The 144,179-nt window shown below is 36.7% G+C and overlaps 1 protein-coding gene across 5 annotated transcripts; it reads left to right on the top strand.

Annotated features, from left to right (window-relative positions):
- The first annotated feature begins 39,524 nt into the window (after positions 1-39,524).
- Positions 39,525-118,871, top strand: UBE2E3 (ubiquitin conjugating enzyme E2 E3). 5 transcript variants are annotated; one of them, XM_072961247.1, is made up of 7 exons: positions 39,525-39,713; positions 40,124-40,155; positions 41,195-41,413; positions 43,206-43,256; positions 112,598-112,730; positions 116,555-116,702; positions 118,234-118,871. In XM_072961247.1, the coding sequence occupies exons 3-7, from the start codon at positions 41,220-41,222 to the stop codon at positions 118,329-118,331; spliced, it is 624 nt and encodes a 207-aa protein (XP_072817348.1). In that variant the 5' UTR covers positions 39,525-39,713; positions 40,124-40,155; positions 41,195-41,219; the 3' UTR covers positions 118,332-118,871. The 5 variants fall into 5 exon arrangements, with proteins under 5 accessions (XP_072817348.1, XP_072817347.1, XP_031534159.1 ...); XM_072961246.1 differs by lacking the exon at positions 40,124-40,155 and having other exon boundaries at positions 39,528-39,713; XM_031678299.2 differs by lacking the exons at positions 39,525-39,713; positions 40,124-40,155 and adding an exon at positions 40,239-40,655.
- Positions 118,872-144,179: the final 25,308 nt, after the last annotated feature.

Raw genomic sequence — 144,179 nt, forward strand, 5'->3', positions numbered from 1 at the left:
TATCAACAGAAGGGAAATTAATAGCAACCTGTAAAAGAAATGCTCCACACGTTCTATATTTTAAATGGTTGAGTCACAGAGTAGTTCAGTTTCCCTGGCTTGCTAAAGATTTATGACTGATTTGGATCACAAGGACAGGTTTGCTAGATTCTCCCCCAATCCCAGTCCTTTTAACAGATGACAGCGTGTGTAGGAAAAATGCTGTCACCCTTCCCAAATAAGCTATCTTTTCCCAGAAATAATATCTTAGAGTAAATATCCGCCTGGAGAGAATCAACTTGTTTTCTGCTTAGTTGGGGCTGGCAGGCAGCGTCAGTCCCTTTGATCCCTTGAAAGCACATGGGCCTGTGGGCTGCCACCCTCTTGAAGGATCCTGTCATTCCCTGTCAATCCGTATTAGACAAGGATGGTGTTTTCTAACAATTTATCTCCTTCAAGGTGATTTACTTATTTTCTGCCGAGATTATGCTGGAGGATGTCGTTACTTTTGTCCTGTCTGTCTCGTTATTTTTATTGCCAGAAAATGTTGTCGTTTACTTTCACTGATAATCCATCTCTCTGGGAGAAGATTGTATTCATACTTTCATGCTGGGTAAAAGCTCCATTTTTACATGGAAAAACATAGAAATAAGTTTTCTGTCTCTGTTCTTTGAAGACGCTGTCATAAATAAACAATAAACAACCCTGAGAAAAAAGGGCTTTGAAAGTAGCAACATGTTATGAGCAGAATACTTCAGCAAGAAGAGAGCATCTGTATAAGCATTCAGTTACATGCAAATCGACCTCTTTGAATCATACCACATTGATTAAGAGGAAAGCTTTGGACTTAGTCATTGCTAGCGAGGAAACACTGAATGTGTGTTACACACGCTTGTAATTTCACTTGCCTTGTCTGTAAAATAGGAAAATGGTACTGTGCCCTAGTGTTATTGTGAAGATTTAAATACATGGAAAATACTTGAATACTACTTGGCACATAATAAGAAATCAAGGAGCATTAGCTTTTGTCATGGCCATCATCATCATTGTCATAAATAATCCTTATATGTTGCAATCATAACTATCTAAAATAATTAGATTCTAAAATAGCATAACATATTTAATCCTTAATAGTATTATCTATAATACACAACTGCCCTTGTACTGGATATTGACAGATATTGATGGGACCAAAAGCTTCTCATTAATTCATGAGCTATTAAAACAAAGAAATCTGTATAGCAGTTACAGACTGGAATACTTTTAATAATATAGCTTTAGTTAAGTCAGGCCTCTACAAGATAAATTTTCCATTTTGGGATAGTAACATTTTACCATAACTACCTCTGTAATTGAAGAGGACTGTAATGGACTTGCTGTAAATAAAGTAAGGCTTCTTTCCCATGGTGTCTTCTGCCTTTTTTGTGGACCATTCTGGGAAAGGCCTGATATCTCTTTCATTTACACCTCCAACAGCTCCTTGCACAACCACTAGATTTCTCATCTTATGATTCCCTGACTCCTCTCATATCCCCTCTTGTTCAAGTCCCTGCTCCAATATTCCTCCCAGCCACCCCTACCACCATCCAATTTAGAAAGGTTTTATGATTACTCTTGTTCTGTTATTCTTCCTTTTTTATGAAAACAACATTTGATAAATGTGGGCACTCATGTAGCCCACACATCTGTCAGGATATAGAGCATTTCTCTGTTCAGGAAGGTCCTTGTGCCCCTTTTCCTGGACAGTCCCTCCTACCCAGAAAATAACTCTATTCTGATGTCTATCACAAAAAAAATGAACTTTGCATGGTTGAGAACTTCATGTAAGTGAAATCATGCAATACATGCTTTTTGGATTCTGGCTTCTTTCACTGAGCATAATATTTTTTGAGATGCATCCACGTTGCCGAGTATGCCACTAATTTGATCTTTTTTTACTGAACAGTATTCCATTGTAAGAATATACCAATTTGTTTATCTGTTCTCCAATTAATGGACAAACACCTGGGCAGTTTCAAGTTCTTACTATTATGAATAGATCTGCTATAAACGTTCTTCTACTAGGCTTTCTGTTCATCCATGATTTTCATTTCTCTCAGATGAACATTAGGAAGTACAATGCTATGTAAATACATGATTTTTAACTTGAACTCCACAAGAAACTAACAAACTATTTCCCAAGGTGGTTTACCATTTTTATTCCCACTAGCGTTATGAGAATTCTGACAGCATTTGGTTTTGCAAGTTATTTTTTGTTTTTGTTTTAAATATTAAGCCTGCTTATAAGAGATATCTTGTGGTTTTTATTTGCTTTCCTGTGCTTGATGATGCTGAGCAATAAGTTCTTTGTCAGATATATATTTTGAATATTTTCTCCCCATTTGTAAATTCATTTCTTAGTGGTGTCTTTGGAAAAACAAGTTTTGATTTTGATGAACTTCAATTAACAACGTACTTTTCTTTCATGAGTAGTGCTTTCTGTATCATTGCTAAGAAATTTTCACTTTGCTCAAGATTGCAAAGCTGTTTTACAATGAATTTGTCTAGAAGTTTTAACAATTAGCTTTTACGTGTAAGTCTATAAGGCCTTTTGAATTAATTTTGGTGTATAATATGGAGTCGCTAGAGTGGTATGTTCATTTTTCCCCCGTGGATATCCAATGTTCCCACACCATTGGTTGAAAAACTTTCCTTTGCCACAGGACTACTTTGGTACTTTTATATTAAATCATGTGACCATATGTACATAGGTTTATTTGGAGGTCCTTTATTCTGTGCCCTTGATCTATTTGTCTGTATTTAACCAGTACCACACTGTTGTGATTGCTGAACCTTTATACAAGTTTTGAAATTAAGTAATGTAAGCCCTCCAACTTTTAAGATTGTTTTGGCCAACCTAGAGATTTGGGCAAATCTTCCATATAAGTTTTAGAATCAGCCTGTCAGTTTCTCCAAAATGTCTTGTATTTATTTTCATTAAGATTTCATTTAATATGCAGATCAACTTGGGAAGAATTTATATCTTTTTTCCCTCATTGTGTTAACAGTTTATTAAGAAGTTCTTGAGGTAGTCAGATTTTCACAGAAATAAAAGATTCAAAAAACAAAGTAACCTCCATCAAAATACCGTGCTATTTGTCCATTTTCAGGGTCTATCCTTCCAAATCCTGTTTCAAAGCTCCTCTGGTTTCTTTCCTTAGGGACTAGCCCTCTATTGCAGATAATAGTTTTCTGTTACTCCAGGACTCTGTCTCAGCTAATAATGCTCAAGGTTTTAAGGGAATTTTAGGAAGAAATTCTTAGAATTGAAAAACTTTTCATAGTCAAATGAGTGAATTGTTAATGGAGGAATTTGGGATAGTAAGAAAGACATTTTTGGTATAGAGCCCTACAGACATTTATTTCATGTCAAAGGGATAATCTAGTAGTCTGCGTATTATTAAATTCAAGTCACTGTCTTACCAAATATTCCCAAATATACTACCGAGCATCTAATAACACAGGATAATATACACATATAAATGATAGAATTATTTTATCCAATAACATTTATTAAAACTTTCATACTGCGTGTTACTGTTTTACTCGTCTTTTGCCAACCCTCAGCAAGGGAAGAATTTGTAGCTTAAAACTATTGAGTCTTCCCATCCAAGAACATGGTTTAGCTTTTTATTGATTTAAGTTTGTTTTAGTTGCTCTCAGTAGTGTTTTGTAGTTTTCAGTGTAAAGATTCTACACTTTTTTTGTTAAATTTATGTCAAAGTATTTTGTGTTTTTGAATGTCGCTGCAAATGCTGATTTTTTTAAATTTCTTTTTTCAATTGTTCATTGTTTTTGTAGAGAGAAATAATTGAGTTTCATATACTGACTGGATTTTTAACATGTTAAATTTACTTACTTTCAGTAGGTATTTGGAGATTTTTGATACTTTTTTGTACACAACCATATTACCTGAAAATAGTTTTGTGTTTTCCTTCAAATCTTAAGTCTTTTTTTTCTTACTGAATTGGCTAGAATGTCTATCTGATAAAATGTTGTACAGAAGTGGGGGAACTTTTAACATTTCAGTACTGAGCAGTAGGCTTTTCATAAGTGTGTTCTGTCAGATAGATGAAGTTTCCAACTATCTCTGGTTTCTTGTGAATTTTTATTATGAATATTTGCTAAATATTACCAAATACTGTTTCTGTATTTTTCGCAATGATGGTGGGGGTTTCCCCACTTTAGTAAACTATTGCAATGTAATCTGAATTATGTTGATTTTTGAGAGTTAAAAGAATCTTGCATTTATGTCTAAATCCTATGTGGTCATGATGTGTTACGGTTTTAATATGTATTACTTATGTTGATGTGCTAATATTTTATTAAGATTTCCTGCAACTATGGTTATGAGAAATTTGATTAATCATTTCTGGTAGTATTTTAATCTGATTTTGGTAATAGCATTACAATGGCCTTACAAAATTAGAATTGTCTTTTTCTCCTCTATTTTCTGAAAGAATTTGTGTAAGTTTAGTATTATTTCTTAATTAAATGTGTGGTAGAACTGACCGGTGAAGCTATCTGGGCCAGGAATTTTCTTTGTGGAAAGGTTTTGATAAAAGTTCAATCCCTGTAACATTAGAAAGTATATTGGCTTTTTGTTGCAGTGTAACAAATCATCCCTAAAACTTAGCAGCTTAAAAGAACAAACATTTATTATATCTCATAGTTTCTGTGGGTCAAGAAATCAGGGAGCAGCTTCTTCAGGTGCCTCCAGCTCAGAATCTCTCAGGAGATTTCCGTTGAGCTATCAACCTAAACTGCAGTCATCTGAAGTCTCAGCTGAAGGAGGATCCACCTTAAGCTTACTCTTGCGGTTTTTAGCAGGTCTCAGAATCTCTCTGGTCATTAGCTGGAAACCCCGGCTCCTCCCTTTGTTGGTTTCCGCCTGGGCTGCCTACCTGTCCACACAACATGGCAGCTGACTTGCCCCAGAGTGAGTGATGCAAGTAATATATGTGTGTGTACATATATATTCATAGAGAGAGAGACAGAGAGAACATCCCATTATGTCTTTCATAAGCAGATCTCAGAAGTAACATGCCATAATTTCTGTTGTATTCTATTGGTGTGAATACTAGTAGTGCTAAAAGAACAAATCAGTACAATCATAAGCAGTGGGAAAATAAATACGTAATTTTTTAAAAGAAAGTATTTCCCCCAGTAATCTCTGCACACATGTTGGGAGTTTTATGTTTCTTTCTGACACTAATGTGGAAAGACATTGACAAACTGGAATAGGTAGGCCAAATAATAGTCACCCAACATTGTATGAATGTTGTTTGAATAAATCTGGGGCTAGGGTGGCCATGTTGCCACTGCTTGGAAGTCAAGAGATGGAGGGACACCTGATGAAATCATTTGACCCTGCATCTCCCATCAAGTCCTGGTCACCTCACGCAGGCTCCAATATGCAGTGCTGTGTCATCACTCCTCTCCCCACCACATAGCTCCATTTCATGGCTTTTGATCTGAATTCGGAAAAAAGAGAGGAAGAAAAGTTGGAAGGGAAGGAGGGATGAGCAGAGGGAAGGAGTAAGGAAGAGAGCTTGGATTTCTTTTTTTTTTTTTTTAAAGAGGGCTATGTAAGGAATCAGAGAAATTTATTTTAGACAAAACAGGAGGGGAACCATGACCATTGTCTTCAAGTAGGTTAAGGACCCACAAATAGAAACACAAAAGGAACTTATTTTGAATTCAATGATGTAAGTTACAAGGAGGCATATTTGCTTCAGTATAAGCAATGTAGTGTTTTAACAATGTGAGCTGTCAAAAGGTAAAATGGGATGCCTTGTAAAGTTATGAACCCCTTGCAACCAGAAGCATTCAAGCAGAGACTAGTTGACAGTTGTCAGAGTTTTCTACAGAGGATTTGTTCCTATTTTTAAAGAAGGGTAGTACCAAATGACAACTAAATTAGTTAATCTGGGTAAGTAACTAACTTGAAAACCCTGGGCTTTCATTTCGTCTTTTTATTTCCTGAGTCCTTACACACCACACTTTTCAACATAACTCAAAACTTGTCTGGAAGAAGATATTTGGGAAAAATTGTACTCCCAGTTTTGTAGTAGCAAGAATAATTAGGTCCTGATCTTTTTGCAATTCAGAGCAGTGTAGTCAATACTTTAAATACAAACAACCTAACAGGACACACATTTCCCTTTTGAAAAATAGAACTACTCCGAATTACACGAAGAGAAATACCCTCTGGATAAAATTTAAACCATTACATGCCATATCAAGGGAAGAAAAATGTTATTTTTATCAGCATGGGACTTTAGAGTGTTTCCTATGAAAACAAGCATGACAAAGTGAAGAAACAAAAAAAGTTGATAAATTTATAAATCACTGGAGTTTAGAGAATGGAATAAAGTCTCAGGTCCTTATAGAATACATTTCACACGTGAGTGTTTATTCCTTTAAACAATAAAAGTTTTGTTTTGATAGAAATTTTTTTACACATGTGTAGGCACGTTTGCCACTTTCCTGCCTTGTTAAGCAGAGGCAAAATATATATATATATATATACTTGAAAGTGCCTTCCTGACCCCCACAGTTATCACTGTATACTCAACTTACATAGATGCCCTCGGAGTCTGTTGTATATATACAGATAGCCCTACATTAGCACCCCAGTGATGTGTGTTTTGACTAGTAGTGTCTCCTCTTTAAAGTTTTTTGGTTTTCTTCCTTACTATCAGAATCCAGTCTGTCATTCTTCAATGCCGTTAATAAGTCTAGCAGCCTTTTTCCTGACATTAAATTTGCTGCTTTTTATCTGCTGCTGTTTTGAAAATGAATAATTTAAGCAGAGTAAAAACACATAAGAGAGATTAGATCAAAAGGGTGGACTGAGCACATGTGTGTACCACACCTTTCCCAAATCCTTAGAGATGGAAGAAAGAATGTGCTGTATGTGTGATACAAGAATGTATGGCATGTTTATAATGAATTTATCTGAAGTGGAAAATTCCTTAGAAAGAACACACTGGCGTATATTGGTTCATACGCCCTCCCTGTATTACTGGAACTGGGATCGAGGATTTATGATGTAGAGACAATCAAATCCTTGTGGCTCATGGAAGGGTTAATTCCTAAAAGATTGGGGGTGGGGTGACTTGACAAACAAAGCATGTTCAGTATGCAGACACTTGCTCCAAGAGGCCTTCCCCACCACCATCCTGGCCACTTGCCAAATTTTGAGAAACTTGGATTTCAGAATGAGAAACTGACCCTTTTCCATTTAACTTGAGCAGAATTCACATTATCTTCAAGCCAATATGAGAACATCTCATAAGAATGGTAAACTCTCATTTATATGTAAGTTATATTATTCAACCCATAAAATGTACCTTAACAGTTGTGAAGCTAGAGACTCATGACTTTTTTCAGTTCTGGAAAATTCCAAGTTATCATTGCTTCAAATGTTACCTCTCTCTGTCAATCCCTCCATTCTCTTCCTCTAGAGCTCTTATTAGAAGGAAGTTAGAATCTTCGTGTCTATCCTCAATATCTCCTAATTGATTTTTCTTATCTTAACCTCTTTTGTCTTCCTGTGCTGTGTTGTAGGTGAAATTCTCAGACAGTCTTCTCATTCCCTAACTTTCTCTTTTACGAAGTCAATTTATCAGCCATCTATTATTGCCCAACAAATCACTTCAAAACATAGTAGTTTAAAATGAGAGTAGTCTCTTATTTCTCATGATTTTGGGAGTTGGATAGCTGGTTTTTCTGCTCATCTTGCCTGGACTCCTTCATGAAACTGCATTCACCTGGCAGGTCAGCGAGGGTCTGAGCTTCACTGGCTTGTCAGACAGCTGAGATGACTGAACCCTTTACTCCGCATGATCTCTCACTATCTAGATTTCTTTCATGGTGGCTTTAATGTTCCCAGAAGCAAGGCCAATACTCAAGTACTTTTCAAACCTCTACTTGAGTCAATTTTGCTAAGGATCCATTGATGAAAACAAGTCATGTTGCCTAGCCCAGATTCAAGGGGTGGAGAAACAGACTCCACCTTTTGATGGCAGGAGCTACAAAGAATGTTTGGTCGTTCTTTGTAACTTATCATACCTGGCTAGAGTTTATCCACCTTCCATATTTTGTATTGTGAATATAGTTTTTAATTTCCAGTATTTCTAACTATTTCTTTTGCATATCCACATATTCTTTTTTTATGCCTATTTTATTTTATGAAATCTTGTTCTTTGTAATGAATTCCTTTCTTTTTTGGAAAGAACAAACTTATTTTAAGGTCTTTGTCATATTGTGCATGCAGTTGATTTCATAGAGGGTGAATGTATTTTCTGATTGTTGATTTTGTTGTCTTTTTTTATCATTACTTTTTCCATGAGATTCATTTGAGGCATAGATTTTGTTTTGATTTGTTGTTTTGGTTTGTTCTGTCTCTCTCCTGTACCCATCTTACTTCTACTTACTCTCCCACTCCTTCAGACCTTGGGTCCAGAATTGAGACTTATAATGTATTCTGAAATCCCTACACTATTATAGCCTATGGGTTTATAATGGATTTAGGCCTTGGCAACAGAAGTGCCTTGACTCAGTTCCTAATCACAAGTCCTCTTGCTTCCTTAGCCTGCAGCTTCCTGTAAGCCCCAGACAGTAGGTCAGTAACAAGGAGAAAAGCAGAAAACTAGAGCCTTTCTCTTTTCAACTTCCTTTCAAAGGAGTGAGTAGGAGAGACCCCACTCCAGCCACTGGCTTCAAACTATGAAACAGACCAGATTCCCCATCTCCTGGAGAGAATTTAAAATGTTCATTACCAGCAGGAGCCATCCAGTCCCTACTTCTGTTTCCAGGCCCATCATCTGGCAGGACTTCAGCTTCACTCCCACTTACTCATTCACACTTCTCTGTTTATGAGCCATGTTAAGTGTTTAAATGTTTTGGACTGTGTCTATGGCTTTTACATTTTATCTGTTATGACCGTGGGTATCATCTAGGGGAAGAATATTATATATGAATCTAATACCCAACCAACCAAAGCCCACAATAGTTTTAGCAAAGCACCTGACATTAACTCAGAAGTACATGACAGTAAGCACATGAAAAGATGTTCGGTATCATTGGCCATTAGGGAAATCAAAATCAAAACCACAGTGAGATGTTACCACACTATTTCTAGAATAGCTAAAATGAAAGGCTGATCATGCCAAGTGTTAGCAAGGATACAGAGCAACAGGAGTGCTCGTACATTGCTGGTGAGAATGCAAAATTAGACAATCAATTTGGAAAAGAGCTTGGCAGTTTTTTTAAAAGTTGGACAGATACCTCCATATATGATTTAGCCAGTCCACTCTTTGTTATTTATCCAATTAATGCATTCTTCCATATAAACACTTGTACATGAATGTTTATGACAGCTTTATTTGTAACAGCCCAAAATGGGAAGCAGTCCAAATTCCATCAACAGCTGGTTGGGTAAATACACTGTGGTGTACACATATAAGGCAATGCTACTTGGCAATTAAAAAAGAATGAACCGTTAATACAAACATCAGCATGACTAAATTCTCAAAATAATTAAGTTGAGGGAAAGAAGTCAGACAAAAAAGAATACATACTACAGGGTTTCATTTATAAACATTCTAGAAAATGCAGACTCATCTTTAGTGACAAAAAGGAGATCAGGAGTACTCTGGGGATGAAAAGGGGAAACAGAGAAGGGAGGAAGGGAGAAATGATAGACTTGTTAGGGAGCTGTGGGAGGTGGTGGCCATGTTCATCATGGTGATGGCTTCAGAATACAGTAGCTCCTCCTTATCCCCAGGTTTGCTTTTCACAGTTTTAGTTACCTGAGGTCAGCTGGGTCTGAAAATATTAAATAGAAAATTCTAGAAAAAATTCATGAAATTTAAATGGCGTGCTGTTCGAAGTAGCGTGATGAAATCTTTTGCTGTCCCACTCCCTTCTGCCCAGAACATGCGTGGCTTATCTCTTTGTTCTGTCCTACCCGTTAGTCACGTAGTATCCATCTCGGGTATCACATCAACTGCTGCCTATCACAGTGCTTGTGTTCAGGCAACCCTTACTTTGCTTCATAATGGCCCCCACGCCAAGAGGAATGATGCTGGCAATTTGGGTATGCCAAAGAGAAGCCGTGAGTGCTTTCTTTAAGTGAAAAGGTGAAAGTTCTTGACTTAGTAAAGAAAGAAACAAAATCATATGCTGAGGTTGCTAAGATCTGCCAATCTTCTAGCTGTAAAACAGTGAAGAAGGAAAAAGAAATGCATGCTAGCCTCAAACTGCGGAAGTTATAGCCACAGTGTGTGAGAAGTGCTTAGTTGAGATGGAAAAGCCATTGAATTTGCACAATGGGATATTCTGAGAAAGAGAGAGGCCACATTCATATAACTTTTATTACATTATATTATAATTGTTCGATTTTATTATTAGTTGTGTTAATTCTTACTGTGCCTAATTTATAAACTGAGCTTTATCATAGGTATGTATGCATAGGAAAAAGCGTAGTATGTATAGAATTCAGTACTACCCAAGGTTTCAGGCATCACTCAGGGTCTTGGAACATATCCTCCTACAGAAAAGGAAGATTACTGTACATGCCTGTCTAACTTAAGTCATACACTTTAAATATATCTGGTTTATTATATACCAATTATGCCTTAACAAAGCTGTTTAAAAAATTAATTTGCAGTTATTATATAATCTGAGTTGATTTAGCTTGTGCGTATTAGTTTCACTTACAAATATAATATTGAAAAAAATATTAACAGTGACAACTAACATTTATTGGGCACTTTGCCATGCCAGTTATGTTAAGCGTTTTACTTAGGTCTTCTCACTTGAACTCCCCCTTCAGCAAATTTACCAACTAAGTACCACTAATACCTCCATTATCTAGAGAAAGAAACTGGGGCTTCAAAGGACTAATTAAGTTGCCTCATCAGGGACTCATGTGCTAAGTGGCAAAGGTGAAATTTGAACCACATGCTGCGGTTCTAGGGCCCAAGCTCTTAACACCACCCCAAGTCAAGTGAGAAAGGACAATTTCCCTCACTCTTACTGTCTCCTGGTCTTGATCTTTGAAACTGTCCTCTCGCTCCATGCTCCCTCACCCCCATTTTTATCTCCAGGAAACACTAATTAGTCAGTTCCCAGGATGGGAGTCAGGAAAGAGCACCACCTTTTGGTTTTACTGCACCAGCTTCCATGTGTAAGGAAAACACTGAAAGACTTTGCAATTCTATGTGGATTGTCCTTGCTAGTTTCTGCAGCTAGTGATGATCACCTTTGCTTGTCTTTGGGCAATTTTACAACTTTGTAGAGGATAGAAATTAACTTGTCCAAAATGGGTGGTAATGCAAACAATTCCTGTCCATAGAAATGCAAATTGTGTCTGGTGGAATGCTATTGCTTACTTCCCTGGAAGTGATGTCTTTTGACCAGTGTTTTATCCATTTTTATATTCATTTCAGCATTCCTCATCTGACTCTAAGTTGTCTTTTGAACTGATTGTAATGTCTCCTGGTTCCCTCATTAATTAGTGAGTTAAATAAAATCTTTGACATACGTTCATTTTATGTTTGTATGAGAGTAATGATTTTATCCTTTAAAAAATCTATCCTTTAACCCATTTATATAATAGTATACTTTGAAATAATTTGAAAAATATGTTAGCTAACAGAGCAGCTCACTGAATTCAGTCATCTCTTCCTAACCCTGTCCAACCGTGAAATTCCCTTCAGTGTATATTTTCAATGACTGGGAGAATTTCAGTTCTAATGTAAGACAATGGTGAGCCCCTTCCATTGCATCTAGTTAGGAAAAGTAAGATTTGAGAGAGGAAAATGAGCATAGAAATAAAATAGAGGTTGGGAAGTAAAAATGGGGCTATTTTTTTCACCTACAAAGGGATGTAAAGTTTAAAAAAAGTAAGCAGGGGAAAAGTAGATGTAGCCTTTAGGAATGCCTTCTTGTGATATCTTTAACAAGAGAGGAAGGAAGCCAAATGCATGTTCTTTGGCTTGAAGTGATCATAGAAAGAACTGAGATTTTATAAAACTTAGTATTTGGAAAGAGTAAGAAATGCCTGCTTTATGATGGTGAGTGTATTAAACACATGACATATGGTTTTCTCCAGTTCAAGTATCCAAGTTCTTTTCTGTCTCTTAGCTAAAACAGTAAGGAGATTAAGACAGGAGATGAGGAGGCCTGATGAGGTGCAGGTCCCTAGAGCATAAGAGTAAATAACCTTGGACACAGAAAATTGGAAAAGCATCGATAGATCCAGAACTGAACCAAAGATGCTTATGACCCAGATTATCTACCATCAAGAAAATAAATTCATGGCTTTCTGTTTAAAACTGGAAGGGAAGGAAATTCTGAGAGATTTCCATAAGAAAAGTAAGTAAATGAGAATTATAGAGTATATACTGTTATCATTTAAGATATATAAAATATTGATGCTGTACTTATGAATAAGTAATGTTTTATCTGAGATGACATTCAGAATGTTTAACAACCTTAAGGCATGAGAAAGACCTGTTTGGAAGATGCTGTAGGGCCGAGATTCTGGAGGCCCCTTGTTGTGCGTGACATTGACTGGGCTTCATGCTGGATCTAAGGAAATCAGTAGGCCTCAGGGGAGTAACCAAGACCTCTGGGGCCAGGGTTTGGCAGTTGGAAGGCTTGGGGCAGTGGCTATTTACAAATTGTATAGAAGAATTTCACTATTTTAAGTAAAATGCTTCTCTCTCTCTCTCCCTACCTCTGTCTCTGTCTCCCTCTCCTCTCTTCCTCTTCCTCCTTTTCTTCTGCCTCTCTCTGTCTCTCTCTCATGTCCTTGTTACTGCTCACCTCATCAGAAAAGAGCAAAGAATTTGTAAGAGAATTGGTCACTGTATGAGGTTTGGAATGTGCATAGCTACAAATAATAGAAAATTCTACCATAGTGGCTTAAACAGGAGGGTTTTTTCATGTTATGTTTAGACAGACCAGCGATGAGCAGTCTAGGGCTTGGGCATGGGGATACACAGTGACAGCCTCCAGGACCCAGGCCCCTTCCATCTTCATCTTCACCATCCTAGCCACCCTCATCACACTTGTTGACTCATGATTGCAAGATGACTCATTCTTGCACCCCCTCATTTTCAGGAGTGTCAGGAGAGAATGAGATGAAAGAGTGAAGGAGTGATATGTCTTGGGAGAGCATCCACACAACAGACTTCCGCTTGCCTTTGGCCAGAAGTATGTCATGTTACCCGCCCTGGGTGCCAGGCAGCATCAGGAGATCAGTACTTTTAATGATGCACTTTGTTCGCTTGAACAAAAGGAGAATTTGTTAGTAAGGATGAAGGGGGAATTAAATATTGGTTCGATAAAAGGTAGCGCTTACCACACTCACTTAAAAACTCTTATCAAAAATTGGATAGAGTTGGTTCTACCAATGAATTCTTAACACTTATGAAAAAGTCTTAAAATAGCAAAGTACAGTTCACTCTGCTATGAGTTTTTATTTATTAATAATAGTTATTGGGGGGAGGTAATTAGGTTTGTTTGTTTGTTTGTTTATGTATGTATTTAGTGGAGGTACTGGGAATTGAACCCATGACCTCATGCATGCTAGGCACACACTCCACCACTGAGCTATACCTGCCCTTCTTTATGAGTTTTTAAATAATATATTGTGTCATTCAGTAAATGCTGTATTTAAATTTCACATCTGCAAAGATGTGTATAATTACAACCTCATGTTTAAGTGGAAACTGTTGTATTACGTATAAGCTGTTTCCAAACATGTAGAACTAATCAAATTTCTAAGCCAAATTTCTTCATCTGTGCAGAAAAAAACACTCCTCGTTGATGTTCACATAAAAGCTTCTTGTGAATGTAGGATTAATTTTTGTAGTGTTTGAGGACAGAGAAAGGGCATAACTTAAAGATTGTAAAACTATCTTAGTTGAAGCAATCAAATATAAAGGAATTTTCAACTTAAAAAATACTTGAATTTTGGAGTTACCTACCACTTTGAGGTCATTACGTTTTGCTCTTCCTGGTTCTGCTGCTTTTCCAGAGTGATGTTCAGTTTCCATTCTGTCTTCCTCTACTTTTGCTTGACTTTTAATTTTTTTCTCTGTCTTAGAAGAGAATTTTTACAAGAGCAGTAAAGAGATTTGCTCCAAATTGCCCAACATCACATATCCCTACTCTAAAAAATGGGAGCCTCGTCTCTCTCTGCAGAGGCTTTTCCTAGTTTCTAGTGCAGCAAATGCAATGCAAAAAGTTATGCTCCCAGTTTAAAAACATCTATAACATAATTTGTAAGAGTTCATTGGAGAATAACTCTTGCATAATGTTTGAATCCCTGTTTAGGAAGAAAAATGTTCTCAGAATATATATATATATTTTTGAAACTGTAAATACTAGTGAATTCTCTCCTCAAAGTGCAGCAGAGTAGAGGGGAATCAGGGAAAGACTAACATATAAAGTCAGCCCTTCATATGCCGTGGTTTCACAGCTGAGGATTCAACAAACCATGGATTAAAAATATTCAGAAAAAAAAAATCCAGAAATTTCCAAAAAGCAAAACTTAAATTTACCCTATGCCGGCAACTATTTACATAGCATTTACATTGTATTTACAACTATTTACATAGCATTTACATTGTATTAGCTATTCTAAGTAATCTAGAGATGATTTAAAGTATATGGGAGGATGTGTGTAGGTTATATGCAAATACTACATCATTTGATATAAGGGACTTGAGCATCCTCAGATTTTGGTATCCTTGGGGGTGGGACAATCCTGGAACCAATCCCCCTCAGATACTGAGGGACAGCTGTGCAGTTAAGATACTGATATTCACATTTCACACACATAGTGCTATTATGCCTCAATCAAAAACTAAATTAATTCTCTTAAAAATAAAAGTGGTGGGTAGCAAGACATTTCCAAGATAGATATTAGTTCTGTATTTTAAGTTATACTTATATGCAATTCAAATTAATTCAACGTAAATAGACTGAAATACTTATTATATTGGTTTAAGCCCATTTACCCTAAATTTATGTCACTAATGACCAATGTGTGGTGGTGACCTCCTTTCCTTCTCTCCTTTCTCAAAGCCCAGACAAAAGCCTGTTTGACATTGAATGGACTCAGTGAGTCACCTAGATCTAATCAGAAGTAGCTTTAAACTTGGCTAGAATTTGGTGTCACTGTAAAATGTCATATCCTGCTAGTGAGGATATAAGTTGGTTCAACCATTTGGAAGGTTATTTGGTAATGTAGCAGGAGATTTTAAAAGGCACAGAAATTCTTCTTTGTGCTCACATCTGATCAGCTCCTTTGGATAAAGTAGATTTATTATAGGGTGATGTTTGTCATATACAAGAAAAAATGGAAATAACCTAATTATTAAATTGTTAGAACATAACCTAATACATGGTTATGATCAAAGATACCATGAATATTAAGATAGGGTTTGACACAGCATATGTATATATGATCTAAATTTTTAAATTATTCAGGCAATAATACTCAACATTAAAAAAATTACTGAGAGGAAATTCAACCAGGTAGTAGTTATATATAGGGGAAAAGATTGCAAATATTCTACATGTATTTGGTAACTATTTCAATTAATTTCCTAAACATAGAAATGATATGAATGAGGTATATTGTTATTTTTAAGTTTTATGTTACATTTTCAAATGACCATCCAGAAGTATTATAGTGATTTACATATTTTTATTATAAGCAAGCCAATTTCTGCTTATGTGCACCTAGCTTACCAGATCTTCTGTATATTTTTATTGTCCAAATCATTAGAATTTAAGAAGAATATTTTAGTAGTAAAAAAATACTTGCACACAGATGAAAAATAGCTGTGAAGATATAGTATCAGAAAGTCAGCTCAAATAAGATACAATACTCCATCCCTCAGCAGTGATTGTTCGTTTCTTGTAACCAGCATGAGACCTATACATCAACCTCAGAGATCTTCCTTTCTTTCACTAATTGGTAGACAACCTCAGAGATCTTCCTTTCTTTCACTAATTGGTAGATGTTTCTACTTAAGTGTCTCATCATCCGTCTTACATTAAAAGTGCCAAAAATGGGACTGCAAACCCAGCTTCCACCAGCTTCATTTCTATCAGTGCTACTGTCCTTCTCTCACACTTGAAACCTTTGAGCTACCTTTGACTTCTCCTTCCTGGCCTGCCATATCCAGTGACCAAATCATAAACTCTGCTGTTCTCTGTCCTTCCTTTTCCAGTTCTATAGCTCCCATGCTAGCACAGGTTTTGATTACCTCTTTTATGCAACAAATATCTATCAAACAGCTAGTTTGCACAAGGCGTTCCATTATGACAGTATTAGGACAGATGCTGTTCCTACCTTCATGGAATTTATAGTGCAGCAGGGTGAACAGTCAATAAATGACAAATTATATAGTTAAACATGTAACTACAGTTTCTTCCAAGAAGAAGGACTGAGAATCGTAACAGTAACTAACCTGAGAGACACATCTAGTCTGGAGGGCTCAAGTGAAGATTTCTTGAGTGGGAACCATTTGCCTTGAGCTCTGAAGTGATAAAGTTAACTACGTGAAGCAGGGAGAGAGCAATCTAGACGTAAAGAACAATGTGTTCAAGGAAACTGAGGAGGAAAGGACCTGGGGCGTTCAGAACACTGCGCAAAGCCATTTGGAAAGAGGACAAAGAGAGGAGGTCTGCCCTGAGGCTGGCAGAGTGGGGCGGCCAGATCAGGCTGCCCTTGTAGGTTATGTGCTTGATTGTAGCCCTCAAACAGCCTAAAATTAGCTGCTCTGCCCCCAGGTTACATAGCCTGTTCAATTCCTATTGTCTACTACAACTAGATGCATCTTTCTAAAAGATCTGCTGGAATACCTCCATTTCCAGACACTAAGAAAACAGAAGAAAAAAAGAATTATCACTTAGAAGCTCACCACTGCCTACAGACTCAGTAGACTCCTTGGGCTTTGGTTGGGGTTGAATTGTGTCTCCCCCACCCCTACCAATTTGTATGTTGAAGTCTCTACCCCAAGGATCTCACAATGTGACCTTATTTGAAAACAGGAGAAATAAAATCATTGCAGATGTAATAGTGAAGAGAAGTCATTCTGGAGTAGGATGGGCTGCTAATCCATATGACAGTTGTCCTTATTAAAAGGGGAAATTTGGACACAGACATACGCACACAGGGAGAACACCATGTACACACTGGAGTTACACTGTCAAGGAAGCCAAGGAACTTCCAGAAGCTAGAAGATAGCCCCAGAACAGATCCTTTGCTAACACCTTCAGAGGGAGCACGGCTGCGTTAGGACCTTGGTCTCAACCTTCTGGACTCCATGTGAGGCAGTACATTTCTGTATAAGCCACTCAGTTTGTGTTATTTTGTTATGGGAGTCCTAGCAAACTAATACATTCTATTAAGCTTGTTTTTTTCTTTTGAGATAAACTGAACTGTTGTCCCCATATACACAAGAGGACTATCACTTTTCTTGTTTTCCTATTTCCTGACTAAAATGCTCTTCATTTCTCTCTCCTTATCTGTATCAGTTCTTCTTTTAAAGCTCATCTATATAAGGCTTTTGAAGCCTTATATAATTAGTTTTAATGTCATATTCATGCAACTTTTGTAAGCCACCTGAAATAATTTGGGGGACATGATGGAATCAAATAAATGTATACAAAGAGTGTGGTACCTAATAGCAATACTATTCATTGTCTGTGTCAACTGAAGAAAATGCGCAACCTAAAAGTTGAGAGTTATGTTTTATTCGGTGGACTCTCTAAGGACTGGAGCCTGGGAGGCGGCCTCTCAGATGGCTCTGTGAGAATGTTCCCAAGGGTAGGGGAGGAACCAGGATATATAGGAGTTTTTGGAAGAAAGACCAGGTAATCAGAACATCGAAAGATTACTGTTAATTAAAGAATACCAGATATCTCAAGTTAAGGAATTTAGCACTTCTCTATGTATGGGAGGGTGCAAAAGTCTGGGTTTATTGAAATCATTCCTTTGTTATGCACCTAGTTATCTCGGGCCAGTATATCTAGGGCCAGTATCCTGTTCTTTCCCACCCTGAGTTCCCTCAAGGTGCACTGCTGAGGATGGCTGCAGAGGTGGGGCTACCCGCTTATCTCCAACCTGAGTTCCCTCCAGTCCCCTGGAGGCAGTGGTACTCGCTGATGACTTGATGGCCACAGCATCCTTTGTTTTCTGATACGGCAGGCAACATTTTTCATTCACATCTGTTATATGACACCTTGTGTTGCCACCTTGTCATGCCTTCTTCCTACAACTAGATTGTACATGTCATGACCTTTCTTTGCTTATTTGAATCCTCCCAAAGTAGTTCACCAAATCCTATTTGATTGTCTGAAATGGGAGTCCCTGATTGATCTCTTGTAAAACCTGATCTAGTTGATTTCCAGATTTCATTTGAAGATGAAACCAGCAGTAAGGTGCCCAGTAAAGAGACTAGTGCAAACACACAAAGAAAAAATAAAAGGCCTGAGCTGTCACTGGAGTGGAAATGAAGACGAGCAAGTCTGTGGTGACCTTACATTTTCTGGCTTGGACCACGTGAATGTGGATGTTCTTGCTATTTTCCAAGTCGTTGACTACAGGAGGAAATACAGGTGCCGTTTGCTCTTTCACTCATTCACTTACCAAGTGACTTATTTTAGTTTCAACTATAAATCACATGCTGCTCTACATACTGAGAATATTGTGTGAACAAAATAAACTTGGTGCCTGCCCTCTTGGATCTAGCACTTTAGTGATGGAGAAAAATGCATTAGCAAATAAATATTGAATTATAATTGTGGTTAAAAACAATAGAGAAAACCAGAGTGCTAAGAGACAGTGAGAAGGTTTATACATAATAGTGTTGTTGGAAAAAATGATTTTTATTTTACACAGTTATTTTTTAGATGATTATGGGGATATCCTCTTGGAAAAGTCCCAATGTAGTGTGTATAGAGAATGGAACTGGGAGGAGAACTTGGCCTTGGGATCAAACATTTTGGGGTTCATCAGTAGATTGACATCAGTTAAAACCATGGATCTCAATTATGACCTCAAGAGAAAATGTGTAAGGTTATTGAATTGTCAATTATTTAAAGAAGAGTACTTTTTAAAAAATTGTTTTGACTTTTTATTTTGAGGTAACGATAGGTTCACATAGAGTTATAAGAAATAATACAGAGAGATTACATGCATCCTTTACTCACTTGACCCTAAGGCCAATTCATGTATAACCATAGTATAATATTACAAACAGGAAATTTATATTGACACAATCTACCAACCTAATTCAGATTGTACCAGTTTTATATACACTCAGTTGCGAGTGTATATTTAGTTGTATGCAGTATTATCACTTGTGTTGACTCATGTGACCACCAGTCAAGACACAGAGCAGTTCCATCAGAAGACTCACTTGTGCCACCCTTTTATAGCCAGGCACCTCATTTTCTATCAGTAAGAGTACTTTTAGAGGTAGATTTCTTGAAGTATCGGCACTGATTAATTTTATTCTGAGAATTTTTTTTACATCAGTACAGGGTTTAAATATCACTTCAAATAATTTTCATTAAATTATAATATTAGCAACCACAAAAATTGTTACTAATGGGGTATGGTATCAACTTTCCATTTGGTAAGAGTTCCATTTGGTAAGTTTGTAAGACTGAAGAGGCTGTTAAGCCTAATGCTTAAAAGGCACAGAATGGTGTCAGGGCTGCTGGTTTCAAACATAGGCTTCAGCACTTACTCTGTGACTGTAGGTTAGTTACTTAAAATCTTTCATATCAGTTTGCATCTCTGGGAAATGGTGCTAAGCCTTATACATCCATATTGTGAAAAAAAAATGCTGTCAGTCAGTGGCACACTGTAAGTGCTCAGCTAAAATGTAGTAGCAATCCAAGTATTATTCTTATTTTTAATATTCGTAGTATCAATAGTTGTGGCAGTAGTAGTAGTTAGGAACAGTCGTAGTAAATACTTGTTCTGGGAGAACTTTCTGGAGATCCGTGCAATATTTTGGGCTAGAGAATCGTCAATATTTTGATATTCCTCTGATAATGTTGCAGTTTCTCATATGACCATAAAAGAGAGATGTATTTCTTTTCTGTGTTTGAGGTGGGGATGTGAGAAAAAGAAAGAGGATCATGGAAACAGTAAGAAATAAGCCCAGGCAACCAAAGACGTGCCTTCTACCGCGGGAACTCAAAATCTTAGGATTTTTCAAGATCCCTATTTGTTCCTGGGACCTCAGATACTTGGTATTGTTAAGATCATTTCCCACTTCAAATAGATGTGGATTTTATTTCTTTATTGTACTATTACAATATTTTAAAATATGAAAATGTTGTTAAATGACCTTAATTACTGGGACTGATTGTGAGGGAGCCAAAGATGTGACAGACAACTTTATGTTTGTTTACCTTTATCCCTTTATTCTATTTAGACATTTTAACCCTGAACATGTAGTACTTTTATTTTAATTAACTTTTTTATTTTGGGGGGGAGGGGGAGATAATTTGGTTGGTTGGTTGGTTAGTTTGTTTATTAACAGAGGAACTGGGAATTGAACCCAGGACCTCCTGCATGCTAAAACTAAGTGCAGCACTCTACCACTGAGCTATACCCCACCCAAACATGTAGTACTTTTATCATTTAAAATACAGTTTTTTTTTTAATTTAAGCTACACAAGAAAGCTATAAAACAAACAAAATTACTTAGATTGCACTATTGACAACTCATGATGCTTGTAAAAATCTAGAAATATTATCTGATAAATACTATAGGTAGTATCCTCCCTTCCCCATACTTTTTTTGATCGGAGTAAAGTGCTTTTAAGTCTGGTCTATTGCTAGTATTATTTCCAGGTGTTAAATTTAGGTAGCTCTTTGTAAACTATTTTATTTTAAAATTGGCTAGTGTCATGAACAGCAGTCAAGCCTGGATGCTTGACCAGAACAGTCTCAGTGTCTTCCTTTAAGAATCTCTTTCTTCTGTATAGCACAGGGAACAATATTCAATATCTTGTAATAACGTTTATATATTCTTGAGAAAGAATATGAAAATGAATATATGTATGTATATGCATGACTGAGCCGTTATGCTTTATACCAGAAATTGACACATTATAACTGACTACACCTCAATTTTAAAAGAGTCTCTTTCTCTGGAACTTCCAGCCATGAGTCCAGGAACTTCTGAACTTACTGCTAGATAGACTCCTTTAGGACTTGAGTCAAGCAAGAATTTCATTTCTGCTATGATGTAGATTGCAGTAAGTGATTTGTACAGCCCTTTAAAGTCTTTTAAATGTTTTCACATCTGTTATCTCATTCTCTCTTCCAAATCACCCTACGAAACAGGCAAAATAGGGAGAATGTATTATAGGACCGTTTCCTAATGGTGTGTGACATGTCTTTTTTTTTTTAACATGTCTTTTTATATAAGATATTTTGTTAGTTAAACCAGCATAAGCTTCAGGATTCCTGATTCCATTTTCCAGCTATGTAACACTGGTTATGATAATTAGAGAGACGGCAGAAGTTTCTCTTAGTTGTGTTTCCTCCTTTGTCAATTGCCTGCTCATCACTTTTGCCCTTTTTCATCTATCAAGACTTAGACTTTTTTGTTGTTGATAGTAATGAGTTCTAGATAGTAAAGATATTAATCATTTTTTAATTACAGATGTTACAAATATCTTCTAAATGATTGTGGGTTTCCTGTTTAATTTTTGTGCTGTCTTTTGATAAAAGAAGTTTTTCATTTTAACTCTGAGCTGATAAATATTCTTCCAAAAGTTTCAAAGTTTTGCTTTTTATACTCAGGTCTTTAATTCCACCAGGCCTCCCACCCCCCTGCTTAATTGTGTGCAAAAGATGAGGCTTTTCCAATTTTTCCCGTATGAAATACCGAAGTTGGGAACTGCTACTGTGCAATACAGCAGTCTGGCTGTTGTCCTTCAAGCCTAGGCCTGTGTACTGAACAGGATCAGAATTTATTTGTTGAAGTTTGTCTTCTTCCCACTGATGTGAACTGCTAGCTTGTTCATGGTTTATTTATGTCCAACTGGCCTGTTTGTCTATTCCAGTGCTGACACCACGTTGTCTTAATGTAGTTTCAAGTCTTCATATTTGGTAGAGCACATCTTTTCAACTTGTTCATCTTCAAAGTTGTCTCGACTAGTTCCAGCCCTTTGGTTTTTCTTGCATTTTTTCAGCTTTATTAAGGTATAATTGACAAATAGAAATTATATATATTTAAAGTATACAACTTGATATTTTGATACACTCATACATTATGAACTAATTACCAGAATCAAGCTAGTTATCTATCACTATTCCTCACATAGTTATCATTTTCTCTCTTTCTTTTTTTCTTTCTTTCTCTCTTTCTCTTCTTCCCTTCTTTCTTTCATTCTATCCTTTGTGGTGAGGATGCTAAGGATCTATCCCTTTAGCAGATTTCAGAACAGAAATACAGTATTATTAACATAGTCACCATGCTACAAGCTAGATCTTCAGAGCTTATTCATCTTGCATAACTGATACTTTGAAACCTTTAACCAAGGTTTATCCCCCCTTCTGGCCCCTGGTAACTGTTTTCTACTCTCTCCTTCTATGACTCTGTTTTAGATTTCACATATAAGTGATATCATACAATATTTGTCTCTCTGTGTCTGGCTTATTTCACTAAGCCTAATGTCCCCCAAGTTCATTCACGTTGTCACAAATGTCAAGATTTCCTCCTTTTTTAAGGCTGAATAATAATATTCTAGTGTATTTATGTGTGCGATTGAGATTTTTTTATTCACATTTTCTTTACCCATTCATCCTATGATGGACATTTAGGTTGTTTCCAAATCTTGGCTATTGTGTGTGGTAATTCTGCAACAAATATGAGAGTGTTCTTCAAGATCCAGATTTCATTTTCTTTGAGTGTATACTCAGGATCGGGATTGTTGGGTCATATGTTGGTTCTATTTTTAATTTTTTGTGGACCCCATACTGTTTTCCATATGGCTACCAATTTACATTCCCTCTGACAGTATACAGGGGTTTCCTTTTGTCTACAATATCACCAACACTTTTGTCTTTTTGGTAATAGCCATCCTAACAGATGTGAGGCAACATCTCATTGTGATTTGGATTTGCATTTCCCTGATGATTAGTAATGTTGAGCACTTTGTCATGTACCCGTTGGCCATTTGTATGTCTTCTTTTAAGACATGTCTATTCAGATCCTTTGCCTATTTTTCAGTGGGGTTATTTTATAATTCATATGTTGAAATCCTGACCCCCAGTGGAATGGTATTAGGAGATGGAGCCTTTGGGAGGTGATTAGATCATGTGGATGGAACCCTTATGAATGGGATTAGTGTCCTTATAAAAGAGATTCCTAGAGACCTTCCTTGCCTTCCCCATGTGAGGACAGAGCAAAAAGATAGCCATTTAAGAACCAGAAGGCTGGCTCTCACCAGACATTAAATCTGCTGGTGCCTTGATCTTGGACTTCCCAGACTTCAGAACTGTAAGAAACAGATTTCTGTTGTTAATAAGCCACCTGGCCTATGGTATTTTTGTTATAGCAGCCAGAATAGACTAATACAGTTTTCCTATTTAAAATTGCTTTTTACTTTTCAAAACGGTAGTTGAATTATCCTTAAAAAGAAGAACTCACACAACATCCCAATAAGTACAACAGGTAAAAGTGAGATTGCTGTGGATAAACCTAGGGTGGCTAAGCCAGAGCTGGATCTGCTCTTTCTCCTCCATCTATCCTGACAGTCCTCTTTGAGGTACTTGTGAAATCCTGTAACACCTGGAACTGAATCTGAAACCATTGATTTAGAGTGTCTCTCCTTTTCCAGGCATACAAGGAGATATTTGTGTTATTTATTAGGAAGTGACAGAGAGACACATCCTCCCTCTACGTACCAAGTTCTTCCTTGGTGGTTAGTTGGCCATGGGGTGTGTGAAAATCACTCCAGTCCTGTTTACTGAACCTTGGCAGCAACAGCCAGAACAGGACAGCTGGTGTCAAGCCCAGGATTGGGTTTGCCAGCTTCTTTTGTTGTGTTGTTTTTCCTGACAGTACAACTGATCCTCCAGTTGTCTGATAGCGATTCAGTAGAAGAGGAGAAGCCCTCAGAGCTCTCTTAAATTACATTTTATATACCTTAGCACCAGCTGATCTCAGGAATGTGCTGCTAAAAAGGAGGGTGCCTGAGCCTCTGTCAAAAGTATGCTATCCAAACGAGCAGTCAGTGTTGTTTGTGCACCAGGAGTTTCAGAGGATGTTCCAAAATCAATGTGGAATATTCACAATTTATACTTTTCTACCCAAGAAAGGGCTTTCTATAGAGGACATTGTACATGAGAAATAGGTTATTATATTAATGAAAACTGCTTGATTGTGTTATGACCCTCTTTTCTTTGGTAGTCATATATGCATGGTCTTCTAGGATCTAGATATCTTAGAATATGTCACAACAGGTAATTTAATAGATTCTTACAAAGAAAATTTTCCTACTTAAATTAAAATATAGTAGCTATGCAATATGTATATAAACTTAGCATATGTAGTAGACTAAATAATGGCTCTAAATATATCCAAGTTCTAATCCCTGGAACCTGTGAATTTACTTAAATAGCAATGGAGACTTTGAGGATGTGATTAGGGATCTTGAGATGGGAGGATTATCCTGCATATCTAGGTGGCCGCTAAATGTAATCATAAATATCCTTGTAAGAGGGAGGCAGAGGGAGACTTGACACAGAAGAGGGAAAGCCACATGACCTCAACAGAAAGAAAGATCTAGAGGTGCAATCTGGCTGGCTCTGAAGAAGGAAGAAGGGGCTGTGAGACAAGGAGTGCAGCTCTAGAAGCTGGAAAAGGTAGAGACACCAATTCTCCCTTGTCCTGGAGCCTCTGAAGCAAGCATAGCCCTGCCAATACCTTGAATTCAGCCCAGTGAAACTGACTCCAGACTTCTGACCTCCAGCACTGTAAGGGAATAAATATTTGTTGTTTTAAGACACAAAGTTTATGGTAATTGGTAACAGCAGCCTTAGGAAACTAACTTAGCATGTTCTGGATATATGGCAAGAAAAGAAGGTGAGGGAATAAAAAAAAAAAATCAAAGCAAAAGTAGTCAAGATGTCCTAATTCCAAACCTCTGAGAATTCCGAACTAAGAGTTTATAACCTAAGGATTTTTGTTGTTGTTGTTATGCCAATCTCTTTCTTTTTACAGGACTCTAAAATTCACACGCTAAATTCAACAAAATGCAGCTAATACAGATGTTCCTACACACTTGATCATAGACTAGCACTGGTGTGGGATATTTTTACTGGTCTTTGGATGAAGTGAGGAAAATAATGATATAATGAGTTTTTTTCCCAAATTTAATTTATGTAAACATTTGCTCTTATATGTTATATTTATATTATTATTCCTTTATAAAACTATGTTATAATATGCTGGTGTTATAATTTTAAGAAGTTTAGAATCAGGAAGCAAAGTTAAAGCTGTCAATTGGCCCTAACATTTTTGGGAACTTTTAGTGGTCTATTAAATTCACCAGTGTAGTAACTATTTACCTGATGTAAGCAATCAATCATAAACATTTTTCTGCCTAATCAGCTTAATTAGTTAGTTATTGCTGATGTAATAAAGTACTATGAACATGTCTTACAACAACAAAAATGTATTGTATTGCTGTTCTGTGGGTTAGAAATCTGACCTGGGTCTCAACTAGGCTAACCTCAAGGTATGGGGAGGCCTATGTTCTCTGGAGGTTCTAGGGGAGAAAGCATTCCTTGTCTTTGCTTTGCTTTGCTCCTGAAGGCTTCCAGCAGCCCTTGGTTGGTAGCTCTTTCCTCCCTCTTCAAAGTCACCAACAGCAGAATGACTGCTCCTCACAGCACATCATATAACTCTGACCTCTTGTTTCACTACACCTCCTCTTTTTTCTGCCTCGCTCTTTCACTTTTAATGATCCTTGTGATTACATGGGGCCCACCTGGATAATCCAGACTAATCTCCCTATTTTAAGATCAGCTGATTAGCTACCCTAATTCATCTGCAACCTTAATTTCCCTTTGTCCTGTAACCTTACATATTCACAGGTTCCAGGGATAAAGATATGGACATCTTTCTCTCTTTTTTCGGCAGGAGAGACGGGCATTATTCTGCCTACCACATTAACAGACTTAGCCTAAACAGCAGCTAAGACAGAAGTATTAATGTGGTTTAATTTTGGTTATTTCCTTAGAATAAGTTATGAGCATTGAAATTGCTGGATATATGCACATTCGTAAAAGTTTTTCAAGCATATTGTCAAATTGCTTTGCAAAAACCATTGCAAACTATTACACAAAGTATCACATCAAATTAAAGATTAGATTTTATGATGCATTATCATTTCATATGCCCTTACTGAAGAAAAATGATTACCAATTAAACTATGATACTATTTTATCTCACATAGAATTTTTATGTTATAGTTATTTAAAGAATTTTCTTAAACTTACTTGGCCTTGGGTTTTATCATGCACAACAATATGACACAATAATATGAAGAGCTGTGGCCAAGTTCAGGCAGTCACGGGCAATGCTGAATGCATCAGAAGTGCTGGCTGGCTGATAGTGATTTAAGACCTCATCGATTGGATGGTACATTTTGATTTCAAAGATGTTAAAATGTGCACGTTAGAATCAATGAAATGTAATATATAGAGACCCTTGGACTATGATGATTTAACATTCCTGATTCCCACTCTTCACTAGTAACTGAGATGGTCCGTGATGGGAGGTGATTTCAACTTTGCTGAGACACATGTTGCTTGTGTCCCGTGTCATTATGGGACAGGTTACCACAGTGAGTGAGCGAGTGTGATGGATTAGGCACTCAACTCACATGGCCATGAACACACCTGTACAGCAACTGACACTTGCCTTGCCTCTCTATGCCTAAATTTAAGAATATGCAAACATTTCCTGTAACTCTCATGAGTGTTGAGACTGTGGTGGCAGTTATAAAAAACAACAACAAAAAAAAACAGCACATGTTACCCAAGGGGAAAAAAGGGTTTCAAAACACGTGCTTGAATAATTGAAAAATAACTCATTTATTTACTGTGTGTCAGCCACCTTGTTAAGGGCTCTGTCAACATTTCCCTGCTTAACCTCCCACAACTAACAGCCTTGTACGGATGATATAGATATGCCCATTTTGTAGATGAAAAAAGTGAGTCCTGGACTAGGTAATGAAATGTTCCAGGAAACAAAGCTAGAGGGGCAGGGCTAGGTTTTGAATCCTGATTTGTTTGAGGCTAATTACTGTACACATTACCTTATATTAATTATATCTAAGCAAGTAACTCACTGATTGCTTCCAACTTACTGAAATTACATTAAAGTTAGGAGGAATTTTTCTACCTCTACTGTAATTCATCTTTCTTACTGGATAATGCTAATAAGATACCTTAGGAAAGAATAGTCTATAAAAATGAGTAAACTTCAAGGAGTAACAGCACAAAATATAGATTTATCTTTTGTTTTCCCCCCTAAACTGAGAATGGCTAAAATCTGCTTCCCTCCTAAGGGCATCCCTGCTACCTCCAGCTACCATTTGAAAATGATTTATTCTGCATAGTTTTTTAATTAGTAATATATTTTTGCTAAGTATTCAAAAACATGTTGTTGAACAAGAACACCACATATTAAAAATAATCATTATAAATTGAAATACAGGGGCAACTTATATCATGGGTGTATTTCAACTTTAATAGGTATAAACTTGTATATTCTGGACATTTACTGCCTCATATAATAGAATGGAACTGAAGTTCCATTTTCAAAGAAATCTGAAAAAAGATAGCCTAATAATCTCTTTCTAGATATTGTTGGTTTGCAGAAATTTGAATAATCACTGACATTTACTTTTTAGTAAATAGACATCCTTTCCTTACTGTTTCTCCACCTCACTGATTCTCAGCATCCGTACTACTAAGTAGTTCTCCGCCTTGACCGTACATTGGAATCACCTGGGGGAGCTTCAAAACAGTGCTAATGTCTGGGCCTCACCTCCCAGAGCTTATGGTCTGATTAATTGGGAGTGTGGCCTCTGCATCAGGAGTTTTAATGGCTCCCCAGCCATCAACAGATGATTCTAATATGCAGCCCAAGTTGAGAACCACGAATATAAAGAGTTAGATAATAGAAAATACATCTGTGAGTTTGAGAAGTAAGGCTGATTCTACTGGCTTAACAGCGATACTTTTGAATTCACTACAGATTTCCTGGTATATTTTGTATCTGTTTCTAACACCACAGAAAATGGAGACTTAGTTGTGTTGCTAAATACTCTAGGCAGTTCATGGACCAAGAAATATAACCAGATCATTATCTCATTGTAACTCTGCTCCTGAAATTATCTTACTTGTTTCTGGAATTCTATAACAAATTTGAGTTTGGATCATAGCACCAGAAAATTCAATAGTACTACTGTCTTGGGGGAGGGGATTTGGAGTGTATAGTAATAAGGTTTAAAATTTATAACTTACCATCTTGGGCAGTAATCCTGGCCAAGTTTCTTAAAAGACAATTTGACACACTAATAAAACTTCTGCCAACATAATCTTTTGCGGAGCCAAAGTAACTTTAGCTATGATAAACTGGCCCCAATGCATGAATTTATGAAACAAAACAATTGTAATAAGCTATCTATACTTCTGATGTTGCTGTTTTCTCTAAAAACACACATAGAAGAGAGCAAGATTTTGTATAGCAAGTGGTAGAGATGCAGTTAGGCTCCAAATAATAATTTTTATTCATATTGAATTTTATAATTTTTTTCAGCTTCTTCACAATAAAGTTCTTTCTTTGGTTTCCATGGTGATTTAAAGTCACCTCTCTTCTTGGTAATGTTCTTTCTTAAATAAATGTTTTTACAGCTCAAGCAGTGTACTAATAAGGTAATTTAAAAGAAAATTCATGACTGGTTGATGAGACGCTATCATGATGCTGTCAAGAAGGATAAGGTAAGTCACTGTGATGTTTATATTTGGCATTATTGCTGTTTCTAATTAGCATATTTACCTCTGGCTCAGATTCTACATCATTTTACATCAATACTCCACTTTACATGGCTCCTTAGTGTTATGTCTTCTAAATAGACAATTGGCAACTGCAATAGCAAACACTCCGTAAGAGGAAAGTATGACCTCTTAAGAGGAAAGTGTCATCTACTGGGACTTGATGTCAGCGAATGAATATTCATTCAAATAAACATCTGTTACTTCCAAAAGCCACCGCGGTAAATCAGTTTTAAGAAGCTATACGGAGATGAATATCATATCACCTTCGCTCACCCCAAATCAATCTCTTTAAAATGGGATCCCATTTATTAGGATTTTACATCCCACATCCCACACTAAACCACATTGTAGCTACTTAGCTCAGGCAATATAGAGCCTTTGCATATGCTCCTGATGTCAGTCACTGATATTATTTGTTACTTATTCCATATTTGCATCACCTAAGTTATGTGGTTTATCAAGTTACGTGGTTGTGAATGCTGCAGTGTTGATCCTTGTTTTCAGTCTTTAACAGACAAGTGCTTCTTCTTGTAGCAGATTGACTGGGCACACACGCATACATACACACATGAATGTATACATATTTGTACTCTTTTACTAATTAGAATAAGTTTACTCAAATTAAGTCATTAATGCACACGCTGTCCCAGAGTAAGCACAAATTGCCTGGTGATGCTGAGAATATTCTCTAGACAACTCACTATTTTATATACTCACATAGTTAAATGCACAAGTATAGTTTATTAGTGTTCTTTTCAGAAGCCCAGAGATTTCAGCATTCTATAAACTACCCTATAGCTGACATTAGGCACAAATGAATTCTTGCTCCTATTATAAAGTGAAGAGTCTAATCAATGTTAAAATGTTCTTATATCTAAACTTGGATATATTTTTAAAATTTGAAAGAAAATGTTAAATTTCAGCATGAAATACTTTGTATTTAAGATGGGCCATCTCTCCTAATATTGAAGTGATTGAGTACCAAGATTTATTTTCATAATCTCTCACTTACTAAGAGTTTGTCCACTTTGGGAGACTTTTCCTCTATTGAGAGTTACTGACCTGCATGTATAACACTAGTAAGGAACAATTTTGAAATAACTTTTGTTTTGTTTTAATGGAAATGCAGAGGAGAGTGGGATGATATATACATTTGATTTAATAAATACAATAATTTAAAATTTAGGTCAACATAGCAGGCTAAAAGGGATAGTAGAGAAAAGGAACAAAGAAAATAGCATAGAGAAGAATGAACTAGAGAGAAATTGGCAGAAGAAAAATTGCCCAAAGGGACCACAAATCATTTCCAATCTTTACAAGAGCTTTCTTTCATGTCTCTTTCTCATTGGACAGTCTCTGTTAACCCCAGCATCCAAAGATTGTCCAAAAGCAACCCCCTTGGGATACCTAAAACTTCCCCATCCTTCACTGGCTGTCAACATCTGTAGCCTGTCCCAAAGGTACCAAGTCTTTCCCTTTTGACTATGGGGCCAGTGATGCTAGTTCCTCTTCCTCCTGTCCCCTCACTCAGAATGCCACTGATTTATTTAGAAGTGGCAGAGAGTAGCAGTCAAGAGCATAGGTTTTCTGGCCAGAGTCCACCATTTATTAGCCATTTGACCTTGGGCACATTGTTTTAATCTCTCTGTGCCTAGTTTTCTCATCTGTAACATTAACATATAATAACAGCACCTGCCTCATGGGGGCTACTGAGAGAATTAAATGGGTCAATGCATATAAAATACAGCATAAAAGACAATAGGTGTTACAGAAGCTTTTGCTGTTATTCAACAAATATTTATTGAGCTGCAACAGCATGCTGGGCACTGGGGATACAGTTGTGATGGCAGGGAGTGGGTGAAAGAGACCAGTATCTGAAGCATCTTTGCCAGAGGGTTGAACTCTGAACTCTGTTCTCCTTAAAAAAAAAAAAAAGAGGGTAACCAGCTACAATGCAAAAAATAATTCAACTGCTGCTTTTTTAACCATATAATTATCCTAAGATAGAAGCTGTTTTCCATCTCCTCAACCAGTGTCTGCTTCTTCAGAGCGTGTGTGTGTGTGTGTGTGTGTGTGTGTGTGTGTGTATGTGTTTTGAAAGACATTCCATCTACATTCAGAAATGCAGTCTTCTCAGTTGTTCAGTGTGTACTCAATGTTTGTCTGCTCTTTTACCTCCTCTGGCTTCTCTAATGTATTTGAAGGCAGTAAAAGCACAAACCTAAAGGGCTGCTTATTACATGAAGAAGAGGTGAATGAAATTCTGCCATTGTTTTTTAGGCAGGAAGTTCCTGTCTTGAACCTTGAAGGCCTTAAGCCATCCTCCTGATTAGAAACCCTTCAGAGCAGAGGTGGTATCATGTCTTGTTTGGCACCTATCTTCTAGCGTGGGGTTTTGTCCTTAAAAAGGCATTTGTTATGTTTATTAAATGAGTAAATAAAGCCTCAGATATGGAAATTTCTCTAGTTCAGTTTGTGGAGGTTTTTGTGTGGGTGGCAAAAATAGCCATATGTAAGTTATGGACTTCTTTTAAAAGAAATTTTTCCAGGGACAAGAAAAAAATTAAGTTTAGAATTCATCTGACCAGAAGTGGAAATCTCATCTGATGTAAACAACTTGTTAGAAATGACATTATTTTCTTTATAAAATTCCAAACAACTAGAATTATCAGCGTATGTATTTTCCACTTAAATTTACAGCTGGTTTGGATGCACATGTATTCATGTAGCTAAAATAACTAGAAGTGGGGTAGGACGGGGTGGAGGGGGTAACTGGTTACGGTAGTCTTTATGTACAAAAGACATTCAAATTTTTTAAAGCCAAATTGAATGTTAACGGTTAATCAACTTGTGTGGCTACATATGGCCTTAAATTATTGTTGGCATGATCTTGCTATTAAGCAGTGCTAGAATTCTTTAAAAAAACACTGCTGGGGGTGCATATAGCTCAGTGGCAGAGTGCATGCTTAGCATGCATGAGGTTCTATGTTCAATCCCCAGTACCTCTATTAAAAAATAAAATGAGATTAAAAAAAAGAATATAAAAATCTTGAAAAAATAAAAATAAAAAAAAGCACTACTAGCCATACTAGTTAATTCACTTTGTTCAGCAGGACTTCCTTAAGCAATCACAAAAATCATAGATTCTGCAATCGGAAAGAACCTCCAGACTCATTTTGCTGATGAGGAACCTGCATCTAGAAGGCTGAAGCCTAGTTCCTGTGATTGGAACTAGAACCCAAGATGCCAGGTGTCTGGGTCAAATGACCATGCTGTTCTGATTAAGAGCTAGACAAAGTTGGACCAAATATATAACAGCTTTGTTTTTCCATTGGTCCTTTTAAATACCTCTGCCAATGAGTCTGAGATTGATTGATGTTGATTGATTTTCATCTTAATTGCTAGCATTTAGCTTTATAGAACACATAACTTGATCTCTTCTATGTAGATAGTTCATAAAGCAGATTAGAAAAAATTTGCTGCCCTACCGTATTTTTAGAAAAGAACATAAGCCAATATTCATCCTCTGACTGTGGTTCTATAAGGAGTTTGGTGTGAAAATGTGGTCATTGTTCTCCTGACATGTATTGCAGAGGTTAGGGTCACATACTGAACACCCTTAATTTATTTAAACGTAAGGACCTATTGTCCTTTAACTTCTCTAAATAATTTTGGACTCCTGTATGCTTGGCCTATGCTGCTTTTCATGAAAATTAGGTCCATAAATATATCAGGCAGTGTAAAAAGATCTAGTTTCTTGTTGTTGTTGCTTGTTATTCCTAACACTCCCTTCAGTTGACTTTGAGTGTGGCGGTATCTTAGTGTCCATTCATTCACTCAGGAATTATTTACTTGATCTTATATGCCAGGCACTGTATTAGGAACAAAACACATACAGTCCTTGTCCTCATTCTAATAGGGGGATAAAAGAATATTGAAGAAATAATCACACAAATACATACTTACTTACAAACTGTGAAAAGTACTATATAATTATATACAGGATGTTATGAGTGATTATGACAGGATTATAAGATATTGAATATAGTTCCCTGTGCTATGCAGTAGGTCCTTGTTGTTTACCTATTTTATATATAGTAGTGTGTATATGTTAATCCCATACTCCCAATTTATCCCTCCCTCCTTCCCCTTTGGTAACCATAAGTTTATTTTCTATGTCTGTGAGTCTATTTTGTAAATAAGTTCATTTGTATTATTTTTTTGGATTCCACATATAAGTGGTATCATATGATACTTATCTTTCTCTGAGTTACTTCACTTAATATGATAATCTCTAGGACTTTCCATGTTGCTGCCAATGACAGAATTTCATTCTTTTTTATGCCTGAGTAATATTCCATTGTATATATACCACATCTCCTTCATCCATTTATCTGTGAGTGGACATTAGGTTGTTTCCATGTCTTGGCTATTGTAAATAGTGCTGCTATGAACATTGGGGTGCATGTATCTTTTTGAATTAGAGTCATCTCCAGATTAAAGTCTATTTTTTCATACTGAATCTCTTCCAATTAGATAACCACTTGTGTAATGTAGAAAAGGTCGCCAGAATCACAAGTAAACAGGCCTTTAACCCAAAATGATTATTTGCATATTTCTTCCAAATCTCTTTTATACATTTTCCAGACAATCATTTTGTGCCTACAGTTTTGTTTTCTGAAGCAGAAAGTATACACTTAACCTGATTTTACACATAACATATTGTAAAGCATTTAGGAAAAATTTAAGTGACATAATTAATGTTAAGTAAAAACATCACTTAGAAAGATGACATATGACATCTTTGTTAGTCTCTTTAACTAAGCTGATCTCACAGAGAAGGATTTACCCTGAGAAGAAACTGATGGCAAAAATGGTTATAATACTCACCATTTTGTGTTCATGTACATTCCATTGAGTGAATGGACCATAATTTACTAAAGCATAGCCTTTATGTTGGACAGTTTGAGTGGTTTCCATTTTTATACAGTATAAATTACATTGGGATAAACATTGTCAGGCATATGGCATTTTTTAATATTTTGGATTATTTCCTTAGGATAGATTCCCAGAAGTAGAATTACTAGGTTAAAGGGTATGAACACTTTTATGACTCTTGAAGCACACTGCCAAATTGCTTTCCAAAAAAAGGTTATATCAATTTACAATTCTACCAGCAATATAGGAAAGTGCCGTTCTCACAATATTCTCACAGTTATTTGGCATCATACAGTTTTTAGATTTGCAAATTTTGTGAACAATATACATACAGTAATATACATTTCTTAGATTTTTAAGGCAACATGTAGTTTAATAGCCTCCAATTTCTAACAAGTCCTTTTAACTGTCTCTGATGATTTGATATTTTTATGTCTACATGAAATTACACGTGATGTGTACTAATCCTTCTTCATAGTACAAACTGCTTTGTCTATTTTGTTGTTTCAACTTGGTGCTTGCATGTGTATGTGTGTCAGGAAGCATATTGAGAATTCAATTTTTGTATCTAGTCAAACATGTTTTCTTCTGTGATTTTTTTTTTCTGTTGGTTTTTAGCATATTGTATCATAACTCATCTCTTTCTACATTAGTAATGAAATTATTCTGATTTTTCTAAGGAGTGACTTTTAAAAATTTAACTCTTGAAGTCATCTGTAATTTATATTGATGTGTAAGGAAGACATGGATCTAAGTGAGCTTTTCCATATTGGGAACTAGTTACCTCAATATCATTAATCAAATAATCCTTCGTTTTTCTGTGGTTTAGATAGTCTCACTTGCTACCTATGAAATCATCTGATTCTTGGTTACTTTTCTTGTTTCAGTGATCTGTCTGTCCTTGAGCCTGAGCTCATTGTTTTATTTAATGAAGAGGCCCTTCACACAATTTTTTAAGGATTTTTTTAAATGGCCTTGCCTATTTTTTCTTATATCAGTATTAAAACTGACAACTTCCAAAACAGTCTACTTGATTTTCATCATTTCTTTTAATTTATAAAAATAATAATTTTGTAAAAAACTGTTAAAACAGTATTTATTTTCACCAAAAGTACACTTCTGCATTTATTCACATCATTTATTCCTCATTATAAAAGTAGTACCTGCTTGTTTAAAAAAAAGGAAAAATATTGAATATAGAAAGAATTAAAAAAGTTATCACAATTGCTCTAAAGTGTAAGCACAGTTAACCTTTTAGAGTATGTTCCTTTCAGATATTTTTGTCTTGCTAGTCATAAAGATATGGTACATATTCGTTTGACAGAGAATTTACTTACTTTGTGTCAGATACTTTCCAAGGCATTGAGTCAGGCTCTGACTTCACAAAATAGAAAAATCCTGCCCTCATTAACATTTTAACATAATCCATTTTTATATTTTCGCATACTCCTCATATGTATTATTTTAATAACTGCAAGATTTGTTTTGTGGGTGAATCAGTTTGTGTAATCATTTTCCTATAGTTGGACATTTCCAATTTTTCAATGCTATTTTTTCCACATTTAAAATGTTTCCTTAAGATATATTTCTTGAAACGGAGAAATTTGGTTAAAGAATATGAACACATTTAGGGCTCCTGACCCAAACTTCCAAAGTGCTTTTCAAACAGCTTGGAAGAACTAACTTTCACTGTAACTGGAAATAGATAAAGGGAAACTTTTTTTTTTCACTGCTTTGCCAACTATGATTATAATCAGTAAAATTTGTTTTTGTTATTTTGATAGATATCTCATTTTAATTGTCCTTTTTTGACACCTAGCAAGGTTGAGGGGTTTTTTTTAAATAATGCCAAATAAATAAATATATATATATATTTTTAAAATGTATCTTTTCATGCCTTTTGTCCTATTAAGGTACTTACGTTTTCATCTCATGTGTACGAGCTCTTCGTGGAGTAAAGACTTGAGCCCTTTTTGGTACATACACTCCCTCAGAGTTATCACTCCCTCAGAGTTAACGTAAAGGAGAAAAGTAGGAAATGATTACTAAGTTTGTGCCCTGAAGTCCCTGAAGTGAAACAGAGACTTATGGCACCTTCTCATTTCCAGGACCCACCCAGCCTGAGGTCTGGCACACAGCAGCTTTTATAGGCATGACACAATGGAGGAACACTAGTTGTCAATCAGTGCATTGGACTCTGGGGGTCCAGAGACAGAGACTAACAGTGGTGATCATGGTTTCTTAAACTAAGCCTGGGCCAAGAAATGACTTCCTAATCAACCAAACTTTTTTATTTAATTTTTTTCATGGCGAGAAAGAGAAAATGTTATAGCCAGAGGACAAAAGGATACAAGTGATTGAGAGCATCTGAGACAGCCTGAAAAAAGGGTGAAATGAAGGGATGTTGAAAAGGTTATTGGGTGGAAAGAAATAAACAAAAGTACTCTGAGATCAACAAAACAATAAGTACTTATTCTGTATTCATGGTGCGTGAGGTATGTTGTTGACCACGGTGGGTGACTGAAAAAAATCTGTAGCCTCACCATATTCAGACACTTACTGAAATGGTATATTCCTGTAGAATTTTTGGTTATACACACATACAGTTATGTACATATATAACACTGAAAGGGACAGGAGAAAGCATCTCCCAAACTAGGGAAGTCTAAAGGATTCTGGGGCCTGCCTTGTCTGCCCTTATAATGATTAGTTCTTTTTGGTTACAGCATTTAGGGGAAAAGCAGAGAAGAGGGCACTGTGGCCATATCAGCTGCATGTGGATTTAATATCTTTCCTCTTTAGTATCTGCCTCTCAGTTGTGGTGAGAAGCAGGCAGGACCCCATATCAAGGAGAGAAAAATAAGAGAACAGGAGGGAACAATCTTCCTGTGTAGCTGATGCCTACTTTGTGGTACTATTTTGATAGGTCATACGGGAAAAATTTTTATCACATATTTTATAGAATAATTTGCATCAGGTGAAGTTTGTAGGCCCTCAGGAGTGCCTATGAAACATGATCCCTGATTTCAAGGGTAGACATGGCAAAAACAAGAGAAAGGTAAAATATTTACAAAACTGGGTGTCCCCTGAGGAAGAACTTTATGTTCGGTAACAGTTGGTAACTTCCAAGTTGCTTCTGATCAAGATGGTGATGTCATGTTACCTTGGAGGAGAGCTGGGAGCTGGAAGGAATCACTTGAAGGACACCTTTAGTCAGATCAATAAAGGTAGCTGGGTACCTAATATTTGGGGGCAGACCACTAATCTCCTTGACCAAGGAGCCATTCATTCTCTTTATGGTGACTTTTAAACAATTTGGTACGTACTGTTTATTGAACACCTATTGTGTCCCAGGTACTTTGCCCAGAACATTATCTTTATTATCACTTACTGATGCCTCCAGGCCCAGTTCATTGCTACATCTTTTGACCCACACCCCATGACACATAACCCCAAACTGAACTACTAATTCCATCATTAATTTTTAATTGATAATACTCCAGTCATTCTGTTCACTCCTTTAATGCAGCCATTCTCATCCTATAGTCTACATTGCTGGCTGTCCCACTACGGATTAGGCTCAGTAAGAGCAGCACCCATATTTCACTCCAGTTTCTCAGCATTTGGTAGTTCCTAAGTGTTCTGTTGAGTGAATATTGATCGGAAATCCAAGACTTCAAACTAATTGAAGAATCATGAAATTATTGAGCAAGAGTGGACTTAGAACTTCTGATCCTATGTCCTTTTACATATGAAAAGAGTAAGCTGGAAAGAGTAACTTGCCTGAGGTCATGTGAACCTGATAGAATAAGCTTAGAATCCAGTTCCCTTGCTTTTCAATCCAATATTGTTTCTTCTATCATGGAAAATGCCTCTGAAACACAACTAAGTATCTTTATCTTCCAATCTCATAGCCCCACCCAAATCCTATCAGCAATTGGTCTTTGAGCCTTCAGTCTACTTCTGTGATAGTAAATTTCCTAAAAGAATCTTTTTTTGTATATAGCTTTCCTCTCACAACTTCCCATTCCAAACAAAGCAAAGTCCAAACTCCAAATTGGCTGGCCTTTGCTGTAGCATCACGGTGTAAAAGTTGGGGAAGCCTTCTGTCTGTATTTTCACTAACAAGCTCTTTCCACAAGGACCCTTTGATCCAGCCAAATCAAAATGCTTGTCAACAGAAACACCAGGCTCTTTCTTCAACATTTGAGACTTCCTATTCGTTCTGACTAGACTAGCCCTCCTCCTTATCAACCTGGTGGACTTTAATGATCTGTTCCTCTTCTGGATTGGTTGCGTCTAGTACAGAATAGAGAGATCTGGCTTTAGTAACACAGTAATTGAATGAGTGAATTTTGAGTGTCCAGCACCTAGAGCATAACCCTTCAAAAGGGCTGAATGACTGTGTCTTTGGAAAATTACAGAAACGTTAACTTACTTTTCAGAATTGTAAGCAACCTTTTACCAAAAGTTTTCTGTTTGGAAGAAAGATAAGTAAATGTTGGCTCCCTCAGCCTTTTTTTCCTTCTTTTAATTCTAGTTCATCTGTTATGATGCTGCCATTCTCAGTCCATGAACTCTACATTCTCCCAGCACCCCTGCCCCTGACACTTGTGGGAGAGGAATCCACAAATTCCTTTGGGGCTCCATCACTGGAGCAAGTTCTCAGTAGCTGGACAAGGTCCGGGCTGCAAACAGGAAGTTTTTGTACTTCTGGCTACTTTATGCCTGGGGCAAAACTGCAGAATCCACCTGGAGACTGCTAGTGAGAATGACCAAACGAAACTAACCTTCACTGTCCCCATCTGAAAGCTTTCCTGTATGGAGATTCTGACCCGGTATCACTCAGGGCTTCTCTTTCCAGAACTGGCGTCTAGCATGTATGTCAGAACAGCCACGTAGCAAAGCATCAGGTTTGAATCCTCCTTACTCCCCTCTTCACTCTAAAAAAGCTTGAGCGGAACATTTAAAAAATTGTTTTGGATTTTGAAGTTTTTCGAAGCATCCAAAGGACTGTCCCCTTTAGTGAGCTGAAGGCCAAAGAGAAGTAGATGCTGGTCACCTAGAATCGAAATACTTCTTTCCTCAATACCCAAGACCCCGATCTTGCCACCCTGAGCTCACACGAGGGGCAAGAGGCAGCCTTCCTTCTCTGCTGCCGGGCCTTATTAATGACACCCACTAGTCTCCAGTTTTCCAGGGCAAACTCCCAACCACGCGACCCGGGCCCTTGCCCAGGAGTGAGGGCCCCGGTCCACGCCGGCCCCTGTGCCGGCAGCAGGGATGCGGCCAGCCCCAGGGATGACCCTGGCCCCAGCCTGCGGGGCGGGTAGCCCAATGGGCAGCCTCGCTCCGGAGGCGGGCTCAGGCCGGAAGCCACCCCGCGGCACAGCGGCCCCGCGAGACGGCGCCCGCGCCCCCGCCTTCTCCAGCACGGGCTCCGCGGCCAAGGGTGGCAGGGGCCAGCCCGCCGGGTCCCCGCCGCGCTCTTTGTCCGGGCCGCGCGCGGGCGGCCGCGTGCGCCCCCCGGGTGAAGGGAGGCACGGGGAGAGCGCGCGGGAGCGCGCGGGAAGAGCTCGTGCCCGCCGGCCGCCGGTGGCGCGCGTTCCTCCGCCAGGCAAGCAGCGAGCGAGCACGCGCGCTGCCGCCGCCGCGCCCGCCCCTCCCCCCGCGCTCGCCTCGGAACTTGCTGACTGCGCGGCCGGGAGGAGCCGAGCCGGGCGGCGGCGGCGGCGGCGGCGGGAGGCCACAGCGCGCGGGGGTCTCCCGCGTCCCCTCCGCCTTGCCGGGAGCTCGCGCCCTCGCCCAGCCGAGCTCCCACCCCCCCCTTTTTCCCGAAGGCGCTGGGCGGCGCCACCCTCCGGCCGGAGCCCGGCACTGCACAACCCCCTCCGACTTTCAATGTTCCACACTCCCCGGCCAGAGCCTCCTCGGCTTCTTTTTTTCCCTCCCCCCCCTTTCCCCCCCCCAGCTGCCTCCATTTCCTTAAGGAAGGGTTTTTTTCTCTCTCCCTCCCCCACACCGTAGCGGCGCGCGAGCGGGCCGGGCGGGCGGCCGAGGTAAGGCGGCGGGGCCGGGGGGCCGCGTGGGGGGCGGCCGGGGCGGCGGCGGCGGTGGGGGAGGGGGCGGGGGCGGGCAGCTTTGTTCGCGCCGGGCGCCCGCGCCGCCGGTGTCCGCGAGCCGCGGCGGGGCCGGCCGGGCAGCTCGCATCACTTGGCGCCCGGCGCGGCGAGCGCTGCCCGCGGCCCCCGCGCGGCCCTCCCCACAAAGGGCCGCGGAGCTGCGTGGCCGCCGCCGCCGGCCGCGGCTCGCCTCTGCGGGCGCGGAAATTTGTTGCACTTCTTGGGGCTTTGTTTGTTTGTTTGTTTTTCCTCTGGTTTTTCTTTTTCGTTATTTTGGACAAAATGTCGGTCCGCGATGTAAAAATTGAGCGAGGAACCTTTCTGGCATGGGGAGCTTTGCAGAAGGTGCAGTTTGGATTCTGCTTTTCCCAGGGTGGCAGCTCGGTCTTGGCCGGATGAATCTTCGCTGCTGGCCGTGGAAACGGCTGGAGCAGCTCGTTAGTTGATTTTTTAAATTCCTAAGTGTTGTATTTAAAGGCTTACGTGCACAGAGGAGGAATCGCCACCTTAAATAAGCATATGGGCGATTAACAGGGTATGTTTTCCTCTCGGGAAGGGAATTTGGTAGCTTTGACCAATGTCAGTGTGTAAATATTTAGACGTTATTAGTGACTTTTTAACATTTTTCAGCGAGATCTGTTATTTACAGTGTGTCATATGTTATTAATGCTCGTTGCCTAAGTTCCCTGGCAAATCTGTTTCTTGCCTTCTGAGAAAGTAGACAATTGATAGATTGTCTAAGGGATGGAAAAAAATGTGAGTGGGTTTTCTAACTTGAGTTCGGTAAATCCCTGAACGCTGGCGTTGTGAGACACATCACCTCCCCTGTAACCTTGCTGTACGATGAGATAAGTGTGAACACTTTTGAAGACTTTTCATTAAAATACGATTTTAGGTGAAGATTAAGGGAAGACACTGCTGTTGATTTATTTCTTACATTTACATTTCCTTTCATTCCCCCTCTTCTCTTTAAAAGTTTCCCAAGAAATAACTTCACCAAGATGTCCAGTGATCGGCAAAGGTCCGATGATGAGAGCCCCAGCACCAGCAGTGGTAGTTCAGATGCGGACCAGCGAGACCCAGCCGCTCCAGAGCCTGAAGAACAAGAAGAAAGAAAACCTTCTGCCACCCAGCAGAAGAAAAACACCAAACTCTCTAGCAAAACCACTGCTAAGTTATCCACTAGTGCTAAAAGGTAACGTGTAAAAAAAGGATTAAGCACGTTGTCAGGTTGTCTTCCAAATGGTTGGACACTTGTGTTGGTTTTACATCAGTAGCAATAGTTCAGAAGTGTTTCCTTCGTGATCAGTTTTATTTGGACTTGAATGAGTTGTCATTCTTTAGGTGGTACATAAGCCACCTCCAAACTTGTTCTGTACTTTGCTAACAACTTCAGTGCGAGTCTTTGCATGGAGATTCGACTAACGTCTGACAGGTTGTTTGAGGAGTTGGCAAGGAAAATTTGGTGAACCCAAATTAGCTGGTATATTGAGGATGTTTCCTTTTTATGAGTCATACTTTTCTTCATTGAAATCGACACTTCTAGAGATCAGCAGCAGTGCCTCTCTTCGTGAAACTTAATGATCAGAAATGGTCACGTTTGCTAGAAAATTTGTGAATTCAGGGCCTTGGCTATATGTGAAAGCAGACTTAAAAATTGTGCCCCTAATCCGTTTTCAGTTTTACAAACGTGATTGTGAAGTCCTGCATCCCACGTATTACTTTCTGTAGTTAAGCTAAGGTTCCACCTCTGTGTCCTTGTGAGGACAAATAAAACTGAAAATTTGCCATTTGCCTTTACATTTTAGGTGGTGCTAGGCAATTGTAAACTTTTTTGTCATTGTGCTAATGCACTCTAAAACTTGTGGATATGCTTGACACCTTAATACTCACAGCAGGAGAAACATATTTTGTTGGATATAAGTGAAAGATCATTTGTTTCCTGTTGATTTATATTATTTGTGGCAAAAAAAAGATCCTGTCGATGGGACTCCATCAGTGGTAGTAATAGCGGAGTATCTATGAATTCTAGTAGTTATGCGTGAGATGATTCTATAGCATTAGCCAATATCGACGTTTTGATTTTTATTGATCACAACTAAAAGAAAAAGAAAATATAAAAGCTGATCAGATATTGGCGTACTGTAGTGATTCTGAAGTACTCTTTTTTCTATAGATTTTTCTCACTGCATTGTATCAGTAATCAAGTATTAATAACAAGAATATTTTGTGAAATTAAAGCAGTCTTTGAAATAACTTAAAATCCTCAGTTTGTTGTAATCTTGTTGAGAAACATATTAAACACATCTTAAGTTTGAAAGCATTTTAAATTTGAATAAAATAAGAGAACTGCTTTTTTTCCCCTCCTCTTAACTCAAGGCTGTCATTGTCTCTTCTCCTCCTAAATTGTATCAAATTTAAATGCTGTACTTAAGGTTAGGGAAAACAAATACAGTTGAATAAGAATGCCAGAGTCCCTGGGAAGTTTTTCACTGGTAAAAATATTTGTAAATTTCAAACTTTTTTCTGACAGATAACATGTTGTCAAAAATTATTAATGTGCTCTCACAGCAGCCTGTTAATTCTTGCCTCGGTAAAAGTGACTTGAAGTCATTGTCAAATATTCTACTGCTTTCCCTCCTCCCTTCTTGTCTCATTTGCATATAAGCTTGTAAAGAGAATTTCTTTGGTAAAAAGTGTTTTAAAATACATTTTATATCCTTTGCTGAGTACTAGTGGAGGACTATTTCTGAAATCAGGTGTAATTGTCTTAATTATGTACAGTAGCAAGTGAGAAAAAAAGCTGCAAAGTTTCTGTGAAGGGATTTGGGTTATGCCTCTGAGAACAAAGAGGAAGCAGCCATGTTAGCATTACTGAAGGCGAAGCCAGCCTTGCATTTAACTGCATGGTGGTAGAGGGCAGTGTAATTCCCCGGTTATTCTGTAGACTCTCAAATCCTTTTTGTCTGTTCTCATTTCATTAACAGAATTCAGAAGGAGCTAGCTGAAATAACCCTTGATCCTCCTCCTAACTGCAGGTAAGAAACAAATTTTGTTGTTTTAATTTCAAACTGTGGAAAAATATCAGGAGATTCATGTGTCATCCTTGGATATGTGTGCTGCAGAAGAGGCTGCATTTGCTTCTCCAGCTTTGCAAGTGGATTAGGCAAAAATTGTCTACGGTGAATTAAATAAATTTGGGAGGAAAAAAAATCTTTTTCGCATGTATTACGTATTTTGGACTTACTGAATATATTGATTTTGTGCTTTTCGCTGGGATTAGTATGAATGGTGCTGATTTTTGTTCTGTTTTAATATTTCTGTAGAGGATGTTTATTCAGAAGTATACTGCAGAAACTTCCAAAATTCTGCTAAGCTTTAAAGTTACTGCTTGTGTGCAGTCGAAACTGACCTTCCAAATTTAGAAATTGCCGAATGTGGTGTTAGAAAATGTAAATGCAATAAACAAGAATGTGGTTGTTTCTGTTTGATTTATTCAGTAACTTGCCTTAAGGACAAATTTTATGTGTTAAGCTAATGGTGTTAGTGTTTTCTAGAGAATACATTGTTGGAATTGTTTACATTTTAATCAGGTAGCCTAATTACTTGGGAAAATTCTTAGTAATTTTGATACTTGAAATATGTGTATGAAAAGCAGTAAATGAATTGGAATTCATGGGAAGAAGTCATTTGAGTGAAACTCATGTACAGTATTACAAGATCTTTGGTTGGTATAAGGTGCATTAAAAGTAACTGGTTGATAATTTTTTCCCTGAAACATTTTTTTTTCAATTCATCTCACTTAGTGCTCAGTTTTTCAGCAGTGACTTTATGCCTTCCAAAATTCATCAAACTTAGAAAAAGTCTTATAGATAATTTGAATGGATGTATGTGCTCAAGAATGAGAGTGGCTGCTAGAAATAAGGTAGTGTTATGGTTTGGTACGAAAATTTTTTTTTGTCTTATATTTTTGCTGCAAGCTGTGTTCACTTGTGATGATCAGACCTATTTCTGAAGTCTATTTGAGATATAATTGGGTATAATCCAGTTGCTTCTTACTGTGTGTGTTAACCCAGTCCTCTGATAAGGTGATCTGATCCTGATTTATCCAGTAAATTAACAGTTTTGCTCACATTTGTTATCAGCCATTTCACTTCAAAAAGGAAACATGAATGTAAACAGATAGCAGTATGTCAGATCTCAAAGTATTACTGAAGAGCTGTGCTGTCCAGTCATGTAGCCACTGGCCACTTGTGGCTGTTGACCATTTCAGTTGTAGTCCAAAATGAGGTGTGCTCTAAGTGTATACATCAGAGTTTGAAAACTTAGTATGAATAAAAAAATGTAAAAATCTTACTATTTAAAAAAGTATTTATTACATGTTGAAATCTTAGTATTTTTGATATACTGGGTTTAGAAAATGTTTTAAAATTAAAACCTTTTTTATGAGTTTAATGTGGTTATTAGACAATTTAAAATTACGTATGTGGCACACAATATTTCTATTAAACAGCACTTCTTTAGAGAATAAATAAAAGTATTTCCTTCTAGGCTTCTAAATGATATGTCAAATCTGTAGCTATTTAGGGAGGTCAAGTTAAATTTGCTCTCTGGAGAATTACTTGCAGAGTATATTCTGGTATTTCCCGCTTATAAAAGATGTAAAGATCTATCAGTTCAAGAGTCTTAAATGGTTTTAAATTACATGTAAACATTTTTAAAGGTTTTTGTTGATTTTCTGCATAGGGCACAAACTAGTGTACATGTATAAATGTAGCGCGCCCAGTAGACATGTGTTGAATGCCCTCAGAGCAGTAGTTTAGAGTTGCAGTTCCTGAAGAAATTTGCTTTTCGTGTTTAACCCAGGAATGTTTCCACAAGGTCACTGAGGATTACTTTAGAAGTAGGGTCTTTCTTGGGGATAGAAAGTTTGACTTTTTTTTATTTTGCTCTTTGTGTACCAAATTTCTTTCCAGTCCATGCAATAATGCTTCACATTTAGTGGTTAGACTAGTGAAATAGTGAACCTTTGGGCTTGCTTGTGAACAGGAACTTGAAATACATCATCTGTGCTTTTCCTCATCACAATTTGTGGTGACTGTCAGCTATTGCAAATGACATCATTCAGTTCACTGGTTCTTGTTAATATATGAGTTTCTTTGTGACTGTGTGAGTGATTAAAGAAAAACAAACAGAAAATATGCATCTTAGTAGGGAACTAGAGAAGTTCTTTATTAGTTTGGGGACAGTTATCTTCCATATACCTGACATATAAATGATCCACATACTTTTGTGTGTTTTATTGTACGTGTCTTCAGATTCTTTTGGGTGGAAGATCTAGTCCTGGTCCTTGAGCAGGAATTTGGAATATTGAATGGGAGTCATTTGAGGATTTTGATGGCTAAGTCTGAATTTGTATTTTTACCCTCATGTAAGGTACATTATTGTGGTGTTCTTGTAATTCACTGGTGCATTGGTGAAAATTCTAGCTTTATAGTGATTGTACAGTTTAATTTTATTAATTTATGTTATAACTGAAAATGGGATTCTATATTAATAAATTCTAGAATATGTGGATTCATATTGCCCCAAATCTATGAAACCTAATTCTTTTGACTTTCATGTGTAGTTAATCAGAATTCCATTATGGTTTTGAATATGATTTTTACAAGCTTGTCAAAGTATGTGACACATTTAATTCTTCCTTGGGGAAGAAATGTAAAGTATATCTGTTTACATTCAGGAAAAAGTTGAATGAAATACAGGAAAACTCAACGAACCCAAAGTAACTCGGACTTGATTAAGATTTTTTCTTAACTCCCTTCCTATGTTTAATGAATAAAATAGTCTAGTTATTATATAGCTGTGTCTAAAGTATCTACACCCAGGGTGATCATAGGATAGTCTTAATTGTTAAATTAAATATATGGCTTTAAATATGTTTGAATATATTTTGATAGTATTGGTATTTCTTTTTCTGATGGTATAACAGTTTGATGAAATGTTATTTCCAATTATTTGATGGCATATCAGTTTTAGGTATTGGAGTGCCTTAGACCAAAGCATTTAAAACATAGAGATATAACGTTCAGTGACTTCAGTTTGTACTCCTTACTGTATTCTAAATTAGGGTGTAAACAGTTGTTACACCAATGAAAATGAAGGGAAATTGCATTATGGACATTTCCTGATCAGTTTTTAGAGAAAGTTATTTATTTACTAGAATTGATGAGTGATTTGCATTTAAGACATTTATTTACTTATTTCTTTATTGAAGTATAGTCAGTTTACAATGTTGTGTTAATTTCTGGTGTACAGCATAATAGTTCAGTTATATATATATGTATGTATGTATTCGTTTTCATATTCTTTTTCATTATAGGTTACTACAAGATACTGAATATAGTTCCCTATGCTATACAGTATAACGTGGTTTATTTTATTTATGGTAGTTAGTGTCTGCAAATCTCTGACTCCCAATTTCTCCCTTCCCATCAACAACCCCCCACACACACCCCTCCGGTAATCATAAGTTTGTTTTCTATGTCTGTGAGTTTGTTTCTGTTTTGTAAGTAAGTTCACTTATCTTTTTTTTTAGATTTCACATGTGAGTGATGTGGTATTTTTCTTTCTCTTTCTGACTTCACTTAGAATGACAATTTCCAGGTCCATCCATGTTGCTGCAAATGGCCTTATTTTATTATTTTTTATGGCTGAGAAGCATTCCGTTGTATATAAATATACCACACTTCTTTATCCAGTCATCTGTCCATGGACATTTAGGTTGCTTCCATGTCTTGGCTATTATAAATAGTGTTGCTGTGAACATTGGGGTGCATGTATCTTTTTGAATTTAAATTCCCTCTGGATGTATTCCTGGATCCTATAGTAAGTCTATTTTTAGTCTTTTGAGGAATCTCCATACTGTTTTCCATAACAGCTGCACCAAACTACATTCCCACCAACAGTGTAGGAGGGTTCCTTTTTCTCCACACCCTCTCCAGCACTTATTGTTTGTGGACTTTTGAATGATGGCCATTCTGACTGGTGTGAGTTGATACTTCATTGTAGTTTTGATTTGCATTTCTTTGATAATTAGCGATATTGAGCATTTTTTCATGTGCCTATTGGCCATTTGTATGTCTCCATTGGAGAATTGCTTGTTTAGGTCTTCTGCCCATTTTTGGATTGGTTTTATTTTTTTTCAATTATTAAGTTGTATGAGCTGTTTATATATTCTAGAAATTAAGCCCTTGTCAGTCTCATCTTTTGCAAATATTTTCTTCCATTCTGTAGGTTGTCGTTTTGTTTTACTTTTGGTTTCTTTTGCTGTGCAAAAGCTTATAAGTTTAACTAGGTCCCATTTGTTTGTTTTTGCTTTTATTTCTATCGCCTGGGTAGACTATCCTAAGAGAACATTTCTAAGATTTGTATCAGATAATGTTTTACCTGTGTTTTCTTCTGAGAGGTTTATAGTGTCTTAACGTTTAAGTCTTTAAGCCATCGAGTTTATTTTGGGTATGGTGTGCGAGAGTATTCTAACTTCATTGACTTATATGCAGCTGTCCAGTTTCCCAACACCATTTGCTGATGAGACTGTCTTTACTCCATTGTATATTCTTGCTTCCTTTGTCAAAGATTAACTGACCAAAAGTCTGTAGATTTATTTCTGGGCTGTTGATTCTGTTCCATGGATCCATATGTCTGTTTTTGTGCCAGTGCCATGCTGTTTTGATTACTGCAGCTCAGTAGTATTGTCTGAAGTCTGGGAGGGTTATTACTCCAGCTTCATTCTTTTTCTTCAGTATTGTTTTAGCAACTCTGGGTCTTCTGTGATTCCATATAAATTTTAGGATTGTTTGTTCTAGTTCTGTGAAAAATGTCCTGGGTAATTTGATAGGGATCGTACTAAGTCTGTAGATTGTTTTGGGTAGTATGGCCATTTTACCAATATTAATTCCTCCAATCCAAGAACATTGGATAGCTTTCCATTTCTTGAAGTCATCTTTAATTTCCTTAGTCATTGTTTTCTAGTTCTCCACATATAAGTCTTTCACTTTCTTGGTCAGTTTTTGGTTTTTTTGGATGTGATCTTAAAAGGGATTGTTTCTTTACTTTCCTTTTTCAATATTTCATTGTTAGTGTAAAGAAATGCAACTGATTTCTGTATGTTCATCTTGTATCCTGCTAACCTTGCCAAATTCTTTTGTCAGTTCTGGTAGTTTTTGTGCAGTGCCTCTAGGGTTTTCTGTTTCATGTCATCCACATATAGTAACAATTTTACCTCTTCTTTTCCAATTTATATCCCTTTTATTTAAGACATTTATGTTCCATCTGTTTCCCAAAGGGTGTCCTTGTCCTCTCTGTTACCACTTGCCATGTGGCAAAAGTTTAGAAAGGTGCTGGATTTTTAACTCAGCCTCTGATTCTTTCCATATCTGAGAAACTACAAATATATACTCTTGAAATATTCTTTAATATGTTCAAGTTGAATCTATGTTAAGGTAGATATTCAAAGACATTTGTAAATAGTTTTTGGATATAGACAAGGCCTTATTGGGAGGGAGGTGTGACAGTATCAAGTTATAGTATTAATATGCAAAACTTGAAAGTAGGTACTATGGTACTTGCAAGTTATGCTAATTTCCTTCTTTTTAAAAAAATTTTTACAAAGGAAGCAGTTAAGTTCTAAACCAGAAGTTGGCAACCCCTGATTTACTCATAAGCCTAATTGTCTGACCATGGATGAACTCTCCCTCCTTTTGAGCGTCACCACCACTCTGCACCATTTTCTAAGAAACATAGAACTTTGCTCCTCAAAGGGTGATCTTCAGAACAGCAGCATCTTACAGGTGGGATTTTTTTAGAAATGTGGAATCTTGCCTTCCCCACTGCAGAAGTACTGAATCAGGATCTGAATTTCAGTAAGAGTCCCAGGTGAATTGTATGTATATTAAGGTTTGAAAAGCACCGGCACTGGAGCTGGACTGTCTGGGTTCAGATCCCTGCTTTGACACTTATTGACTGTATTATCTTAGATAAGTTACAGACTATTTCTTTCACTTCCTTAGCTTTCTAATGGAGATTAAAATGATACCCCTACCCTTTGTAAGTTTGGTGTAAGGATTAGATGAAGAAATGTTTTAAAGTTCTTTAACAATTAAATTGGGTCAGTAAAGTGGCCACAGAGGGTTAAAGAACTGGTTTAGCAGTATGCCGTCACTCTTGCTGGCATTTTCTTCAGCGCATCAGCATCCTACTATAGAAATAATTTTATCTTAATCAACTTTGCACCTGCTTTTGAGAACATATTAAATAGCTGTTTTTCTGATGTTAGTAAAAGCAGTTCCTTGGAACTTGAGGAAAAAAGAAAATAAACCTAAGAATTTTGGGCAAAGGTGAACAAATAGTGTATATATATCCCTTTAAAGGAATATGTGTAAGGTTAATGGTACTTAATTCAACAGAGAATTCTCTGACTGTCCAGTAAATTGTAAAAAATGATTTTCAAATAAGGGCAGTAGTTGTGTTTTTCTTTTTAAATATTCAATTGTAAGAATTTGTAGTTCTACTGAGAATGAGATTATATCAATATTTGCAAAATTTAGATTTTGAATTGATAAGTTTACCAGTTATCTAAACATACTGCTTTCTTTCCTTCTCTGCAATATAAGGGGAGATTTTGGAAGTTTTTTCTGATTGGTGTATGAAGGCAGGTTGTGATCAAAATAACGTTTGATATCTACATAGCTTTGTTGATTGCTTATACAATACTTGGCTTTAAACCCCCTCACATATGGATAGGTTACTTTTTCTTTTTTACTTATATATTAGATTGGTATTGTTTACATTAGCTGGTGTGTGCTTTGTGTAAGTACCCTATTTTATAAAACAAAATTGTGTGATAAATCATCTAGTCCTTTTGTTTTCAACTCCTGAAAAAAATCCTGTAATTGCCTTTTTATAAAAACTAAATCTTACTTGGAAGCTCAATTTGTAAAACTGATAAATATAGAACTACTCTGACTGGAGAGGTGTTTTCCATTATTAATTAATTAAATTTTGGCATCAGCATAGACCTCAAAAATCATGAGGATTTTTCTTGGTACTTGGACATTACTGATCATTCTAAGTGGTATTTTATTTTTTGAGAAGCTAATAGTTGCTTCAGCACAGCAGTGATACATAATCCAGTATGTTAATGCTATATACTATAATTATTTACTTGTCTACCTTCTGCAAGAGTTAGTTTTCCTTTGAAAGGATTGTCTTAAATGTTGTCTTGCTTCATACAGTGCATTGCATGTAAAGATTCATTAAATTAATGAATATATTGAAGTCTGTCAAATTGACAGGAATAGAAATTCCAGGCAAAACAATGATTTTGGATTGGAGAAAATCTGTTATGTATCCCATATATTCTTTACTTTTTCAAAATTTTAATTTTTATATGATTAATCAAAGGTATTTGGCTGCCATCTTTATTACAAAAGGACATTGATTCACAGTAAGGCTAATCATTTCCCTTATATATGCCAGTGTAGCAGAAAGATTCAGTACTGTTGTGACTAAAAATTTTTTCCAAAAGAATGATGTGATTGAAAATAATATTCTCTCCTCTCCCCTAAAAAGTTAACATTTTTATTAGGAATTTATTATCTTCAATATGGATAATGCAGTCAGAAAGTGGGTGAAAACTGTATATGCATTTAAAAAGTTATGTGGTTACTTTGCAAGATCCCAAATTGTTTTGTTCCTTTCTGTAGGTAACCAGTTGGTACCTTATTCCCTCCTTGAATGAGTCGCTATGACAACAGATGGATATATTTATTTCTAAGAAAGGCAACAAATCATTGTTCCTTAACATGCAAGAGCATTCGGACTGAGAATGGAGAACTTGATCTGCCATTCTCATCTTTCCTACAAAATTAAAGATTAAAAACAGAATAAAACCACTTGTAGACCTAGAGAAATAGAAAGTGTTTTTTTTTTCTCCTCCCATGTTGCCTTTAACAGGGAACTATGTTTAACATTTTATTAGTATCTAGAAGAAAAAACATCTTTAAACTTTTAATATTTCTCTTGCCTCTGGATCAGCGGTTCTCATCTGGGGACAAGTTTTGCCTTCCTGTCCCCCTGTGCCCCCTGCCTGGGCCTAGGGGACAGTTGGCAGTGCCTAGAGACTTTTCTCAATTGAGGGGAGAGGAGCTGCTACTGATACTTGGTGAGTAGAGGGCCAGGATGCTACTAAATAACCATGCATTGCCTAGATCAACCCCCTTTAGCAGAGATTTATCTGAACTAAGATGTTGGTAGTGCTTAGGTTGAGAAATCCTGCTGTAGACTTTTGCATAATTTTTCTGTCTTACTAGTGATGCCTACTGAATACATTCTCCTATATCTTCCTCAGAGCTGCTATCCCTACCTCCCACTACTCTGATGCTATAGTTTATATTTATCCTATATATTCTGATATATGTGTGTGTTTTTATGTGAACCTACAGGAATGGCTACCTTGAGTACCTGCTAAATTATGGTCTATTGGGGCCAGAAATGCTTACAGCAGTATTTTTAATTAACTAGTCTGCTACTAGTTAATTATACCCTCCCATGATTTAGCTTTAGGCTGGTTGTATCTTTGTGGGACTAGGAATTTTGTAGTACTATCAAGTAGAAATACCATTGGAAAAATCATCAAAATTCAGTTTGATTCAGTACATTGATTGAACTACAAACAGGTTAGAAAGCCATGCTCTTCATTTGATTTTTATTTTCATCATTAAGACAATACAGAGATTATTCTATTATTGTTACAAGTCACAGTCCTTTATGTCAAACCCTTCAGGCCAGCAGTGTTTCAGTATGTAGAACTTTTCAGATTTTAGGAAAGGATTGTGATGTGTTTGTTGTATTTTATGTAACACCCCTAGTGGGACCTGGGGCAGCACTCCATAAGGAGACACATTCATATTTCTACACCAAAACTGTATGAATAGTCATACTAAGTAGGATAAATAGAGACTACAGATAGTTTGAGTTTAGTTCATGTTTGGTGTTGCTGCCAAATTTTTTGGCTCCAAACTTATTTATTTATTTTTATTTAAGAAGTTTTGATTTTAGAGCTTTTGGGATTCCAGAACTGTGGGTAAGCAGTTGTAGCCCTGTACTACTTCTGTTACAATGACAAATGACTCCAGCTCTTTTACTGTTTGTGAAAGGGTGTTTAAAGTCTTGTTCTGCTTTTCTTTCTCTTACCTGTTTCTTAATATCGATTTTAGTTTCTCAAATGTTATTTTTGGATTGTTGCTTTAAAAAAATTCTTTTTCAGTGGCAGTACTGGGATTTGAATCTAGGACCTTGTGCATGTTAAGCACGTGCTCTACCACTGAACTCATGATATCCTCCCCCCTCTTTTTTATTTTTTATTTTTTATTATGTTATTTTTACTTTTATTTTATTTTTTTGATTTTGGGGTTGTTAGGTTTGTTTGTTGAATAGAAGTACTGGGGATTGAATCCAGGACCTGGTGCATGCTTAGCACATGCTCTACCACTGAGTTATACCCTCTCCCCAGATTGTTGCTTTTTTTAATTCTATAACTTGTGTGCTTAACAACAAAATTTACCTTCTTGATTTTAGAGTTCTTTCTCCTTAAGGTGAAGCTTTAAGTATCAGTTTCTTTTTAAGTTATTCTGTATATACTGGGTTACTTTTCTACTTTGCTATCAATATTCTTTTAATCATTCTATTCACTCAGGATATACAAAATTATACAGAAAGGAGGTATCTCTTAATATTAAACACAGAACTTGTCATCTTTATGTATGCATTTTGTCTTACAGCATTTGAGTGCAGTTAGGCTATAAAAGGATATGTTGAATTTTGCTAAGCTGTGTTGCATTAACAAACAAACCTAGAAAGCTTATAACATGAACATATAAACATTTATTTCTCTCTGGTATGAAGTCCACTAGAAGTCCAAGGACTCTCCTGCGTAGCTCTTCCATGTGTTGACTCAGATCTGTGTGGCTTACATCTTGTAGCTCTGCCATTTGGAATGTGTGTCCAGGCAAGATAGCTAGAGGGTCATGTGCTGGCTTTTAAGTGCTTTGGTCTGGAAATAAGACATGAATTAATCACACAGCCTCAACTAACTGCAAGGTGGCTGGGAAATGTAGGGGAACATATGGGTATTCAGCAAGAAATCAGTCTCTCTCCCACAAAGGATATATACTTCATGAATAGGTGACTTTCCCTCTCACTTTAAAAGAAGAAAGAGGAAATAATTGGGCACCCAGTCTGACACTGCTGGATTCCATAGTATAGTGCCTATTAATATGCTATCTTTTTCAGTTCCCAGAACAATCCAATGAAGTATCGTCCTTGTTAAGATTTCAAAATCTAACCTGAGAGTTGTCACATAGGTAGTGCAAATACGTAACAGATCCAGGGCAAAAATCTAGGCTTACTTTCAATGCAGAAGTAAGCATTTTTGCTTTTGTACAGTGCTGCTTGAGAAACCTGGTAAAAGCATTCAGAATTGTTTATGGGTCTATAGGTATATGCTTAGTGTAAGTATATCCCATTTGTTTTTTAATAAAACAGTCTCTTGAAGGATCTAAAATACCTTATGGTTTTGGAATCTGGCAAGTGAGATCCATGTGGTGAGTTGGAGAGAGGAGTTTCCTTCTTTGGCTTGGGGTTGCTAGGCTCACCTTAGGTTGTTTTTCTGTTTTGTTTGTTTGTTTGTTTGTTTGTTTTATCATTTAGAAGCATTTTCTTTTCAGGGAACATTCCCTAGTTTACCAGCTCTCTTGCTTGCCTACTCTCTTTCCGTGTAAGGAAGGTCAGGGATTGAATACGATCGTAACAGAAAAGGCAAATCTTTATTCTCTGGCTTGTAGTTCCTTGTATAAGGCTTTTATTTGGGTGAAGAAATGACTTTAAATCTACCTTTGCTTTTTGCTCTGGGGTATTGTGAAACAGTCCATGCTTATGAATTGCTTTGAAGTTGGGGGAAAAAAATCTCTCTGCGGATAAGAATTTCTAGCTTTATGGAGGAAAATCCCAGTCACATAGGATTTTAGGAGTATTTTAATGCTGATTTCTCAGCAACATGTGTACTTAACTGTTTTTTAATGCTGGTACCAGATCTGACTTTTTATAGAAACTTGGCTTTATATTAGATCCCTCTAAATTCTGTCTTGCTTTATACAGTTTTGTAGTTTATTTAAGCACTATTTTTTTCTCCAAACTTGTGACTTTATACAAAAATTATTCCCAGTTATTAGTATGAGGATTTGCTTTTTTTCCTAAGACTGTCTTTTGAAGAGGAGCTGGTCCATTTAGCAAAACAGACCTAATGTTTCCAGGGTGACCTGCTAGGTATATATAATTCATTTTAGATTAATGAAACTAATGAGTTTTATGAATCAAATCTGTGTTTTGCATCTTATCTAAATTTAATATTAAGTTCTAAAGCTTTCAGATTTTTCTTCTGTTGACATTTCATGAATTTTATAAGGGTGTATGAGGAAACAGCATAAGCTTGTTTTTAGCACCTGTTTTGGCTGTGATGGTCAGTAAGAAGTGATTAACCTTAAGTAATAGCAAGAGAGTAAAATTTGTAGAGTTATTAAATTTTTAAAAATCCCAGCTTCCACTGTTTGGTCCTTGGTGTATATAATAATTGTTTTCATTTGATGGTTTTTGCAACAAACAAGACTTTGAAAGGAATTGGAATATTGCTGTGTTCATTCCTTGTCCAAGATTTAGTCTGCCTGTTTTGGAGGGATTTGGACCAATTATGCCATTCCTAAGTTTCTTTGCTGCTTCACTGTCCCAGAGCAAATATACTTTGTCATTCTGTTTAACTTCTAGCTTGTCTGGGGAAAAATAAAGACATCTCTAGTCTGAAATTGCTTTTGGGAGTATTGCTCCACGTGTTTTGGTCTGAGTGAAAGGCCTAGGGAAACATGAATTTTGTTACCTTTTTATTTTATTTTCCTTTACTTATAAATCATCATGATGATCCTCCCTTTATATCCATGAGACTCACTTTTTATAAACACCATTCATTCCCTTTCTGAGGGTGGTTATTTGTAGTTTGTTTTGCCATTTACAATCTTATAGGTCCTTTACAAATGGATCATTTTTTAACATTAAATTTTAGTAGGTCAAGAATCCATTTATTTAGGGTCCCCTGGAGAATTGATCTCAGAAGATTGCAGCTACATATTTTTTATGGCTTCCTATTGCTTTCTGTAGTCTTCTCAATTTAAACAGTAGCAACAACAAAATATAGAGGGCATCATAAGGCCTTGGCTTTATGGCTTTATTTTTGTTTCACTCTTGTTTCTGAGGGTATTGGTAATATTTGTTAGATTTGTAATGTATATACACTTGTAAATTTACCTGCTATCACAGTCAGGAAAAATCTGGCATTTGAAGGGTTTGAAAACAAACTTCGATGCATGTGACCATGTGGAATTCAATGACGTTTTAACTAGTGGACCTTTAGATTTTCTTTATTTTATTTACACCAATATCTGTTTAAAAATTTTAAAGACATTTCTGTGTATCCTCCCAGATGCTTAATATCCCCATATCCATTAGAGGACTATGCCGAGTATTCATTTTGTTCTTTTATAGCCCTGAAATAAACTTATTGCAAATGATCACTTCTCCCTCCTGCTGACATTTCTTAATCTTTAAAATTAGCTTTTTATTATGGAGAACTTGAAACATATATAAAAGGAAATGGACTAGTGTGATGAATACGCCTGTAGCCTTCATCCAATCTCAGTAGTTGCCAACCCTTGACCACTCTTGTTTAATCTGTCGCCATCCATTTCCCCTTCCAATATTACACTGAAGCAAATTTCAGACATCATCTCATCTGCATTTTTAAAGAACAGATATTAAAAGTGTGCATTTTCAAAACACAAGAACTTCTTTTAACTTAACCACAAAGTCATTAGCACATCTGAAAATATCAAAGTTTCTAAATCAGTCACTGTTCAAATTTACGGATGTGTCAGTGACGTCCACCTTCCCTCCCCACAACTAATTTGAATGAGTATCCAAATAACATAGATACTTTGTGTGATTGGTTGGTATCTTTTTTTATCTCTTCTAATCTGTAAGTTTTCTCTCTGTCTTTCTCTGTTACTGTTTTTATCTTTTTCATTTTTGCAGTTTATTTAATGAAGACACGTGGCTGAGTTTCTCAGTCTGAATTTTGCATATTGCACTTCTATGGCCTAGTTTAATATCTTCTTTGTGTTCAGTGTTTCCTATAAATTTGAGAGTTAGGTCAAGAGGCTTGATCAAATTCAGGAATGACACTCCCCCCACCTTCTGCCCTTTTTTCTTTTTCTTTCTTTCTTATTTATTTATTTATTTTTTAACAAAACTGCTTCATCGGTGGTACTAAGCTTTTCTATCAGGAAATATAAGATCTGATTATCTTTTTGTGATGCTGGCAGCCATTGGAATACATCTCAAGAGAAACTTACCCACATCTTCTATAGTGAAGACAGAATAAGTGCTTAATTCTTTTCCTTGTTTATCGGATTTATTTTTTCCTTCTGTTTCAAAATAATGAGTTATTTTCCTAGTATCCTTTTCAGACAGATTGTGAACTCATATTTGTTGTGTTTGAATTCATCGCAGTTCTTCAGTATATTGCCACTATAATCCTTACAGACCTTCTTAATTTTAAGTAAACTTCAACTTAAATTGCTTAGCCTTAGAAAACTGTATATATAAAAGTTGCATGGACATATTTGGTGATAAAATAATGCAAATGCATGTTATTCAACTTAACCATTGCCCAAGCTATTATTTTGAAAACTGAATACTTGTTGGAGCTATTGTTTTAAGCATATGACATTCTCCTAGCCACCTCTTCATCATTTGTCGAGGGATAATTAATGTCTTAGCATTAGAATAACTGAAATACCTTCATTAGAAGTATAGGTCTGTTTTTAAGTTCTGAATTATAATAGATCAAGGTGGAATGCAAAGACCTTTAACAGAATCAAATTAATCACAAGAATTAAATTTAAAAATGAACTTTACTGCCATCTAAATATACACGACAAGCAGTCTTCTTTGTCTCTTGACAGTGTTTCTGATCAGGGTCCCCTTTGGCATTTTGGGCCATGTTGTGCTTTGCCTTGGAAGGTTGTATCCTTGGGCTCAACAGACATGATGCTAGTAGGGCCTCTCCCAGTATTGTGCCCCTGCAGACACCTCGTACCATTTCCAGATGTTCAGGGGCAGGGGATTATCATTTTCAGTTGCAAATTACTCTTCTAGATTCCACATTGTAATGATAGCAAACCATAGTGCTGTAATAAAAATATTTTTGTATAGCATTGCTTCACATAGTGTAAATAACTTGTAGTAGACTTCTTATATAAAATCTGTCATGACCTAATGTGTATGATTTTACTGCATATGTAATTGTCTTCTATGGAAAAATAGACATTTATCTTTGTATATTCCTTTGATCTTTTTATTATTAGTGAATTTGATTTTATTTAGGAAAATTTGTGCTCTCAGCAGGATTTTTCTGCCAGCCCTTTGCCTCAAACTGAACTTTACCTTTTCATTCACCTCCAGTCTCTTATTATTAACCTCGTCCTGTTTCTGAGAGATTTTTTTTTATGCCCATTTAATTCTGTCATCTTTTTTTCTTTTCCACTATATGGCTTCCCATTTATCTTTAGTTTATTGAGCCATCTGTATAGCCACATCTCCACTTTTCTGTCTTGTATCTCATTCATCTTTTTGTAATCTGGCTTTTTCTCTTCTATTTTATTTTAAAAAACCACTTGGTAATCTAGCTGTGAATGTTTTCTTCATATGACTTACTTTTAATTTCCTTTTTAAGTGCCTATCTTCCTATGTCTCTTTACTTTCAACTTCTTTTTGACATTCCTGAAATGCATCTTCTTTCTCCTAAGTACTCTTCTTTAGTATTTAGTATTCCCTCGTATGTATGGTATCTTTTATCCTGGCTCATCTCCCCTGGGCACTCATGCCACATTGTATCACAGCTGCTTTTTGATTATGAAATTCCTTCAGAAATCTCAGTGGTTGTTCATCAAAATTTTCTGCATTTGGCTCTTCATTTATCTTTATTTTTATCTTCTCTTAATGTGTAAAAGCCCTGTGCTCTAGCAGAAGTGGTCTGTTTCTTACCTCTGGGCATAACGTGGGTTTTCTATGCTCTGCATCTTTGTTTACAACTTCTCTCATTTCCTAGAATGGCTTTCATCCACCAAACAGTAGTGCTCCTTTAAGGCCCATTTCAAATCCTACATCTTGTGAAGTCTTTGCTGTGCATCTCTCTTTTGAGAGACTTACATATTGTTTATTCTCTGCTACTTACTGCCTTTTGTCATGTACTCTTTCTTCCCAACTGAACTAGGCACCAGGACTGGGTATGGATCTTAGTTTTTTTTTGTTGTTTTTTTTTCAACTCTTAGTATAATACTCTTGCATTACATTTTAGAATAATGTTAATGAACTTGTTAGTTGAAAGTAGTTCTGAAACTAGCCAAATGTTCAAAGATGTGGCATACCACGGGAACCCTGCTTTGACCATACCTCCTGGTTTATATCTTTTGTCTTAGTGTAATTGTTACTAGCATTTCCTTCCACTTTCAGAAATATCCCAGGTAGTATGATAAATTGTAGGGTTTTTACCCTGATGCTGTATGTGGACAGTGTTTTGGTTAGGCTTGGTGAATCAAGAGGTTCTTGTGATCAACCATTATCCAAAGCAAAGATTCTGATTTAGTAGTCCAAGGCTGGCCTGAGAATGTGCATTTTGAAAAGCATGTCTTAGGATTCAGGTACTAGCTGTACTCTAACTTTTTTTTTTTTTTTTTTGAGAAATAGTGGTCTTGAGGCTTAAGGTCTTTGTTGGGATGAGGAGAGTGGGAAAGGGGCAAGGGAGATAATGAATTACCATGTATTCTCTATGAAGCCAGAGAAGGACAGTTAAGATCATGTTTCTTATGTGATTTTAATGGCTTTTTCTAAGGTAAGCATCCCCTGTACTTCGCCTGTGTCATAATGCAGAAGTATTGGTGAAAGTGTGTGGGAGGTGTCTGCTAAACATTAAGGCCATGTGTGTACGTATATGTATGTGTGTGTAGCTAATGACTTAATGAGGCCATGAAATTTTAGAGCAAACAGCTGAAAATAAAAGTAAATCAGAACTTAATAAGATGCAACTTCAAAGGAAGATAGCACAAGCTCCAAGCACCAGAGACATCCCCAAATTTCACTAAGTGCTTTTATTAAAAAAAAAGAAAAAAGAAAAAAACATTTTTAAGTGCAGCATACTCCTTTAAGATAATCAGCAGAGGATGGATGATTCATTTGAAAACGTGGATTAGATTATTTGTGAATTAACTTTTAAAAATGTATACTTTTTACTTTCATTAAATATTTTTCTCTACAGATTTACAGATGTTTTTAACTTCTAAGTGGTGGCTATTTCCCATGGTATCTTTTATTCTAGAGCATAGGAAAAGATAAAAAACTACCTTAAGTGTGTTTTGAGGCAAATACAACCTATAAATGCCCACTCATGATACCAGTGCTACCATAATGACCATCGTCTAATCTCATTGATGAACAAGAGTATTAAAATTGTAAAAACAAATAGAATTCATTTATTAGAAGAGAATAAATAGTACCCCTCAAACAAAGGATGTTTGTTGCAGGACTGTGAAGAATGGCAGTTCCCAGTCCTCTGACATACCACAGTAGGCTAAAGATGAAAAGTTATGGAGCATCTCGAGAAATATGTACTATGACAACAACAAAAGAATCAGACTCACAGGTATAGGAAACAAGTTAGTGGTTTCCAGAGGGGAGGAGCAGAGCAGTATAGAGGTAAGGGATTAAGAGGTACAAACTATTATGTATAAAATTAGCTACAACCATATATTGCACTGCAAACAGGAAATGTAGTCAATACTTTATAGTAACTATAAAAGGAGTATAACCTTTAAAAATTGTGAATAACTGTATTGTACACCTGTAACTTATATTGTACGTCGGTTATGTTTCAGTTTTTTTTTTTTTAAGAAAAAAATACAATATGAAGTAAAAGCATCAGGTACATTATATCCACTCATCAGTTATGGACAGTTGGGTTGTTTCCACTTTTTGTCTGTTGTAAGTTATGCTGCTCTGAGCTTATCTGTACAGGCATTTGTTTGTATATCTGTTTTTAGTTATTCAGTATAAAAAAGTGATGTTTGTCCATGTCCTTGTGTTTTAATAATGGAAACTTACAAGGAAGTTGCGCTTTTCTGGCTGTTGCACATGGAAATTCAAGGGCTTGAATTTTGCAGGCAGCAGGCAGTGCAGCATAATAGAAGCCCAGTTGTCAATAGCTGGAACTACAGGTGGCCTTCCACACCTAGCTGGCAAATGAAGTCTAGGAAACACCTCTTAGATTTGTATTAATGGGCTTCTGTTTTAATGAAAATGTGTATCAGTTGTCGTCTGCATGATAAAAGCACTAGTACCTTAGTAACAACATAACGTTCAAGTATAATCTGTCGTGTATATTAATATGCTTAGTTTGTATTGTTTGCTAGTGTTAGCAAGTCCTAAGAGGTTGTATGAAAATGTATGGAAGTGTGACAGGAAATGTAGATTGTGTAAATTGGCAGATACACATCTCTTTTTTGTTGTTAGAGACAAACTTGGGAATGATTGCAAATGAAAAAAATCTTCTAAACTCATAGATTTGTAGTTGAATTGTAAATCAACTACACTTCAATAAAATTTTTTTAAAGTTGTAATGCAAACCACATACATAATTTACAATTTTCTGGTAGCCATATTGAAATGTAAAAAGAAATATGAAATTAATTTTAATATACTTCTATTAATGCAAATATCCAAAATTATTATTTAAGCATGTCAATAGTGTAAAGTTATTAATGAGCTGTTTTACATTTTGGGGAGTAGAATATCTTTGAAATTTTGTCTCTATTTTACATTTTCAATGATAGTTCAGTTCAGACTAGCCGCTTTGTAAGTGCTTGTGGTAGGTAGCTAGTGGCTGCTGTAATGGACAGCATAGGTTTAGAATGTTTGCCCTGTATCATGCTGTCTGTCATGGGTTAACTCGTCTTTTACTCCCTCTTACTTCTGTTTACTGAGCATAGATTTCAACAACTGGGGCACACCCCAGTTTTGTGAAAGGAAGGTGAATAACCCTTCTTGGCTAGAGGTGATTGGATGTGAGAGGTCCGAAAGAAAGCTCAACACCCAGTATAGAAATGCAAGCTGTTTTCCACAGGATTCTGTTTTGAAACATCTCTCTCTCTGCCCATGATTCTTCATTATTGGTACCTTATGGTAGTAGTACATGCATACTTTTTGTCTGAGATAGAATCTATTCTCTTTGAGAATGAAAAGTATATCTTGAACATCACTTTTGTGACAGGAAGTATATCTGGCCTAATTAGGATTCCTAGATGAAGTTTAGTAAGGAGCTTACGTTGGACTTGAAAGTATTTTTATTGGCTTTCTAAGCTGAAATATCATTTGTTATGAGTTTTTTATATTAATACCTTTTAAGTAAAGGTGAGCTAATGCATTTGAACTCTTTCATCTTGTTACAGATAATTTGCCATTAGCAATACTCATGTTTCGGACAACCTCTAATGAGCAGATAAGGTGTTCTCACTCTGGACATTTTGTAGAAGTACTTTTCAAGTAACTTGAATTCAAATTATTTATGTGTTACTTTCTAAGAACTTACTTCCAGGAGGTATAATAACTGTCTCAAGATGTGAAATTGACTTAATCTCATTACAGTTGGACTGTATTTGATGTGAACTTTAAATAAGATAGTTCCCTGTTTTTTGGATTGTAATTGTTATTCACAACCCTAATACCATAATCAGTTTGCTGTTTTTGAACACTTACTTTGAATAGTAAAAAACTTCATAAAACAAAATTTGTTTGCACATAGTACATGATAGAACCAGGCTGTTTTCCAAGACTCCTAGTCTTGTATACTTTTATTGTTGTTTACTTTTTTCTTATGTGTTGAATTATGACAAGTGGCACTTAGATGCAGCTATGCATGCTCATTTGAAACAACAGCTATTACTTACTGACTATGCTCAGTATTTTGCTAAGTAATTTACATGTGTTACTATATTTCTCAGTTCTCAAGGCAGTATTACCATCTTTTTAGAAATGAGAAGAGTAAATCTTTGAGAGATTAAGTAACTAGTCTAAAGGCATACTAATTAATTCTGATCCCGAAGGTCATGCCATCCTTCACCCTGCCTTAGATATTCTCATGGCATCAGGTGTGAATGTGCATGTGTGTGCCCGAGTGCGTGTGTTTGTATGTGTGTGTCTGTATGTATGCATGTGAGAATATGCATGTAGGGTAGGGTGAAGAGATAAGGATAATCAGTTTAGCGCAGTACTCAGTGATGAGGAATACTTGTCGATTTATGTTTGCCTTGTATGTGCATGCTTAGGGCGTGCTTCTTTTTAAAGAGGTCAAGGCGTTATAGTCTGCTTTATTTGAGAAAGGTAATATATAGTAAGCGACTACCAAGGCTGCTGTTGCTTCTTGGCCTTTTGCCAAATGTAGTTTAAAGGCTAGTGTTGGGGTATTAAATCTTAAGGCAGACTATATCTTATTAAAAAATATTTTGAAAAGCTTTAAATAAAACCCAAGAGTTCATATTTGCATATACTTGCATACTGGCCACCTGTAAGCCAAATGCAGCACTGTGTGTTTGTGAATTATTTTTAAAAAATGACTTTGAATGCCTCTGTCAGGACTCATTTGGTTACAGTAGTAGAAAATTCAAGCCAGACTGATTTGAGGAAAAAAAATAATTTTTTTGCATAACATAGTAATGGCACAACTGAATAAGCTGTCTCACATAACTACAAGTTCAGGATAGAGTTAGCCTTAGGCATCCCCTCAGCATCTGACTTACCTCTCCATCTGCCAGCTCTGCTTCCTTTTAGTTGACTCCAGCATTGGACAGGCTTTTTCGTTGTGGTCATTGGATAACTGCTGGTACCTCCCAGCTACATCCTTTAGGTTCAGATGCAGTTGTGAAACACTGTGAGATTCCTGGCCTCAGTATTTCTGTCAGAAGTCCAGTTGCATTTCTTTAATTCTAATTGGTTTCATCATTTAATCAGTCACAATGGGATGAGTGGAGTTGGGGTGGAATGATACATACTTACAGTTTATGCCAATCCCTGAGATTGGGTTAGATATACAGGTTGTGAGAAGGGTTGCAAATGCAAAATGGGTTACCACAAATTAGGTAACTGGATCTGTATAGCAAAATCAATATGCATATGTTTTGGGGTGGCAGGTATTCTTTATTTTAGCATAGTCCTCACTCTTCCCCATATGCTGGTTTATTTAAGTAATTTACATTACCTGCTTTGTACTTTAGAGAATTTGGGTTTAATTCCTCTGGTTTATAGCTTCCTGTTATAAGGATTATTGAAGAATTTGTTGTGTTTCTATAAATGTGTATTTTTCCCTACTCCATTTAACAAATTGATTTTTATAGCTTTAATCTTTTGGATATCTGTATCTAAAATACTTTTTGAATATGAAATTATTTGTTTGAGTTGTGGAATGGCAAAGATGTTTACAAAAGATTGAGTTAATTTTTTTGAATGACTTTACTAAAACAAGTTTATTTGTTGGTTAGACCTCAGCTAGATGTCTTGAACTGCTTCTGGCAGTTTTTTAGAAGATCCTGTAGCCAAGATTATAGCTTGTATGTATAGTTTCAGCTACACGAAGAGCTACTACTCTAAATACTAGTGGATAGACTGAGGGTTACATGGCTGCCATAGTTGAAAGGAAGAGGGTCCAAGCCTGGTCCTGTAGGAACAGAATCAGAGGCATTTCCAGGGTCCCTTATTCTGAGAGCAAGCCAGAGCTGGAAGGGGAGGAGAGGCACAAATCTGTAGCAGTATTTGGGATTTGTGTCAATGGGAAAAAATTAATAGAGTGGGAGCTAGAATTGAGCACAGCTAATGTAGAAAAATTCCTCCGACAAGATTCTCTTGCACTAGCATTAGTTTCAGAGGCGTAGGGTTTGCTCTTGTAGTCATATCTTCTCATGTTTTAAAGACACACCTCTCTTTGCAGTGTCTGTATTTACTCTCTCCATATTGATTGTGATTCCATATTTTGTCGACTTTCACTCTTTGCCTTTCCAGATTCCATGAAGGCTAATCCTTTTGAGTCTAGGGTAGTCAGATAAAATACAGGACACCTAATTAAATCTGAATATCAGATAAACGACAAATAACTTGTTAGTATAAGTATGGCCCAAATATACGTGGGATATACTAAATATATCTTGTTTATCTGAAATTTGAATTTAACTGGGTATCCTAAGTTTTTCTTCAAATAAACTTTTTATTTTGAAATAATTGTAGATTTGTATGCAGTTGTAAAAAATAATTGAGAGACTTACTTGCTAAATCTGGCAACCCTCTCTGGGCCTTTTCACCATAAGGCAACCCAGCCTCCAAACAGTTGTGTTTTATCAGTAATAAGTATTAGTTTAAAGTCTTTGGGAGCCCTCTAATAATTCAGACAACGCTGATTTTTTAAAGAGTAGTGTTTGACGTAAGATACTACTAAAAGTACTTGAACATTTTCAAAATTGCAGAATAAAATTACTTTAAAAGCTATGCAGAATTTAGAGTATTTAATAATTTAATCTCCTTTCTAGCAGGATAGTGCCTTGGAAATGCTAGGAAGCAGTGAGCTAATTTAGCCTGAGGGTTCTCTGAGCAGGTAATACTTTGAGCCAAGTAGTCTCAGGTCTCTTTCATCTTCCAATCCTTTAAAGTTGTTACAACTCCCCTGACCCAGATTTGGCAGGAGGGTGTATAATCCTATGTTTCCTAGCAGTTTGTGGTGATTTCATAACTGTGGAATTATAATTTGCCTACCATAGCTTTGAATGAGATGAGAAAAAGAAAAGTGACCCTTCCGGTTTTCAGAGTTCTTGAGTCAGATGGGAACATCCTTTTTCCTCCTCTTGACGGTAGATGGTATGGCAGGGGGAAAGCCGTGGCCAACTTGTTTCCCACACAGCCGCTTAGTCAGTCCCAGCTGTTACTCTCCATTGTTAAACAGACCTCTTCAGTGCTTTTATTTCAGAATAGACTGAACTGGGGGAAGGGAGAGGAAGTGGAACTGTGAAGTAAGACTGTATACTAAGTAAAAGTGTAAAACTAAGTAAAAATTGATCATCTCTTTTTTCCTTTATGGTTGGAAATACTTGGGCAGATAGCTATAGAACATTGTTTTCTAATAAGGAGATGGATAGTGGAGCTGGAATTAGTTAGTCCACTGGCCCTCCCACTGGGTCAGCTTTGTTCTCCATCTTTACTCTGGGGGGTGCACTGCGTCAGTATGTTCTTTGTGCCACCACTCACTGGGAGGCAAGCCTGTGAATGGAGGCCAGGAGAGCAGAGGTGCAGCTGCAGGGCTCTGTCTGCACCAACATTGTCCAAAAGAGCTTTCTGCAGTGGTTGAAATGTTTGATTGGCCACGTGTGGCAACTGAGCACTTCAAAGGTGGCTAGTACGAATGAGGAACTGAATTTGTAATTTAATTTTACTCATTTTAAACTTCAGTAACCACGTGTCGCTAGTGACTACCATATTGAATAGAGTCTTAAATCTTTATCGAAGCTTATCCAGGAATGGGCAAGTCAGTTTTTGTTTGTTTCCCCAATCATACACTGCAAATACAACCAAACAAATACAGTATTTTTTTGTATTTTGTATTTTGAATCATCTATAGTCTGGATTTTTAAAGTAGAGCTTGACTAGTGTGACGATCTTACCAGTTTAAACTTTGGCCTTTGTGGTAAACTTACTAGTTGTGACATCATGGAGCCACTACAGAATAGAAAAATATGATAGCTGTACTGGTCAGACAGTTAGTTTGTATATGATTTTGTTTTTCTTCTTGAATTTATATGGACACTTTGCAAATAATTCTGGTATTTATTGAACAATTACTCTTGCCAGGCATGATTCCAAGTCTCACAGACGCCTTATGGATATTATTCTCACTTTGAGATAAGAAAATTGAGGCATAGAGAAAGAAAGTAATGGCCTGGGATCACACAGTTGGTAAAAGGTGAAACCAAGATTTGAACTCAGCCATACTGGCTCCAGAGTGCATGCTCTTAACTGCTATACTGCACTGGTCTCAAGTTATTTAGGTGGCCGCATACATTTTCTTGGTATGCTTAGAAGTTGACTACTGGTGGAAAATGCATTCTTAGTTCCAACTGAGGTCCAGGGATGTATACTGCAGCCCTGATTATGTAAGGAAAGGTTTCCCAGTTTCAAGCCGTTGAGGGAAGTAATGGGTGCAGTTCTGGATTCTAGCTGAGCAAGAAGCTTGGGCCTGCTGTGGCAGTCTCATGTGGTGAAGAGGATAGTGGAGGGGGAGGGGAATTCCTCAGTGGCTTGGGTTGGGAAAAGGATGTACTTAAAGCAGGTCAAAGGGCACTGGGCATGCTTAAGGCAGGTCAGCTTCTTACAAGCAGACATTAAACAGTTACTTAGAGGTGATGGTTTAAGCTCTTGAGAGCTACGTTTGACATAGTAATTTGATAGATTATGACCGTATATCTTTGGCAAAGTCATTCAGTCTCACATTACTTTTTCCTCATCAGACTAGGGTATAATTTCCTTTTTTATTCCAATGGGAATATAAAATTAGTTGAATGGAATAACATTGGATCTTGATTCATTAAATGCTATAGCAGTGTTAAAGATGGTTGTTCTAAAACAGTGTTATTTTGTACTATTTATGTAAGATAAAGGAGTCATTATTTCTTTTAGCCAACTCTGACATTTTGTCACCTGCCTGCTCCTATTGAAAGAATGTCCTATTTGATCCCTGATTTTCCCAAGTAATTAATTTAATGTTAGTGTGATGTATTTCCTAGGCATATACTATTTTTGATGATGAGAGATTGGACACATTACACAATAAGTAGCTGGAAAATAAATGATCTTTTCCACCATTTATCTATAGAGCCACTGTGAGTTATTAAGTTATATTGCTTTTTTATTGTAGTATATTACACCTGTTTGAAATCAATGAACAAATGTAAATTTCTTCCTTTCAGTATTTATTTTCCTTCTACTAAAGTATTGATTGTGAAAATTTCTTCTGACTCCTGAACTCTGAAGTGTATGCTGGTGGTACTTATTTGTTTAGGAAATGTAAGAAACACTGTTATAAGAATTTGTTGATATCTAGATTTTCAAGGTGGTAGTAATAAAGTACACTGGCACTTAGCTACTTTATAAATACTTTTCTTTCATAAAAGTAGGATTTGTCATTTTTATTAACTTTTCCCGCTTTTTAAATACATGTTTTACTCTTTCTTAATTGTCCTCTTAATGTGCTTGTATTTTGTTGTTGTAAATACTGTTTCTATTCTGTTCTGTCCATTCTAGCCAAATAAGTGATTATAATAGGATTCCAGTCATTTCCATTTTTTTACCCTTTCTGGATCATAGTAATATTTTACCAACTAGAAACAGAATAATATGAAAGTCTACCAAAATACTATTTCTGGTGCAGTACAGGTATAATAATTAGAAGATATATATTTGTGGTAGACTATATTCTTTTGTATTATTAGTTATGTATCTATATAGTTCTCATTTTCCTTCAAAGAAATCAGTAGAAGGCTCAATTTTAGGTGTCTTAAAGCTGTTTACTAACGTGTTATTGTACTGTTATTTCTTGTTTGTCCTATCCTTTACAATATTGAAGGTTGTTTTTCAAGATGGTTGCTTTTTGCTGATTTGTTTTTAAAATAAGAATAGTGGTTGATATTCTTGGCTGTAGAAGAAATCGAAGGGATATTCATGTATTTCTAGGTTTGCCTACCTGCCCTAATCTTTTTGTGTGCTCCCCAGTATTAGCAGATTACTGTCACTAATCAAAAGAAGATTATATACAGAAAGGATGCAGATTTTTAATATTTCTATCAGATTGAAAAATTTACTCACTATAGTATAAAAATTCTATCAGGACTGGCATTGTTTTAGTTAGATTTTGATAATTGTTTTGTGGCTACCAAAAATGGATTCAGAAGTTACATGTGAACTTGATTTCTCAGTCAGATATAAAAGGAAAACATTAACTAATAATTTTTCTCAATTTTGCATTATATTTTCTTTTTTCCATATTTGGATAAACAGTTTTTTATAGTGGGACTTCAAAATAACTAAAATGGCCTTTGACTGATGGAACCAATTTGGCAGGGGACAGCTTTCTGATAAAAAGAAGTGTAATGTTAAAGAGTGTTGGATATATGTATCTCCAGCTTGTAGTTTTTGTTATATCCTCTTCCTTTTTTGCATTTTACTCTTACATCAGTGTGCTTATCGACAGTGTTCAAGTCTGTCTCAGACTTTCATGTGTGCTTTGGGTACCTTAGCGAAAATGAACCTACTGATTTATTATTAGTGAGTGCCCTGAGTTGAAACTTCTTACTGAAGACTTACTGTCTTCAACCACACATCATAAAACAGACAGGCCCTTTATGGACCTATCTACTATTAGCCCCTCGCTTTGTTAGGAAAGTCAAGGAGCAATTTGGTGACTTGGTTGTGAGGTCTTGACTCAGTTTTGATCGGAGCCAGAACAAAAGTTCAAATCTCCAGGCTTCAGCCCAACGTTCTTTCTAATGTTCCTCAAGCAAATTTTCTTTTAGAAAGATAACCCAGTAGCTGCAAAGGAACTGTGATGTAGAAGTGTCATTTCTAACTATGTTAGTTGCCAGGTAATGCTTTTCCACTTGGCACATTTCGTCTTATGCCAGCATTGTGTGAGCTGTAACAGTTTAATCACCGAGATTCTCTGGCAAGTCACGTTATAAAAATTGGATCATATCATTATTTATTGTTTTTATTTTAGCTTTTGAAGTGAGTGAACCATGTGTCCTCCTTTTAACTGCTTTTAGGAAGAACAAATGGTAAAGATTGACTATAACATTTTCTTCCAGTTGTTCAATGGACAGTGGTTTCATTTGTTTGTAGAATTCTCTGAGTGAGGTTTACTAGGTAAAGTGGACTCCATAGACTGTATCGTGTTTTCCTGTCGTTTTAGTGTTTTCAGAATTAAACTTCCATTTTATGTGTAAGGGCAGCTTTATTTTGTTCCTCTGTGAGGTGGACTTCATTTGTTATATGTGTGTGTTGCGGGGGATTGTTGTTTTCTTTTGACAGAAGGCAGTGTGATTGGTCACTAGCTACAGATTTGTTTTGTTCCTTGCCAAGAATGACATTTTAAAGTAGTATACATATTCCTTTTTTGTGTGGCAATTCTGACTAGCTTAGCAGCATTGATTAGATTGGTTTTAATAAATCTGTTACATGTCATAGTGTATGCTGGGAGTTTTTTAAACTTAAGTCAGGTAAATGTTTTATTTTGTTTTATTGAGTTAATAGAGAGTTAAGATGTTTGTTAGTTATAGTTGGCATTTGAATCAGTATGGTCTTATAATTTATGTCATTTCCTAGGTCGTTTTCTGTATATTTGGGTACTTTAATAGATTTTAAACAAACATGGTCAAGGGGTAAAATGTGTTTATTTGTATGTGTGTCTGTATACACACACATACGTATGTGCATGCACTCTCATGGATTCATGTTTGTGTATGACTTATTTTAAGTCATTTGTCAAATAACTACATGTTGTCAGATAAGCACACAGAGGTTGAACACTTAGCAGTACAAAATAATCTCTTTGTTCTGCCTGAAGCCAGTTTGGAAGATCTGACTAGTAAAAAGAGTGCAGTGTATTTTATGTTTACTAATAGTTTAACACACCCACATGCATACCCCTGTGTACACATGTTTGTCATTATATATATATATATATATATATATATATATATATATATATATACATAAATGGAATTAACATCTTTTGAATTAAGGTGTTAAGCCATTTGATGATGTCACATGTTGGACTAAAAGTTTTATTCATGAATTTAGAGATACTGATAAATGTTGACATTTCTTACACTGAGTATTTCTGGAGTCTCTACTATGTGTTAAACATTACTTGGTGCTGAAAATGTAACAGTGAATAAATCAGGCTTTGTCTCTGCCCATATACTTCTTTCTTTTTAGTCAGGAAGACATATACGTCAATTTTTTCTTAATTGCCAATATGTTAAGTACAACAAAGAAAAAATACTGTTACGTTAGATGCCATGGGGGTTTTGTAAGTTATCTATTGCTGCTTAATAAATTACCCCACAACTTAATGGCTAAAATAGCAAACATTATTATCTCATACTGTGAGGTCAAGAATTTGGAGAGGATTAGCTGAGTGATTCTGGTTAAAGATCTTCCATGAAGTTGCAGTTGGGGTATCAGCAGGCTATAGCTGTCTGCAGGCTTGATTAGATTGGAGGATCCATTTTCAAGATGGCTCACTCATGGTTGGCTGAAGGTCTTCGTTCCTCGCCACATAGGCGTCTCCATAGACTCGTTAAATGTCCTCCACAGTAAGCAGGTTCTCCATGTGGCCTGGGTGTCCTTAAAACACGATGGCCAAGTTTCAAGGGCAAGCATTCTGGGGGAGACAGAGAACTAGGTGGAAGCTGCATTGCCTTTTCTAACCTAGCCTTGGAGGTCATACAGCATTACTTCTGCTGCATTCTGTTCATCAGGGTAGTCTCAAAGCCCCCACCTCCCCCCAGTTCAGGAGAGGAGAAAGGGGCTGTGCTTCTTAAAAGGGAATCACAAGATTCTGGAAAAAAAAGCATTTGGACCACAAGTATTGATGTGGTCATTTTTGGAAAAGTATAATCTGCTGCAGAAGGGAGAGCAAGAGAGGATGCTGGCAGATCAAGTTAATGTACTTCTCGTAGTGAGGAGGGAGATGATGGTGATGGCAGTGGGGATGGAAGGAACTGAATACATGTAAGAGATTTGCCAGAAGAAGGACAGAATCTAGTGATTGGAAAGATGTGGATGTTAGGGATGACTTCTGTGTTCCACACGTGAGCAGTCAAGTGGATGTGGTACCATGCACTGGGATGGGAAATCTTATACAAAGACCAAAGTGGGGATGGAGGTTTTGTGTTTGTTTTTGTTTTCAGTGGTTGTGGTTGTAGTGGGCTGAGTTGGGAAGATTCTAAGTTCTTTTCTTTACAGGTTGAATTTGAGTTATGTGAGAGACATTCAGTGGAAATGGAATGCTGCTAGTCTAGCTCAGAGAAGCAGTCTGAGCCAGAAATAATTGCTTGAGAATTTTAGGTATATATTTAGATGGCAGTAGGTATAGGCAAGTTCTTAGGTGAGTGTAAACTGAGAAGATAAAAAGGGGGAAAAGTTCTGAGGAATGTTATCTTTAAATGGTTGATTAGTGGAGGGTACATCAGCACATAAGTCTGACAAGGACTGCCTGAGGGGTAGGAAGAAAACAAGAAGAATGTAAGTATGTTAGGGAATCCTAAGGAAGATAGTGTTTTAAGAGTGCATAAAAGTCAAGTAAGTTGAGGACTGAGTAATGTTTTGTGGATTTGGCCTTTTGGGGGTGGTGACTTTAGCAAAATTGCCTTTGGAGAGGAGTGAAGTTGAAAACAAATTGGATTGGTGTGATAATCTGGTGAGAAGGGAGGAATGGAGATGCCTGATGAGGCAGCTCTTAAGAAGCATGGTTAAGGAGGGGAGGAGAGGGACTGAGGCCAGTAGCTGCAGAGTGAAATGAAGTAGAGGTTCTTTTTTAATTAAAGAAATTTCCCGTTTTAAAAATGAAAGGGGCTTGACACTTTAAATGTTTATTTAATAATAATCGAGAGAGAGATGAACGGTAGGAAGAACCCAGAGCGAAAGAAATCATTTTGTATTTGAGGATAGAGCCTGGAAATACCAGAACAGAGAAGAGGTGAGTTTGGGGCTAGCAATTTGAATCCCATCTGAAGACTGTATTACAGACAAGAAGATGGAGATAGAGTGAATAGCATCTGGATCTGGTTTCAAAGAGAGAACTCAGTGTAGGAGACAGAATTAGACCCGAAATGGAACCTTGAATATAAGAGTGGCTGGAACTGAGAATGAAACACTTCTTGGGACAGGGAAAGGAGGGCCAGAGAGATTGGGAAGTCTGGAAGATATATAGGACTTGAAGCTCAGATTAAAGCAGAACAGTGACCAGGACTCTCCAGAGACTGAAGAAGTATACAGATGAAGTCTGAGGCCCAAGAGGGGCCACTGGGACAGGTATAGGAAGGACCCGTGAGGGGAGCTCAGAAATGAAAGTTTAGAGGTAGGTACGTCTGAGATGGGGACCCTAGAGGCTGAGTTGGGGGCATAGGAGGGGGAACCAAGTACAGGTCTCTCTTGGACCATGCCAACATTTTTTCTCCTAAGACTGGAGCATGAATGCTGCAGTTTGGGCTGTTTTCGTACAAACTATCTTAAGTCATCTCCTGTTTGTGTGTAGTAGTATGGATACTACCATTTCAGTAGATGTGACTGATTCTAAATTTGGCTTATCTGTCCCTTCCAGCCCTGGATTCTTCCCTTTTGTGTAGAAGTACTCACTCTTCTGTGTCATACATCACTTACTTGAAAAGTGATAAATAAAAGATTTTATTGGCTTATTTGAAAAGTGATTTTTTAAAATCTTTTATTTAAATAATACTTAGATCCAGAATACTCCTTCAGCCTGCCTTGTCTTTCAGCTGCCAGCTAAAAAGAGGGCTTAGATAGCCAGGGCATAGGGAACGTAGGTGGCCTTTCTAAAAAGTGATTGACCTCAGGGACTGACAGTCCTACTGGCTACTGAATCTTTTGATTACAGGAATCCCATCCCTTGTGTTGTCAACCATCATCTTGCAACTCCCAAGCCTGATTACTTTTTTCTCCATTTCCTTTCAATGGTATTTTTACTTTCTGCCTCTCTCTTTCTACCTAGAGATCACCCCAGTTAATTATGTTGTTCATAATGAGACTGCCACAGTGGCTTTGCTTTGGTTTCATTCATGCTTGTTGGACTTTCATTTGCTTTGCTCTTGGTACTTTGTTGGCTGTCTCTTTTAAAAGGAATATTCTTGAATAACTAATAAAAAAGGTTATGTTACAGTAAGTTCTTTGTGCCAGTAAAATCTAAAGAACACTGTTTATACCTAAAGATTCTATCCCTCTTGGAGGACTGTATGTGATGTACGTGCATCCATAAACACAACACATAAGCATCCATGTTTACACATGTGGTTAATGTTTTCATCTATACACACATGTATTTGACCTATTGGAAGATAGTGTGTGTGCAGTATATCTATTGAGGTGTTGTGTGTATACACACATATACACATATACACAAATGTGTATTTCAGTGCAGATGATCTAGTCATTGTTAGCTTCTGTGCCAAAGGACCCAAGGGAGTGTAGGTAGTTAAACTTGTGCCTTTCTTACTTGCTGACACCTTTGTATTTTGTTTTAGTTTCTAATGTTTGTTCTTTTATTAGACCTTTTAATAAGCAGGTTCTGAAGAGCTTGAAGAAGGAAGTCATTTTAATTACAGGAGTTAGTTTAGTTTTTTTCATTCTAGTTTTGCATTCTTCCAGGGTTCTTTGTCTTTGATTTGATACAATGGTTTTACTTCAATAAATGGTCATAATGTAGTCGTACAATGTATATAATTTTTTATTCTCAGTATTTGGAGGATCTAGAAAAGCTCAAATGCCAAAAGCGCAAAGCCAAAATGCCTTTTGTATAGGGGAGAATTATTTTCCTGATGAACAATTATCTGGACTAGGAGCAGGAGAGATCCAGGTTGTTTAGTCTCAGATTTTCCATTGTAAAATGAGGAAGTTGAAAGTACTAAAATTCTGAAGTTTCTTTACAGCTCTATAATTTATGACAGTGTGGGTCCATGAAATTCTTAGTTGACAGACATTAAATCATTGGAGCATACTCAGCTAGTGCTCAAAATTTGCTGCCTGTAAATGTCACTCAGAAGCATATAAACTTTGCATTAATCTCTTTTTCCTCCCTACTGTATATATATTCAAACTTCCAAATACACTGTGCAGTGGCCTTTTTAACTTGTTTCAGGTTGTTACTTTTGAAAACACAATATGGATTTTATTTTCATTTTGCATATTGAAGTTATTATTAAGTAACTATAAAACTTTTAAGAATTGGGAACTTTATTTGTAACTATATCAAAATTTATTTTCATTGGAAGGCACAAAATGTCACCACATTTTGAGTTACTGTAGGTTAGGACCTCAGTGTATCTTTTTGGGGAGGGGGGAGGCACAGTTCAACCCATCGCAGTTGATAAGATTGTAATTGTAAATAATAACGTACTAAAACCAGATTATTGTCCTCTTGCTCCTTATTTCATAATTCTTTCAACACTGCCACTACCACCTTTCCATCTGCTGAGCAAATGTTACTGAATTCTCTGTTTCTGGTATCTAAAATCAAATAAAAGCCTTAGTGTAGATTCAGAGAAATGTTGAGATTTGTTTTCATATAAAGCAACAAGGAAAAAAGTGGACAGTTAGAAGTGGGCTTCACATCTTATGCGTAAGAAGAAACATACAGGTAGTCATAGGAAGTAGAAAACTTTAAATTCACCTTGACATATCCAGGAATTCCTAGATTTGAGTGTGAAATCTAGTGATAAGATTGTAGTTGACTGGGTAGATTACAACACAAATTTTTAGATTCAGAGAATGATAGAAGATGGAAAAGAAAGGGAGAATTTTATCCTTTCTGTTTCATAATATTTTGTTTGGAAATGTTTCAGTATATTAATGCATTAGCTTTTGAAACTAATGAAAGGGTTATTGCATACTTTGTCAGCAACTTTATAGACTACTTTGTATAAAAGGCGGTAATTATTTCAGGAAAGGTGGTTTAACGGGTTCGAAAATATGGAGTAGGTAATTGCTATAGCAATATACTACTTACTCTGAACTTGCATAAATAATAACATAGCTGGAATTAAAAAGTATGAGATTAGTCAGGATTACTGGCAAACAGGATATTAAATCCCAGTAGAGTATTGTTCTCTCCCTCTTGAAATTATTCATTTAAATTACATTTTTCTGTCCTAATTCAAGTTTTAAAATTAAGTATTCACATAATTGCAAACCACTACCACCCCCCAGTTACAGTTTTTCTTTGGGTTGTGCTGTATCAATCAGTAGCTGTGGTCATGGAACGAAGTAAATTTAGTAGTGTTTGAACCTATGGATTTCTTAGTATTCTTATAGACTAATTATCTGACTTTGTTAGTTTATACTTCATCTTTTTCAAGAACCATATCTAGATTGGAAAATGTTTTTGGAGTTTGTTTTTTTTTAACTTACATGATTTCTAAGTGTACCTGTAGGCTCAGAGTAACAGTCCTGAGAATTTTTGGCTTCTTTTTATGTGAAACTGTGTTTTTCTCTTTTGATCCGTTGTTTTGTTAAGAATAAAAGCTTCCCTGCCTCACTCACAACTTTTGTGAAAATAAAAAAATGTGTGTATCATTGCGGAACTTGTAAAACACACTCCAGATGTAATAAGATGTCATTGATGATAATATTAGAACTGAAGTGAGAATGTATGTTGATGTCCTCTGATTAATGTTTGTTATGGTAAATATACTATAAATCTAGGGATCATGGACTTTTTTTTTTTAAGTGAATGTTTAATAGTTATTTGATGGCTTTGAAATTTAACGTTTTCAATAAGACTGTCTTGAAAATAAGATTAATTTTGCTAGCTCCATCCCTTTCAGGAAGATTTATCAGATAGTTGGAAAAAGAAATTTAGTCAATTCTTGTTATTTTCAGTGGTTATGTTTGCCACAAACACTGAATTAGTGAATACTGAACCTTTGCTCCTAAGGGAAGTACAGCGTTAGGTATCTGAGAGCCTCTAGTTATGTTTCTGGAAACAAATCAACAGATAACCTTGCTTATATTTTTGTTTAAAGATACCTTATCTAATATATACTGTTAATTAACGTTGAATTCATGGCTAGTGGCACTAATAGTTCTTGCCTGAAGAGAGCTTATACAGCACATACATTTCTTAGGGCACATCAGAGCCTTCTTGCATTTAGGGACACTAGATAGCACTTGTGCATGTATGCTACAGGGACATTTCAAACAGCAAATCACCCATAAAAAGCACAAAAATGGAAAAAAAAAAAAGTGGCACTAAATCGACCATGGAAAGAGCAGTTGTTTACAGTATGAGAGCTGAAACCAGAAGGCAGTGTTTTCTTGTTGTACCTTAGTTTAGACTGAAAATTTTTGCCACTCTGCACATGCCTCAAATGACTGCAAAAGCACCTCCAGTGTTCCATTTGGGGTCTGTAAATGTATTTGGGGGAGTAGGTGAATTTACAAATACCAAAGTGACCAATTAATGAGGATCAACTGTATAGTGAACAGTGAAAGAGTGAGTTAGGTTATTAAATTGTTAAAGTTAAATTCAGAAACTTTTCATCTGAATTCCTTAAATTTATGTTTTTAGTAAATAGTACCTCTTTTATTTTTGTCTTCTGATTTTTCAAACAATTTGGCCACAAGATCTCCATTATCAATGGTATTTGTAACAAATAGTCAAATATAATTTAATGTCTTGCCCTTTCATGTGATAAGATAAGACATCTACTTAAGGAATATAATGAAGTGCTGGGTGACATCAGAAAGATGACAGAGGACTTTGGTTTTTCCGATGCCTATTATCGTTACTCTTGCATATCAGCTCCACTAATAAAAGTAGAACAGTAGCAAAATAGTCCTCATGATCTCATTGACAGGACAACCAACTTTTAAAAATTAATAAAGATTTTTAGCATCTAGCATAATCATTTCTTGTGGTGTTAGTCATATGTGGGTGAGCTCTGGGACCAAAGCTGGAAGTATTCTCACAGAGTTAAAAATATCAAGTGATTTTCGAAGTCAACAGTGTTCTGAGGTACAGTTTAGGATTTAGGGTGTGTCTGGGCATTTGTCCAGGGACCAGACCACTTTGCTCAATATCCTTGAATTCCTAAATGTATTCAGTGGCCTAAACACTCTCCTAAATAGACCAGAAACTCTGCTCTTAATGATACATAAGACAGTATAGTGAGTTTGCTCTCTGAAAATGTTTTCATTTTTATTAGTAGTTTTTTATTTATAAATATAATTCATACAATATCATTATCTTGGTTTTTGTCACTGAAAATGTTGCTTTTTTTTTTTTCCCCGATGTTAAAATGCATTCAGCCTTGTTGGGCAAGATAACTTTGATAGTTTCCTTCGCTATTTATTATGAAAACAGATGTGCTTGCCTGGAATATATGTATTTAAGGGTATTCTTTTAGAATAGTTATCTAAGAGTTACCTTTAATCATAGTTGTTAAATACCACATGTCACTTTTTTCTGGATTTAAGTAACTAAAATGCTGCATTACTGAACTTGCCTCAGAAATGATGGAAATATGAGGTCATTATATTAAATATTAATTCTGAATTTGAATCATACTATTGGCTGTTAATAATCTTTCAGAGTCCCATCTACATATATTAGTAGTAAAGAATCATTTTATTGATAATCTGTTAGACTTAATAATGAGAAAAAAGGAAAATTTAGAACAAGTCTAATGTCAGTGTATATAGCCCATTCTTATTTTGAAGCTCTCTGAGATAGTTAAACTTTATGGAAACAATTTTCAAGAGAGTGGGAAAGGGATTTATGGAAATTTGTACATGAATTTGTACTCACATTTTACCTTACATGTGTAAAAATTATTTTTGATGTTTAAAAAATGTTAAAATTTGAGTAATACCAGGCAGCAATTTTATTTCATTTGGAGGGTCAACAGAGTAGTTAATAAAATGACAATAGAACTGAAGAGACTTTTGCTATAGGAACAAATGTGTGAGGATAATGAATAAATAGTTTTAATTAAAACAGCAGGAAAAACGGAAACAACAAAGTCAAATCCTTTGGAAGATTTAGTAAAAGTTTTTGAAAATAATGATTTGAGGCTATTACTGTAGACATTGTTAAACAGAAAAAATAGGCTTTTCGAGTATAGCAGATGTAGATTTACATATTCAATAGGTTGTTTTGGCATTTTCTTGTAATCTGATTTTTTTTAAATATAAGAAGACATTGAATAAGACACCTGCACTCTCATAGAGAATTTTTATTTCTGGTGGTTTCTAGATCTTGTACATCTGAAGACAAGAAAGACACACCTCTGTGGGTGTTTGTTTTCTGTCAGCCAGTTATTAGATCTTTCAAGCATTTTTTGATAATCCTGGGGAAATGCCCTCCAGTGGCTTAAAAGAAAGACTGGGGAAGAGTGGAAGCTACATGTAAGAGGGGTTAGAGTGAATGATTAGTGTTCTTGAAATTGCAATAATGCTGTTAATTTAAATGTTTGACTCTTATATGTGAGATTTGCTCCACCATCAGTTCAAGTAGGTTACAGTACCTTGACTGGACTGCCTATATATATCTTTTGTGTCAATCAGTATGGTTACTTTTAATTAAATCTGTGGCAGTGGCAGTATTGAATCTATTGTACATAAATTGTCAATAAACTTGTGTTAGTTTGATAGTGATTGAAATTCATGTCCAATTTGAATCTATTGACCATGTGCCATTTTGTATAATGTCTATGGTTATTGTAAACATAAGGCTGATAACCAGTTACCTGGGCAGTTATATTTTAAATGTTTCGATTTGCATTTTACTAACCTGTCAGAAATAGCTCTGTCCATGAAGCTAATTATTTGTTAATATAAGGATTTGTGAACCAGCATTCTGCAGCATATTCGAACTTTTAGTTTATTCTTCCTAATTTAAGCTAAATCTCTATTCAGAAATGTTTAGGTAATCTATACTCTTAAAATATTACCACCTAAAACTAACATTGTAAGTGGACCACACTTCAATAAAAAAAAAATTTAAAAAAAAAACAGAAAACCAAAAAACAAGGTGGTTGATTGAGCCTGAGGATGGGATAGAAGTTTGGGGAGAGAATAGAGATGTGACGTAGTCCCTTGGAATGGTGAGAAAGTGTAGAGACTAAGCAACTATCATAGAATGGCTATATGGACGTGAGAGCAGTCTGTAAGGTAGATACTTTTGGTGACCACATTATACAGTATGAGTACAGACCTGAAATAGGGGGAGAGTAGAATAAGCAAGTGAATATGATAAAGTAAGAGAAAGAAAATGTGATTGTTATAATAATGTACCAAGGGATTCAAGATAAGTAAGAAAGAGCTAGATAATGATTATATTAGTTTCTTTTTGCTGCTGTAACAAATAACATCACAAGTTTATTACCTAACAGTTTTGGAGGTCAGATGTCTGACTCAGGTCTCACTGGGCTCAAATCAGAGTGTCGGAAAGGCTGAGTTCCTTTCTGGGAGTCTTGTAGAAAACATTTCTTTGCGACTTTTAGCTTCTGGGGGCTGTTTACAGAAAAAAAAATGTTATCTGCAGCTCATAAAATTAAAAGTCTTATGTTTTATAACTCATATTAACTTCAAATATGTAGTAAATATGTATATTTATGTATGTACATATGTGTGCAAGTTAAATCTTAGAATATAAGGTGGGCTATAACAAAAAGTGTAGGCAAGTTTATAGTCACAATATCTTGCTTTTTGCTTTTCTGGTTAAGATGTTAGTAATGCATCATGGCCAGCCAAACCTCTTGTTTGAAATGAGAGGTATGGTTAACCATGATTTAAAATGCCAAATAAACTTGAAAGTAGAACTATTTAACCCATTAAATGAAAAGATCTTGCCAGGAATTCCTAGATGTAAAGCCATTTAATTTTAAGGTTTGACTTAAAAAATAAGAATTTATTTATGGATAAACTTCAAAAAATTTTTGCATTTGAGCATTATGGAGGCTAGATATTTTGGGGTTTTTTTGTTTTTGAAGGTCTGAAAAAAAGTGTTCCACAATTATGAGATGCCAGAGTATTGGAGCATATTGTATCTTTTAAAGGTAATTTTGAGTGACAGAAAAGCCCCAATTCTCTTTTAGTGTCCTTTTTAAAATCAAGTATTGAAGCTGAATACAGTTTGGCTAGGTTTTGCTTGCTGTCTCCCATTCTAACATCTCTGTCAGCTCTGCTTCCCTAGGCATTTGATTCTATAGGAAAAAAGGAATATTCTTATTTTATTTGTAAGTATACTATTATCATTGAGTATCCATGCACCACATAGTGCATATTTTAAAAATAAGTGTAGCATGCTATGAAGCATAATAATAAACACTAATTCAGGAACTAGAATACAACATTGAACCTATATTCATTTGAATCAAGTCCTCTCCTTCCTCTCAGCCAGAAGAGATTTTTAAAAATTATTCCCATACCACTTTAAAACTGTAAGTCCTCTGTATATTCCTAAACAGTGTATCTTTTGCTTATTTTTGAGCTTTATATAGTTGGTATCATAGTGTAATTAGACTTCTACAATCTTCTTTTTTCTCTTTTGTTGATATTTTGAAATTTTTAGTGAAATATAATTGACATATAATATTAGTTTCAAGTGTGTAACATAGTGATTTGACTTATGTATATTTTGGGAAATGTCACCACAGTTAAGTCTAGTTAACGTCCATAACCACACATACTTAGAATTTTTTTTTCCTGATAACTTTTAAGATTTACTATCTCAGCAACTCTTAAATATAAAACACATATAATATTTTAAATATAAAATAGTCACCATGCTGTACGTTACATCCTCAGAACTTGTTCATTTTCTAACTGGAAGTTTGTACCTAATTGACTGCCTTCATCTGTTTAGCCAACTCCCCATCCTTCCACCTCTGGCAATAACCAGTTTGTTCTCTATATCCTTTTTTCCCCCCAAAGATTCCACATATAAATGAGACCATATGGTATTTGTCTTTCTGTATCTGATTTATTTCACTTAATGCCTTCAGAGTCCATCCATGTAGCCGCAAATGGTATGATTTCATTCTTTTTATGGCTGAGTAATATTCCATTATAGAGATTTTCTTTATGTGTTTATCCATCAGTGGACACTTAGGTTGCTTCCATATCTTAGCTATCGTGAACAGTGCTGCAGTGAATGGGAGTGGGGGAGATACATCTTTTTGAGTTAAGTGTTTTTGTTTCCTTCAGATAAATACCCAAAAATGCAGGATCATGCAATAATTCTGTTACTAAATTTTTGAGGAACTTCCATAGTCTTGTTTTCCATAGTCTGTGATGCACAAGTCTTCCCTTTTCTCCACATCCTTTCCAACAGTTGTTATTTCTTGGCTTTTTGACAGTAGTCATTCTAACAGACATGAAATAATAGCTCAATGTGTTTTTGACTTGCATTTCTCTGATTGGTGATGTTGAACACTTTTCATGTTCCTATTGTCCATGTGTATGTCCTCTTTGGAAAGATGTTTATTCAGATCTTCTGCCCATTTTTAAACGAGATTTTTTGGGGGGGTGGGACTATTGAGTTGTATGTGTTCTTTAATATAGTTTAGATATTAACCTCTTGTTAGGTATTATGATTTGCAAATATTTTCTCCCATTCTGTAGGTTGCCTTTTCATTTTGTTGATGGTTTCTTTTGCTGTGCAAAACTGCTTTTCAGTTTGATGTAGTCCCACTTGTTTGCTTTTGTTTTCAATATATATCCACTTATTTTTGCTTTTAACCCCTTTGCTTTTAGTGATCTATATTGAGAAGCTTACCGCCTATGTTTTCTTCTATGACTTAGTTTTATGGTTTGAGGTCTTATATTTAAGTTTCAGTCCATTTTGAGTTGATTTTTGTATTTGGTATATATTTGGTCCAGTTTTGTTCTTCTGCATGTGGCTGTCAAGTTTAAAGGCTTGCCCTTCATATTTATTTTAAATCTATTTGGAATTGGTTCTTCGAATAGTATAAGTTGGTCCAGTTGCATTTTTCTCTACATGGATAGCTATTTGTTTTAGTACATTTAGTACCATTTATTGAACAGTGTCTCCAGTGTCACCTCTGTCATTTCTTGATTCTGTGTTAGATTCTGTGCTAGGCTCTTCTGTTTTATTGATCAGATTTTCTGTATCTGCATAGATACTACATTATACTGTTTTAATTACTAGAATTCTAATGACTGGATTTCTGGTAGGGCAAGAATCCATACCTTTCATCAGAAGTTTCTTGATTGATCCATGTAATTTGAGAATCAGCTTATTAAAATCTTGAAGAATTCTTTTTGTGTCTTTGATTGGAATTTTGTTGAATTTATTTATCAAATTAGGAGTGAAATTCTTAAAAATGTTGAATTTCTTTGTCCATGAACATAGTACATCACCTCATTAATTTAGGACTTCTTTGATTACAGTTATGTTTTATAATTTGTTCTATAAAAGTACTGTACATCTTTTGCTAGACTTATTCCTAGGTATGTAGCATTTTTGATGGTATTATAAATTACATCATCTAAAAATTTCTGTTTGTTCCTCTTCTATTTAGAAATTAAGCTGATTTTTTTCTTGTTTTCATATCTTGCAATCTTCCCTAAACTCTTTTATGAAATCTAATAATTTTCTTAAATGTTTTTTGAGCTTTCCATGTAGACAGTTTTATTAAATCTGAATGACAGTTTTCATTCTTTTTTTTTTTCTTTTCTTTTTTTAATCCCTTTTTGCTTAATTCTTTATCTTACTGTAATGCCCACAAGGTCATGAATGGGCTTCCTGTATTCTAGATTTTAAACAGTGTGGTACAAATTTTTATCTTTAAAAATGATGTTTGATGTGTATGTTTGAAAGATTATTTAGTTTAAGATTAATTAACAAAGCTTTTTTTTCTAATTTTCAAAGAAGATATTTTGTTTTTGTTGGTGATGTACTTATGTAAACTCTTCATTGGGTATTAAATTTTTCATCAAATGCTTATCTGCTATCCAAAGAAATAAAAAATCTGTTAGTGTGAGAAATTGCATTTGTATGTTTTTCTAATGTCAAACTAACTTTGCTTTCCTAATTTGGTTATGTGATATGTCATCCTTTTTAAAATAAACAATTTTGGATGTTTTGCATCTGTGTTCATTCATGAGATTAGCTTTTAGCTCTTTTTGAAAAATTTTTGCTTTATTAGCCTGTTTTTAATATCAAGGTTACATTGGCCTCTTAAAAGAAATCTTTTTGAAGACTAGAATAATCTTTTGCTTAAAATTTGGTAGAACTCTCCTGTAAAACAATACCTGGACCTAGTGTTTTTTTTACTTGGAGTGGCTTAGGTTAGAGAAAAGGCTAACTACCATCCATTTCCTTATTGATTACAGCAGTATTCTCATAGTCTGTTTCTTTTGGTAAGTTATCATTTATAGGAATAGGACTATTTGTCTTCAAGATATTTTTCATGCCTATTTTTTGTGCATTTTTTAGTCAGTCTTGTCAGAGGTTTGTATATTTTGTTAGTCTTGGCCAAAATAAACCAAAAAAAAAAAAACCCTTTTGATCTTTGTTGATTCTCTATTTTGTGTTTGTGTTTTATTTCACTAATTTACGTATTTATTTTTGTAACTTTTCTAAATTATCGTAGCTTGTCGTGTTCTTTTTGTAGTATGTTTGTTTGTTTTTAGTTTGGGTGTTTAGCTCACTAATCATCAGCTTTTCCTCTTTAATGTAAGCCTCCAAACTGTTAAGCTTACCTCAAAGAACTGTTTTTGTGATTCTAGAAATTTGTTAAGACATGCTTTTTGGCCTAATATGTTGTTAGGTTTTGTAAGTATTTCAAGTATATTTGAGAAACACGCGTCTTCTCTGATTGTTAGAGGTAGGGTTCTGTGTGTCTCCATTATATAAAGCTCAGTAATTGTGTCATTCAGATATTTTGTATTTTTGGTATTTTTCCTGCGTTGAAAACAAGTATGGAAATGTGTGCATTTTTTCTAATCTCTCCCATAGCACTGTATCTTGAGGCTATTTTACTAGGTAAAGCAAATTTAAAGTGATGTCTCAGTAAATTGAAACGTGTATTTTTATACCTTTTGGGTTTTGTCTTTTAAAAATACCATAGTACTCTGTATGTATCTGTGTGTGAGACAGAATTTAACTTGACAGTTTCTGAAAAGTGATCCATTTATATTTATTGGATTGGGACTTGTTTCTACCATTTACTTAGTACTCTCTATTTTTCTATCCTTGTCTGTCCCTGTCACACTACACTCTCCACCACCCTCCGTCATCCTGCAGTTCTTTTTTAAATTTATTGAAGGTTTTTTACATGTTTATTAGGGCCTTTTTCCCCCCATTTTTTCCTATTCATCTATTTTTGGAAGATATGCACTATTTCTGTTTTCTTATGGTTCCCTTGAAATTTTATCATGCCTACTTAAGAAAAGTCCCAAGTTAATATCTGAACACCCTTTGGTACAGTACAAGGAGTTTGGAACAGTTTAACTCCCATCAGCTCCTTTCCTGATGTAAAATGGTTCCAGACTAACACTTTTTAAAATGCCAGTGTTTCTGTGTAACTTAGTTTGCCAGACCACAAAATCCACTTTGGAAATGCCGTGTAACCTACGCTTATCATCCAAGAGTTATTCTCTGCAGTAGGACGCATGCATCAGGGAGGGACTCCATTAGCAAAATGTGGCCATCAGAAGCTCCTGATAATTGTTCTTCTGAGGTTTTTACTCTCAGAAGAAGCAGAAGCTTCTAGTGCTACTCTGAGCAGATTCAGTCTATGCTAAGTTTTCCTTGAGAAACATCTCTGACAAAATGAACTTTCATATTGAAGTAATATCTTATGAAAGCTAAAGTGAACATCATTATTTCAAAGGAAAAGAAAAATCGAACATGTCCCTACTTATTCATCTGGTAGCAATTTAAGAAATAACATATTCAACATTAATTTTTAATTGATGACATTTATTTCTCTGGAGAGTCAGCTTCTGCTATGTGATAAAATGTATGTTATTCTTTCATATACATGTATTCTTTCATATATATATATACATACACACACATACATACCACAGAAAAATCATTTAGCTAATTTATTCTAATAAGCCCTATCAAAGGGAACCTCTGTAATATAGATCGTCTGGATAGGATAATGAAGCTTCAAAAATATATTAGAGTAAATTATTCAATATTTTCGCATATGTTCTTTGTATCTTAGAATTTTCTTATTTGTATGCATTCCTTTACTGTTAACTTTCAATCTTTTTAACCTGGTTATTTCCTTTTTCTTTTTTTTTTCCTGAATAAGAAAAATTTAGTCTCTGAAAACAGAAGAGAAAATTTTAAGTATGTCACCCTTAACTTGGACATGCAAAGAAAATGAGATGGAAAAAATAAAAATTTTAAATGTTTCCTTGTTCCCAACTATGATTCAGAACCACTGAAATTTATGGGCAAGTGTTTCATGTAATTTTAGGACTATCTGACACTATCTGAAATTTCTTGGAGCTAGCATGTTGCAGTATTATTTTATGCCCTACTCAAATTTTAGTATGTATATTGAATTGTGTTTCATTTCTGTTTATATTGATGTTTCAAAGGAGGTACTGAGAAGGATGAAATGTGACTTTTAACAGATGAAACGGTTTTATAGTAGATATCACAACTTTATCATTGTCGTGGAAATTTTTCTAAACTTAGCATGTTTAAAGGATATGTAATAATATCTTCAGGGAAAAATTGGTTTCAGAGTTATAATTTATGAAAGGTAGAAAAAGGGGTAAGGTAAGACACTAATATTTTAGGTAATTCCAGGTCCATGAATTCTATTTGAATAAATGGCAGAATTCCCTTTGGAAAAGTTGCATAATGTATATAATATATAAATAATTCATAAACCATTCAAATCACTTAATTACTTTAGGCTTAGTATTCATAATTTTAAATTCGTATATATTATAGCAAAAGAACTGTTTTGTTTTAGTATTTGTTGCATTGTCTTTAAGGGAAAAAACCACTTTTAATAGTGAAAAGTGAAATCACAAGTGAAAGATTTCTGAGGTATCTTGCTGCCCTGTGATTTGTGTGGTGCAAGAATATAATGGAAGTATACATATGGAGATAGACAGATATATAAGGTTATATAAGGATGACTATATAATGATATAAATAAAATATCTTTATACATAATAATATATATTTATATGTATTTGTTTTATATACATACACATTTACATATATAATTCATTTTCTAGTATATTCTTTTTGCTGTTGGCAGTGGTTCTTTTAACTGCTAATTTTTCTTTTTTATATGCAAGAATATCATTTTATTGATTTTTTTAGATGTGTTCCTAAAGGCTATGAATTAATTTTTAAATAATTTTTACTGTTACACAAGTCTTACTTTATGTCTTCCCAGGGTTCTTGCAGTGGGTGTATGAGGACAAGGGGAGGGTCATATAATGGGCAGTATACGCTTACAGTGGATTTTTGAAAATCCTTCAGTAGTCAGCTGCCTTTGAGTTCAAGATTTATTTTATGTGATATTGAACTCTAAAGGTATATATTAAAAAGTGATGTGTGGTGTGCGCACGTGTATATACACATTTATACATACATATATATATGTGGTAGGTAATATCAATACAATACATTCTTTAAACAGCAGAGGCATAATCCTCGTTTTCCTGAGTGGTATGTTTGAATATATAACTATATTTGAATACATATTGTATATAATACCAAATTTTTAACTGAAATGGACAGCTTGGAGGGACTGGTTATGGCTGTCACCATTTTGGATATTACAATTTTTGGAAATGAAGAACAAAGTTGGAGGACTCGGACTACCTGATTCCAAAACATACTATGTGAAGCTACAGTAATCAAGATAGTGTGGTATTAGTATAAGGATAGACATACAGGTCAGTGGAACAGAATAGAGAGCCCTGAAGTAGATCAGCACAAAAATGGTCAACTGATTTTTGAAAGTCGTGCCAAGGTAATTCAGTAGGGAGAAGATTTTAACAGATGGTGCTAGATGCAACTGCATATCCACGTGCAAAGTAATATCTTGACCTTTGCCTTGCATCATATGTAAAAATTATCTAAAAATGGGTCATGTTTAAAGGTAAAAGCTAATGTGATAAAACTTCAAGAATAAACATATGAAACATTTTTTATGACCTTGGTTTAAGCAAAGATTTCTTAGGCTTCAAAAAGCATGAAATAAAAGGACAAATATGGGTAAATTGACTTCATCAAAATAAAAGACTCTATGAGTCGGGGTACAGCTCAGTGATAGAATGCATGCTTAGCATGCACAAGGTTCTGGGATCAATCTCCAGTTTAAACAAATTAAAAATAAAAGACCCTATTGAGAAAATGGAAAGTCAATTCACTGACAGGGAGAAAATGTTTGCAAAACCTGTGTTTGATAAAAGACTTGTATTGAAAACATTTAAAGACTCATATCTCAATTGTGGGAAAAACAAACCAGTTCAAAATGGGGAAAAGATTGAATAGTTGTGTCACCTACAAAGCTGTATAAATTCCAGTGGTGCTTAACATTATTAGTCATAAAGGAAATGCATTTTAAAACTACAGCGAGATATAACACAGAGAGACTAGAATGGTTAAATTAAAAAAATATATACTAAGGGTTGGGTAGGATTTGGAGTAGTTGAAGCTGTCATACATTACTATTGAGAAAGTAACATTTTGAATATCCACTTTGAATAATAGTTTATTTTATTATTCAATTTATTTTACTATAAACATACACTTACCATATGACTAGGTGTTGAGGGTTGAACTGTGCTCCCCCAAAAGGTATGTTTAAGTCCTAACCCTAACCTCAGAATGTAAGCTTATCTAGAGTTAGGGTCATTGTGCTTAATATAAGGTCTTACTGAAGTAGGGAGTTCTTAATCCACTGACTTGTGTTCTTCCAAGAAGAGGAGAGAGACAGAGGAAACAGAGGAGAGAGACTCAGATGTAAATACGGAGACATGAAGGGGCCATATGATGATGGAAGCAGAGGTTGGAGTTATGCAGCTGTAAACCAAGGACTGCCAAGAATTACTGACACTGAGAGAAGCTAAGAAAAAGCCACCGGCAGGTTCTTTGCTGAGCTTCAAGAGAGTTGCCCTACCGACACCTTGATTTCACAAAGAGAATACACTTCTGTTGTTTTAAGCCACCCAGTTTGTGATACTTTGTTGAGGCAGCTTTGGAAAATGAATACACCCACTGATACCACTTATAGGGATTTTCTTAAGAGAAATGAAAACATGTTTTTACAGAGATGTACTTGAATATTTATAGCACTTGTAGTCCTAATAGCCAAAAACTGAAAACAATCCAATGTCTACGAACTGGGTGACGAATAAAAATTGTGATATATCTGTATGGAAAAATGAACTACTACCACACAACAGGACGTGAATGAGTACAAAGGGATTACGCTAAATGAATGAACCCTGTCACAAAACTATGCATACTCTACTATAGATAGTGACATTCTAGAAAAGGCCAACCTATAATAACAGAAAGCAGATCAGTGGTTCCCAGGGCATAGGGGTTGGAAGAAGAGATTAACTGCAGAGGACCATGAGGAAACTTGAGGTAGTGAAAATGCTCAATGTTACAATTGTGGCAATGTTACAGGTCTTTATATATATTTGTTATGATTTATTGATTTATTCACTTCAAAATGGTGAATTTTACTGTAAATAAGCTGTAACTCAACAGAGTTGATTATAACGTTTTAAAGGGAATGTAACAAATGGTTATATTGAATATGTAATGAGTATACTTTTAGGTTGAGTGAAAAAACATCTAAGATTGTACAAACAGTACTTTTTGCCACTGTAAATTTTCTGATAATAGTGTGTTGTATCTCAGTAACTTAGAAGTGAAGGTAATGTACTCTAGGAAAGGATTCTGGTGATGATGAAGACACTGATGTCAAGGAGTTGAATAAAATTTTACTGAAATATTAGAATAAAGAAAAGCATTATTTATGAGTTAATTTATTATTTTATTGGGTGATTTCAAGTATCTGTAACTAAACTACTAAATACTTTAAATGGTCGTTTAATAGTTTCCTTGACATTCCTAAAAACTGATATATTTAAATAGGAAGGAAAGTCTTTTCTTTTTTTCACTGGGAAAATAATGGATTGCCTTATATTCAGGTATGCGTAGAGCCTTCTGTTACACACAATTAAGCAGGGTTGGTACATCCTCCTTCAGTCTTCCATGGGACATTGAACTATCTCTAGTTCTGCGCATGCTATGCTGTATTGCATTTAACCATTGTGTACATTTAGATTATGTGGCATTTTACTTACCTTTTTTTTTTATCCCTGCCACGGTCTGTAGTGCCTGACTTCTGGTGTACATAAAATAAAAAATTGGTGGACGGGACAAAATTATTTTTATAAAGAATCAATCTTGTGCCATAATGCCTTTTATCATGCTTGACATTTATTCAACAAGCATTTAGTAAGTGTTCTGTGGAAAGCATTATAGTAGCAGCTTTGGGATGTATAAAAAATGCTGTAACACCTAAACGTTTAAGGTTAGAATAAATTGTAATAGCTATTTAGTGTTAAGTATAATATAAAGGACGAGGGTGGTACTTACTAGAGCTTTCAGGTGGATCACAGGTTAAAATACTGGAAAAACTGTTAAACCTGATGACAAAGGAAATCACTTTTCAGCAGCTATAATATTTTAAATAATTGTAGTTTAGATGTCATTTAACAAAACAGTTCCTGGGATTTTTATAAAATTATTCTCCTTAGTGTCATATTGTTAGGTTGATCAAAAGAGTTGGACTGTGCAGTATATGAAATAGTCTTTTACCTTAGAAGAATGGAAGACTTGAATTTTCCAAAGTGGGCTCTTAGAAATTCCTTCTTATGCTTCAGCACATTTCCTTGTCTCTAAAGAAGTACAATGAAGAGTAATGGCATTTTCTTTTCCTATTTAAAGTAGATTTTAGAGTGTTAAATAGCACTTGAGACGAAGCTCTTTACCTCTCCTCATAGGGGTATTGAACAGTAATAGAAGCTTAGTATGAAATATCTTTTTTATAGATGATCAGTGTAGCTCAATACTAATTGTTCAAATGGTTGTCAGGGTTTTCCTGAGTGCTGTGAAACATAAGAATTCTTAATGCTGCAAATTGTGATAAGGTTTTGTCAAACAGAATTATATTCATGTCATGGCTGGTAATTTCACTCAGTGAGTTGAATGACAACTAATACTTGGACAGCAGGCAGTATGGTCTAGAAGAGCACAGGAGTATGAGGTAGAAGGCCTCATCTCCACCATCACAAGGTGGAGGGTCACCTGGGCAGACATCAGCACTATTGACTTAGTGCTGTAATAGTGCCTATCCTTTAGGCAATAGAAAGCAATTGGGAAGGAGAAAATGTTTGTGAAACCTTCTGCTTATCGGTCAAAACTAAGAAATTAATATTGGTAAATTGCTGCTAACTAAACTATAGATTTACTCAGATTTTATTTTTATTTTTTTCACTAATCCTTTTGTTGGTTTCAGGATACCACATTCCATTAACTTGTCATGGCTCTTTGATCTAACACATCAATTTTCAAGCATTTTTAAAGTTTTCCATATGTTTGAAAATTAACGTTTGCCTGTCTTAAGAAACAGAATATGTACTGAACATCACTCAGTCTTGTCTTGTTAACTCAAGGCTATTATTGTGGAACATGTTACTGTTCATTGTCTTCAGGGGTTGTTTACAGGTTTCATGTTATCTGCCTTGACCTCAAGCTGCAGTGTTCTAATTGGCCCTTCAGCAGTGTAACCTAACCAAAAAGCCAAAAAGCAATGTGTATTGGGTAAGTTCGAAAAGAGGGAGAAGTCAGTTTTAGCATTAGGGAGGGCTTTCTATTTATCAATGAATTCAGATAAAGAATATTGAAAGAGGCAGGAGCTTTCAGGAAGATGAGAGAAATGGCGTGATCAAAGATACGAGGAATTTTTCCAAGGATTCCAGAGGATTCCAGACCTTCCCAATATGGTTAGTTTGCTACTTTCGTTCTTGAAAGGGCAGGTATGGGGCCTGGAAGCTTAAAATTCAAGTCTGTACAACTGGAATGATAAGTGAAAATACCGTTTTTAAAAATAGCATTTTTTTATTATTAAAGTATAATTATTGAGAATATTTGGTAAGACAAAAGCAAAAATACACATAATAAAAATTAACTATGATTTCAGTGTTAATATATTCATCCATTCTCTTTAAAATATGATATTCAATAATGAACATATTTTTTAAACATTTTGATTTTGATTACTAGTAATACAATTTTTTGACCTTTTTTTACATTAGTCTATCATGAGCATTCCTCCATGTCAGTAAATAATCTTCCGAGTCTTGATTTATAGTGGCTATATCATAGTTCATTGAAAACCGTAAGTCACTTAACTATTACCATTTTGTTGGGCATTTGAGTCTCACTGTTATTTTGTCTTAAGCCTCCTTGTACAGAAATCTTTATCCACATCTCTGTTTATTCTCTTAGGACAGCTTCTTGGAAGTGGGATTCCTTGTCAAATAGCTCTTGACACATGTGGCTAAAGAACCTTTAAAAAAAGTTATACTCCTTTCTCCTCCTGTCGGTAATATGTGAGCATGACTGTCCCTCCCACACTTTTGCTATCAAGTGCTACAATTTTGGTCTTCAGAAGGGCCAGGTTTTATTTTGAAGATTATTTTGACCTTGTTGAGTTTGAGATGACAGTTGGACGGACAAGTATTATGTTCAGTAAGTAGTGCTTGAAGCAGCAGAGTGATAAATACAAAATATACAATGCCACAACTAAAGATTTAGAAACCATCTATATACATAGTTTATGTGAAACAGGGTATCTCTAAGCGATAATCGTCTATAGTGTGTGTAATGATTTCTGTGGTATATATAGCAAAAAGTAGGGTGCTAGAGACTGGAACTTGAGAGCAAACCCAGATAATAAGAGGTAGAAGTAGAAAAAAAGAATCGAGGTGACAGAGAATGTGGGTTTACATTAATAGAAGGTTGTTTTCTTTATGCCCTTATCCTAAGGTGTATTCAGTTTTACCCTATTTTGTAAGCATCTCCTTTTGTAGTTCCAAACTTCTACCCTGGTTTCAGTATTCCAATGATATGCCAATAAAACTGCTTTATGTCACATAGATTAATGTATTCTTGATCTTCTTAGTGAACCTTTTGCTGTTTTATATTCTTAGATGATATTACTAAAGTCCCTGAATAGTAGTTACAGGTCTGTTTTAGAAGTATTTTATAGCACAGTGGTCATATAATATCTAGTAATGTTACTGGTTAATGTTCTAGACTTAATAATTACTACAATTAATAATGTATTTTCCCATTATGTGGAATTTTCTTGATGTTAGAATGTAAAGTGAAAGAAGTTACTAATTTTAAATAGATTTAAAATCAGATTTTATCCATCTCTAATAGCTCTACCCAGTATTTATGATTTTAAGTCTGCTTCTGCTTTATAATCAGAGAAGGAGGGAAATGGCAAGAAAGTGCAGAACAGGAAAAGAAAGGATCTTAAACTGTCATGAACAATTTACTTCTTAGAGACAAAAGTGTAGGCAAAATTATTTGTTTATTATATGAGTATATTTGTGAGACATTTTCTCACTTGACCATTTTTTTTTTAGTTGTTATATTCTGCTGGGTATCATTGTAGCTTGGAGGTGGTGATAAATTGTGCAGGGAGGCTAGCATGCCCCTGGCTGAGCCCAGCAAAGAGGCATCACCTTCATAAATCCAATATAATCCAAAAATGATCATGAGTTTTGGCAAAAAGTTATCATAGCCTGTTAAAATCTGTCTGCACAATAGGAGTAACAATTACAGAGCCTAGGTAATTATGTCTTATCTGAAGACTGGAATATTTTCTTATGTTTCCATTCTGCTATTTCCCATTCTTCCTGTGTATCAGGTCTTTTTTCCCCTCTCCCCCCTACGTCGTTTTGAATCTTGGCTGTACTTTATATCACCTGATGATCTTTTAAACCTTTCTAAGCTCAGACCACACCCTACAATCCACGCTGGTTAAATCAATCTCCCAGAGCCAGGGCCTAGGAATCAGTAATTTTTAAAGCTCCACGGGTGATTCTGCTTGGCAGCCACGGTTGCGACCCATGGTTTTAGATATGTAGTGCCATCAGTGAACCTCGTAGTTCTTAAGGGGGTTGCTTGTTAAAATCCCCTGGGAGGTTTTCTCCACACTATTTCTTCCCTCCCTCTCTGCTTATTACTTGAGCGAACCAGTGTTAACCGATGGGAACTTAGTCCATTCCTTCGATGTATTAGGACAGTGCAAACTTAAAGGATCAGTTTGTTAAGTATAATTTTTCCTGTACTTCTTTTGGGAAATGTCCTGCTTATGTAACTGACTTTGCATTTATCCAGTATTATTTCATGTTAATAATTTTGTGGGTTTTGTTCAATATTGGTAAATCGCTAGAGATCATATCTATTCTGTTCATCAGTCTATTCAGTACCTAGCAGTGCCCTGCATATAGTGGATACTCAGTAAATGTTTCAACAGTGAGTAATTAACACTGAGTTTTGGGAGTACCTCATTTAGGATTTTATATCTATATGTACTACCTATATTATGAAGCTCTATAATTACATTATTCATTGAGGAAAAAGATCTTCCATAAAACAGGATATAAGCAAGAAACAGATTTACTGGATTTTGAAAGTGTTGCAGGTCAGGGATTCAGTATGGACATTATTATTTTGAACAAAGATGCAAGATGCAGCATACAACACAAACAATTCATACTTCACCCTCAAGTTAAACTTTAAAACAAAACAAAACAAAACAAAACAAAACGTGAAAAAATGAATAGACAGATAGGCACTTTTAGAGTCTGTGCTTAATTTAAGCTTCATGATAAACTGAGCTAAAGCTTGGCATATTTATCAGCTTGTTAGTTGTATTTTACCCAGTCGTAGTCTGTCTTAAAAGTAGAAGGTGGTAAATTAAAATGAAATGATCCTGTCAAATATGATTGGCTTGTGATACAGATTTACAGTATATTGGCAAAATGGCTTATGTTTTGGATGAGCCCTACCCTTTAAATGAGCAAAGACTGGGAGGAAGGAAGTTACCTTAAGAAAGGACAAGTCATTCTAGCCAAGATATTGAAAAGCTCTTACTAAGTCTGTGTTATTCCAGTATTAGGGAATCTCTAGTGCCGGAGTGTTAGGATTGAAGATGACAAAGCGTATCATACAAAGTCACTCTGCCTATTCAAAATCCTTTATGGTTTCGATTATCTCCTGTGGTCTTTGCTTTAACCACATAAAACTCACTGGGGTTTTATTCCCCCCTTTATTTTTTAAATTAAGATCAAAGTTGTAAAAAAAAAATCCTTTTTGGTGCATAGTGAACAATTCAGGATAGAATAGAAAAGAGTATACAGTGAAAAGTAGGTTTCCTTTTTACTCCAGAGCACCAGATTCTTCTCAGAGGAAACCAGTATTAGCATGTTCTTGTGTATCTTTCCAGAAAGAGTCAGTTTCTATTGCCAGCATACACATGCAAGCAGCTTTTTGTGATTTGTACTTATAATAGAAGCATTCATATCTACTGCTCTGTACCTTCCGTCTTCTTTTTCTCCCCTCACCCTCCCCAGTTTAATGTATGTCTTGGAGATCTTTCCAAATGTCTTTCTTGTTTTCCTCACTGAGCTGGTATGATCCCCGTATCCTTCCTAGATGAAGTCGTCCTTAGTCTCTATCATCCTTTTCAAGCTCAGCTTTTCCCCATATCTCTTCATGTAATTAGCCTCTCTTCTGCTTTGTTCCCATTTACTTTTTTTGCCCGTCTACTGCATACCTGTCACAGGTCTGCCACGTATTGTCATGACTTCTATGCAGTTCTCGCATCCCAGGTGTCGTCTGCTTGTCTCACTCTGTGCTCTTTCCATAATCTGGCTCATCCCACCTACAGGACTTTAACCACCTGTGTACCAAGGTCTCACGAGTTTATTTCAACAGCCCAGGCCCCAATTCTGAGTTGTAGATACATGTATCTTTTCTTATTTCTCCTTTATCTCAAAGGCATCTTAATCCTGGTATGTCCAAAACCGTCTCTTTTTTCAGTGTCTCTATGTTTGTAAGAGGCATCTGTATCCATCTAAGTTGTACAATCCAGAAAACTATAACTTCTTCTTGATATCTCGCTCTCCCTCATCTCCTGTGTTGTAAAAACGTAAGTTTGGTTGATTTCTACCTCCTAAATCTCTCAAATCCATCCTCTTCTAGTTACCTCTAATACCATCTTCGCCCAGTCGGCCATCACCTTCACCTGAATTATCACAGCGGTCCACCCACATAGCCCCTCTTGTCCTCTTCCAGACCATTTTCCACACAGCAATATGAGGAAGGTTTTCAAAATGTAAATATTAGTATGATACCCTCCCTTAAAATACTTTGATGTCTTTCTGTTGCTGTTAGGATTAAGATAAAGATCTTTAATAAAGCCTGACAGCGTCCTGCATGGGCATTTGTTACCAATTCCCTTTTCAGTTCATCTCTTACTGAATTCCCCCTTGTTCTCTTTGCTTCTGCCGCTAGACTTACTTCCAGCCTCTGCCATTCACCTTGCTCCTTACTACCTCGGCATTTCCATATACTGTCCAGTCTTCCCCAGCTCTTCTCTTTTACCTTCTCCTAGTTAACTCCCACTATTTCAAATATCATCTCGCAAAGTATACCTCTCCTTTGTATCCCATTTTCTGTTTTGCCGTGTGTGTGTGTGTGTGTGTGTGTGTGTGTGTGTGTGTGCACGTGCGCGCTTTTATTTGATTAATCGCTGTATCCCTAGCTAGGCAGCAGGTATCCCTAGCTAGGCAGCAGGCGTCTTTAGTTGCTTGCGCAGGTGCTCAGCACAAAATTACTGTCAGATATTTAATAAATAAATGAGTGAACTTGTTTCTGTTTTTTCTATTGAATCAGGTTTGGAGAGTGCAAAATACTACACTTTGCAAAAGTTCAAATACATATTTAAGATTCAGACTAAATTCATGTACTCAACAAGGCACGATATGGCTTACTAAGTGACACCATTCTTTACCAGACTTCACAGGTCTTATATTTACCAGAAAAAGGTCATTCTCCGGCGGGGGGAATGGGAAGATAATTGTGAACTGCTGGCAGATTGCTAGGTCTCTCTTTTAGTTAGTAGAATTATTTCCCTGTATTGTTTCCGAAACCATTTCCCCACTTCTATTGTCTTATATCTCCTCCCTAATAAATCGTGAACTCCTAATTGCTTTCAGCGTAGAGAAATACGACTTTCCAGAGCACTCAGGAATAGCTCCTGTTCACTTATGAAATAGTTGTTTGAAGTTTGGAAAGAAATATAAAGGTATGGTTAAGATTGTATTCTCCCTAGACAGACGGGCTGTGTCTGCCGACACACTTGCCATGAGGCTTTAGGGGAAGCTACTTGTTAACTGCTGTGAGCCTTGGTTTTCTCATCTGGGAAGCTGAGATAGAGTATCTGTCTCATAGTATTATGGTGAGGATTGAATGAGATGTGCAGCATTTAACATAGTGACTCCCGGCAACATACAAGTGCTCGATCCATGCACATGGTTGCTGCTGTTGGTGGAGCTGCTATTCTTGTTGGGACACATTTTCTCAATACAAAGTGTGCCTAGTTTAGTTCACACATGTCCATTTAGCATTTGACTACTTAATGTAATTAAATTTGTTTTACATGGCAGGGATATCCTAAAGCCCTCACCACCATTGATAACCTCATTAAGATGAACAACTCACCGATAAATGAGATTACTTTCTCCCCTGCCCGACTTCCCTCCGGGAAGGCAGAACTCCAGGCTTCAGCTCAGAGACAGTAGAGGGGAGCAGGAGGGAAAAGGGTGATGGGTGTTTGCGGGAGCAGTTTGATGGGGGGAATATGTAGGCTTGACGTGTCCATTAGTAAAAGAAAACTCAGGGATCTTCACATACCACGTACCACATTTAAAGTTATGTGGGAAATGGTTTAAGTTGATTTGTGAGCCAGCTTTGAAACCACCATTTATATTACTGTGGTTAAAACCTAATCCAAGTTTCAGATTACCTGATTTTAAAACAAATTTTTGGAATGCATCCCCTTTGTAAGTTTTAAACGGTTTTTATAAACCAACACTTAAAACAGTTACTACTTCTTGCTTTAATACAGAAACATTTACTGGTTCTAAACTTTATTTGTATTTTTTAAGTTAATAAACTTTATTTTTAGAACAGTTCTAAATTCATAGCAAAACTGAGCAGAAAGTATAGAAAGTTCCCATATACCTGTTGTCCTCACATGTGCAACTTCCTCACTACTGACATCTCATACCACACTGGTACCTTTGTTACTGTTGATGAACCTACATTTGACGTGTTATTGCTCAGTGTCCACAGTTTACATTAGGGTTCAGTTCACTCTTGGGTGTTTTACAGTCTGTGGGTTTGGATGAATGTAAATGTACCATACAGAATAGTTATGTCCTGAAGATCTTGCGTTTGGCCTGTTTATCCCAGCCTCCCCATTAAACCCTAGCAACCACTTAACTTTTTACTATCCCTGTGTTCTGACTTTTCTAGAATGTTGTATAGTTGGAATCATACAGTATGTAACCTTTCAGATTGGCTTCTTCTTCCTAGTAATATGCATTTAAATTTCCTCCATGTCTTTTCATGGCTTGCTAGCTCATTTCTTTTGAGCACTGAATAATGTTCCACCATCTGGATATACCAGTTTATTTACCCATTTAACTACTAGAAGGACATCTTGGTTGCTTCAAAGTTTTGGTCATTATGAATAAAGCTGCTGTAAACATCCGTGTATAGGTTTTTGCGTAGACATAAGTTTTCAGTTTATTAAATATCAAGTCACACAGTTGCTGGATTATATGGTAAGAGTATGTTTAGTTTTATAAGAAACTGTCAAACTGTCTTCCAAAGTGGCTGTACCATTTTGCATTCCCACCAGTCATGAATGAGAGTCTGTTGCTCCACATACTTGTCAGTGTTTGTTTTGAATATTGGCTATTCATGTAGGTATATATCTGAGTATTGTTTTAAGTTGAACTTCCTTGATGACATGTCTTAGTCCGTTTGGACTGCTGTAACAGTCTTCTCACTGTCCTTCCATAACAGAAGGGGCAGCAGAACTCAGGGATTCTTTTATAAGGGCACTAATTGAGGCTACATTCTTGTAACCTAATCACCTCCTAGAGTGCCCCCTCCCCCTCCACACACATATAGATCACATTGGGAGTTGGGATTTCAATATGAATTGGGGGGGGCACACATATAGTTTATACTAACATATGATGTTGAACAACTTTTCGTATGTTTATTTGCCATCCGTGTTATCTTTTTAAAAATTTTTTAAACTTTTTTATTTTATTGAAGTATAGTTGATTTACAATGTTGGATTAGTTTCTGGTGTATAGCATAATGATTCAAGTGTGTGTGTGTGTGTGTGTGTGTGTGTGTGTATGTGTGTATTCTTTTTCATTACAGATCACTACAAACTATTACATATAGTTCCCTGTGCTATACAGTAGGACCTTGTTGTTTATCCTGTACACAGTAGTTTGTATCTGTCAATCCCAAACTCCCAGTTTATTACTGTCTTCCCCCTTCCCCCCCAGTAATCATAACTTCCTGTTTTGTAAATAAGTTTCATTTGTATCATTTTTTAAAAATTCCACATGTAAGTGAAATCATATAATATTTGTCTTTGTCTGACTTACTTCACTTAGTATGATAATCTGTAGGTCCACTTATGTTGCTGCAAATGGCATTATTCATTCCTTTTAATGGCTGAATAATATTCCACTCTCTGTGTGTGTATGTGTGCGCTTGTGCACACACACACATCACATTTTCTTTATCCATTCATTTATCGGTGGAAATTTAGATTGCTTCCATGTCTTGGCTATTGTAAATAGTGCTGCTATGAACATTGGGATGTGTGGGTCTTTTTGAATTATAGTTTTCTTCAGATATATGCCCAGGAATGGGATTAATGTGGTAACTCTGTTTTTAGTTTAAGGAACCTCCGTGCTCTTCTCCATAGTGGCTACAGCAATTTACATTCCCACCAACAGTGTAGGAGGGTTTCTTTTTCTCCACACCCTCTCCAGAATTTATTACTTGTAGATTTTTTGATGGTGGCCATTCTGACCAGTGTGAGGTGGTACCTCATTGTGGTTGATTTGCATTTCTCTGGTAATTAGCGATGTTGAGCATCTTTTCATGTGCCTGTTGGTCATCTGTATGTCTTTAAAGAAATGTGTGTTTAGATCTTCTGCCTATTTTTTGATTTTTTTTTTGATAATTGAGTTGTGTGAGCTGCTTGTGTATTTTAGAAATTAATCCCTTGTCAGTCGTGTCATTTGCAAATATTTTCTCCCATTCTGGAGGTAGTTTTCATTTTGCTTATGGTTTCCTTTGCTGGGCAAAAGCTTTTAAGTTTAATTAGGTCCCATTTGTTTATTTTTGTTTTTATTTCCATTACTCCAAACCAGATGCAAAAAAAATATTGCTGTGATTTATGTCAGTTTTTTCCTCTAGGAGTTTTTGTGTATGGTATTGATTCTTTTACATGTAGTTGTCCAGTTTTCCCAGCACTACTTATTGAAGACACTGTCCTTTCTCCGTCATATATTCTCGTCTCCTTTATCATAGATAAATTGACCGTAAGTGCGTGGCTTTATTTCTGGACTTTCTGTCCTCTTCCATTGATCTATATTTCTGTTTTTGTGCCAGTACCATGCTGTTTTGACTACTGTAGCTTTGTAGTATAGTCTAAAGCCAGGGAGCCTGATTCCTCCAGCTCCCTTCTTTCTCAAGATTGTTTTGGCTATTTGGGGTCTTTCCTGTTTCCATACAAATTTAACAATTTTTTGTCCTAGTTCTGTGAAAAATGCCATTGGTAGTTTGATAGGGATTACACTGAAATCTGTAGACTGTCTTGGGTAGTATGATCATTTTAACAATATTGATTCTTCTAATCCAGAAACATGGTATATCTTTCCATCTGTTTTTGTCATCTTCAGTTTCTTTTATCAGTGTCTTAATAGTTTTTGGAGTACAGGTCTTTTGCCTCCTTAGGTAGGTTTATTCCTAGGTATTTTATTCTTTTTAATGTGATGGTGAATGGGATTGCTTCCTTAATTTTTCTTTATGATATTTCATTGTTAGTGTATTAATTTTGTATCCTGCAACTTTACCGAATTCACTGATGAGCTCTAGTAGTTTTCTGGTAGCGTCTTTAGGGTTTTCTATGTATAGTATCATGTCATCTGCAGACAGTGACAGTTTTATTACTTCTTTTCCATTTTGGATTCCTTTTATTTATTTTTCTTCTGATTACTGTGGCTAGGACTTCCAAAACTGAGTTCAATAAAAGTGGCAAGAGAGGGCATCTTTGTCTTGTTCCTGATCTTACAGGGAATGCTTTCAGGTTTTCACCATTGAGTAGGATGTTAGCTGTGGCCTTCATTATGTTGAGGTATGCTCCGTCTATGTCCACTTCCTGGACATTTTTTTTTATCATAAATGGATGTTGCATTTTATCAGAAGCTTTTTCTGCATCTATTGAGATGATCATATGGTTTTTCTTCTTTAATTTGCTAGTGTGGTGTATAGCATTGACTGTGGATATTGAAAAATTCTTGCATCCCTGGGATAAATCCCACTTGATCATGGTGTATGATCCTTTTAATGTACTGTTGGAGTTGGTTTGCTAGTGTTAACTCTTCTCTAAATAGTTGGTAGAATTCCCCTGTAAAGCCATCTGGTCCTGGACTTCGGTTTGTTGAGAAGTTTTAAATTACTGATTAGTTTTCAGTATTCATTTGTCTGTTGGTAGTTTCTATTTCTTCCTGGTTCAGTCTTGGCAAATTGTACCTTTCTGAGAAATTGTCTTTTTTCCCTAGATTGTCCATTTTATTAATGCATAGTTGTTTGTAATAGTCTCTTATGGTTCTTTGTATTTCTTTGGTGTTGGTTTCACTTCTCCTTGTTTGTTTCTGATTTTACTGATTGGGGTCCTCTCCCTTTTTTTCTTGATGAATCTGGCTAAAAGTTTATTAGTTTTGTGTATCTTTTCAAAGACCCAGCTTTTAGTTTCATTTATCTTTTCTTTTAGTGTCTGTTTCATTTATTTCTGCTCTAATCTTAATGATTTGTTTCCTTCTACTAACTTTGGGTTTTGTTTATTCTTTTTTTCTCTAGTTTCTTTAGATGTAGGGTTATGTTGTTTATTTGAGATTTTTGTTTTTGTTTCCTGAGATATGCTTGTATCACTGTAAACTTCCCTCTTAGAACTTTTGCTGCATCGCATAGGTTTTGGATCATCGTATTTGTTTTCATTTGTCACCAGGTATTTTTTCAATTGCCTCTTTGATTTCTTCAATAATCCATTGGTTGTTTAATAGCATATTGTTTAGCCTCCCCGTGTTTGTGTTTTTTGCAGTTTTTTTCTTGTAGTTGATTTCTAGTCTCATAGACTTGTGATCAGAAAAGATGCTTGATATCGTTTCATTTGTCTTAAGTTTACTGAGGCTTGCTTTGTGGCCCAGCCTATGATCTAGCCTAGAGAATGTTCCAAGTTCACGAGAAGAATGTGTATTCTGCTGCTTTCAGATGGAATGCTCTGTAAGTATCAATTAAGTTCACCTGGTCTAATGTGTCACTTAAGGTCTATATTTCCTTATTGATTTTTCTGTCTGGATGATCTGTCCATTGATGTAAGTAGGGTGTTAAGGTGCTCCTTAACAGTTAATGTGTTACTGTCAGTTTCTCCTTTTATGTCTCTTAACAATTGATTTGTATACTTGAGGTGCTCCTATGTTGGGTGCATATGTATTTACAATCATTGTATCTTATTGGATTGATCCCTTGATCATTATGTAGTGTTCCTTGTCTCTTGTAACAGTCTTTATTTTAAAGTTTATTTTGTCTGATAAGTATTGCTACTCTAGCTTTCTTTTGGTTTCCATTTGCATGAAATACCTTTCCGTCACTTTAAGTGTGTATGTTATCTTTAGATCTGAAGCGGGTTTCTCTAGACAGCATGTATATGGGTCTTGTTTTTGTATCCATTCAGCCAGTCTATGTCTTTGGGTTGAAGATTTTAATCTGATTGCATTTAACGTAATTATTGATACATATATTCTTATTGCCAGTTTGTTAATTGTTTTGTATTTGTTCTTGTAGGTCTTTATTTCCCTTTCATCTTTTGTTCTCATGATTTGATAACTATCTTTATCATTATGTTTGGATTCCTCCTTTTCTGTGTTTTACGTCTATGTTAGATTTCTGATTTGAGGTTACCATGAGGTTTTGGTATAAAAGTCTATATATATGCATGATTATTTTAAGTTGATGATCTCTGAATTTCAAATACATTTTTAAATACCCTGCATTTGTACTCTCCCCTCATGATTACTGGTTTTGATACCATATTTTACATCTAATAGTTTCATGTTTCCTTTAACCGCTTATTGTAGATACAGGTGATTTTACTACCTTTGTCTTTTAACTTCCCTATTTGTGTGTAGATGATTTGCTACCTTTACTGTATGTTTGCCTTTCCCAGTGAGCTCTTCCATTTTGTAATTTTCTTGTTTCTAGTTGTGATCTTTTCTTTTCTACCTAGAGAAGTTCCTTAGCATTTGTTGTAAATCTGGTTTGGCAGTGCTGAATTCTTTTAGCTTTTGCTTATCTGTAAAGCTTTTGATTTCTCTGCCAAATCTGATCCAGATCCTTGCTGGTTGTATTCTTCGTTGTAGTTTTTCCCCTTTCATCACTTTAAATATATTGTGCTACTTCTTTCTGACCTTCAGAGATTCTACTGAAAAATTAGCTGATTTATGTCAACCAATAACATACAAGAGAACCTTTGGGAGTCCCCTTGTATGTTACTTGTTGCTTTTCTCTTGTTGCTTTTAATATTTTCTCCTTACCTTTGATTTTTGTCAGTTTGATTACTGTGTACCTCATTGTGTTCCTCTTTGGGTTAATCCCATGTGGAACACTGTGCTTCCTGGACTTGGGTGACTGTTTCCTTTCCCAAGTTGGGGAAATCTTCAGCTATTAACTCTTCAAATATTTTCTCAGGCCCTTTCTCTCTTCTCCCTCTGCGGTCCCAGTAATGCAAATGTTAGTGTGCTTAATATTATCCCAGACGTCTCTTAAAACTTTCCTCATTTCTTGTCATTCTTTTTTCCTTTTTCTCTTCTGCGGCAGTGATTTTCACTGCTCTGTCTTTAAGCTCTCTGATCTGTTCTTCTGCCTTATTTATTCTACTCTTGATTCCTTCTAGTATATTTTTCATTTCAGTTATTGTAGTCTTCAACTCTATTTGGTAGTTCTTTATATTTTCTAACTCTTTGTTAAAAATTTCTAACTTCCTGCTCTGTGCATCTGTTCTTCTCCTGAGCTCTTGGGTCATCTTCATGCTTATTCCTCTGAACTCTTTCTCTGGTAGATTGTCTGTCTTCACGTAACTTAGTTCTTCTGAGGTTGTATCTTGTTCTCTTGTCTGGAACATACTCCTCTGCCACCTCATTTTGTCTAAAATTCTATTTGTGTTTTATGTATGTGGTGGGTTAAGTTAATGTTTCTTGACTTGGGAGAAGTGAACCTCTGTAGGGGACGTCCTTTGTGTTCCAGCAGTGCACTCCCCTCTCTGGGTGCAAGGGCCAGGGGCCAGCTGGTCCCAGGGTAGGGATCTGACCTGTGTTTGCAGATCTGGTTCTGCAGGCTGTGGCATTGTAGGGTTTTTTTGTTTTTTTGTTTTTTTTTTGCTTCTAGTGTCTGCCTCCTGGTGGATGAGGTTGATCTAAAGGCTTGTTTAGGCTTCATTGTGAGAGAGACCAGTGCCTGCCTACTGGTGGGTAGAGCTGGGTCCTGGCCCTTGGTGGGTAGGGTTGTGTCTAAGGGCGTGCCTAGAGGAGGCTGTTGGCTCAGGAAGTCTTTAGGCAGCATATCTGCTGGGTGCGGCTGTGTTTCCACCCAGTTTGGCCTTAGACCTCCCAGCAACTGTAGCCTATGGGCTATTGGGTGGAGCTGGGTCTTAGTGCTAAAGATCCAAGCAGGATGTCAGCCTCCAGGAGAGCTCATGCAGATGAACACTTCCTGAATGTTCACCACCAGCTTTTATGTCCCCAGGATGAGCCACAGTGGCTCCCCTACCTCTCCAGGAGACACTTTAAGACCAGCAGGCAGGTCTGGCCAAGGCCCCTGTGAAATCACTGCTTTGGCCCTTGGTCCTGGTGCTTGTGAGATTTTGCATACACTCTTTAACAGTGAAGTCTGTTTCCCGCAGTCCTGTTTAGCTCCTGCATTTAAACCCCACTGACCTTCAAAGCCAGATACACTGGGGTCTCCTCCTCTTGGTGCCAGAACCACAGTCTGGGGTGCCTGACATGGGGCTCAGAGCTCTCACTTCTGTGGGAGAACCTCTGCAATGTGATTATTCTCCAGCTTTTGGGTCCCCTACCTTGGGGATACGGGTCCCGATTATATCGTGAGTGCACCTCACGTACCATTCTGCTGTGGTTCCCCCTTTATGTCTCCAGTTGTGGAAGATCTGTTTTGGTAGGTTCCAGTCTTTTTTTTATCATGGTTGTTCAGCAATCAGTTGTGGTTTTGTTGTATTTGTAAGAGGAGGTAGGTTCAAGGTCCTTCTACCCTGCTATCTTGACAAGATCTGTGTGTATCTTCCTTGGTGAGGCGTCTGTTCAGGTCTTTTGTCCATTTTTTAATTAGGTTGTTTTTGTTTTAATTTTTCTAAGTTCTAAGAGTTCTTTATATGTCTGGGATAACAGTCCTAATCAGATGTTTTTTTGCAAATATTTACTCCCAGTCTGTGACATACCTTCTCATTCTCTTGATGCTGCCTTTTACAGAGCAGAAAATTTTAGTTTTAATGAAGTTCATCTTACCAGTTATTTCTTTCATGGATGGTGCCTTTGGTGTTACATCTAAAAAGTTAACACCATGGCCCGAGGTCAGTTAGGTTTTCTCTTATATTATCTTCCAGGAGTTTTATAGTTTTACATTTTATATTAGGTCTGTAGTCTATTCTAAGTTAGTGTTTGTGAAGGGTCTAAGGTCTGTTTCTAAATTTCATTTTTTTAACATGTGGATGTCCAGTTGTTACAGCACTATGTTTTGAAAAGACTATCTTTGCTTCATTGTATTGCCTTTGCTCCTTTGTCAAAGGTCACTTGATTTTATGTGGGTCTGTTTCTGTTCTGTTCTATTGATCTATATTTCTGTTCTTTTGCCAGTACTGTACTACCTTGATTAATGTTGTTGTATATTAAGTTTTGAAGTTGGATAGTGTCAGTCCTCTGACTTTGTTCTTCAATATTGAGTTGGTTATTCTGGTTCTTTGCCTTGCCATGTGAAGTTTATGATCAGTTTATTTCTACCCACAGAGTAATTTGCTGGGATTTTGATGGGTTTGCATTAAATCTATAGATCAAATTGAAATCTATAGTGATATCTTGACTATATTGTGATTTTTTTACCCATGAACATAGAATATTCTCCATTTATTTAGTTCTTTGATTTGTATTTTTAATTGCTTTTGTTTTGTTTTGTTTCTGAGAGGGGGGAATCTGGTTTATTTATTATTTTTTTGTTTGTTTATTTTAATGGCAGTACTGGGAATTGAACCCAGGACCTTGTGCATGCTAGGGACACACTCTACCAATGAGCTATACCCTCGTCCCCTTTAATTGATATTTTTAATTAATATATAGTGTCTTAAAATTTATTCATAATGGTAAGTTCTATTGAAGTTATATCAGCATGGCATCTTAGTTCAAGCTCTTTCAGTTTTATAGCCATAAAATTAAACCTATGCTTAAATAAGAACTTTGTATTAGGAAATTTTTTTTTATTTTAGATGCATACTACACACACAGGTATATTTATTTTAACAATTTAATGGTTTAAAATGGGGTACTCACTGTTACACCAGTTTTCATAGTTATGTCAGGTGTTGAGTCATTGTATTATTTTTCTTTTTGAATTTAGTTCACCTTATTTTAAGATTGTCATAGGGATAAAAACCATGTAGAATTTAGTATAAATCTTTGCATTTGGCTTCATACAGGCTTAAAAGGTGTGTTTGTAAAAGCATTATGTTAAAAAGGATATTTGTAAAATTGAATCTGGTATTAAATTAAGCATTTGAAAGTTCTTAATGGGAGTCACTCCAGTTCTGTAAAAGTCTAGTGTTTATAACCCATGCAGTAACAATAATTGCTGAATTAATATTCAAGCAGTGAGAAAATGGACTTTGCTAAGATATTAGTCCTCATGCTGCTAATGCTTAAAATAATGTCACTCATTTACAGTAACAGCAGCTAGTAACAGAAAATTCCTGTGTGTAAGTTTTGTCACTCAGTCTAAACTTTGTACCTGCTTTTTACTTCTGTTTTCTGTAGAAGATATATAATAGCTTATGGAAAACATGGTTGTTTAAAAGAAGGGAAGGAGTGTTTGCAGGGGAAAAACAGTAAAATCATAGTGCTTCTCCTTTTCTTAATAGTATTTAAACAAAATTTAAGTCCTCAATTACGGAATTTAACAACTGATCTTTCTGGGATTCGCAGATACTGATACTTGACATTGATTAGCAAATATTAAACAAAGAATCTGTTAATTTTGTCTCTGCCTTTTCATAATTTGACTTAGAACTGGAATGAATTTTACTTTTGCTGTATCGATGGAGTTAATTACTGGGTAAATGAACCCTTTCTTACAAGGTTAAGACAGGTTTCCCCCCAGAAGTAGTGTTCCTGTGACACCATGTGTAAGCTAAAATGGCATAAAGTGAAGAAGCAGTTACCTCATGACACGTCTTGCTAAAGATGCACAAAATAAATTGAAATAAAGTGCAGATGCTTGAGTTTTAAGCTATGACAGCTCAATGCTGAGATGTTGAGTGTAGTTCCCAGGGAGCTAGTGGTGCCACTCTCACTGCTCAGGGTGTGTGCTGCTTCTATAATATTTGCTGCAAAACAAACACAACATTGTTTTTGCTTGTTACCTTTTTCTATAAAAGTGAAAATCCTCTTTGGATTTCTTTTGGCTGGTGAAAACAGGTGCTAATGCAGGTTTTTCTGGTAAAAGCAAAGTGGCATACAGTGAATTTTTGAAAAGTAGGGGATACCGTATAAGAAAAAGTTCCCTTTCTGTTTCCCTTTCCTCATTTCCTTCTCTTTCTTTTGCCGTTAAACATGCTCTGTGAGATCGCCCTTTCTTCTCCCCTTGGGCAGATCCCACAACTCTTTAGTCGCTTTGAGTTACTAAAATGTGCCTTAATTTTCAGGGCGTTAAAAAAAGCCCAGTCCATTGTAAGCTAGAGTCCAGTCCACATCTTGTCACCTCATGGGAGCTTACATTCTAGTGGGAGACAGACAATAATAAGTAAGATAAATAGATAAAATGTGTAATATGTTAGTAATAGATGCTATGGAGAAAAAATAGAAAGGAGGGTGAAATATGGTGGAGGTAGTGTGTGACATTTTAAGATAGAGTGGCCAGGAAAGGCATCACGAAGGTGACTTTTGAGTCAAGAAAGACTTGCAGAAGGTGATGGAGCAAACATGTGGCTCTTTTGAGGAAGAGCATTCCAGGCAGAGACACACTGGTGCAGAGGCCCTGAGGTGGAAATGTACATTATGTGGTAGAGAAATAGGTTGCTGTAGCCAGTAGACCAAGGAAGGGAGGAACAGACAAGAAGGATGGTAGTGGTGGTGGTAGTGGCAAATTATACAGTGTATAGGTCATAAGGCTTTGACTTTAACACAGAATAAGAAGGTAAGCCTTTGGAAGATTTTGACCATAGTTAATACGATGTGATTTACTTTGTAACTGTTGCTCTGCCTGGTCTATTGAGAATAGACTACCATGGTGCCGGTTGGTGTCACAGGTAGAAGTGAGGAGGCTAGAATAATTATTAAGACACAGGTGTTTTCAGTCAAGGTTGGGCTGATAGGAGTAGGGAGAAGTAATAGAATTTGGGGTATGTTTTGAAGATAAAACTGATAGAACTTCCTGATACACGGGATGTAGGATAGAGTGTTGTCAAGAATGAGGTCTAGGCATTTGCCCCGAGAAACTAAAAGCATAGGGTTGCCGTTAGCTGAAGCAGAGAAGCTTGTGAGAAGAATTGGAATATCAGGAACTCACTTTGGGACATGTTAAATTTGAGGTGCTTTTCAAAATTACAGAATTCAAAATATTAGATTTCAAAAAAAGATCGTTTAGTGAGCATTTAAGTGTATAGCCCTGGAATTCAGAATATAAATACAGGCTGGAGATACAGATTAGGTGGTTAAGGGTTATTGGTGCTGTTGAAAGCCACAAGACTGCAGATCAACAAAAGAGTGGATGTAGGTAGAACGGAGAAGAGATTTAAGGACTGAGCTCTGGAGAACTGGCAATATTTAGAGGTGAGGGAGGTAAGGAACAGCAATAGTGATTGAGAAGGAGGGGCCAGGGAAATTAGGAGGAAAGTAAGTATGTTATTCTAGCAACAAAGCAGAGAAAGTATATCAAGGAGGAAGTGATCAACTATGTCAAATGTTGTAGGCCAGTCAAATAAGATGAAGATTGAAAAAGAGTATTGGATCTAGTAGTGAGGTCATTGGTGACCTCGGATGAGAGTGGTTTCAATGGAGCAGTGGGTATAAAAGCCTGTTAAGAGGTAGTTGAGATGAAAGCTGGAAGGCGTAGAGGAATCTTTTTAATAAAGATTGGGGAAATGGGATTGTAGTATTCTTATGGGCATGGTTTACCAGAGAGGGAAAAATAGATGATCCAAGAGGGAGTATGGAATTGCTGGAGTCTTGTCCTTTTGGGAAAGAGAAAGAGAAAGATTGAGAACTGGTGAAAAGGTATGGGTAGCACCTATCTTGAGATTGTCAGCATTTATCATTCATTTTCTGCTCAGCTGTGAAGCCTCAGTGGCAGGTCAACTACTAGCCTATAAAATGTTGTGTTTAAATTAGGGTGGAGTCAGTTATGCATCCACCCCTGCCCCCATCTCTTGACTAGCAGGTGGCACCTTTGTGAGAAGGAAAATAGGGGCCATATTCTAGACAAAGCAGCCAACACAAGGGCTGGATTTTAGCCCTAACTCACCTTAGGCTAGATGTCATTAGAACAGCAAAGGAGTCACACATCCCTACTGAGTCTACTCCAAGACAGTATGGATAGTCGCATTTAATATTCTGCTGTAATAACCTTATCTTTAGTGTGTTTTGGCAAAATAGTGTAAGTGAAAAGAAAGCAAATTTAAGAAGAGTTTGGTGTGGGAATCCCAGCTCTTCCACCAACTGACAGCAGGGATTTAAGATGGATCACTTCCTTTCTATGCCTTGGTTTCTTCAAGTGTAAAAGGACGGGTTTGGCTTCAGCCAGATCCTTTTCATGCTGAAATTCTGTGATTCATTAAAATATAGTAATCCCCACCTTACCTTCTGTCCAGCCATCTGGAGCATAACATAGTTCTAAGAACCAAAAAATATCACTGAGGAAATTTGGCTTCTTTGGAAAACAGCTCCCTTTGGGTTCCTACCCAAGTTAGTATTTGCAAAATTTGACTAAAAATTAAATTACATATAGTAGCGTTGAAATTATAAGAGGAAATATAAATATAGCAAAACCATTGAGATCACTAGAGATTTATTCAGACTGTCCAAATTTTGTCAGTCACTTTGTTGCTGTGGGGCATATGGAAAGTTATTTAACTCTGAGCTTTGTAGTTTCCTCATCTAAAATTAGGAATATAGTAATAATACCTACTTTATAGATTTGTGAGAAGAATTAACTGAGATATTCGCTATGAAGCTTTGGAAAATGCCTGGCTTATAATAGAGTAATCCTTAGCTGTTTTTTTATTGTTGTTGTTATTATTATTATTAGGCATATATAGTTTAGAAACATTTTAGTAAAGCAGCTATAAGTAAAGTTTCTTACACTGTAATTTAGTTTTATAATGATTACCCTGAATCATCAAGGGAAAAATTAGCTTAGAAAAGGAAATGCCTTTGAATCAGGTTAAACTTTTTGGGGGAAGAAAATTGATACTCCATTTTGTATTTTTTAGTTACAGTGAAAATTCCCTTAGGAAACATACCTGATTCTCAAATGATGACAGAACAATAAGCCATTACTGTAATTAGTTCCAGTTGCTGCATATACTTAAAACACATCAAATAGTTTAAGTGTATTTTTCCTAAATAGACCATAATAGTAAGATTTTATTACTCATATATGTCTTATGAATATATATGTGTGTACACACACACACACACACACACACACACACACACACACACACACACACACACACATTATTCTGATAGGTTTTTGAAACATCCTGTAAACATTTTGGTTGTACCATGAAGTTTTCTGCACCCTTTCTGCATGAATTGTTTTTCAGAGCACCCGTTGGATTATTGATAGCATTGCTTACTTAATGTTTACAGACTACAGTTTTGTTTTACAGAATCAGTAAGGTATAGTTAAATCATTTGAACTATACCTGAATATCCTTTGTAATATGATTCATTTATCAATGCTGGTTTGCATTTACTTAAATCAGACATGAAGATAATTTCTAAACTGATGGTCACTATGAAAGACAAAAAGCTTTATACATACATTAGTTCAGGAAGTTAAGATAATCAATGATGTAAAGGTTGGAGGAAAATGGAAGTCTGTAAGGTAAATTTGAAGAGGGTTTAAGGAGTATTGAATATGCCTTACCAACAAATAATGGTGGGTTTAGATTTTATTTGAATTATTGCTTGTATTTTATAAATGAAATGATGGTATTGAGCACAACGTAATGAGCTTGGGATTTAGTAGCACCTAGCACTCAGACCTTGAACAACATTCCCACTAACAGGAACGAGGGCTCGTTGAAAAAATGGCTGATTTCAGAGATAGGAGCCTGGAACACCCAGTTAAGCCAGAAAGTAAGAAGGTGCTCCAAAAATTGATGGCAGTCTGTCATGAGGGGTCATTTTGAAGGGGTTCCCACTAGGCAAATCTGGGGTAATTTGAGCATCAAAATAATTAAATGCAATAATAAATTACAAACTGTTAGGGGAAAAAAGCAATCTATGAGACCTCACCAATAATACACATACAAACAGAAGAAGAGAGGGCTCAAGGGCCAACTGGTAAATATGGAGGAAGTGCTGAAGCTGGAAAATTATTATTTTATCACCATCATAGTAAAGCTTAGCTCAGCCAAGAATCACAAGTCGGTGTTAAATCTAGGGGAGAAATTTTGATGAAGAGTAGAGTATTTGCATGGGTCCTAAAGTGTCCAAAGATTGCTTCTGGGTTGCAGGGAAAAGATACTAAAGCAGCAAGAAAATTGGACAGCACTTGATTTGGATAATGAAAAAAGCATCACCAGTTAGGGACATGTACCTGTGGATGTGACACCCTGAGAAGAACACAGCATCACTTATGTACTCCTCTCCAGGAATGCACTACCTGCAACTAATCATGAGGAAACAACAGACAAGCTGAAAATGATGAGCTTATATTAAGAAGAAATACATTCTTCAAAAATGTTAACATTATAAAAGGCAAAGTAAGGCTGAAAGGCTTTATATTAAAGGAGACTAAAGGCACAGGACATAGATGATCCCAAGATTGGATCCTGTATCTGGAGGAAAATTTTTTTTAAAATTTAAGGCACTTATTGGGTCAGTTGACATTATTTTGCAAATTGTAGGTATTGTATAGGATTTATGTTTACTGAAATTTAGCTATGTTGCAATTGTATTAGAGAGAGTTTTAGAAAATGTACACTGAAGTATTTATGGCGACTTACTCTCAAATGGCTCAAAAAAGCATTTTATGTCTGTTTGGTGTGTGTGTGTGTATGTATGTGTAACATATATATTTTTTGTTTTTTGTTTTTTTAGGAGAGGGGGATAGGGAGAGGCAGTTGATAAAGCAAATGGAGCAAAATGCTAACAAAAAGATTCTGGATAAAGTTATGCAAGTGTTCTTTGTTCTTGCAATTTTTATGTAGTTAGAAATAATTCGAAGTATGTTTTTACACATACATGCATGCAGAGGTTGGTTGAGGCTTATTTCTTTTATTGTTATCTCTTACTGTTCTAGGTTGCTAATTTACCTTTGATACTTAATTGGCTTAAGATGTTAACGTTCATTGCTCACAGATATACACATTGATTTTTAATTTCTTTTAAATAGTGCTGGGCCTAAAGGAGATAACATTTATGAATGGAGATCGACTATACTTGGTCCACCAGGTTCTGTATATGAAGGTGGTGTGTTTTTTCTGGATATCACATTTTCATCCGATTATCCATTTAAGCCACCAAAGGTAAGAACCTAGAAGTTGCATTCTTTAATATTTATCCTTCTCCAAAATCAGTTTATCCTAGAGGTTGAATGCATGAATTCAGTTATTTTTATTTAATTGTTTTTCATGGATTATACAAAAACTCACGTAACCAAGGATTTTAAAACTGCGACAGTAATTGATTTCTGTCTTTTACAAATAACTTTGTAATCAGCGGAGGGTTTAATTGTAAATGGAAGTATGCCACTTGGCACATCAATAAGCAGATAAATTTTAGCTTTATCATAGGAGATAGTATCCTATGAACCTTATTTTAAGAAACCTGTTGTAATAAAATACATCTTTTTGACAGATTACAGAAATAAGGGTTAAATAACTTGAAATTTATGCTTGATACTCTATAGATGAACAAAAACTAGAAAACTATAGCAAAGAATAGGGAACTAACACTATTCAGTAAACTTATTTTGTGCTCTGTAGGTACGATGCATTAATGGGAATGAGGGTGGCTGGGTGACTTATGCCTCCTGTTGTCTCTGAATATGAATTAGATGGATAACAGAAGAAGTTCCTTGTAATGACTGGCAATGACTTTTCAAGTCTTAAACAAAACAATTATTTGAATTGCTTTCTCTTCTTACTTCTCACTCTATAAAATGGTCACGCCAACAGGTAGAAACCACCAGTGGTAAGCCTGAGCATAATTGTGCTCTAGTTAGACTTCCCACATGTCAGGGAATAGTGCGTAATCAAGCTTTTAACTCTGATGAAGTGCTTTTCTTTTCAACATGGTTCCTTATGTTCCCTCTACTATTTAAAATATATATAATAATTGAATGCCTGTGCTCATGTGCATGTGTTGGGGTGTGTGTGTGTGTGTGTGTGTGTGTGTGTGTAAAAATAAAGGGTTTGTTTTGTTTAAAAAGAGAAGGCAGATCATTTCTCCCTTATCTAACGAGGTAACAGCAGTTCCACCTAGTGGTATGTACCTCAGATTGCAGACACCAAGGTTCCCTATCACCTGGAGGTATTTACTCTCAACTACAGTTGTCAGTTTTTTGAGTGCGCTGCTCTGTGTTCCCATGAGCATCTAAGATCTTTTAATCATTGTCTTATTTAATGCTCTTGGGTCTGTAGAGTATCCCTTGCTACATCAGTCAAAAAAAGGGACAAAACCCTCATTAATAATACTGCAGATTATGTTCACATTCAAAATGACACATGGTAACTGTCAGTAAATCACTAACTATTCAGTTTGCATTTAGTGCTTAAGTTTTCTGTTATTTTGGAAAACAAAATCTTACCAGAATAGCTCATGATTGTATTTATAGTGATGCTTATTTCTACTTGCCTCATTTTTCATACTGGAAATTAGTTTTAACATGGTAGCAAAATTAGAAAAAAGTTTGCAAGATTTATGTTTATGAAATGAATTTTTGTATGTGAAGGAAAGTTTGTTAAAGACAAAGCTCGTATTTTTCTTAGCATCTTTTAATGGAAAATAGAAATTGACTAGCATAGCTTTATATATGGGTTGTAATTGTTTTGGTTAATATAATGGTTATTTATGAATTTAGCATGTTAATTTTTTACTAAAATCTCAATGTTTTCATTTTCTAACCCTTTAATGTTGATTCATTCCTCTTCTCTAAGATACCATATTATAAAGCATTATTCAGATTTACAGTTGGACAAATGAAAAATAAGACTTCTGTTATCTTGGTTTAGGTACAATTATTCCTTTACAGTTCTCATTTTTGAAGTTCAGATAAGGTGTTGAACTTTTTGAAGAATAATAGAAATTTAATTCTCTTCTGTTCATTGATAGCTAAAAACTGAAAGGATTTAAAATGTTAATTGTTTGTAAGCCACACATATCTATTGAGTAGTCAGCTGTCAGTGATATGAAAATACGGTATTTCCATAGTTTAGAGCCAAGCTGTCTGATAGAAATACAATGCAAGCTACACTTTTAATTTTAAATTTTCCAGTAGCTACATTAAAAATGATAGAAATGAAAATTAATTTTAATAATATGTTTTATTTAACCCAGTATATCCAAAAATATTGTCATGTCAACATGTAATCAATGTAAGTATGATTAACACCACGTTTTATGTTCTGTTTGTTATTGAATGTTTGAAATCTGGTATGTATTTTACACTTTTAGCCCATCTTAATTCTAGTAGCCACGTTTTAAGAGTATTTGTAATTAGTATGTACTATATTAGAATAGCTATAGAGGTATATACAGTAATGCCTTCTATCCTCAGGGAATACATTCCAGGACTCCCAGTGGATGCCTGAAACCACAGATAGTACTGAACCATATATAATGCTGTTTTTTCCTATGCGTACATAGTTATTATAAAGTTTAATGTATAAATTAGGCACAGTAAAAAATTAATGATAACTAATAATAAAGTAGAGCAGTTATAACTGCACTGTAATAAAAGTTATGTGAATGTTGTCTCTCTCTCTCAAAATATCTTGTACAGATTTGATGTGTTTTTCCATCGTAACTAAGCATTTGTGGTCATCACTTTTGCAGGTTGAGGTAGAACAGAAAAATTGGCACAAATTTCTTTTTCTTTTTTCACAATTTCATGGATAGAAGACACATTCTTACCATTGATCTTAGCAGCCTCGGTGTAGGATTTTTTTTCCTACCCTTATTAAGTTGAGAACGTTCCCCTTTTTACTTGAAATGAGCACTTTACGGCTTCTTTTTGGCATTATCTGAATTGCCAACGTTACTACTCTTGGCTTTGGAGCCACTACTAAGAAAAGTAAGGATGGTACTAGATACACTCAAGGGCAGAATCATGCTGACAGACCCAGGCAGGGTGGAGCAGGACGCCGCAAGATTTCATCACGCTACTCAAAAAGCACACAATTTAAAACTTATGAATTGTTTATTTCTGAAATTTTTTTGGACCCCAGTTGACCTCAGGTAACTGAAACTGCACAAGCAAAAGTATAAATTAAAGGGGACTACTGTGGTCCTTGTCTTCTCCCCTGCTAGACCAGTGGTTTATTTCTTGTTTGTAATTACTCATCCTTATCAGAAGTACACTTCTGAGGGGTTTAAATATCCTCTTCACAGATTCCACTCAGGAGATCACTACGTTGCTAGTTCGAAGGGATCAGGAACTGTCTCTTTGCAACTCCAAATTAAGAATTAATACCCAAATTATGTTTGATTGTTTTGAAACCTGCCAGTGTTTGTTCCTATGATTTATTCTCTTTTTCACGTCTCAAGGATATAATAGCTTCCTTTAGTCAGTAGCTTAAGATATTGTTTTATTTTACTGTATTAGTCTAGCAAGACAGTGAGCTAGTAGTGGAAATGAAAGGCTGGCAATTTCACCAACCTTCCTCTAAATCCTCCAGTATTTTCTGACACGTGGCAAGAAATTAGCTGAGTTGATGCTGATATTTTCCTAGTTTTATGTTTAAAAAAATTCTTCACTAGTTTCTCTTACTTTAACCACCAAAACATTCTGTTCTCTGTCACTTCCTGTCTTTAAACGGGTGTGTATGTTCATGCCCACACATAACATACATAGAGTTTACTGTATCATTCATTTAGATTAAACAGATGAATAAACTCCTTTTGGTTTAAAAGCAATGTAGTTCCTTTGTGCTGGATAAAAAGAAAATTTCTTTGAACTGAAATAAATAAAATTGTTTAATTTTGTTATTACTTAAACCTAGTGTTTGATTAGCTCTTCAGTGAAATTATTTGCTATGGTCTATGATGTGTTTTACTTCATTTTTGCTGGTGGGAGTTTTAGTTGGTAATAAAACTTTAATTTTCTTTCTGTTTTTGTTACTGCCCTTAGGTTACTTTCCGTACCAGAATCTATCACTGCAACATCAACAGTCAGGGAGTCATCTGCCTGGACATCCTTAAAGATAACTGGAGTCCTGCTTTGACTATTTCAAAGGTTTTGCTGTCGATTTGTTCTCTTTTGACAGACTGCAACCCTGGTAAGCAGATTTTAATTAACACATACAATGAGGCTACAAAAACCAGTGCATTTTTTCCAGTTAGCCTACATATGGATTTGAAAACAAAATACTGTTGGTAGAAAGATCAACATAAAGGATTTTTTGAGGAAATTATCAATGCCATTTCAATTAGAATAGACCAAAAGTTTCATAATCACTTCCTTTAGTTTGTTAATGGCATGCTACTCTGTAATTATTGTCTCCCTGTCATTGATGGACTCTTGTTTTCATTATGAAGTTGTTCAGACCACTCTTGAAAGGAGTGGAGCCATGTCCCTGACACCATTGCTTGCTTCTCTTGCTCCTCCACACTGCCATATGCTTAAAGCAGCCACTCAGTTGTGAAGGGCTTCTTGTTCTCCCTGCCTTTTTGGATTATGGTTCATTCTATTAGACGTAGTAATAGTGGATATTAAAATGAGAGCTGATAAGAGAGTTGGACGAGATTATGATATAAAAACTCAGAGATAAAGTCGTTAGTGCCTAATTTGGAACATTTTTAAGAAATGCATAACTGCCGCACGTGATCTTTAATATGGGTAGCTGACTTGAAGAAAAGTAATGTTTAGGCCTGGGATTTCGCATATGTTATCTTAATAAGTGGCCATTTTTTAAAAGAAGTTGATGTACTTTTTCTAAATATTTAATCGCCAAAGGCCATTACTATTATCTTAGGCCCAGCAGTTACACATATAGCAAGTTAGATAGATAGGAAAAACTCTCTAAGATTTATTAATTTAAAAAGCAAAGCACTGAAAAAAAAACATGCATAACAATAATATTCTAAATGCTTTTAAATATGTATAATATCTCTGGATAGAAATACTGTAAACAGGTATCAGTTGTTTTCTAGGAAGAGAAACTTCTGAGTAGTTAGAATCAGGAAGGAAGAGGACTTTGCTGTTTACCGGCTGTCATTTGTTATACTTCAGATATTGTGCCATGTACATGGTACGTGGCCTACCTTTTTGAAAAGCAAATTGAAAATAAATGCTCACATCTTAAATTCAGTTTCTATCTCAGAATTCTATTTAAAACAAAATGACAAATAAGTTTTTAAATGAAGATAAGGTAATGCTTTGGGTCATATCATTGCACAGAATGAAGGAAACATTTCATTCTGAAGAGAATTGCATCATAAGATCTGAGTTTTTAAAAATTACTTTTTTTAATATCCATGGAAAGACAGAAATACAATCACCTAGCATACTTTTATTGTTCAGTGAAATGCCAAGAATGAGAAATAGTTTTTGTATATTAAAGGCATTTATGTTTTAAAAAATTGAGTTTATTAACAATATATTTCAGTTAAAGGGACTTTTCCAATTTGAATATTAAAATATATAGATGATTGTGTTACTTTAAACATTTTTCTTTTAAAAAATTAGCCATTGTATATCAAAATACTGCCAAAAAATCAGCATTTCAATTCAATAGAATCAACAGAATATTAGAACTGAACCTTTAAGACATCGTATCATATCTTATAATGTTCTTTCTACTTTTCCAGCGGATCCTCTGGTTGGAAGCATAGCCACTCAGTATTTGACCAACAGAGCAGAACATGACAGGATAGCCAGACAGTGGACCAAGAGATACGCAACATAATTGACATAATTTGTATGCAGTGTGAAGGAGCAGAGGCATCTTCTCACTGTGCTGCAAGTCTTTATAGCCTTTACAATACGGACTTCTGTGTATATGTTATACTGATTCTACTCTCTGCTTTTATCCTTTGGAGACTGGGAGACTCCCCAAAAAGGTAAATGCTATCAAGAGTAGAACTTTGTAGCTGTAGATTAGTTATGTTTAAAACGCCTACTTGCAAGTCTTGCTTCTTTGGGATATCAAAATGTATTTTGTGATGTACTAAGGATACTGGTCCTGAAGTCTACCAAATATTATAGTGCATTTTAGCCTAATTCATTATCTGTATGAAGTTATAAAAGTAGCCGTAGATGACTAGGAATTATGTCATTTGTATTAAACCCGGATCTATTTCTGAGTATGTGGTTCATGCTGTTGTGAAAAATGTTTTACCTTTTACCTTTGTCAGTTTGTAATGAGAGAATTTCCTTTTACCCTTTGTAGCTCAGAGAGCACCTGATGTATCATCTCAAACACAATAAACATGCTCCTGAAGGCATAGTTTCCTGTCGTAATATTTTAAGTCAGTCTTGTTAGAAGGTGTGTCTGAGATGATTGTCGATGAAATAAAAATGGCGATATGAAAACTACTAAGGACTAGTACAAATAAATCAATTATTAAATTGAAAACATTTCAAATCTTATAAATGTGTAGAGATTTTTTCCTTTAAGTCCCAGTGAGAGAATACGTGAGCTTAAATATACAAAACTGAATTTTAAACCATTGTTCCCCAAAACACATAAAGCTCTACTTTGATAATATATTTGAGCTAAAAATAACATGAAATCCTGGCTTATAAGATTGTGTTTCCAAAATGGTGATTTCTGCCCACCGTTGGGCAGTATTGTCAAATAACTTTAATCTTGTAGCTCTTCTATGTCTTTTGTGCATTTTTTACTTCTGAGAGTGTTCTTGAATCTTCATGGTGTTTTTTTGGTGTGAATTGCCATTCATACAATGGCACCTGTCCAGCCAGAGGTAGAGTGGAATGCAAACCCTTGTCCGCCCTGGAGGTAGAACAGAACTCTGGATTAGTGTGCAGTTGTGGCATTGTTTCTCAATTGAAAAAATACCACGTTTTAAGAGTTTCATGGTGGGGAGGGTATAGCTCAAGTGGTAGAGTGCTTGCTTAGCATGCATGAGGTCCTGGATTCAATCCCCAGGACCTCCTCTAAAAATAAAGAAACCTAGTTACCTCCCCCCCACCAAAATAAAACAAATAATACAATAATAAAAAAAATTGAAAAAAAAACATGAGTTTTATGGGTTTTATAAATTCTTTCTAGTTATAATTATTAAATATTAGACTTATAGGAATTGAATTACTTTTCAATATTCAGATTTGGTCAACAGAGTATAAATGTTGTTTCTATGACTGGGATAGTTATTGAGGTAATTCTCTGGTCATGTAGCCAAGGTTATAGAACATGGTGAAATGTCTTCTCCACCTAAATGTGGAAATAGAATACCATCTTAAAATTTACAGAGTGGAATTATTAGCATAAAAAATACTTTGCCTTAAGATAATAAAGTGAAACATTAGTGATTATGTATACCCTCACTAAGAATATTGGACTCCTACTTGAATATTTGTCAGTAGAAGTCTTAAATCAGGGTAAAAATAAAATTAAACTTCTGTATCTATCTTTCACATAAACACACCCTCTCCCAAACCTTTCTACATTACAAAGGTATACCAAACAAAATGGTAATGTTTTGAAGAATTCAGGCTTAAGCCTATGAAGACCCCTGCACTTGGACTATTTTAAGCAATAACTAATAATCTGTACTGGATTTCATGTCAGTACAATGAGAATGGGGCCTTTTGTGTAAACTATGTCTATGAAGGCGAGCAGTGGAAAGTAGTTTTTCCCCACTTCCAATATTGTGCATTCTACATCCTAAAGTAATAAACTTCTTGGTGCTAGAAAAGCTTCCATCATAGTGAGTATTAGGATGTTGGGGGATGGTCTCCTCGGACTTCGTTCATTTGCTGTCAGCCTAGTTACTACCTAATTACAGCCTAATTACTCTCACCAGCCTACTCTGCTTACTTGTAGGCTGTGTCCCGTGCTCACCTGGGACAGTGGAGAGAATTGGTTATGGAAAGATATTTGTGGCTCTTCCAAACTACGTTTATGGCCTTAAATAAGACACTTTAACGTCTTTGAAGCTTGCAAAAGAGTTGAATTTGATTATTTCCCTCGTCTGTGTTAGTCCTCAAACTCAGTGTTTCTAATCTTGTAAAATTTGTTATGCTTATTCCGCTTTCTCTTGCAGGGAACAGGCTACAGTTACACATGGACTGAAAAATAAGTCATCGTTTGGGTACCTACTATTAGGTTCTCTTAAAATGCTGAATTTTGTTTTTTAATCTTGTTTTCTGTGTCTGATTTACTTCCCAGTTACATAAATGTTCATTTATGTAAACTGTAAATAGGGTTTTCTTTCCGTGAAACTTCACTCTAGATGTAAATTGTGGTGTTTTAAAGCCTATACTTTTTCTCATTCATTAAGAGCAAGTTTTACAAGAGGCAAGTCCAGATGTAATGTTATACGAGTGTTCAAGAGTGGCCATGGCACCGTGCATCCTGTTGAGCCTGGAGTGCGATCATTATGATCATGTGCCCTCAGGGCACCGTGCAGTGCACCACCACTACACACCAGGCGTTGCTTCGTTCCTTTCAGCTTGTTTAGTTCCCTCTGAAGAGCTTTAGGAGAGAAGACACTTTGATGACCCTCACTTGGCAGAGTAAAACTCATTCATGGACAGATTAGATAAATTGCCCCAGATTAAACGCCAGTGTGATGTGAAAGTGTAGCCCCCATTCTTTACCACTAGGCTAAGTGTTTCTGTATATAGCATTGCTGTTAATATTGAATCTAAACATATATTTATGTGAAAGTAGATATATATAGATTAATTGAACACTTGTGAAAATTAATCTGTAAATTAAAGTACAATTTTGCGTTTTAGTAAATCCTTTTTTTAATCTTCTATTTTAAAGTCTCAAATGGAACCTTACAAAATAAGGCTTTCTTAATTGATTCCGATGAATATGAGGTACGTTTATCCTCTGTCTTAGACATTTGTCATAGGAATACTTTAAAAATCACCAATTTCCCTTGTTTTAATTTGAAAAATGAGATACATTATGTTAAATGTATTTAGCCATATATCACATAACCATCAAAAGCTTATATTGTTAAATATATCAATCATTTAATGACAAACCTTTTTCAAAATAACAAGATATGTTAGTTATCTAAACTTTTTTTTTCTGCTCATGTATATGTTACTGTTTCTAATAAGAACTTTGAGATGTTGTGTACTTGGAGTCAACCTTGCTACTTGTCCAAGTGTGCTCTTAAAGCAGTACAAGGACTGTATTGTAAAACTTAAGTCAATTTTAGTCCTTTGGCTTTACGTATTAACCTACCTTGTAGTTACGCTAATGCGGTATATTAACACATTTTCAGTTGACATTTATACTGTGGTCTTTGGACAGAATTATGGCATGATTTGAAGCATAAATTACCTTCCTAAAACCATTTCAAATTATTTTAAGAGGCTGAGATAATGACTACAATAATTATATTATCCACTTAAATTTTAGTGTTTCTTATTTTAGGTAAATAGAATATATAAATAAATCCATTTGTTTCATGTCTAAGTTACTAAGATTTTTTAAGTAATACCCAAATGATAAAAAAAATTTCATTACATTTTAGTAGGTAGACATTATTTGAAACATCAGTTTTTTGTAACTAGTTTGTCAACTTTTTTTGGTAAAGTTATTCATTGATTTAAATGTGTACCTCTCCAGTGTACAATGGAATATTTCTACCTAGTGGAGTAATAGTCCTTTCAAATGGTTATAAAATGAGTTTCTGGGACTGGTTTATAAACTGCACTGCCATTAGTGAATAGGTGGTGTTAAAGCTGTGTCAGACAGAATGAACCTAGACATTACCAATGAGTGCATTTAGAGAAATTTAAATTCTCTTCAGATCTTTTATATCTCTAGGTTACCTTGTTGAAATCCAATGAAATGTAATGTCATTTCTGCAGGTCCATCCAACACAGAACATTAAAAACAATTTTTTTCCCCAAATCTTCTAATTCCTAAAGTTTATCTCAAGTCCAGCTCTTTTGGTAAAACTTTTCCGTTTTATTATCACGTACCCTTAGTCTGTCAGTCTGTGTGTTTCTCTGAGACACCATCTGTACAAACATCAGAAATAATAGAGGAAATTCAAGCATGTGCGTATTTCCAAGTGCCAGCAACAAGCCAGGTGCCCTCCTCGGCAAGAATCCTTTTCTCTTTTTCTTTCTTTTTTCCCTTTGGATAGGGTGGGTAGAGGGCGATGATGCTATATACCACCTTAACCGACCTCCATGGTGAGCTTAATTCTGCAAATTTTAAGAGTTTGCTAATTAATCAAAGGTCTTTTTGGACACTGATGCATACAGAGATGAATACATTGTCACATCCTTAAATAGTTTATCATTTTCCTGTCCAAATAGATTTTCCCTCTTCTTAGCAGAAGAGAACACATCTTTGGAAATCTGTATCCATTTTCTGTTGAATGAGAAGTTAAACAGATGTCCTTGCTGATTTAGCTATGAAAATATTAGTATAATAATTTGGTAAGTTTTATCCAATCTATATGATGGTATTAAACGTAGTTAATAATATTTGATGCTTTTAAAATAATTAGTGTCTTTCAAACTACACTGAATACCTAATATCTCTAATGTGCATTTTGGCATTCTGTTATAGTCAGTTCAACACCTTACACATTTCTGGATAGTGAGCTTTTGGAGGAAAATATCTGTAGTCCTTGTCTGTGTATCTCAGCCCAGTATCTAACATATGATATGTTTGCTGAATGAATCAATACTATATCATGGATGTAATCTTCACCATAAGGTTATCTAGAAACCACATCTTCTGTAATTCCCTGTCATGCTGATTCTGTGCTTTATACATGGTAAGTGCTGGATATTCCTGTTAACTTGAAATGTGAGACATGGCAATGGGTTATTTTCATAACCAACTTTATGTTTACTTATTTAAAATGGAGAATGAATTAATCTCGTAATTTTAAAAGCCCTTAAATATACCAAAATGCTTTTCACCCTATAGAATTTACATCATTCCCATTATCATTACTATCTTCTTAAGCAATGTATTTCTCCTATTCCTTTTTACTGGTAAAAAGAAAGGCACAATGGAATACATGAATCTGCTTATGATACTCTTTTAGGGGAATTTCATAGGAAAAGTGAAAAGAGCCTTTGAAAAAATTTCTTTGAAAACTATTTTAGGAAAAAGGAACAAGTATACTATGTAGCAGTATGGAGGGCTCAGCCCTTGAGTGCTGGAAGTTGTTTATTGAAATACTATCCTTTTCTTCCTTCCCTACTTGTAGCTTCTGTGAAAAATGGAAATAGAATAGGATAAACAACCATACAGGTCACTTTTTTATTTTTCCTTGTTATTTCTGTGCCAGTAAATGTAGTTGAAAAGTGACAGGGTGAAAGCTGCATAATTTCAGAAATGTAATTCCAGCTTCTTCTTACTGTAACTTGTCTTTCTTAAGTCAGTTGAGCAGATTCAGGTATGTTCTCTGTTTATTTTGATCCAGCCCCATCCCAGACAAAGTGGGGAGTAAGGGAAACTTGTGGAGAAACAGGTTACTGAGTGTTGTGTGTCACCAAGAAAAGTCCTAACACTTAGGGGACGAGTGTGTAAGGAATGCTAAAGGACTGATTGGAGTGCTTATGACAGGTCTTTATGTGAACATTTCATACTTTCATGCAGAGTGGTAGAGAAGAGTAATTATGGAGCAGGGGACTAATGCTTTATGTTGGAGCATCACTGGCACCCTTACCTGATTCCTTTATTATTTCTAGGAGCACTTTAGCCCCCTGCTGAACTCTTTCCATGAAACTCCCAAATGGCAAAGGTTATTTTAAGTGTACACGTGGGACATTTTTTTCTTCTGTAGTTTTTTTAATGACACACATTTTAGTTATATGTTACCTTGTTTGATCACGAGCCCCTAGAAATCAGGGATCCAGTTCATCGCATTCAGTCAGTAAGTCAGCAGTTGTGTACTCTGGCAAACACTGGTTTAGGTGCTTAGGATCAGCAGTTAACAAAGCACATGAAAATCCCTGTCCTTAGGACATTTACTTTCCAGTTCAAGGAGACAGACAAAAAGAGTTTAAGAAGGCAGGAAAAGTATATGTATACGTGATGGTAAGTGCTGTGGAGAAAACTAAAGCAGGGAAGAGAAACGGAGTGTGTGCTGAGAGGGAGAGAGGGGAGGTTGCAGTTACAAAAGAGTAATCAGGGAAGAGACCGCACCAAAAAGATGGACCTGAACCCAGAACTGAAGATGGTGAGGGATAAGCCACGTGGGGAAAGGGAATTCCCGGCAAAAGAAATAGCAAATGAAAGACCTGGCAGCAGGAGCGTGCCCGATGCTTGCTGAAAGCACAGCAAGGGACTGGGGGAGGTGGGGCAGAGAGCAATCAGAAGAGTAAGAGGTGAAGCTGGAGAGGTCACATAGGGTCTTGTAGTCAATGGTAGTGCATTGTGAGGAGTTTGGGGAGTATAAATAAGGTGGAAGCCATTGCAGAGGTTTTTAGCCAGAGTGATAGGATTACGATATGTTTGAGAATTTCAGATTACTGTTAGGGGAAAAGACTTGGTATGGGGAGAGGGAGCCGGCTTAGAGACACTGATGACTTTGATATTGGTGGCAGTAGTGGAGGTAGAAAGAAATGACCAGATTCTGGCTGAAGGTAGAACTAGTAAGATTTGCTGATAGATTTAACTATGTGGTGTGAAAAAGGAATCAAACTTCGGCACCTGAGCAAACTAGAAAGCTGGCGTTGCAGTTAATTAAAATGAGGAACCTAGGGGTGGAGCAAGATTGGAGAAAGATGGAGAGCTTAGTTTTTGACAAGTTTGAAGTGCCTATTAAACATCTAAATGGAGGTGTCAGAGCAGTGGATATACAAATCTGGTATTTGGGAGTTAGTTCTGGGCCAGGCACATACATTTGGGACTCATGAGTGGTGATATTTACAGCTATGAGACTGTATTAGATCATCAAGAAAATGAGTGCTTCTAGAGAAGAAAGAAGTCTGGGCACTCTGACATTTAAGGAGCCGAGGACACGAGGAATCAGCAAAGGAATCCTGGAAGGAGCGATCAGAGAAGTAAAAGGAAAACCTCAGGAGGGTGTGGGGACCTGAGAAGGAAGTGAAGAGTTTCATGGAGGTGGGAATGATCTATGCCTTCAAATGTGACTGATGAGTCAACTAAGATGCAAACCAAAATGTCCATTTTATTTAGCAGCTGACGATTGGTGGTCATCAGACTGATACAAGCAGTTTTGCTAGCATGGTGAGATCAAAAGCTCTGTTGGAGTCAGTGCCAAAGGTAAAGAAAGGAGAGAAATTGTAGACTTCTGACAGTTTTGCAGTAGAGAAATGGGGAGTATTGGAGCGGTGGTGTTTTTTTAAGATGGGGGAATATTACATTGTATGTTGATGGGAAAGATAAATAGGGGGAAATGGATGAGTAGGGCAGAGAGGCAGTGTCCTAGAAAAAATCATCTGCAGCACTGTGTACTGAAGGTGTTTCCAAAGCTCTCTGCACTTCCCTGGGACATTTCTCTCTTTTCCAGACTAGACTGGGAACTCTTGGGAATCATAGTACCCCCACTTAAAGTGGAAATGGACTTCACCAAACTCTTGAATTCTCCTGGTTAGGCAGGGGGACATGGGATCCAGCACACGTGACGTGGTTGTCCTTTGCTGGGCACTCAGTCATCTCATCCCATCCCTAGTTAATAGGAGAACTAGCGGAGGCCAGGCTGCAGGGTAGGCGGGTAGTGGAAAGCTCTCTTGTGGCTTCTGCTCCTGCCATGCGGTGGTGGATATGGCTGAAGGGGGTACGGGGAGACCAGAGCTCATGTGTCTGCGACTCTTCTGTGCCCAGGAGAGTGAGCGCTTCGTGTACTGTTGAGAGAATGTTGGTAATTAAAATTCAAATTCCCATAGCATCTGGAATGCTGCTGCTTTTTCATCACATGGGATTAGCAATTGTTAGTTGATTTGAATCTTAAGCACCTTAATATTTTCTTTCCTTCAAGTGATTTTCCTTGTCATTGAAGAATCTACCTTGATACCAGATTTAACTGGATTGAACAGTTTAAATCAACAAGTTTTAAATATTTGTTGAAAGCTAATACTGCTTTAAATGCTAGAAGCAAAGGAATCTTAATGTTCCCCAGGAGCTCATCATAGTCTGATCAGGGTGAGGTGTCCTAGGTAAGTACAGAGAGCTTTGGAAGCACCTCAGTAGGTGATGTGGGAGATGGCTTCTCAATTGGCTAGAGGAAAGTGGCTTATCAAAAATCCTTTCTTGCCCATTCAGATGATTCTAGAGAATAGAGCAGTCTGCTTTGTAGATGTGGTCAAAGGAGGACGCAGTGATGCCAGCTCCTGTGGCCTGGACTTCTACCCGTAGTTCTGCGGTTAGACACTCAGTTCCAGGACTTTTATCTCTTTACTTTACTCGAAAGTAGGGAATTGGAAGAGCAAGTTTATTTTCCGGAGAACCCATGGGGCAGTGAGCTAATGACCAGGGCTCGGACCTCTCTATTCTGTTTCCCCTCCCTGCTGCTCTCCTGACTTCCTGCTTCCCAAGGCTCGTACACAGGAAATGAGGCGTATCTTACTTGGCTTCTTTTCTCTGAAAACCCAGACAGAGACAGGCCCGAATCATAATTGGCTCAACCACTTAATTTTGCTTAGAGTCAAGTCTGAATTAAATACTTAGAAGTTACCTTTTCCCCCCGATTGAGTCTCGCTGAACAGGTACTTTGGCTCTGTGATTTTCTGCAAATCTAAACTGTACTGATTATCTCAGCTTAAATAGGTTGTAACTCTTCTTTCCTAACTTAAATTATTCATAACAATATTAGAGTATCTCACACATATGCAGGTGAACAGGGGCTGTCTTTTTTCCTTATTTCTTAGGACAGCATGTTTTGATCTGTCCCCTCCTTTGCAGATCTAGTCTTACTCAGGCCCTTATCTGCAGGGGCCCTGTAACTTATCCTCTGGTCGTTACCAAAGACTCCGATTGATTCACTGTCACGTCATCTTCCCACAGTAAGCTCTGTCAGCACACTCCTTGCTCCTAAGACTTGAATCATTGCCCATTGTTTTCAGAATAAAGTCCAAACTCCTTAGAAGCCCAGCTCTCTGTCCTGACATCAGTATGCACCCATCTCTCCCAACACTAGGTTCAGATGCACTTGTTTTCAGTGAAGTCTGGAGTCATTCTTGCCAATGGCAGCAGTTCTATCGATCACTTAAAAATATTTCCTCAGAGAAACAGCAATAGTGACTCACTGAGAAAACTTACTTAATCTTCTGACTCTTCTTCAAGGCTTTCTGCTCATAGGACTACAACTCTTTGATGCTCTGACACTTTTATCATTTCTGTTACTATGAGTGGTTCAAGGTATTGATGCATATAACCTTCTTGCTGGCTGTGTCAAGTTTCAAGCATCAGAAAATGGATTGCTTAAGATACTTTGCTAGGCACACCAGTATTTTAAATCTGAATTGATAAACTGGGTGCTTCAAGACAGATGGTGCATTGCTTCTGTGCCTGAGAGCACTTGGCAGTGCTGAAATTGAGCCTTCTGTTCAGTCCAGAATAATTCAGTGATGAGTGGGCAACTTTGTACTTTTTTTTTTTTTGCTGGATTTGAAGATTTGGAAGTGTTTTAGCTTACATATTAACTATATGTAAGCGCCTTCGTAAAATGCCATTCCAAGCGTAGGCAAGCACATAATCAGTGGATAAGCACTGCGTATCAGTTTGGCATATGGCACCCCTTGTTTTTATTTTCATTATGGTGATATGTTTCTAGTAAGATTAACAAGTATTCGGCCACATTTAAACATGGGCACAAAACTTTCCAGGTTTAAAGTTAACTGTTAGCTAGGCTAATGTTAGTGAAGATCAAAGGAGAGGTTTTTCACATGCTACTGAAGGGAGTCCAAAAGAGCTGAGGTTTTTAAGTCTCATGTTGATCACCTCTCCTCAGTCAGTTTGCCTAGTTAACACCTCTCCTCAAGCACCTTCCTAAGACAGCATTTCCTTTTAAACTCCCTCTGGAAGATTGCAATGAACAGCATCTCTAAAGCTCTTTATGTTGTTACTTAAACTTAGAAATTGTTTTGTATTCTTTTTGACTTGCAGCTTGTTAGAGCTTTCTCAGTGATTACCTAGAAGTGTATTTTCCCTCTTCATGTATTTTCAAAGTAGGACTTACGTAACTCTGGTTGTCATTAGGAGAACACTGGGTGTTAGGATGCCAAAAGCCCGCAATGTGAGGACACTCCAGCCAGGCACACCTGAAGAGAAATGGCTAAAGCGCCGTCGTTCTGCACTGGGTTGTGGGTTATGTTGAAGGAGGATGATGGTGATGGATTGAGGAGACGGTATTATACTGTACTGTACTGTGGAGAAAACGTCCAGCCCATTTAAGCTTTGGGGAAAGGTTTACTCCTTTGAGCTGGAGTTGAAAATGTTGTATTGCCTGCTCTCATAATGCTGGAAGGATAAAGAGATCAATAAAAGGTTTCCTCGGATTGTTTAAGTCAAACTTGTCTCTATTTTCTTCTACATTTCCAGGGAAGCCTAGATCACAAAGGCTGGGGATTCTGTGTTAGTACTGATTCTATAACGTTACTGTAAGTTTGCTTTCTGACGCTAACTATATCGTGCACAGGTACTCTGACCACGTCTCTAGACTGATTTCATAGAACACACCTGAGGGCTGCTCTTGTAAGAGTCACCTCTTCTTTAGCATCTACAGCTCAACATGTCCAGAAGACTCGGGTCCTGTCTCCTGCGTAGTGTCGTGTCCGGGAGAATGGAGCTGGGAGAGTGGTTTAGGAGGACACATGCTTGCACCCAAGTGACTGGTGGCTTCTCTGAAAAAAATCACTGGAGTCTGCTTATTTAACACAGTAGGGATAGTAACCTTAGCTCTAAAGTCTGGGTCCCGCCCAGAAATCTTTAAAATCAGTTTCCAAAATAAAATATCATTGAATAAAATTTACACATATGTGAAAACTCATTACCAAGGGTTGTAGCCTGGCATGTTTTGACACTTTATCGTGAAAGAAATGAATGGAGATCACAACTTTTACATTTTAGTTGTATAATCGCTTAGAGGAATTAAAGGTCATCAATGTATCACACGTGAGTGAACACTCCAATAGTAATTACTTCAATTCTGACCCCTGGGTCTTTGGATTCTGAACTCTAGAGTTGAAATAGTTTAATTTAACTACCAGCCTATAGTAGAGTAAGCTTTCAAATTTCTTATGTACTGTCTCCCTGTATAAGTGGGAATTTTTTTTTTTAACTTCTCTGGGCCTGGATTTTCTGGATTATATAATTGAACAAAATGAACAACATTGCTGAAATGTAATGATGAGAAAAGTTTGTTTCGTAGTAAAACACTGGGCAGTGTAAAGTATCTGAAAAGACTTAAGCAGTGAAACAATACAGTTGCAAACTGTGGATAATTACATGTTTGTAGCAGGAAGATTCACTATTAGAACATTGTTTTTGCTTGTGCTAATAGGTTGTGTTGCATCTTTTTTGTTGTTTTTTGTCTGTTTTTGTCTCTGAAGATTGACATTTACTGTTATTTGCCAAGGACGTAAGTGAGTATATCTCTTTTTAAAAAATGTAATGAACCAATAATGAATATACATTTATTTAAGAGTGTTTGGTTACAATTAAGCAATGTAGCTGCGATAAGATTTGTCTAGGACTTTACACTTGAGAGCTGATCTGGTCTAATCATTTCTAGATGATTCTTCTGACTCCCAGACAAAAATGAAAGAGTAATGGAGTTAAGAATTTAGAGTCACTCTGGCTGTGGTGGGAACAAACTCAAGTACGTTCTTGCCTAGACAAAAATCACACATTTCCTAATCCTTGAGGTTTCTCTTAGGTCCATGTTGTCTCCAGACCAACAGTAAGATAGTTTCACTTTTTTTTTTCTTTCTTTTTTCCAGAAGAGGTGTGGTGGAAGGGTCTGCCAGAACCAGAGGCTAAGCACACAGCAGTATAAAAAAAATTCTTTATTCCAGCTTCCAGGATTCACCCTCCTCAGCCTTTCCTGTGCATTGGAATCATGAAGCCATTAAACAAGAAGTGTCAAGACATCTCATCCGTGGTTGAAGCGAGGTGGAAAAGAAGGAAGCAGGCAGGTGTAGACCAAGTAGACCCTCTGCACTCGGTCCTTCCCACTCTCACTAAAGGGGAGGGGAGAGGGGACAGAATTTAAATTTGTTCTGCAACAGGTATGATGTGATTGTGACAATCATCCAACAAATACTGGTTTATCTTCATTTAACTAATTACATGTTAAAGTATGTGGGTGTCACCTTTACCTCTTCCCAATGCCACTCAACATTAATTTCTTGTAGTCTTCGGAAGGGATGGAGAGGAAATACAGAGCCACCGTGTCATGATGGTGCTAGACATTTGAAAGCTAAGGGCAATAGAAACATTTTACATTTTTATTCCAAAGTAAATGCAGTGTATTAAATGAGCAGGTTTAGATAAATGTTTAGTGAGATGCCAAAAAGCTTACACAGACATTTGCTTAAAGAAGCTTTCCCTCAGTATTTAATAAAATTCTAACCACAAAGAGGTACAGAAATTAATTCACGGGATGCAATGAAAAACCTAGAAAGCTTACTTGCCCCACATTTTCCTCCCCTCCTCTTCCCTTCTCAGCCTCCTCCTCTCCCTTCCCTCCCCCCAGCCTCCCAGCAGTCATTGGAGAAAAAAAGAGCAGGTGAGCATATGGTTACATTGTTCCTCTAAACTTTGATTCAGAGGAAGATTTGGTCAGAGGGAGGTTCTGCGGGATCTCCCAGAACTATAATGTCAAACAGCTCTTTACCACTCCTGTCTCATTGTACAAGTGAAAACTTAAATATGCAGGAAGTATAGCTTTGTTTTATAATTCATTTGTATATTTTCTTGATGCTTTGCGTAAAGACCAAAAGGTGCTTTTGCCTCTCTCTGCCCTGACCAGCACTGTGGAGTTATTTTGGGGTGCATGGTATTCCATAGCACACCATAAATCTCCACTAGATGTCAGTGTGTCACCAGGTAAACCTGTTTAGCATGCTCTCCAGACCTGTTCTTGAAATTCCAGAAAGGTGAATTCATCTATGATTTTTTTTAACCAGAATGATATAGAGAAGTTTCCGTATACAAGTTAATAATAAGCTGTGTTTGTCCTGATGAATATTAATGAAAGAGAAATCTTTTATTTAAAAAATCCAGTACCTTTCATCTGAGGATTTCAAAATGTTTTACTTGTATTCTGGTTTTTGCCGTAATACAGCCAAAGAGGTAGAATGCAAATATTCAATATACATTTTATAGTAGAGTCACCTGAAGTGCCAGGGGACAAGGTGATTGGCTCAGGATAACACAGACTTCGTCCAGTGGCCCCAGGCTGGGATTTCTGCCATCACAGGGCCTGCTCCACTGAAGTAGCCCTGCTGCTCCTTCGCTGTGGAAGGCGTATCTAGATGCCGGTGCCCCTCATTTTTCATTTGTATTAACCACTTTGCCTAAAAAAACAGCTCAAGGAAAGCGGAATAATAATTAAGAATGATTGAGACTAGTGATTGAATAGCACAAAGAAAACGTGCTGAACAACCTGGATGATAACAACTCTGCATTACCTGTGCTGTTTTACGGGCAGTGACCTAGACTGGTGCGAGCCTTGTCTTAGTGTACGCACACACCTGGAGGAGGAAAGAAAGACAAGAATTTGGTCTGGAAGGTTGAAGCTTCTGGGTATTTGGGGATTATGGGACATACCGCATACTGTAGCTTTTACACCGATTTTCTTGAACAGGAGTATACTTATAATCCTGTATTTTAGGACTGAAATAGTGATTTTCTCAAAAATGTATAAATATGGAGGTTACAACTATACAAAATTATATTTGTAGACAAAGATGAAACAAATACACAAACAAGATATTAGGGTGATGGGATTATGGGTAAATATAATTTTCCACTCCATGTGGTCATACTGTTTTTGTAATAAATAAAAAGAGAAAAATGATTTTTCTTTTATTGTCCATCTTGTAAAGATTTGCCACAATCTCAACTTTAGAAAATCTTATCAATGTGGTACACTATAAACAGTTGAGATTCAAGATTTGATTTGGTTTGCTTACTTCAAATGTTTTAATTTAATTATGGAAACCGAGGTTAAACTGGCAGAAGTGGAGGGTCATATTTTCAAACCTTACTGTGAATGATCTTAAGTAAAAGTAAACATTTGCCCCAATCCCAGCAAGCGGCTCGCTATAGTGTTTAGTGCATTGCTGATGTTCATTTCGATGAAGAAATGTTTAATAAATGTAGCTCTCTTCCATTTGTGTTCTCATTTGAAACAGTGCAAGGTTAATGAAGTTGCCATGAAGTTCAAGAGATTTTTCAAATTCAAAAATTATGATAGCTATTGATTTTGCATGCTTGGACCTGTGTCTTTTTTTTTTTTTTTAGTTTACATTTGTGTACTGATCATTGTTTCTTTTTTTTTTACATTTTTTTATTGAGTTATAGTCATTTTACAATGTGTCAAATTCGAGTGTAGAGCACAATTTTTCAGTTATACATGAACTTCACATTTTTTTTCGCTGTGAGCTACCACAAGATCTTGTATATATTTCCCTGTGCTATACAGTATCGTCTTGTTTATCTTGGACCTGTGTCTTGACTCAGAACATATATATATGAAACCATGCATGAATCAAATTGAGGTATAAAATAACAGCTCACGCATGTGAAAGAAAACTTGTGCTTTTATATGTTTCATTTCAGTAATAACGTGTAGCCACCATTGAATTATGTGTAAAAACTTCATGGACAGTTGTAAAATTCATACAACTGATCGTTCCGATACACATGCCTGGCTACTCCACACGACCATTGGAGAGGCTAGGCATGTGTATCAGAATTGCATTGGAAACTTTTTAAAAACCATGTATGTTTCCCTGCCACTATCCTCATCCTGTAATCGTGGATTTCCCGATTTGGCAGCGGGGTAGGTGGTTGGAGGAGGCAGGAGTGTGCACTTCTAGGACTTTTCAGGATGCTGCAATGTACGGGTGTCTACAGGACCTTCAAAATCACTCCCACCCCAGGTATGTACTCAGTTTAAGTTAATTCTTGGATTCCTGGAGCCACTAAAATGTTAGTGTTAGGCCTAGCCTAAAACACCTTAAGTGCTGGGCTCACAGCTCAAGTTACTAGACAGTTGAAACAAATCTAAGTCATAGGTTAGATGATTAGACTTTCATTTGGAGGTGAATTCTTCAATCATTTCTTGTTAAATAGAAAGGAAAGGAATCCAGGTGGAGGAGCAGAACCAGCTCAGCCTCCCTCATGTTTGATTTGTAGCATATCAAAAACTACAGCTCCCACAAAACTTATTTTCTGCACCAGTTTCTCACTGTGCATAGAATTCCACCAATAGATTCATTCTTAGGCTTAAAGTATAATCATCTTCAGAAAGCTTTCCTTTTTAATGCTGCTGTTACGGGAATCAGTAACACGTTGAGTTGTATCAGTTTTATCAGCGACTGTGCACTTAAGTTCATTAGCTGGGAAAAGTCACTCCCCACCCCTGACACACAGCTGAAGCAAGTTGTTGGACATGGGGATTTTGGTAAGGGAAAGAGTGAGAAGAAGCCCAGAGCACTCTACTGCTTGAGAGGAAGAGCAGGAGGGGGCTGGGGCTGATTGCCCGAGGGAGTCCCCTCCAGGAGCTCAATTAACTAAAAGATGCATGCTCTGATTATAGGACTGGGGCAGGAGACCTGCATTTCAAGCTCCCAGGTGAGGTCCATGCTGCTGATATAGAAGAACTTCATCTCCTTCACCTGTGTCCTGTAACCCAGCATGCAGGCGTCCCTGAGACCAGAAGTTCTAGTTACTGCACTTGAGTGAGACTAAGAGTCACCTGGAAGGCTTGTTAAAGCAAATTCCTGGGCCCTGCCTCAGAGATTCCTACCTCACAGTAGGTAAAGGCTGCACATTTGCCTTTCTAACTGCTGATTCCGGGACTTTGAGTAGCCAGGTTTTAGACAACACATCTCCAAGTCACATCTGCAACCCTGGCAGAGCACCTGACATCCCAACGTCGCTGAAGTTCTAAAGTTGTGTGTGCTTCCTGACGTGCTGTGAAGGTAAGCCCAGCATCCTCATGTGCCAAAAAAAACGTTTTCTAGATCTCCTATTCACATTCTCGTGACATTGTCTTTCTTGTCTTTGTAAGCTTAGCCATACACAAGAGGATCAAGATTTTGTATTGATGGCTTGCATGCTAAGTTATCAGAAGGATAAAGAATAGAAATTCAGTAGGCATGGACCTCAAAATCATTTAGATCAGTTTCCAGGCTGTGGTGGGTTGAAGTGCTTGAAATCCACAACCTGCTCACGGACGTTCAGCAGGAGTTGGGAATGATACAGTTTTAAATGTTGCAGACTTTTCTTGGCTAAATCTCTTCAGAAGTTTGATAGAAATATTTTAAGAACTTGGAAATTCTTTTTTTATTTTATTTTAAGAATTTGACACATTGAAAATGTATTTTAAAAAACCTCCATAGACAACAGGAAGAAATTTCTTCAAGTTCTCGTGTCCTTAGAACGAGTCTTATCTTCTGGTTACGTTGAAGGATAAAGATGGGGCTAAATATAAAAGTATTTTCACTTAAAATAAGTTAACTTGCAAGAAATTTCAGTCTTGTTATTGAAACAGCTTAAAATACAAAACTTACTCAGATTTTTGTTTGCAACTAGCAGCTCCCTTTCCAGTTTGATCAGTTCTCTTTTCTTCAGTATCTTTGGGTGTTATTATCTTTATTATTATGAGAAAATACAGTTACAGTTCCTTGACCTTCACATAGCAGTTTAAAGATTCATTTTAAGGCTAACAAAAATTTATCTCAAAGATTAGTTACATTAAATATTATTTTGAAATATTTTTTAAAGCATTAAGTATAGCAGTTACAGTTTTTTTTTTCATTTTTAAATCAGTTTTACTTTTGTTAACGTGTAGCCTTTCTACTTGAGGTATAATGTGCTGTGATTTGTAAAATATCTCTCAGCAGGCATGTATTTAAAAACGTTAGCTTACCTCTTTGGAGATTTGTGTGAGAATTGATACATAATAAAGTGCCCCATGCCACAGCTGGGTACTACAATTGGAAATAGCCAAGAAACCTTGGTTTCATACCAATATAATAACATGTACTGTGTGAAATTACAATAATAATATTTGTCAAAAGTTGCTTGTTAGAGGCTGGTCTACTTAGCTGTGCTCGTCTGAATAAATCTATTGAAAGCACATTTCTTCTCCTCCCAGATTTATAGAAACCTCTAGGTCATGTGCTATCGTGGATGGATTGCTTAGGTAGCGTTCCGTGTTAATAGTTAAGTTACATTACGTTTCCGTTCTATCACTGTGAAAGATTTTCAAATGGGAAAACTTCTAGACCAACACAGGCCAGTTTCCTCTGTGATAATGCTCTCACAGAAGCAGACCCTCCCCTCAGCAGAAATCGCTTCAGTGTGTAATTAGGCTGTTTTCTCACCTGTGCGTATATCCTCCCCACCTGGGCGTCTGAAGCACGTGGGCACGAGGACCACGGCTTCTCACTCTGCGTTGCAGGCCCAGGGCCCAGCCTAGGGGTAGTTGCTCAAGAAATACTTTTTATTATCAGTTACTTGCTATGAAAGATTTTTCTTACTCACATGTCACAGATATCATTTCCCTAGGCCTTGGGGGCCAATCAGAACGTGTGTTAATAGTTATTTTGTACTTGGTCCCTCAAATTTCTCTCTGGTTCAAATAAAGAAGAGGTGATTGCTTGCATGTCTCCCAGCTGCCACGCTCCTCTGGTTAAATGTGGCTGCTTTGATTTTCTTGCGCTGACTTCCTGGCACAGGCCTGAGAGCCCACAGGCTGTGGCCTCTACTGCCCCGCAGCTCCCACCCCCTGCGCCTGGAGCTCCCCCTCCTCACACAAAAGCTGCAGCTTCCAGGGAGAGGGGGGCTCTCAAGGCCTGAGAGCAAGCTTTCTCCTCTGTAACAGGAAGCCACACTTTTCTTTCTTTTTTTTTTTAACTGAAGTATGGTCCGTTTACAGTGTTGTGTTAATTTCTGGCGTGCAGCTAGTGATTCAGTTATACATATATATTCCTTTTCGTATTCTTTTTCATTATGGGCTATTGCAAGCTATTGAATATAGCTCCCTGTGCTATGCTGTGGGACCTTGTTGTCTATCCATTTTATACATAATAGTTAGTGTCTGCAAATCTCAAACTCCCAGTTTACCCCTCTACACCCCTCCTCCCCGTAACCATAACCTTGTTTTCTGTCTGTGAGTCTGTAGGAGCCATACTTTTCTGCTCGCATTTCTGGTGAACTTAGTGGCCTCTCTGAGGCCAGAGACTGTGGAAGACCTTGTTTGTCTCATCCTAGACTCCAAGTTGGCTCCTTAGAAAGAGTTGTCATTTTTCTGTATTCAAAGTCTAACCTGACGATGGACGCGTTTTCGTGCCCTTACTAAATCCCTGTGAATACAGCATATTTGAGAGGTGGTTTTTCTCCTTCTGTGTTAGGAACTTGAGGCTTTGGTTTGGTTCCTTCTGGTAAAACCGAATCCCCCAGAGCCCGTTATCAAAGGGGCTGGCTAGCCAGCCATGCACAATGTTTCTAACGCTTCCGAAGTTGTTTTATGAGTTGCTTCTTATCATTCTCAACCCTAACCAGCCTGAGCCTTCTCTCCCTCGTCTTCCAGGGAGATCTGGGCTCATCCACCACGCTGTGTCCTACTCACTAGGTGCCAGATCATCTTTGCCCTGCCAGCCACATGTCTCCCCCTCCTGGGCCTAATTTTTTGTGAGAAGGGGCTTTTTAAAAAACAATTAATTTTTTATTGTTTTTATCTGAAGTATAGTCAGTTACAACGTGTCAATTTGTGGTGTACAGTATAATGAGAAGGGGATTTTTTGACTACTAAAGTGTCTTAAAATGGGACATTGAGGAAACATAGCAGCAAATGTTTTGCATCAAATTTATTTCTACGTTTAGCATTGTTGCTAGGGAGTGGTTGTAGATAGAAAGTGTATCAAGATTTTTATGAGTTTAAAATAAAAATCTTGGCCATCTGTACTGTTTCAAGTTCTTCTTGTTTTTAATAGGACAACTTTGTTTTATACCTTTGGAATATGGTTGACTTTTCCCTACCCTGGTTTCGTCACAGTAAGACGGTGCATATAGTGTGGTAGTTAACGACATGGGCTCTTTACCCCATGTTAGCTGTTTGGCTTTGGGTAAATTACTTAACCTCTCAGTGGTTTAAGTTTTTCATCTATAAGATGTACACCACAATAGTGCTTCCTTTTTAGGGTTGCTGTAATGAGAGAAGGGCTGTCAAGAGTGTAGCATAACTCTGCGTGAGCCTGGCATGCATTAGGTGCTCCATCAGGGTCAGTCAGTCAATATGAAACAGCTCTTCATAGTCTTTATTTTCAAAAAAGGAATCGTATTTTTTAGGCAATCTGACCAGTTCTTTTTCTAGCTCTAATCTCATGGTTAACTGCACCTACTCTGCCTTCTTATAGGGAGCTTATTTATTTAGCATCAGCATTTCCAGCCATAGGTGAACTAAAAAAAAAAAGAAGAAGAAGAAGAAGAAGATGGAAGAATAAAGCAGAGGTAACCTGTGTCATGGAACAGCCTTGTCAGGATGTTGCGGAAGAACCCATCCTTGGCCCGAATCTCAGCACATTGTTTTGGAGGAACCTCATGAAGCTGGCTTGTATTTGGCAAATGTCTGAGTGTTTCATCCTGTTGAGGACAGATTTCCTGGGCGGTGTATGACGGGCAGGTCCCTGGGGCCCATGTGTACTGCTTTTCTGTTCCTGTATGTCCTGCGTCTGCCACCGCCGGGTGTACATTGTGCTCTCAGTCATCGACACTCAAGCCTTCAGAACTTGGTTCTAGGAATTGGCAGCAGCAAGAATAAGGGAATGAAATTCTCATTTTTTTCGATCATCTCTTTCTATTTTGTGTGATTGTACTCTTTAATATGTAGGTCCATCGTTTATAGTACATACACTGATTGCTGAAAACCGCTTATTTAGCAAATGTTTATTGGTTGCATAGTCTTTATTGTTTAGCTTTCAGAAGTGATTTGGAGGAACCAAGGTAGGAGGTGGAATAGCTGTGCTTCAAGAAAAATCATTTAAGTGTTTTTCATTCTTAAATACATAATTTAGGTTTTCCTACTTTTAGAGAAAATGTTTTCCCTGAAAATGTCTCTTGATTTTATTTCTAGGCCCCTCCATTTTTAATTTTTAATTAGCATAGACGGTCACACTGCTAGGAAAACCCTTTTAGTCGAATTGAAACAGTGTCTTCACTGGATCTGACCTAAGATACCTGTGAAAGGGGTGATTCGTTTCTCTTTCCTAAGGGATAAGCCCCGGGGTAAGCGGGCAGCTGGCACTGTTTTGCACAGGTGGCCTTGGGGGCCTCGAGAGGGCAGGGCCAGGTCTTGACCATATATTTTAAGGGTGACAACCATCTTCAGAAGTCCGCTCAGTGCTTGTGTTAAAAGGCCACTCTAACTCCTGGGGCTGGATCAGGATGAAGAAGGAGTGCGGCCACGGGGAGGAACCTCGGTGTGCAGAGCCTCAGCTGGGACAGCACTGCGGGGCCCTCAGCTGCCCTGGTACCCACGGGAAGCCTGTGCAGCACTGAATGGTCAACGGCTCTGACGTTCTGAAAGCACGAGACGTCGCTCTCTCTCCTGCGAGGACTAGAGGGGGGAGAACAATCTAGATAAAGAGGCACCATGTGGAAAGGCCTGACAGAGCAGAAGGCGTAGGTGAGGTTTTGAGGAGCAGAGCTGATAGCCTTGGTGACTAACTGGATCAGAAACATGAAGAAGGGGGTGAATTTTTAAAAATGATCTGGAACCTTCTAGTTTGGATGACTTGCTCCACAGTCATACTATCAATCAAGAAGGGAAATAGTACTAAGGGGGGAGTGACAGTAAGAGAGCGGGGACTCCCCGCTGCTGTTCCTTGTCCTCTCCATATGGCATCTCTTTGATGCCCTAGAATCTCAATACAGGGAATTCTTTAAAAAATTTTTATTGAAGTGCAGTTGATTTGCAATGTTAGTTTCAGGTGTACAGAAAAGTGATTCAGTTGTATATATACATACATACATATTTTCTTTTCAGATTCTTTTTCATTATATGTTATTACAAGAAATTGAATATAGTACCCAACACAGGAAATTTTAATGAGGCTAAGTAACTTGCCAAAGGTTGCAAAGCTGAAGTGGCAGAACCTGGATCCAGACTCAGGCCCCTGTAAGTGCAGGGCCAGTGGCTTTCTGTCACACCAAAGCAGACAGCCCAGAAGGCACACTGCCTCAGTCAGGGGGCTCCTTAAGGTGCTTGCTCTCTGCCCCATTTCTAAAAATGATCCCAGGTACTGAAATGTCCCCCAAATTAATAATTATTTTAAGGACTCCATGTCTGCCCACTCATACTTTTTCAATTTGCATCAAATGCTGACTATTTAATTGAAAAGAAATTATCCATACAATTGAATCACCAAAAAGACAGTACTGAAGTGTTTTGCTGTTTTGATAATGATACATTTGCGCGGGTCTTGAAACTGACTATCAGATGTTCTGTGCCAAATGGACTGCCAGCCTTACGATCCTGTTACACGGAACCTCTCTCACTGGGAGTGTTCACATTAGAAGGCCTTCCTTCCGTAGTGCAGCATGCTGCTGCAGACACAATCAGCTGCCTCAGAGCCCAGACTGGCTCAGGTCCTGAACAGTATTGGCAGGATACACACCAGCGTTGTTTCCATTTCTCATTATAGAGACCATAGACTCTATGCTGCCCAAAATCCAAAGCAGTGTCTCTTGAGCTGTGGTCCCACCACTCAACACTAGGTTGAAGTTAATGTACAAGTGCTTGGGCCCCACTCCAAATGCACTCTCACAGAAATTACTGCAAAGTTATCCAAGGATCTGCACGTGCATAAATATGATTTATGTCCAATATGATTTTCATATACACTAACATTTGAAATGATGGGTCAAGATGGACGTTGACAGGCCACCTTTGTGATTGTGCCATTGATGCTAGAGGCCCTCCTCCCAGGGCAACAGGCAAGACATGGTCTTTGGAAATTTTTTTTTAGAATCATCTACTGTTCATTTTTCTTCTACAGGAGCGCACAAGATGTCATTATTTTTATTTACTTACGATCATTGCTATAGTCAGGAGACCCATGTTACAGCAACAGCTTTCTAAAAAGTTGCCTCTTGCTGGTTAAAGTGTATATGCTTTGATGAGAGGGGTATTTCATATGCTACAAAACACTGGTGTTTAATTTTCATGGCATTATTCTTTTTCAGTTTCTACAGCTGTAATCTGCAGTGACTTCTGTCGAAGTTGGCCCCAAATATCTTTCTCCCAGGTAATGCACTAGCATTGTGTCGTGCAGCACTACCTTAGAACAGTGCTCAGTCAGTGACACTGGAAGCAAAACCATGTCCCATAGGGAGCACAGCACGCCACCATCACTGATTTTCTGACCAGAATCATATGAAACTGAAAGTGACCAAGAGAAAGCAAAGCAAAGTGTTCCTGTGGACAGCTTTGTGGCTCCAAAATTTTTGTATTTATAGAGCAATCAATAAAATAATTTGATGAATGCATTTATCCATGCTTTTAAAGGTGAGAGATGTCGATTGAAGACCCTCAGCCAAAAATATGTTGTGCCCAGAAAACTTTACTTAGCACTAAATAAAGAGTCCTTTTTGAGAGACATTTCAATTGTATTTGATAAGTAAACAGAGGAGATCTGTTCTACTCACTGGGGGACCTCGAGTCCTGCCCTCCCCGAATGAAATGTTTTGTAGCTCATGATTATGATAAAGATTAATTTGGGAGTACCAGTCAAAGCGCTGTAACATAGAATTAGTATATAATCCCAGAGAAATGAGAATTGATGAGATTTTATGTTATCATGAATGATTCTGCTTAAAACATATAGCTGAAAAGTTGAGAGACTCAGACAATTTCCTTGTCATTTGTCTCTACAACATTAAACAATGACACTCCCTGATATTTTAGGTTACTTTTATTGAGTTGACTGGCTGGTTCTCTGGTCTAAAGACTAAGGTATATGCATATGAAAAAATAGGGGGTAATCATCATATTAGTGACACACACATGATACACACATATATCCTAAAGCCATTAACGGGGGATGGGGTGGAGAGATGGCTGGTTCTGGGCTGGACTAACCAGGAAGGCTTCCTGGAAGAAGAGGCTATTGAGCTGAACTTTGATAGAAATTGAACAGAGAGCGGAAGATGGGAGAAGAGCATGGTAATACCTCTGATGATAATGAAAAAAGTACATTTGGTAGATGGTGTGCTAAGGAATAGTTGTAGGAGAATACTTGCATTGAAAAAGGGTGAAAAATGAGGTTGAAAAAGTGAATGTACTGAAAATAGGTAGGTTCCCTGAGAATGATGGGGCACATGCAATATCTTTGGCCCTGGGGTCTTCAAAATATATTCTCCTGAAAACAAAATTACCAATGCACAGTGAAAGCCCCTCTTGGCATCCACCTCACACAGAAGTTCACTGGGGAGACAGTGGAGATAGGAATTTGTATCAGCCAAGGAAATACCTTAAAACTGAGCAAGCCCATCAGACCGCCCTTCTTCACCCAGTCTACCACGGAGGGTAGATTCTTCTTACCTCTTCCCAGGTTTGTTTCCATCTTGCTGGCTCTTCTCCCTCCTTCTCTCTTACCTTTGCTCATTTTTGCCTCTTTTATTTAGAGGGGAAAAGACAAATGAAAAATCCCTCTCTTCATCTCCTGCTGCACGGCTTCTGGTCCTCTGCCCTCTTGTTTCCCGCTAAGGCCTGCACTGAGGGGGCAACGGGAGAGCACTTGAGTAGAGACATGTTCCTGAACCAAGACAGTTCTCTCCCTAAGAGAAATTCTGGTGTCAGCTGGGAAAGTTCTAACAAAGTAACTTCATTTCATAGACAGTGACAAACGAGGAACGTAACAAATATTTTCTCCAGTTCTTCCTAGCTTGCCCCTGTAGCTCAAGCCCTCTGTCTCATTGACTTGGACCCTCCACCTACATCCTCTTTGTAAAGGGCAGTGGTTTTGTTTCCTGCTGATCCGGCTCCTTCTCATCCCCGCCCCCCCTTCTCCCCTCCCACCCCTTCCTCCCCTGTGGTGATGAGAGAAGGATAAAACTGCCCCTGCCAGGAAAAGTCACTTAAGACCCGGTGTCCTTTACAGTGCTCCCTGGGAGCAACTAATTTTCATTACTCGTTAATGACTTCTTGCCCAACATAATATGGGTTTTACATCTACATACATTCTCTTATTTAATTATCTCCATGACCATGTGAGAGAGCTATAATTATCCCCATTTTTATACATGTGGGAGCCCAAGATTTGAGAAATGAAATAACCTGTCCAAGAAAATACAGCAAATTCAAGGCAGAATAAGAATTTGAAACCAACTCTGTCTTCAGAGATTTTGTTTGAGTCTTTACTCCTTTCTACTATTTCAGCTTCTCTTCCAAATTTTTCTTCAGTTCTTGGCTTGACCAGAACAAGAACTGAAGCTGTGTTAATGTGAACATAACCACCAGCGTGTCATGTCTTAAATTACTATTGAAATTACATCCTTGAACAAACATGCCTTATATTAATGATCCTTTTTATGCATTTCTCTGTACTGCAGTCACGCAAAACGCCTGACCAGTTTATCTTTGCTTTTCCATTTTCTGTGTAAGGACTTCTTTATAGCATATCCTGTATTACTTAATGCAGATTCATTCCTCTCGGCTTTCAAGTCTACTCTCAACATATCCTTAAAAACACTACTGTATCAGTCAGGTTCTCCAGAGAAACAGAACCAACAGGGTGCGAGTATATACACACAGAGATTAGATAGGTTGATCAAAAGAGAGACTTCCTTTAAGGAACAATTTCACATGATTGTGGAAGCAAAGGCAAAATCTGCAAGCCAGGCTGGAGAGCATGGGAAGAATTGCAATTTGTGTTCAAAGACAGGCTCAGAGGCAGAATTCTCTCTTCTCCTTGGGTTTCAGTCTGTTTTCTCTTATTTAATATCTTCAACTGATTAGAGGAGGCCTGTCCACATTATGGCGAGTTAACTGCTTTACTCAGAGTCTATGATTTAAATATTAACCCACCCCCCAAATTTCTTCACCATAACATAACAAATAGTGTTTAACCAAATATCTGAGTACCATGGCCTAATCAAGTTGACACAAAATGAAGCATAACAACTACTTACTCCCAAGCTACTTTTACTTAGATGTACATTTGCATGTGCAGGAAAATGTCCTGCAGTACACACGCTTTACAACTAGAGAGGATACGTCACCTTGGGCAGTGGGTAAGGGTGAGGAACTTGCTTTTTTGGTAGTACCAAGTATACAGGATAGGGGAGGGAGTTCAGGTGTCCAATTGCCAATGTGTCTTTCAATCAGTTCTCTGTGAATTTAGTAATACCTAAAAAGAATTCATCATTGCCAAATGA

This window comes from Vicugna pacos, chromosome 5, assembly GCF_048564905.1.
Source record: "Vicugna pacos chromosome 5, VicPac4, whole genome shotgun sequence".
In the NCBI taxonomy this organism is placed as follows: Eukaryota; Metazoa; Chordata; class Mammalia; order Artiodactyla; family Camelidae; genus Vicugna; species Vicugna pacos.

Bases quoted from the DNA above. Each gene is read 5' to 3' on its own strand.
- UBE2E3 (XM_072961247.1), top strand. From the start codon at position 41,220: ATGTCCAGTGATCGGCAAAGGTCCGATGATGAGAGCCCCAGCACCAGC. The intron at 41,414-43,205 runs GTAACGTGTAAA...TTTCATTAACAG, and splicing joins TTATCCACTAGTGCTAAAAG to AATTCAGAAGGAGCTAGCTG. The intron at 112,731-116,554 runs GTAAGAACCTAG...TACTGCCCTTAG, and splicing joins ATCCATTTAAGCCACCAAAG to GTTACTTTCCGTACCAGAAT.